The sequence below is a fragment of the Salmo salar genome, chromosome ssa02 (assembly GCF_905237065.1).
Source record: "Salmo salar chromosome ssa02, Ssal_v3.1, whole genome shotgun sequence".
In the NCBI taxonomy this organism is placed as follows: Eukaryota; Metazoa; Chordata; class Actinopteri; order Salmoniformes; family Salmonidae; genus Salmo; species Salmo salar.
In genome coordinates, this window is record NC_059443.1 from 29,681,788 (window position 1) to 29,789,459 (window position 107,672).

Sequence of the window (107,672 nt, forward strand, 5' to 3'; positions counted from 1 at the left end):
TGAGTTTAGGACTGGTCAGTGTGGGATAAACTGGAATATGTCTGCGTCTAGTGTTAATGTTAATGGGGCGGCAGGTAGCCTAGTGGTTAGTGCGTTGGACTAGTAACCGAAAGGTTGCACGATCGAATCCCCGAATTGACAAGGTAAAAATCTGTCGTTCTGCCCCTGAACAATGCAGTTAACCCACTGTTTCTAGGCCGTCAGTGAAAATAAGAATTTGTTCTTAACTGACTTGCCTGGTTAAAATAAAAAATTGTTAGTAATCTAATATGGGTCTGTCTAGGCCTAGAGGCATGCAACCACCTCTCACTCCTCCACCCCCATGCACTACAATCTCACAAGCCACCCAGCTTCAGAGTTCAGTGTAATGTGACTGCTGGCATTTATGTGAGAAAAGGGGAGGGATGGACACTGCTGGGCTTTTCCTGGTCTCTTCTGAGAAAAAGGGATGGATTCAGGGACTGTGCCCTCTTGCCACACCTCCATTCCAGCAATAATCTCAGATGAACAGCAGCAGCTCAGATAGCCTATAAGGTTCTGATCACAAGATACTGTACTGGCACAGTTGCCTCAAGCCTCAAAGTTAGGCCAACACTCCAGATACAACCCCATCTATTTGCATTACAACTTGAATTTAGGACACACTACTTGGCCGAGATGTACAGTACATAAGCTTGGCACCCAGAGCTAGAGACCGCTGGCCGTCTAGAGACCGTGCATTGACACTACATGATACTGTGATACAGTGAACTAGTAATGGAGTTAACTCTTTTAAGGAACACTGTACTTGATGGAAAGAGTTCAGTGAGTCACAACTGACTGGACTGAATTAAATATTTTCTTATTTCATTTATAGTCAGTTATTTTAATGGAGGTAAGAGGTTAAATATTGTCATTCAATGTCAGATAGACAGTACCACCACCCAGAGGCCTGGAGCTGCCGTGCTGCCTGGCTGTGGTTGTGTAACAAATAGCTCCCTATTTTCTATATAGTACACTACCCTATGGGCCCTGGTCAAAAGTAGTACATTGCTAAGGGAACAGGGGGCCATTTGGGAGGCAGTCTGTGTGTATGTTTCACTATTGTCTCTGTCTGCAGCCTCCCATTGTTCCCAGTCTCTGCCCCATGGAGGATCGTCTAGACAGCTGACACTTACCACTTACCTTTACTTACCATCTCTGTTGGCAGGATAGAACACTACCAGCCCTACTGAGGGCAGCAGTCCAAAAACCGCACAGACACTTAATAGGGCGATGTCTCTCTCTGTACACAGCCACATTGGGGTGGCAGGTAGCCTAGTGGTTAGAGCGTTGGGTCAGTAACTGAAAAGTTGCTGGATCGAATCCCTGAGCTGACAAGGTAAAAATCTGTTGTTCTGCCCCTGAACAAGGCAGTTAACCCACTGTTCCCCAATAGGCCGTCATTGTAAATAAGAATTTGTTCTCAACAGACTTGCCTAGTTAAATGAATAAAGTTTAGGCTTTATCTACCCAGGTTTAAATCCCTTGAGGTTAAAGGGAATATAGAAAAAAATTGCTTTTGTCTGTAGCAGATAGAGTTAAGTGCCTTGCTCAAGGGCACAGTGACAGGAACACTTTAACTCTCACCAGATTGTTCCTGTCAGCTGGGATTCAAACCAGCAACTCTCCTGTTGTTGGAAACCAGATATCAAAACCAGATATGCAATGTGGTCTCGGAGCATTTCATATTATTCTGTATCTGTATGTAAATCCGAGACGATCCATTTAGTATGATGTCTTACATTTCGTATGGTATGTGTTCATTTGTGGATGTCCATCATCCATTTCGTATGAAATGTTATGAATTACAATTCATATGATATGTTACAAATTTGCAAAATGAACAATGTTAGGAATTTGCTAAACTTATGACATGTTACGAATTCCAATTTGTTGTGGCTAACGTTAGCTCTAGGGGTTTGGGGTTAAAGGTTAGGAGTTAGCTAAAAGGGTTAAGGTTTGAGGAAGGGTTAGCTAAAAGGGTTACGGTTAGGGGAATGGTTAGCTAACATGCTAAGTAGTTACAAAGTAGATACAAAGTAGTAAGTAGTTGAAAAGTTGATAATTAGCTAAAATGATGAAGAGATCCATGATGAGTTTTGAACACACAACCTTTGAGTTGCTAGAAGTTCATGTTATACACCTACCCAACCACCCTCCTGTTTTATGCAACCATACCAAATGTAATATATGATACAAATTTGGTATCCAGGATTTACGTTTACTATATTGTATAGTCTATGAGACCAGTTTGCTATATAATATTGGATTTTATATTTTTAAGTCAAGTCTTATTGACTTCAAAACATTAATGTTTATTTTTTATTTGTACCAAAAATATCAGGTGTGTAAAAGAATGTAATATAATATAACAATTAAAGTATCATCAGATGTAGTTCAGTAGACTGGAAAATAACTGATATCTTTCAAAATTCGACAATTCGTCATGTTAGAGGTTTTATGTGACTCACTCAACTCGGGAAAAGAGGATTCGCAGCGGTATTTTCACACCCTGATGCTGTTGTGTACCACGCTGTTTCCACGGACCACATCAGCACCTGATCACGCGTTAATTCTTCTCTTATTGGTTTCTGTCTTACACACCTTTGTGTCTGATTGGCTGAAAGTAGAGACCGGCCCCTCTGTATCCCACTGCATTTGAAATTATGGATGAACGGAATTAGAAAAAGGACAAGGGAAACATATATTGTAACATTTACCACAAGTCCGACTGTCACACACCACTTCATTAACACAGTTAAATTACATTCGATACATTGTCTCCGAATATGAGAAAATGTATGTCGTCCTTTGTCGAGCGCCACAACAATGTAAGTAGCTACAATCCTCATTCTCACTTAAGTATTTAGAAACCACTAACGTTCGGGTGATGTTCGATGATTACGTTTTGTTTAAAAAAAAAGGTGCATATATCTCTTTGGAATAGGTTTTGAATGTAAACATAACTTTTTTAGATATTTTCAGTAATAATAAGTGGATGTTGAGATTTAGTTGAATTTGTAGGACAGTAGATTTGAGTCCCATCTCTCTGCGTAGCTTGTGGGAGGGGGCGTGGGACTGTTTGTATAAGCAGCACGCCCGGTGCATCTGCTGGGTAACTGTGTTAAAGGCCAAAGTGCTGGGAAACACTAGCCGATCACTCAGTTCACAAAATTCTGAACTTTGATAGGGGGCACAAATTCTGAACTCCTCATAAGGGGCCGCAGTGGCTGGCGGGTCTGCGTACCCACATCCATACCCACACCCACACATGCAGTCAACTGATTTGTGCAGTTAAATGACTGAACTCTCTTAACTATAGTAAAATGTAGTATACCAGTAGCCAGGGCTGGCCTAAGCCTTTTTGGTGCCTTAAGTAAGCAAAACATTTTACTTGTTTACTTGACAGCAGAGATACATTTTTTTAGTTTTAAAGTTCATTTACGGCAATTCTATACATTTTGCCATTGCACATAGGGGCTCCTGAGTGGCACAGCGGTCAAAGGCACTACATACCCTGGTTTGATCCTGGGCTGTATCACAACCGGCCATGATCGGGAGGCTGATAGGGTGGCGCACAATTGGCCCAGCGTCACCGTCATTGTAAAATAAGAATTTGTTCTTAACTGACTTGCCTAGTTAAATAAAAACATCCTGCTGACTCTGGAATGCTGTCTTTCTGGCTTTCTAGGCAGAGTTCCTCTGTCCTGTGTCTGTGTTCTTTTGCCTATCTTAATCTTGTCTTTTTATTTGCCAATCTGAGATATGGCTTTTTCTTTGCAACTCTGCCTGGGCCAGCATCCCGGAATCGCCTCTTCACTGTTGACGTTGAGACTGGTGTTTTGCGTGTATTATTTAATGAAGCTGCCAGTTGAGGACTTGTGAGTTGTCTGTTTCTCAAACTAGACATTCTAATGTACTTGTCCTCTTGCTCAGTTGTGCACCGGGGCCTACTGGGGCCTACCACTCCTCTTTCTATTCTGGTTAGAGCCAGTTTGCGCTGTTCTGTGAAGGGAGTAGTACACAGCATTGTATGAGATCTTCAATTTCTTGGCAATTTCTTGCATGGAATAGCCATCATTTCTCAGAACATGAATAGACTGACAAGTTTCAGAAGAAAGTCCTTTGTTTCTGGCCATTTTGTGCCTGTAATTGAACCCACAAATGCTGATGCTCCAGATACTCAACTAGTCTAAAGAAGTCCAGTTTTATTGCTTCTTTAATAAGACAACAGTTTTCAGCTGTGCTAACATAATTGCAAAAGGGTTTTCTAATGATCAATTAGCCTTTTAAAATGATAAACAGATTAGCTAATACAACGAGCCATTAGAACACAGGAGTGATGGTTGCTGATAATGGGCCTCTGTACGCCTATGTAGATATTCCATAAAAAATCAGCCGTTTCCAGCTGCAAAAGTCATTTACAACATTAACAATGTCTACACTGTATTTCTGATCAATTTTATGTTATTTTAATGGACAATTGTTTTTGCTTTTCTTTAAAAAAACAATAACATTTCTAAGTGACCCCAAACTTAATGCATTAGTGTGTGTGTCGGGTATACATATATATTCCCAAAGAAGTAGGGCACTGGGCCTTAATAGTTGTATCAGGGATGCTGGGCCAAGTTGCCTCCAATGCTTCCCATAATTGTGTCAAGTTGGCTGGATGTCTATTGGGTGGTGGACCATTCTTGATACACATGGAAAACTGTTTGGTGTGAAAAACCCAGCAGCGTTGTATTTATTGAAACAAACCGGTGCACCTGGCACTGAAATATACTGCTCAAAAAAATAAAGGGAACACTAAAATAACACATCCTACATCTGAATGAATGAAATAATCTTATTAAATACTTTTTTCTTTACATAGTTGAATGTGCTGACAACAAAATCACACAAAAATAATCCATGGAAATCCAATTTATCAACCCATGGAGGTCTGGATTTGGAGTCACACTCAAAATTAAAGTGGAAAACCACACTACAGGCTGATCCAACTTTGATGTAATGTCCTTAAAACAAGTCAAAATGAGGCTCAGTAGTGTGTGTGGCCTCCACGTGCCTGTATGACCTCCCTACAACGCCTGGGCATGCTCCTGATGAGGTGGCGGATGGTCTCCTGAGGGATCTCCTCCCAGACCTGGACTAAAGCATCCGCCAACTCCTGGACAGTCTGTGGTGCAACGTGGCGTTGCTGGATGGAGCGAGACATGATGTCCCAGATGTGCTCAATTAGATTCAGGTCTGGGGAACGGGCGGGCCAGTCCATAGCATCAATGCCTTCCTCTTGCAGGAACTGCTGACACACTCCAGCCACATGAGGTCTAGCATTGTCTTGCATTAGGAGGAACCCAGGGCCAACCGCACCAGCATATGGTCTCACAAGGGCTCTGAGGATCTCATCTCGGTACCTAATGGCAGTCAGGCTACCTCTGGCGAGCACATGGAGGGCTGTGCGGCCCCCCAAAGAAATGCCACCCCACACCATGACTGACCCACCGCCAGCCAAACCGGTCATGCTGGAGGATGTTGCAGGCAGCAGAACGTTCTCCACGGCGTCTCCAGACTCTGTCACGTCTGTCACGTGCTCAGTGTGAACCTGCTTTCATCTGTGAAGAGCACAGGGCGCCAGTGGCGAATTTGCCAATCTTGGTGTTCTCTGGCAAATGCCAAACGTCCTGCACGGTGTTGGGCTATAAGCACAACCCCCACCTGTGGACGTCGGGCCCTCATACCACCCTCATGGAGTCTGTTTCTGAACATTTGAGCAGACACATGCACATTTGTGGCCTGCTGGAGGTCATTTTGCAGGGCTCTGGCAGTGCTTCTCCTGCTCCTCCTTGCACAAAGGCGGAGGTAGCGGTCCTGCTGCTGGGTTGTTGCCCTCCTACGGCCTCCTCCACGTCTCCTGATGTACTGGCCTGTCTCCTGGTAGCGCCTCCATGCTCTGGACACTACGCTGACAGACACAGCAAACCTTCTTGCCACAGCTCGCATTGATGTGCCATCCTGGATGAGCTGCACTACCTGAGCCATTTGTGTGGGTTGTTGACTCCGTCTCATGCTACCACTAGAGTGAAAGCACCGCCAGCATTCAAAAGTGACCAAAACATCAGCCAGGAAGCATAGGAACTGAGAAGTGGTCTGTGGTCACCACCTGCAGAACCACTCCTTTATTGGGGGTGTCTTGCTAATTGCCTATAATTTCCACCTGTTGTCTATTCTATTTGCACAACAGCATGTGAAATGTATTGTCAATCAGTGTTGCTTCCTAAGTGGACAGTTTGATTTCACAGAAGTGTGATTGACTTGGAGTTACATTGTGTTGTTTAAGTGTTCCCTTTATTTTTTTGAGCAGTGTATTTTGTCTTGCCCACTTACCCTCTGAATGGCACATATGAACAAGCCATGTCTCAATTGTCTCAAGGCTTAAAAATCCTTATTTAACCTGTCTCCTCCCCTTCATCTACACTGATTGAAGTGGATTTAACAAGTGACATTAATAAGGGTTCATAGCTTTCACTTGGATTCACCTGGTCAGTCAATATCATGGAAAGAGCAGGTGTTCTTAATGTTTTGTACACTCAGTGTATATTTCTTTATCTGTTAACAGAGTGGCACAATGGAAGTTGATGAGCTGTACTATCCTGGCAGTCAGAACCATGAAGAGTCCCAGTGTCACCCTATGGCCGTGGGAGACATGGAGGCGGTGGAAGCTCTTATGTTCATGAACACCCACTGGAAAGCCAGGACGTCCAGGAGCTTCAAGCATAGACAGTTCCGACCTCTGACCCCTTCCTCTGACTTCTCAGAGGATGACTCTTGTCTCTCACTTGACCCGGCTGAGGTTCATGAGTCTCTGGTAAATTTCCTGTGTTACTTGTGTGTTCTCTCAAGTTCTGTCACATACATTCACTGTGATAATCCTCCATACTAAGTGAAATGTTATAAATATAACCTCACACAATGTAGAGATTATATCGTTTCGTAACCACTTCCTTGTTTTTCTTTACCCTCCGTCTCAGTGTATGACCCCGCCATACAGCCCGCCAAACTTTGAGGCCATTCACAGTCATCCTGCTCCAGAGACAGTACAGACCTCCTGGTGCCAGAGCCATAACCCACAGCCAGCACAGCAGGGCTTGACACAGCCACAGATGGTCAGCCAGCCCCGATCACAGGCCACCAGTGTGATCCGTCACACTGCAGACGCACAGCACTGCAGCTGGAGCATCTGTCCAGCCGCCCCCCTGGAGCACAGACTAACCCAACCCCTGCCTCCCCAGCCAAGCCCAGAAAGCATCAACCCCCTGGCAGATAGGCTATCTGGCAGGGACTCCAAAGGGAACATGACACCCCTTGACTCCTCTGCTGAACTGGCTACCACCCAGGCTCCGGTTACTGTGACTCTGCCAGCCACTGTTGGTAAAATCCACCAACCTACATCGGTGTCCCCTGTCAACTGTGGGGTTTCTCCTGTTCCGGTTTACTGCCAGATACTACCTGCTGTGCCCATTGCAGCGAACAATCATATTCCAATGGTAGAGACCAGTCACCAACAACAGTCAGCAGCAGTTGGCCCTCCTTCAGTTTTCTTCATGGGCGACCAGGTGACAAAGGGCCCTATCATCTTCTTGGTTTCCTGGCCAGTTGTCGGGATCCAGCCGTCAGTGCTGACACCTGGTGGCACCAAGCTGCCAGCCATCGCCCCAGCGCCAGGCTTCACCTCAGTGGTCCAGTGGAGTAGCCCGCAGCCCGCTGAGGTGTCCAGAGTCCGCAGCCATATCTGCCCCCACGAGGACTGTGGCAAGACCTACTTTAAGAGCTCCCACCTCAAGGCTCACATGAGGACTCACACAGGTAAGACAGGGCTGGTGGGGAGTCTGGTTTAAATGTTACAAATTCATGTAGTGGCCATTTTGTTTACAAGTAACACAAGCATTACATATTGTAGGAATAACAACAGAGCTTATCTCAGTTTTTTTTGAAGTTGGTGTTCTTTTCTTTGGCTTTTTCTTGCTACCTTATTGGTGCTGTAATTGCACTAAAGCCACAACGTTCAAAGACCTCCTTACATGCCATAATAACAAGATCAGGTAATCACCCTCTTAGCCTGTATGGCTGACTGTGTGTGTCCTGCTGTAACACTAGTCTTTCCTCTATGTGTTCTGTTCAGGTGAGAAACCTTTCAAATGCAGGTGGGAAGGCTGTGAGAGACGCTTCGCCCGATCCGATGAGCTATCACGCCACCGTAGAACCCACACGGGAGAGAAGCGCTTTGCCTGCCCCATGTGCCACAGCCGCTTCATGCGTAGCGACCACCTGGCCAAGCACGCCCGTCGACACCTGGACACCAACAAGAAGCCCTGTTGGCAGATGGGAGTCTGTCACAGCGTTGATGTTACACATGTAGTGTTTTCAGCACCGTTCCTTCGTTCTCTGCCCGGAATAAACTCTTGCCTTAAAGACCCTGTAGAATAAGCTGTTTCTTCATTAAATGGGAAGGAACTCATTCACTGTGATACTGCTCACTGAAGACTTCAATGCAATTAATTACATGTTGAATTCTTAAAAAACTAAAGTTGTTAGACATGTTTAAAGTTTCTTGACTTATAATTTCATATTTCATTCAGGTCCACTTGAGATATTATGTTGTTATTGGCAGTTTAATGTATGATGAATGATAGCAGGGTTTCACTCCTTTTCTATTAAGTTTGATCAGCTCTTACTTGTTGAAGATTATACAAATATTATATTTTACAACTGTGCTTTGAACTACTGACGAGACGAGATCAACCTCTTGTCATTTGGTTGTAGTGGTGGCAACTGTCCGCTCTTTCTGTGGCAACCTCCAAAGTGTGGCGCAAGGTACAGAAATGTAGAAGTCAAATCTGTGAACAACTAGAGCCTTAAATAGACTCTTTCAGAATCTCTGAGCCTACCAAATAAGTAAATTACCATTATGGATTGCAAAACTGCTTGACTATTAGATCTTGTGCATTAATTGTTTATCTACCTACTGAATGTGCTCAATACACTGTATATTTAATATTCATGAGAGTTATGTTTGGCCAAAGATAAAATGTTGTATATTTAACTTGACTAAATTACATACATTTTTATTATTTTGTTACAGGTGAAATAAAATGTGTAAAACTTTACTAGTTTGTTGTACTTGTGTTGAATTCAAATCAAATTGTATTTGTCACATGCGCCAAATACAACAGGTGTAGACCTTACCATGAAATGCTCACTTACAAGCCCTTAACTAACAATGCAGTTCAAGAAATGGTTAAGAAAATATTTACAAAATAAACTAAAGTAAAAAGTAACAAAATAATAATACAGAGTCAATGTGCGGGGGTACAGGTTAGTCAAGGTCATTTGTACATGTAGGTGGAGGGAAAGTGACTGCATAGATAATAAACAGCAAGTAGCAGCAGTGTAAAAACAAGGGGGGGCATTTATTGAATTGTTCAGCAGTCTTATGGCTTGGGGGTAGAAGCTGTTAAGGAGCCTTTTGGACCTAGACTTGGCACTCCGGGTACATCTTGCCATGCGGTAGCAGTGAGAACAGTCTATGACTGGGGTGATTGTAGTCTGACAATTTTTTGTCCCTTCCTAGATTCGTCCGTTATACTGCCAGATGGTGAAGAGTGATTCATCACTACAGAGAACGTGTTTCTACTGCTTGAGTTCAATGGCAGCGAGCTTTACACCACTCCAGCCGACGCTTGGCATTGCGCATGGTGATCTTAGGCTTGGGTGAGGCTGCTCGGCCATGGAAACCCATTTCATGAAGCTCCCGACAAACAGTTATTTTGCTGATGTTTTTTGGATCTCGATAGGGAGTGTTGGAACCAAGGACAGATTTTTTTTTTACTCGCTACGCGTTTCAGCACTCGGCTGTCCTGTTCTGTGAGCTTGTGTGGCCTACCACTTCGCTACTGAACCGTTGTTGCTCCTAGACGTTTCCACTTCACAATAACAGCACTTACAGTTGACCAGGGCAGCTCTAGCGGGGCAGAAATGTCACAAACTGACTTGTTGGAAAGATGGCATCCTATGACTGTGCCACATTGAAAGTCACTGAGCTCTTCAGTAAGGCCATTCTACTGCCAATGTTTGTCTATGGAGATTGTATAACTGTGTACTCGATTTTATACACCTGTAAGAAACGGGTGTGGCTGAAATAGCCGAATCCACTAATTTCAAGGGGTGTCAACATACTTTTGTATATATAGTGTATCTATGTTTAGCTTTCTTAATGAACCAGAAAATCAACTGTTATTTCTGGTTGTTTATTAAAGTTAGCTGCCCAAAGCTCATTGATCCTGCTTTGTAGTATACCTCTCTTTCTGGGTGTGTATCTGTGTCAGTTCAAGGCGATGTTGTGACTGAATAGTGGGTGAGGTCACCAGAGTGTCCTTCCATTGAGAGGCATTCACTTTCTGTGTAGCGTGAACATAAAACCACCTACTCAACATTGTTATCCTCAGTCGAAAATAGACAACACACCCTGTTCTAGTGGAATATACACTGTATATTAGGTACACCAGCACATTTTCCCGAATATGGTTTGCTCCTACAGAGACTGATTAATGTGGCCTGCAATATAAAGCAGGCAGACAGGCATCCAGTTGCTGTTCAATTGAACGTTAGATTGGGCAAAACGAGTGACCTAAGCGACTTTGAACGTGTTATGATCGTCGGTGCCAGTATCTCAGAAACAGCTGGCCTCCTAGGCTTTTCATGCACGACAGTGTATAGGGTTTACCGAGAATGGTGCGACAAACAAAAAACATCCAGTCAGTGGCAGTCCTATGGGCGAAAACTTGCTTGTTGATAAGAGGTCGAAGGAGAATGGCAAGAATCGTGCAAGCTAAAAGGCAAACAGGCAAATAACGGCATACAACAGTGGTGGCATCTCGGAACGCACAACTCGTCGGTCCTTGTCATGAATGGGCTGTTGCAGTAGACAACCACACCGGGTTCCACTCCTATCAGCTAAAAACAAGAAGAAGCGGCTCCAGTGGGCATACGATCACCAACACTGGACGATTGAGGAGTGGAAAAACTTTGCCTGGTCCTATGAATCCTGGTTCCTGTTGCGTCATGCTGATGACAGAGTCAGGATGTGGTGTAAGCAGCACGAGTATGGCTCTATCCTGCCTGGTGTTAATGGTACAGGCTGGTGGCGGAATGGAGTGGGGAATGTTTTCCTGGCACACGTTAGGTCTCTTGACCTTGCTTCCGGACAAGCTAAACACCTTCTTCGCCCACTTTGAGGATAACACAGTGCCACTGACACGGTCCGCTACCAAGGACTGTGGGCCCTCCTTCTCCGTGGCCGACGTAAGACATTTAAGCGTGTTAACCTTCGCAAGGCTGCCGGCCTAGACGGCATCCCAAGCCACGTCCTCAGAGCATGTGCAGACCAGTTGACTGGTGTTTAGACATATTCAATCTCTCCCTATCCCTGTCTGCTTTCCCCACTTGCTTCAAGATGTCCACCATTGTTCCATGAAGTGCTTTGAGAGGCTAGTTAAGGATCAAGACCCACTTCAATTTGCTTACCGCCCCAATAGGTCCACAGACGATGCAATCGCCATCGCACTGCCCTATCCCATCTGAACAAGAAGAATACCTATGTAAGAATGCTGTTCATTGACTACAGCTCAGCATTCAACACCATAGTACCCGCCAAGCTCATCATTAAGTTCGGGCCCTGGGTCTGAACCCCGCCCTGTGCAACTGGGTACTGGAAACAACACCTCCACTTTGCTGATCCTCAACACTGGGGCCCACAAGGGTGCGTGCTCAGCCCCCTCCTGTACTCCCTGTTCACCAATGACTGCGTGGCCACGTACGCCTCCAACTCAATCAAGTTTGCAGCATTAGTAGGCTTGATTACCAACAATGACAAGACAGCCTACAGGGAGGTGAGGGCCCTGGGAGAGTGGTGCAAGGAAAATAACCTCTCACTCAACATCAACAAAACCAAGGAGCTGATCGTGAACTTCAGGAAACAGCAGAGGGAGCACGCCCCTATCCACATCGATGGGACTGCAGTGGAGAAGGTGGAAAGATTCAAGTTCCTTGGTGTACTCATCACTGACGATCTGAAATGGTCCACCCACACAGACAGTGTGGTGAACAAGGCGCAACAGCGCCTCTTCAACCTCAGGAGGCTGAAGAAATTTGGCTTGGCCCCCAAAACCCTCACAAACTTTTACAGATGCACAATTGAGAGCATCATGTCGGGCTGTATCACCGCCTTGTACGGCAACTGCTACGCCCGCAACGGTCTGCTCAACACATCACCGGAGGCAAACTACCTGCCCTCCAGGACACCTAGAGCACCCGATGTCACAAGGCCAAAAAGATCAATGACAACAACCACCCGAGCCACTGCCTGTTCACCCCGCTATCATCATGAAGGCGAAGTCAATACAGGTGCATATGAGCTGGGACCGAGAGCAGCCATCAGACTGTTAAATAGCCATCACTAGCCAGCTTCCACCCAGTTATGCAACCCTGCACCTTAGAGGCTGCTGCCCTATATACATAGACTTGGAATCCCTGGCCACTTCAATAATGGAACACTAGTCACTTGAATGTTTACATACGGCTTTACTCATCTCATATGTATATACTGTATTCTATTCTACTGTATTTTAGTCAATGCCACTCCGACATTGCTCAATCTAATATTTATATATTTCTTCATGCCATTCTTTTACTTTTAGATGTGTGTATTGTTAGATACTACCACACTGTTGGAGTTAGGAACACAAGCATTTCACTACACCTGCAATAACATCTGCTAAATATGCACATGTGACCAAAAGCATTTTATTTGATATCAATTGATCAATGTTTCCATGCCCCAAAGAATTTGGGCTGTTCTAGAGGCAAAGGGGGGGGGGGGGTCCACCCAGTACTAGATGGGTGTACCTAATAAACTGTCCCCTGAGTATGTTTGGTATAGTGGCTCATGTTACCAGTATAACAGTGCTGTTAATAAGCGGTGGGTGAAAATGTATATTTTACCAGCAAGAACAACATATACACATTATGATTCAGAGAGCTTTTATATTAATTTACTTTAGGCAAAACTGGAGACCAATTCACAGACGTTGGACAATTCTTTCCACAGAGACTTGTAAGAGGGATTTAAAAAAAACAAATGAAACATCAATGTTACATTATGATAGTCTCAAGACGGTCTATATTTAGAGTGTGAGCACAAGCTCCCTATCAACGAGATGTTTGGTGAATGATATTCTGTACTCATATTGCTTGAGTCAAATAGAGTTCCCCTTCATCTGAGGAACTGTACTGTTATATGCATCCCAAATGACACTGTTTCCTAGATAGGGCTCTGGTCAAAAGTAGTGCACTATGGGCCCTGTTCAAAAGTAGTGCAGTAAATAGGGAATAGAGTGCCATTTGGGATGCGTCCTTGGCTACTGTATGCCCCCTTTTAAATACTGACTGATCATAAATGCCAGGGGATCAGATATTCATAGCACAAAACATTTTTAAAAAAATTTAAAAAAAGAAAAACATAAATAAATATGTTTTAGCAAAGCATCCAAAAATGGCTTTAAAACATCAGGTTTTGTTAAAATAAGCAACTGCTCCACTTTGAGTAGGTAGACAATTGAATTTACAAGACTGGCAAAAGGAGACATATAGGCAATATAATACGTTTCAAATATTAACTTTTAAATTCCATTTACTGTATGTAAACTGTAACCACATAGGTGGGAGTTCCATCCCTACAGACTCATCCATTTTATTGCATGTGGAAAAGGAACACCTGTGCTAGTCCTTAAGAGAGCCAACAATATCCTGTATAGGGCTTGTCACCCCCCACCCCAAAAAGCTCAATTCCTTATGAAATGAATAATAAAAAGCTTTTAGCCAGCAAGCACCATTCAGTCTTTTCCTCCCATTGGAATGTTGACCAGGTGAGGTCAGCACAGCAGAGACATGGGATTGGTTCAGCTAGCCTAAGCTGGGACCGACAGGGCTTCGTCTGATTGGCTGGAGTGGAGGAAGTAGGGGACCAGAGAGAAGTTCTTCATGCTGATGTCCTGGGTGATACCAGCATCCTGCATCTCAAACCTGTCAACAACAAAAAACAAAACTTGTTGAAAGTAATTAATCTTCACTTCAAAGACAACCAAAACCATATAGAAAAAAACTAAGTCAATGGCAGCACACAACTGTTAAAATAAAAATCAGTAGGTCCCAAATAAATAAACTGATGTAATTTAATAACACTTTTCCAGATGGTGAAAGCACTTTACATACATTAAATGGGAGAAACTCACCTCAAACAATAAATCAAATCAAATCCTCAACAGCTCCCCATTTCAAACAGTGGCAGTGCCAGCCTGACCCTGACATTCGTCTGTCTCTTACCAGTCTCCAGTAGAGATGGTGTAGTAGACGGGGGGTCTGGTTGAATCTGTGAAAGTAGACTGAGGGCCCAGACAATAGGCCCCAGCGTTGTTGAAGATCAGCCAGTCTCCCACACTGAGCTCTGGCAACAGACACTGATCCACCACCTGGTCCAGCTCATCACCCGACGGACCCCACAGACTGCTGGCAAACACCGGTTCCTCGGACACACCGCTCTGGAACATCCAGGGACACAGAGAGAGTCATTTAGAGAGACTTATGGGCCATGATTATGAGTAAATAGGGAATAGGGTTTCCATTTGGGATGTAGCCTAATATTCACTCTAGGGTGCTCGAGACAGGAAATTGAATTGAACTGAACTTTGATTAGTGATGCAAAATCGTTGCAATTTCATGCATTTCATTAGTCATTTTGTTTATTTAGATTTAGTTTACTAAGCCCTGAAGCCAAAACTCACCTTGGGCAGAGCCGGGGCTGGAATCACATTGTCTGCTAGCTTGCTAGTGAACGAGCCGTACACCCCATCATTCATGTAGTACAGGAACTCTGGCTCATCGTTGGGAGATGGTTCATCTATAAAGAGGTATGGCGGACAAGAGTCATGAGACAAAAATAGTAGAAAAGGTGTGTGCTGGTGTACTGGAGCATCTAGGTCTGCTGAACCACGTTTACTATAGCACTGATTTTGACCAGCCCACCACACCATGGAAGTGCATTTGACTTCATATGCTAGGTATTGAGAAGGTACTGCCCCTGACCGTGATTGCCATGAAGATCCCGGGCGCCTACTTCCTTAGCGATGATGTTGACAGCCAGGGTGAAGGAGGAGGACACGTAGTAACTGCCAGGCTCTGCCATGATGGAGACGCCAGACGATGCAGGGAAGTACAGGTCCAACAACGGCCTGACTGCACTGTTAATCTGTTACCAGAGAGAAGAAAAAATAAAATCAGCACCTGCCTAACAGGCATTCAATAGAGTGTGTTTGTTCAAATTCAAAAAGGAAAGCTGTGTGAAGGCTTTCCTCTGAAAAATACATTACTAGTACAGGCCTGACGTCAGAAAGAGGGTGAAGTGGTTTGTGACCATTGACTGACCTAGTCACGACTTAATTCAGCTGAAGTAATCCATCTAAAATCAGTACTATGTAACGAGCTAACTATTATACAATAATGACCTGTTTCAGCTGAGTCTCTGAGCCGTTGAATCCACCTCCAATATCCAGGATTGTCATACTGAAGCCAATATCCTCCTGAAAACAACATTACAGAAAAATAATTGTAAACTTTTAAAACAAAATATAATAGGAGGGTGGGTCATATTTCTGGCTGTCTCCTTCACATATTATGCACATTCAAAGTCCCATAACGTGAGCACTAGCTAACTCACCCCCATGTCAAAGACACAGCGAGCGTCAGACACTGCATGGCTGTAGGCCTGAGGGTCGTCACAGGTGCTGGGAACGTGGAACCTGCATCATGGGGATAATGATGACGTCATGAGAATACCATATAATCAGGGATTGACTGAGGAACGTAAACCGAACACTCGGGCAAGTTGAGCCTGCTGAGGTCACCCAAAGTGATTAAAAATGTAATTAAAAAAATGAAAGACTGCCAATTTATGGCAGCCGGGCAGCTTCATTAGGCAGGTGATTTTTTTTAAAACTGGAAGCTTAACTTGTGGTCAGCGCGCTGGCCACTATGTCCTATTGATCTCGGCTGTGAGCTGCACGTTGAAATCTTGGAAATAGAACCAGAACGTAGTTCAGCTCGAGCAGCGCAAACCTCTTGGGGAGCCGGCACGCTTACACCCAGGGTTTTGTTGAAATGAATATGAGTGTCTCACACTCTGCGGAAGTTATACGTCCAATGTAGCAGGCCCGTAAAACAGATCTCTACTTCCTCCCTATTGTTAAGTGACCGACAAGTTACGGCAATTTGGGTGTAAACAACTATTTTCACATTTTCGGGCAAGTGACTATATTATTTCAGGCAAACAAAAAAAAAATACTGCTGAATTGTCCAATGGTCAATCCCCAATGATACAGTAAACTATTTTTTCCTCAGGGTGAAAATAGCTTTGGACAGACAGGCACACAATTCTGCTGCACACATACAGTTTCATTTATTAGCACATAATTAAAAGACAAAAGAGAAAAACCTAGAATATAATAATGAACTCTGACTAGAGAGGAAAGGTGGAGTTGCAGAAGGACTCACCTGACCCCCACCACCTGCAGGCCCAGTTCCTTGGCGCTCTCCAGCAGGTGTCTGCAGTCCTTCAGCTTGGAGCCAAACATCATGCCCATCTCCTCACCCTCGCTGGAAGCCTCTGTGGCCACCTCCAGCAGCAGTCTGAGCAGAGACGAGGGAGATTATCGTTTTAAGGGATTTCATATCTATAGCCATTGTAGTTGTATTGTAGAGGGTATGAAATATAGACTTTTAAAATAACAGTTACATGGACACCTACTTGGCACGGGGATGGCAGCGAGCGATCTTGCGTAGCTCGGCCTCGTTGTCACACACCAGGAAGTCGATGCCGTTCTTAGCTGCGTACTTGATCTGGGAGAGCTGCTTACACACACCGCTGTAGATAATGTCTTCAGAGGGAACGCCATAGCCCTGCACAAGCTCCAACTCATACTGAAAAGACACAAAAACAACAACGTTGATATTACAGCTCTAAGTAGTGGAGCCATGCTCTGTGGCGAGACATTTCTCCACTAGATGGCGCTCCTTCCTATTTTCTGTGAATAGAGGCCAGTTGAATTATAAAGCAGTTATAAAGCAGTAATTGGCCCAACAAAACGATCCAAAACAGAGCTGTGAGAAGCTGCAACTGATGTAAGCCATGAATCTATAAAATGTATTTAACTGAAAAACACATCCTAAAGCTGTGGAAAAGGACCCGTAAATTAATCTACAATAAAATGCAATTTGGTCTGGACAGGTTGTCTGTTATGCTATTGCAGTGTTCTGGCAGTAGTAGCGGGAGAGAGCACTGCAGGCACCTTGTTGGTGCAGATGAAGCCAGTGCTGAGAGCTGCTAGGATCTCAATGACAGCCAGGCTGCTGTTGGCTTGGACAGCGTAGAAGGGACGCATCTGGGGCATGTGGGTTCGCCAGCGAACATGTTGCCTCATAAGGACCCCCAAGTCTGCCACGAAGAACGCATTCTTCCCAGCCTGAGGGAGGAAAAACATGACACGACAGGTTTACTGGCTGTCTAGCATGCTATGATGTCATTCACCTGTATCTGTCAAGTACACAATGACTGATTATTCTTACTGTCTCTCATCCAACACCATACAATTACATAAGAGCGATCCGCAACCTAATTTTCCCACTGGTGTGAATTGAAAGCATATAGAGCGTGGTCACCGGGCACAATGACTCATTAACTTGCCACTTCAACCAAGTGAGAGGAGACTGGCACACAGTTTTACAAAGCAGCATTGTATTTGTCACATCCTCAATTTATTTACGTGCTGATTGCTAGAATTTATCAATCTATTTCTGGATTAGGCAATCAACTCATCTCATTTCCATGGGCACAACTTTGATACACAAGTATTTTAATGTACAGAGAATGTCTCTTTACAGTACTTACCAGTGTTTGTTCATAAATGTGGTTCTCAACCACGTCGCTGAGGGCCATGGCTCCCTCCAGCAGGGCGACGGAGTAGTTTGGTTCATCAGCTAGTCCCTTCATCTCAACTGTTGTCCGCTAATCTGCCAGTCATAAAGAATTATGCCTGGGTGAAGTGGTCTCTCTCTGAGCCCCTGGGTGAAGTGGTCGCTCTCTGAGCCCCTGGGTGAAGTGGTCGCTCTCTGAGCCCCTGGGTGAAGTGGTCGCTCTCTGAGCCCCTGGGTGAAGTGGTCGCTCTCTGAGCCCCTGGGTGAAGTGGTCGCTCTCTGAGCCCCTGGGTGAAGTGGTCGCTCTCTGAGCCCCTGGGTGAAGTGGTCGCTCTCTGAGCCCTTAGATAGTATGCAGTAAACTGGAAAACACAGGAAGAGAGGCAGCGTGAAATATAGCCCTAACTATTGAAGTGGATGGGGAAAATTAGATCCATCTAATCATTACAAAAATGGGGGAAAAGAAATAGGGAATTATTTGACAGAAAAAGGCAAAAGCAGTTGGTCTACTTTTCTCTAAATGTTACACTAAGTTTGACCAGTTAAGCCTTTAGGATGGTTTCCGGCTGTGAACCAAGATATTTGTGAGGGCAGCCAATCAGAGGTCTCAGTGGAAATCACGTTATGGGGCTGTGTATGGGAAGCCCTGGGTGTCTGGACAGCCACTGTGAAAACAAGATCTCTGGGGCATGGAGTTTGTTTACCTTACCATCAATTACTCCCGACAATTAGGATTAATCCCACTGGCAGTGACCCATAAAGGTTTCTTTTGATGGCATTATCTGCGTACAATACCAGCGGCATGGGATGTCAGATCTCTGCATTCAATAATGTTACATAATACGTCAGTCAGTAGAGCATTGTGGGCCTGGGTCTGTGGGCCTGGGTGTGTGCGGTGACACAATGTCTGGTTGGTTGGCCTCAGACTGCAATGTTTGACGGCTGGACTGGACCAGAACACTGTCTGTGATGAGAGGGGTGCAGTGTCGCACAGCCAGGTTGGACTATTGTGATCATAAGGGTGCTGTGTATCTCCCTGTCTCTGTTCTGTGGCTGGGAGCCTTGTACTGGCAGTTCAAAAACACAGACAGCTTCATGATAGCAAGCTGGAACAGCACTAAGAAACAGGCCAGCCGTGGCATGACTAAAACAACATCTCAGCAGTCTGTGAAAACACTGACAACAACCCACTACAATTAGTCAAAAAAAAAAATCAAAGGTCACAAATTATGGTCTCTTTTTGGTTAATGGACAAAAACGTTTGTGCAACTTTGAAAAATGCTTAATTCTACAGACCACCAACTTCACTGGAGCAAAGACCTGGGAGTAAATAAAAGCATATCACAAATCTAACAGTATGCTTACAACATGACATACACAAAGAAATCATAATATTTAGGTTACAGGTGAAGACAGGAAACATTGTGTTACAACTATGACTCATAGCTGAGTGGCCCCTCCTCTCTGTTACTGGATCTAACCAGTCACCAGTAAAAACAAGGACAGAGAGCATCAGATAAAAGTAGCCCAACACTATGCTATTGTTATTACAAAAGTCACCACAAGGACATGCTTGGGTTTTTATGGTGTCAGCGTGACCTGGACCCGTATTCACAAAGCGTCTCAGAGTAGGAGTGCTGATCTAGGATCAGGGTCAACCTGTCCGTAGTATTTTATATTTATTATGATCTAAGAGGCTAAACTGAACCGAGATCATTACTCCTCCTACGCGACCTGATGTCTACTCACATGGACGAGTTAGGAGATGGAGCTCCCCCACTATCAGCTAGGTTCCCAAGGTGGCTCGGCGTTGAAGTCGAACGGCTCTCGGCGGAGAGCCGCCCCTAAGCCCTCTGGGTAATAATTGTACACCTACACAGAAGACAAGATACAGTTGAGTCAAGAGGAAAGAGGCAAAGATGGCTCTGAGGATTAGATGAGATCAAATTAAATACTGAATGGGAAAGAAAGACATAGGTTAATTGATTGTTAGGGACTGGTGGTTTTCAAAGCTATAACAGGTGTGAAATTCTCTTTAGGTTGTCATCTCAAATCATTATTTCTCAATTTTGAATGAATGCAAGTGCCACGTTGTACCTTATGTTGTCTAATATGTTAAATGTTGTTAACTAAGTTCCAACCTCAACTAAATAGCTATTGATTGTACCACTGTTGTGTTTCCAAAATAACACAACACTGAAATTTCAAAACAAACCATCCATAGCTAGCTAGCCAGCTAACTTACATTACATGCCAACTCAGCAGGCGAACATTAGCTAACCCTGTGTGATAAATGGCTGTAAATAAGACTCCGAGTGTTAGAAACACCGATAACGTTTAAGTAATCGTAGCTAATGTTAATTATCTAGCTAGCACAGTTGGCTAGCTAGCTATGATAATATCTAGTAAACTAAAATAGCTAGCTAAATAACTTTGATGAATGACGACAATAATGACAGTCAGTCGTTAGCTAGTTCGTTCATTGCCTAACTAGCTAACGTAGCTAGCTGCGGCTAACTCTAGCTACTTTCCCTCCTTAAACAGTTAACGTTAACCACTTACATAGCACGCTAGCTAGCTAGTAGGTACTTACGTGAGAATAAAACCCAATATTTGGGGTGGATAGTTTTTTCCTTTTAGGTGGAATTTTCAAAGAGTGGCGGGGGCACTATAGGAAAGAAAAAATGCCATCAAAGCCGAGGTGCAGATCGAAATTTGACGCTAAATCGAACCCTTTCGTAGCTACGCAGCGAACAAAACTGCCGAAGTCGAGAGAGAGAAATAACACAGATAGAACAATGAGACAGATATTTCACTGGAGTTATTAAATGTGAAGCGTTCGCTTGGCGTTTCTACTCACTACCAAATTTGGTAGTGAGAGGAAGCCCAGTGGCCAGCAGTGGGAGAAGATGGAGGAAATGGATTTTGGCCGAAATTCTGCAAATTTTCTTATCGATTAACATTGGATCCCAATACATTTTTCGGGTCCCTAAACTAAAATCTGTTTTGAACAGAGTGGACTACGTTTTGTAGACTTTGACCGTTGTCAAAGTCTTAAAAAATCGCGTTGTTTATAAGGAGCGCAAATGCGAGTTGGGTTATTCCATTTACGCACTTCACACAGGCGTTCCCTAACGGAAATATGCAGATGTATGCTGGAACAGGCAAATAGGATCTCGCTAGCTCGTGCTTGGCTCTGCCAACCTCCTTGCTTGTTCTGCCCACTATGACTCATTTGTTCCTGTTGGAAACGATAGGCCGTGGTCTATCTTGGTTTGCTTATAAAAATCTTTGGAACGAAAGGGGATGACGTCAGATAGGCGGGGTTTTCGAGCTGTCAAAGCAAATGCGACTGATAGGTTGTCTGGCTTGTATTTTAATTCTAAGCGTTATTGTCTTTTCCTCATGTGTGATATCTAGTTGTTGTGATCATATTATTTACAATTATACCTATGCTATTGATATGCTGAGAATTATGTTTAATCAAACATTTTTAAAAAAAATACAACTTTTAAATAAACGATCTCTACCCATCGATTATTGAAAATAGCTCATAAATGCCTCTGAACTTAGTTCAACTGCCGTATCCTGTCACAACCCAAAATATAAGTTTGTCAACCACATTTTTTTGTAAACAATGTAACTGTAAACAAACACTGTATAGCCTCAAAGGTCATTTTTTATATGGTCAGACCATTTCATCCATAGTTCTGTCTATGAATTTGATTTCTCCAGCCCCATTCCTCAGCTATTTACCAAAACAGTGGCGGGATAGGTGGATTGGTATTGTTTGAATGCCCTTTAATATTCAACTATTGCCAGAATATACTACTACGGTTTTGAGAATATAACGTCTCAATCAGATAGTATTGTTACCTTGGTTACGTCTTCATGCTTTTTCCCATGGCACCACGATAACTGTAAAATGATGTCCACAAAATGTCACTGGTACTCTTCTCTTGTATTCTGGAAACACATGCTTCAAGTTCAACAGCGTGAAATGAGGTTGCAGGTGTTTTTTTTTTTAAACAACCTCTTGATTTCCACGATGTTCACGTTGCCTTGTTCACGTTGCCTCTTGATTTCCTCGACGTTCACGTTGCCTTGTCTGCGGAGAGTTTGTGAAGTTTTGCTTCCCTCTGAAGACGCAAAGGAGTATATTTCCCACAGACGAATTTACACGTCACCCTTCTTGACTATTGGTGGAGAAGGAGGTCTATTCCAAATTGGAAAAACTACATTAATTTAATTTCAGACAGGGGGACTGGGTACCTGCAAATGTATTCATTTGACCGTTTTTTTTTTATTCCCCCGTTGACTGTTGTATCAATGATAACTTGGTTATGTAGGTAATATTACATTTTGTTGTGATGTATTATTATTTTTTTACAGACAATGGATTAATAGAGTAATTAGTTAATGTAGTCATCAGGGATCTGTCTGAACAGCCAGCCAGACTATCCTAAAACTTGTCTCCTGCAGCCACAAACCTATGCTGCTCTCTGCATACAGAGATTGTATGTGTTTACATTGTGGTATGGGCTATGATCACCCTTAGAAGTTAGTCATGGCTCCTAAGGCTCAGACACACCACCAGCATACCACCCATACCGGGTTTCACAAGTGGTGTTTATCAGTTGATAGGCTAAATGCATGTGAGAATGAAAATTGCACTTCATGAAATTGTATATTCTGGGAACTGTTTTTTTATATTATATTTAGAATATATAAAAACAGGCTACTGTTATTGTACCCTTTCTTATTTTCATACATACTTACAGGAATCCATATCAGCTGTCTTGTTTTGTGGTCAATGTCCATTTTCAGCAACCACAGTAGATGTCCACGGTAGACAATGAACGTTGAAATGAAATATATGGATAACTGTGCCTGTTTATGCATTACAATTCAAACTGTAATAATATACACCATTTTTTTTTTTTATAGCTAAGAACAATTATGATACTAATATTATTGGTCCCATATGATTCTCAATTGGCCCTGATCACTTTGTATTTAGCCTGCAAAGGACCAAATATGATTTCAATTCCTTATTATATAATGATAGAGTAAGCTTAGGACATGCACTTAGCTCCTATGAATAGCCACCGGTACATAGCTTATGTGCAAAGTCCAAAACCACACATGTGGCCTGTTTATCTTAGATAGATGGTGGTTAGAGGAGTGTGAACTCATAATGTCAGATGAGCTATGGGTATTGGTAAGGGAAAAAAACACAATGGTTCTGTTTGTTTTGCTCAAACACAAGTTTCTTGGCCAATTGTCAAGACTTGAAAGTGAAAGTTTATCCTATGGACCACAACACAAAAGAATCTGTTCCGAGCTTTGTGTCTGTTCTCCAAGACTGTAGATGAGGGTATGCATTGAGTCTAATCATAATCACACATAGCATCTAAAGTGGCTTCCAGAAAAACATAATGTTTAATTTCATTGTTGTGATCATAATAGCCCGGGACACTGAGCACACTTGCTGTCGAAGTGTGTACCGCCGACAGTGAGTGAAAACACTCCAGTGGCGTGCATTGTGCAACTGGAATTCTCATTTGCAAACAGGGCCAGATTACATCAAAATATCACCCCACTGAAGCCTAGATTATATACACAGAGTTATTTAGTATGATCAACAGCCAGATGATATGAACACAATTACTGTTGCATGAGCAAACACCACATATTGTACACACAATGAAAGCTCCATGTTCGTTTATCAGAGGACTCTATGGATTGTGATAATAAATCATAGTGGAACTTAAAATAATCAATAAACAACATATGTTATTGTTATTGTTCCTATAATAGGGAAACCTATTTGTGTAATTAGTATCAATCCTATTTGCCTTTACAAATCACTACACCTCCAACAAAAATATAATAGTTACATTTTAGTACAAATTAAGGAATTCCTCACAGTTCTTAGATAGTGTTATGTTACACTGCAACAAAGCACAATGTCACAAGACTAGTGAACCTAGTGGAAAACTCAATTCTTCATTGAATAACTGGCATTACAGTGGTTGTCTAAGCGCATGTCCTTTGGTAGGTCAAGTGAATCACTCCACTCTTTGTTGTGTAGAAGAGACATGGGGAGGTTGAAATGGCTAAATCCAAATGAATACAGTCAATCATCAGTCTCTGCATTATACAATGGGTCTTGATCTAGTACTTGTTTCTAATGCTGTGAGTTACACCATGGTGTTTCAGCCTTATGCATTTGCCAAAGAATGTTGATAAGTAAAACTACCTCTACACAGACCTTTTCTCTAAGCTGAATTTTGAGCAGGGTCAAATACAAACTGTGTAAATCCAGTCAGAGAATTTGACCACAGTAAATAAAAGCTACTGCATTCCGCTAATTTACTATAAAATACCAAAATTCTATTCTATTTCATTCTATATATAAAACGTGTTTTACAGGTTACTCTGAACTCTGAATAAACACATTCAAAAGGAAACTGTAAAAGCACTCCGGTATCCCTCTCTTCTCAAGTCTCTAACATTTTCCTGAAGTCACTGAGTCTGATTCTGGACTCGAGCCTTGGACATGTTGGCCTTGTAACACTAGTATCAGAGAGGTTGACAAATAGATCCAATCTGCCACTGAAACAATAAAACAAAATAATGCTTATCTCACACAATTTCCCTCTTTAAAACCTTCCACCCCCTTTCTGCCCTAGGCAGTCCATAATAATTCAGACATACTAGATTAGATTTACTGTAATGTCCCTCAGAAGGCTCAGATTAACTAGCTGGGGAAATAGAACTAACCTGAATACAGTGAACGAAACTGAGGACACTATATGGATCTTGAAAGTTTGTACACAGTAGAAGGAATGTGTAGTTGTATATTATTTTGTAATTTACAGTTTAATCATGTCATGTTTTTGTAGTAAGATGTATTGTCAGTGTCATGGTCACTCAAACTAACGTGTAAAAGTTCAAACATGTGATATGTAAAGTTAAGCACAGTATACAAGGCATTCCAACTGGAGGGAGCATGTGACACGTTGCTGTTGGTAGGACTCAACAACAAACTTGGTGCTCTATTTCTGTGTAATGCTTTGGATATATTAAACCATGTAACTGAGATGGGAATGATAGAGAATGTTGACATCCATCTTTGAAATACACAAAGTTACAGCAATGACCTTCATCCATAGGTTTTTCAGAAATCTCACACTGTATGACTAACTTGTATTAGAGGCAGTTTTTGTTGAGGAAACACTTAATACCTCTCCTCACATCATCATCCCCACTCAATGACCCAGACCCAGTCTGTGTGTCTGCAGCCCAAATGAGACAGTGATTACAGTGCACGTGCCCAGACATGTCTCTGTAGACTGGCCTGTGTCCAACAGTGGGCAGCCCACCCTGGTCCCTGGCCTGTCGTTTGATCTGAGGGGTTGGCTGGTCGGCTGGCTCCAGCCAGACCAGGCATTGTATCCCAAACAATGCACCCCAGACCTACTGAACTATAAACATGTCCCTTTGTAGGGTTTTCCTTGAATTCTGAGCAGGGAGACACCCAAAGTCAGGAAACGGCTGGACTCCTGTCCAAATTGTCTACACCCCAAATTACAGCTGACTGGACATTTGAGATTGTCTGTGTCCTCTCTCCCCTTCCCTCTCCCTCTCTCCCCTTACCTCTCCCTCTCTCCCCTTCCCTCTCCCTCTCTAACCTTCCCTCTCCCCCCTTCCCTCTCCCTCTCTCCCTCTCTCCCTCTCTCCCCTTCCCTCTCTCCCTCTTCCCTTCCCTCTCCAGCATGTAGCCCCACAAGAAGTACAGTACATGCTTGAGGGGATCATGCAATTCCAATTCAATGGTTAAAATGACTCATTGTAAATAAATAGCACTCCTAAATTGAAATGGATCAACTGACCCCAACCCTGATACTTTTTAAAAGTATTTGTGTAAAAAAATAAATCTTTCTACTCTGTTTTGAAATGTCCATGCTGTAGTACCTCCTCCAAACCAGCTGAGGTCGTCTGTCAAATGACGTGACGCCAAAACTTCCCCTCCCCCACGAGAGGCCTTTCTGTTCCTCATTTGATCAGCTGACTTGAATGTGATGCTGCTGGAAAGACCTCTAGGATTAGGATTTGATTGGCAATTATGAAGATTAAACCATAGGAATTGTACGGTAGTAATTGATTAGTGTTCGAGTAGTTTTGTCATTAGATCTCAGGTAAGAAATGGAAAAATGTATTTTGTTTTTTACTGTAAATCTCCTCGATATCATGTGATACCAGCTAGCTAGCTATGGGTCATGTTTCAATCAACAGAGAATGTCACTTGCAGTAACGTTAGTGAGGTTTAGCTAACGTTAGCAACTTTTGATGTAAAGCAATAGAAGACAAATATCCTTTATCTTGCATGCTAGCTAACCAGATATCAGCAGCACGTAGATACGACAGGTTTGGGAAGACAGATTGATTAAATAACAGTCAATGTTGTCTTGCTATCATTTATCTACTGATGTATCAACATGAAATAGAGAATAACGTTGCGATTGATAATACTGTACTACAAATTAAGTCCTGTTGAACAAGTATATTTTTTTTTGTCTTACAGCACCCATCTCTGTGCATTTCGTTTTGAGCCTGTAGTCATCAGTGTATAGCTGTAACGATGACAGAGTTCTGGTTGATCTCAGCTCCTGGAGAAAAGACCTGCCAGCAGACATGGGACCAGATGATGGTGGCCACCACCCGCAACAACAACCTGTCCACCAACAACAAGTTCAACATCCCAGACCTCAAGGTTAGCCTGCAGTAGTAGCCATAGATAGTAGCTACTACATTACCATACTAACTTGTAGGGCTGGGCAATATATCGTGAATACCGGTACAGAGCCACATACCGGTATGGATTTTTACAATACCATCTATAACAATATGTTGACAGTGCTAAATAAATAACAAGTTACTAGTTTTCTCCGAGTTTGGTTGAGTATAAAATAATCAGAATGGAGAAAGCCCAATAATAACACTTAGAATTCACTTGTTGCCATCCTACGGTCATGCACTACTCAAAAACTGACATACCATCAAAAATGAGAACTATTGAATGAAAATGGCCATATCGCCCAACTAACTTATACTGAACAAAAATATAAATGCAAAATGTAAAGTCTTGGTCCCATGTTTCATGAGCTGAAATAAAAGTTCCCAGAAATGTTCCATATGCAAAAAAAGCTTATTTATCTCATCCCTGTTAGTGAGAATTTCTCCTTTTCCAAGATTTTTTTTTTTTTTAATTTCACCTTTATTTAACCAGGTAGGCTAATTGAAAACAAGTACTCATTTACAACTGCGACCTGGCCAAGATAATCCATCCACCTGACAGGTGTGGCATATCAAATTGTATTTGTCACATGCCGAATACAACAGTGAAACGCTTACTTACAAGCCCTTAACCAACAATGCAGTTTTAAGAAAATACTTTTTTTTTTTAAGTAAGAGATAAGAATAACAAATAATTAAAGAGCGGCAGTAAATAACAATAGTGGGGCTATATACAAGGGGTACCGGTACAGAGTCAATGTGCGGGGGCACCAGTGTCGAGGTAATTGAGGTAATATGTAGATAGAGTTATTAAAGTGACTATACATAAATAATAACATAAATAATAACAGAGTAGCAGCAACATGGGGGGGCAATGCAAATAGTATGAGTGGCCATTTGATTAGCTGTTCAGGAGTGTTATGGCTTAGGGATAGAAGCTGTTTAGAAGTCTCTTGGACCTAGACTTGGCGCGCCGGTAGCGCTTGCCGTGCGGTAGCAGAGAGAACAGTCTATAACTAGTGTGGCTGGAGTCTTTGACAATTTTTAGGGTCTTCCTCTGACACCGCCTGGTATAGAGGTCCTGGATGGCAGGATGGTTGGCCCCGGTGATATACTGGGCCGTTCGCACTACCCTCTGTAGTGCCTTGCGGTCGGAGGCCAAGCAGTTGCCATACCAGGCAGTGATGGAACCAGTCAGGATGCTCTCGATGGTGCAGCTGTAGAACCTTTTGAGGATCTGAGGACCCATGCCCAATCTTTTCAGTCTCCTGAGGGGGAATAGGTTTTGTCGTGCCCTCTTCACGACTGTCTTGGTGTGCTTGGACCATGTTAGTTCGTTGGTGATGTGGACGCCAAGGAACTAGAGGCTCTCAACCTGCTCCACCACAGCCCCGTCGATGAGAATGGGGGCGTGCTCGGTCTTCCTTTTCCTGTAGTCCACAATCATCTCCTTTGTCTTGATCACGTTGAGGGAGAGGTTGTTGTTCAGGCACCAAATGGTCAGGTCTCTGACCTCCTCCCTATAGGCTGTCTCATCGTTGTCGGTGATCAGGCCTACCACTTTTGTGTCATCAGCAAACTTAATGATGGTGTTGGAGTCATGCCTGGCTGTGCAGTCATGAAGGAACAGGGAGTACAGGAGGGGACTGAGAACGCACCCCTGTGGGGCCCCCGTGTTGAGGATCAGTGTGGCGGATGTGTTGTTACCTACCCTTGCCACCTGGGGGCAGCCCGTCAGGAAGTCCAGGATCCAGTTGCAGAGGGCGGTGTTTAGTCTCAGGGTCCTTAGCTTAGTGATGAGCTTTGAGGACACTATGGTGTTGAACAAGGCTTCCATGAAACATTGCCATAGTGTACTCGCAAATGAAATCATATTCCCCATATTACTTCAAAAGCAATGATAGAGAAATAAGTATTGTCCGCTCACTTCTCCCAAGAAGTGATCTGTTAATAATGCTATGGGTCAAAGCTTTCTCCTTTCATTACTCCAGAAGTGTCATCCATCCATAATGATTTAATGGCCATTATATTTCAGGAAAAGTATCCAGAGTCCCTAGAGGATGGTTGATGGTTATCCTCTGTGACCCTACTGACCCCTTTGCCACTTGGGGTACACGGCAGGCGACGGAACATTTTGCAACACATGAAGGGGTCCCGACAAAAGCGCCGCCATCCAAAGCACACGGGCCCCTGAATGTCACTGCTGGGTGACTGACTCTCAGATGTCACTGAGAAAACAAAACCCAGGCAGGCAGCACAACCAGACCCCCTAACCTCAGGACTCTCATCCAGTCTTTGCCCTAGTTTGAGTTGGCCCAAGTTTGATCAAAGGCCCTCAAAGCAACATTTAGGCCTCTGGCATCAAGCCAATGAAACCAATGCACTCACCCCACCTATAAAATGGGCTCACCCTGGGTATATGATGGTAGCGGAAATACTGTTTGAATCAAAGCTTTGACATGTTTGGCCTTTTGTCCTTTTTGCATTAACAGGTGGGGACGCTAGATGTGTTAGTTGGGCTGTCAGATGACCTGGCCAAACTGGACTCCTTTATTGAAGGGTAGGCTTTTTACTACACTGCAATTTCCCCTTTGAACATTAAGTATCACTTCAGGATTACTGTACAAAATATCAAATGTATTACTATGTATACAGCTTGTCCATTGTGAATGTGTTGTGCTAGACATATTATTTTTGTCAAAGTGCATGTGATGTCTTCGGAGTCCAGTCAATTCTCTAATCCCTCCGTGGCCCTAACCTTGCTACAATAAGGAATTTCACACCAACGTGAGGCTAGCAGGCCCACAGACTAAAGTTAGCAATTTACAGTTTGGTGACACACCAGCATCTCTTTACTCAGTCATTTATCGCTCATGACTTGTGTGCTACTGTTGGTTTGAAGTTATTTATAATCCTTGGAAAACCTTGAAGTCCAAAAATTCACACATACTGAGCAAGCCCTGCTTCCTCTGTAGACATTGACTCTCAAAAATGCCAACATTAGCAACCCAGTTACCTCTCATAGGGCAATATCAGCCTTGTTTTGGAACTCATCTGTAGGAAATTTGAAGATGAGAAAGCCAAAGTAACACCTTTACAGACTGATTTTGGATTTGCTTAATCTGACAGCGTTTTTAGGTGTCAGTTGTCTAGACAAACAAGCCTGAGTCTTATTGACTCAGCATACTGTAATTGCATGGAATTGAGTTTTTCTCCGTCATCCACTGATCACACATCAATTGGAATGTAGTCATATCAAGTATTATCCACATCATTTTGGTTCAGGGAAGGCAACTACAGTGCTAAAAAAATTGTTACTATCTGTTTCTGTGAAAAACAGAAACAGATTGTAAATTATCAGTGAATTATTAGTTAATTATCAGTTAATTAACTGTTAATTATCAGTTAACCATCTGATTAATTGGTTATCAAGAAATGGTTGATAACCAATTATCCTTAGCAGGACACAGGTCCATTTTCCATTTAAAAGGTCTTTCATCAGTATACTATATAATGTGCTCTGTTGTTAGTCTGGTGCTGTAGATTATATATAGATAGATAAACACTCATACCCTGACCAATGAACTGTCTGCTTAGACTTTGATGTTTTGAGCAGAGTGCTATATGAAAGCATGGTATATTTAAGCAATAAGGCCCGAGGAGGTGTGGTATATGGCCAATATACCACCGCTAAGGGCTGTTCTTAAGCACGACGCAACGCGGAGTGCCTGGTTACAGCCCTTAGCCATGGTATATTGGCCATATATCACAAACCCCCGAGGTGCCTTATTGCTATTATAAATTGTTTACCAATGTAATTAGAGCAGTAAAAATAACTGTTTTGTCATACCCGTGGTATACGGTCTGATATACCATGTCTGTCATCCAATCAGCATTCAGGGCTCGAACCACCAGGTTTATAAACCCCTTTTGATGTGAGGGCTTGCTGACTGCAGCCTGACTGTGTGAATGTCTCCTGGCTGTTTACAGTGTGGTGAAGAAGGTGTCTCAGTACATGGCTGATGTGTTGGAGGACAGCCGAGACAAAGTCCAGGAGAACCTGCTGGCCAACGGAGGTACTTATCATCACATACAAGTTACTCATATGAAAACAATACAGGTAGTTATCACATACAAGATACTGGTACGAAAACAATGGAGGCAGTTATTATCGCAGAAATATAATCACTAGAACAGCCATTCCCATTCAAGTTAGTCATTCTATTTCTATCATTATCATCACATACAAGTTTCTCATATGAAAACAATGGAGGACATTGGAGATTAGCTAGTTAGTTATCATCACATACAAAGGACTCCTGAAAAACAATCAATCCAGGAAGTGTGCTTCTGCCTCTACTGTGCACATTGATTGACTAAGCAATTATCCTTTTAACCTGTTGTTAATACTGAATACTAAGGAATTACCAGCACATTTAGAAATGGTTGATTAGAGTATCTTGCAATTACCCATAAAGCCATGCATCATAATGTAAAAATGTCATTCTAACAAGTCCTTTCCTCAATAACAATGCCTTGATTCCCTCTAGTGGATCTGGTGACCTACATCACACGGTTTCAGTGGGACATGGCCAAGTACCCCATCAAGCAGTCACTGAAGAACATCTCTGATATCATATCCAAGGCAAGTCTTTCTCCTACCCTCCTCATCTGATTCTCTTGATAATTAGCTAGATGGAGACCCTTTTTTTATAACTGTCATGTAGTCATGATTTCGATAGCGTATGAAGGTATAGAAATATCAACAAGTCAATTATATTTCAATGGTATCAATCAACTGTATTTTTACTACCTCTTGAGTAAATTTGTTGTTAAACACTGTGCTCACAGTTATTACGTGGGTCGTATTCTGAGTACTTGACCTCTTCCTCTCTACAGCAAGTAAGCCAGATTGACAATGACCTGAAGGCCAGAGCGTCTGCCTACAACAACCTGAAAGGGAACCTGCAGAATCTGGAGAGGAAGAACGCGTGAGTCAAGTTTTGTTTGCTCTAAGACCTGACTATATTTTCCACTGCTTCTAATCTATGCCTTCAGTGAGAATTATATTTGAACCAGTGTTGTTGAGGAAAAGTCTTCCAATGCATATTTGCTGTGTTCAATTGTTTCTTTCAACATTGTTTACGTTATCGTTAATATATCATGCAATACCGTGTTGTGTCTGTAGGGGGAGCCTGCTGACCAGGAGTCTGGCTGACATTGTCAAGAAGGAGGACTTTGTGATTGACTCTGAGTATCTGATCACTATGCTGGTGGTTGTACCAAAGTAAGTACAACTTTTTCCCAGTTTACAACAGTGTCATATTGAAACTTTTTTTATAACACCTGTTTGCTGTCTAACAATTCCGGATCCTTCTAGGACGAGTTATGCTGACTGGCAGAAGACCTATGAAACGTTGTCTGAAATGGTGGTGCCCCGATCCACAAAGTAAGTATATAGGAGATTCAGAGCCCATGGTGAATGCATGTTAAAATAACTACTTCAGTACATAGTCTCTTCAATCCATATCTTTCATATCTCTTTTAGTATTTTCTGCTCAGGAAGTGATTTCATTGTGAGTCCATCATGCCTGTCTGACTGTGTTCTGTTTGTCCCATTATTACAGCCTGCTGTTTGAGGACCATGACAGTGGTCTGTTCAGCGTCACCCTATTCAGGAAGGCCATTGATGACTTCAGACACAAGGCCAGAGAGAACAAGTAAGACACATACATACACACACACACACACACACACACTCTTCTCCGTATGTAATTATCTTGCTGTTTCTATCAGGTACACAGTCAGGGACTTCCAGTACAACGAGCAGGAGATGAATGCGGACAAAGAGGAGATGACACGTCTCTCCACAGACAAGAAGAAGCAGTTTGTAAGTCATATGACTGGGAATATGATGCCTGACCAAGGTATATGTGACCGAAACGTTACACTATAAAGAAATGTTTCATTGCAAGTACACTTAGTGTTCGGACATCCCTGTAACCATTCTGGGATGGGGTGGGTGGGAGAAACTATTGGACAGTACTAGCTACACAGTGGGGTGGATGGAGCCTCTAACCCTAAGCGTTATTTTCCCTCTGTCAGGGGCCACTGGTGCGATGGCTGAAAGTGAACTTCAGTGAGGCCTTCATCGCATGGATTCACATCAAGGCTCTGAGGGTCTTTGTGGAGTCTGTCTTAAGGTATGACGATCACACTGTACTAACAGTCGTCCAATTGTTAGATGTTTGTAGTGAGTGACAAGATGCTTGTAGTGACAAGAAGTCAACCTGAATACAAATAAAATATCTAACTGACTGTGCTGTGCCTGCTGTTAGTGATTGAACTGCTCTGACCATGCTCCCACAGATATGGGCTGCCTGTGAACTTCCAGGCCATGCTGCTCCAGCCCAACAAGAAGAACATGAAGAAACTGAGGGAGGTTCTCAATGACCTTTACAAACACCTGGACAGCAGCGCTGCTGCTGTCATCGATGTGAGTAATTAGATGTGATATATATATATATATAACCGTTGTGTCCAGATGAAATTTGTTCTGTCTTTGTAGTAATGGGGCATTGCGATGCCAAACACATGTTGTGTATTAATAATTCTGGTACATTAGCTAAATGAGATTTGATATGGTCTGGTTCAGCAGACCTGTTAGACAACCACATTATCCCTGTGGTGTTAATGTTATTTACCATGTAAGCTAATGGTCTCTATGTTTCTTTATTCCCTTGTAGTCTGCCATGGATATCCCTGGTCTGAACCTGAGCCAGCAGGAGTACTACCCTTATGTTTACTACAAGATAGACTGCAACCTGCTGGACTTTAAATAGATTTTCACTGTACCTGACCCTTCTGTTCTGTCTTGTCTTTATGCTGAGTACCGACTAACTTGTTTTCCCGTAAGTCTTTCTCCCAGTCTTGCTATTTTCTCCGTTCTCTGCTCTGCTATCTCCTCTCCTCTAATCCTCCTCTCCTCATGTCTGGGTGATACTGTTTATCCTTGCTCTCCTCAGATGTGCATGCTCATTCCTTGTGGTTTAAAGGACTTAAAGTGACCCCTCCATCTGTACAAACTGAGGACAAACAATGGCTTGATGTTTATTTTGTTGGTTTTGTTTACAGATTTTTTGGAAAACAGCATAATCAAAGTACACTGTATTTAAAGGCCCAGTGCAGTCAAAACTGTGATTTTCCTGTGTTTTATATATATTTCCACACTGAGGTTGGAACGATATTGTGGAATAAGGCCAGTTTAGCCTATCTTCGTGGGATGGAGTTTTGCCCTGACTGGTGACAAATGAATGAATAAACCAATATGAAAGTGTTCCAAACCGCTCTGCCAATAACAGCTAGTTTTCAGTTTTTCCATCCCCAATCCAAAACAGTCCTAGTCATATTCTTGCTTGAGAAATTGCTCTTGCTTAAACGCAATTTTTTTGTAACTTTTTGAACATTGTAATTGAAAGAAATCACAGTATTTAATTGTTACCCAGAAATGATTTGTCGTTGCAATAAACCGGCTGCATTGGACCTTTATCTGCTGAAACGAGTAAGATCTCTAAATATCTATTTATGGTAGTTTTTGCATTTTCAATCATTCCACATCTGTGTTGTGCATATTGATAGCTACATCTTTGAGTGGTACTATTCATAGATACTTGTATATGTGACCAATTTGTTCTTTTACCTGCACATCCAAGCATATCTGGTACGTGTTCATGAGGTATTGGTTCACCTTGGCAACAAATAGTGTTACAAAGATGCTATATTTGTGCGTTATCTCGTGTTGTGTATATTTGATGTTAAAAGAGATATGTATGTGTAAGCATTATGTATGCTATGAATAGATAAAACAGTCAATATGAAGAAAATGGTCTGTATTTTGTCTGTGATTGGGGTTAGGGTTTGTCTGTGTTGGTAGGCTATATCGGCAGGTAAGGTTGTAAACATTACATATTGACAACATATTACAATGAATGGCCCGGCTCTTCCACGTTTACAGTTGTATGTGTGTGAGAGAAAGAGAGTGAGTCATGCTTGTCCTCTGCAGAACTACGGGCAGGGTAGTTGGAGGAAGTTCCTTCATAGAGAAGTAGGAATGTACATAGCCCTTAAGAAATCCCTGCCTTCAAACATTATTATGAGGAATGAAATATGAATAGAAATGTGCTCCCAAATCCATCATTGAGAAATAGTATTTGTTTGAGGGCATAACAACATTGCCAGAGTAGCCTACACATTGCCGAGATGTATTCACATACGCTGTAGTCTATCAAATTGGACAGCAGATGGCACAAAATAACAGGGACAGTGGGAAATAAAATCCTCTAGCTGCGCATGTCACCTATGTATGCGTTCCTCTGAAGTCGACCAAACCTGACAGGCGTTCAGACCATGCAAACAATCCATCATATGACTGGTATCCATACGAAAACACTGCAAGGCGGGGGAAATAATAATCATTGTCCGTGGTGGTGCTGCTGTTGCGAGGGAGAGGGAACCGCATCTCTTCCGATGTCTTCAGGCTGCCCGGATCGTTTGTTTATCTGCGGCTCCCGGTTTATTCGTGTCATTACCGGCCCTTCTCGGTCGATAGAATGAAAGGATGGCCAAGCGGCGAGATGCGGATGAGAGCGGAGAGCTGATCGGCCCTACTGCGGTCCAGCAAGATGCGACGCCGTATCCCGGGATGGCAAAAATGGACGGAATGGAGGAAAGAGGGGGAAGTGAACTGTCTTTAGAGGAGATTTTAATGCTCTACAGCCAACCGATAAATGAAGAGCAGGCTTGGGCAGTGTGTTACCAATGCTGCATAAACCTGTCTCAGGGACATAGGAGGAATTCTGGCCCAGCTGCCGGTGCATCAGTGGTGGATACTGCGAAGAGGATTGAGGGACCACAGGATGTGAGGATTCAGAAGGACGGAGCTGTCAAATTACAATATGAAGGCTGTGATGGTAGGTACAATAATTATGTAATGATGATGTTTGCAATGCGTTCATGATTTATTCGGTCTATTTTTTTCATTTCGCCAACACATTGGTAATATTACCTGTTCCTAGAATGAGAAAATATGTAATAATGTTTAATTTATGTAGAAATTAGGTCAACAAGGCAGCTGGACACCGACTGATAGATTCATATGTCATGCTTTCCAATTGTTGGCTATTGCATTTAGTCAGCTGGCTCAGCTGTTGTTGTTTTATCCTTCGCACATCACATGTTCATGTTCATCATCCACACTCCATGAAATAGCCTACTGAGATAAAAAACAAGAGCATATTTCCATGGCACAATTTGTTGCTGCCCAGAGTGACATACAGTGCATTCGGGAAAGTATTCAGACCCCTTCACTTTTTCCACATTTCGTTACTTTACAGCCTTATTCTAAAATGGATTAAATAAATACATGTCCTCATCAATCTACACATAATACCCCATAATGAAAAAGCGCAAACAGGTTTTTAGAAATTTTTGCAAATGTATTACAAATGAAAAACAAAAATACCTTATTTACATAAGTATTCAGACCATTTGCTATGAGACTCCAAATTGAGCTCAGGATCATCCTTGAGATGTTTCTACAATTTGATTGGAGTCCACCTGTGGTAAATTCAATTGATTGGACATGATTTGGAAAGGCACACCCCTAACTATATAAGGTCCCGCAGTTGACAGTACATGTCAGAGCAAAAACCAGGCCTGAGGTCGAAGGAATTGTCCCTAGAGCTCAGAGACAGGATTGTGTCGAGGCACAGATCTGGGGAAGGGTATCAAACCATTTTATGTAGCATTGAAGGCCCCCCAAGAACACAGTGGCCTCCATCATTCTTAAATGGAAGAAGTTTGGAACCACCAAGGCTCTTTCTAGAGCTGCCCGCCCGGCCAAACTGAGCAATCAGGGGAGAAGGGCCTTGGTCAGAGAGGTGACCAACAACCCAATGGTCACTCTGACAGAGCTCCAGAGTTCCTCTGTGAAGATGGGAGAACCTTCCAGAAGGACAACCATCTCTGCAGCACTTCAATCAGGCCTTTATGGTAGAGTGGCCAGACGGAATCCACTCCTCAGTAAAAGGCACATGACAGCCCACTTGGAGTTTGCCAAAAGGCACCTAAAGACTCTCAGACCAGGAGAAACAAGATTCTCTGGTCTGATGAAACCAAGATTGAACTCTTTGGCCTGAATGCCAAGCATCACATCTGGAAGAAACCTGGCACCATCCCTTACAGTGAAGCATGATGGTGGCCGCATCATACTGTGGGGATGTTTTTCAGTGGCAGGGACTGGGAGACTAGTCAGGATCGAGAGAAAGATGAACGGAATAAAGTACAGAGAGATCCTTGATGAAAACCTGCTCCAGAGCACTCAGGACCTCAGACTGGGGCGAAGGTCCACCTTCCAACACGACAATGACCTAAGCACACAGGCAAGACAACGTAGGAGTGGCGTCGGGACAAGTCTCTGAATGTCCTTGAGTGGCCCAGCCAGAGCCCGGACTTGAACCTAATCAAACATCTCTGGAGAGAACTGAAAATAGCTGTGCAGCGACACTCTTTTATTAATATTATATTGAACCTTTATTTAACTAGGCAAGTCAGTTAATTAAGAACAAATTCTTATTTACAATGACAGCCTACCCCGGTCAAACCTGGGCCAATTGTGCACCGCCCTATGGGACTCCCAATCACAGCCGGATGTGATACAGCCTTGATTCGAACCAGGGACTGTAGTGACTCCTCTTGCACTGAGATGCAATGCCTTAGACCGCTGCGCCACTCGGGAGCAGCTCTCCATCCAACCTGACAGAGCTTGAGAGGATCTGCAGAGAAGAATGGGAGAAACTCCCCAAATACAAGTGTGCCAAGCTTGTAGCGTCATATCCAAGAAGACTCCGTTTTTTTTGTATACATTTGCAAAAACTTCTAAAATCTTTGCTTTGTCATTATGGGGTACTGTGTGTGAAGTGATAAGGGGGGAAAAACAATTTAATACATTTTAAAATAAGGCTGTAACGTAACAAAATGTGGAAAAAGTCAAGGGGTCTGTATACCTTCCGAATCCACTGTACTGTACAGTGGGTGGTGGTGGATGTGGCCCCTTATCAACCTTTTTGAATTTATTTTTGTAGACAAAGACCCTTAACCAATGGTATGACTGCATGATGGCTCCAAGCCACATCATCATCATCATCATCACTGTAGTCATCAATGGACTTATGCCTTAACAGCTGGGGCCTAGCTAAACTGTTGACATTGTCTTGTGTTACACCTGATATGACACAGCAAAAATGTGTATAGGCTGGGTGTGCCTTTGAAACTGCTTGACTGCCCATATTCCTTGCTCCGGCCAAACGCTACGCCATACCCACTGGCATTAGTTTCTTCTCCGCAATGAGTCTGGATCTGAGTCCCCGACCCGTCACCTAGCCTCTGTCGAGACCCCAAAAACAGGAAGTTCCGGTTTTCAGGGGAAACGGAAAGAGAGGCTGTGACGTTAACAAGGCAACATCATCTTAACTCCTCCTCCACATTTACTGGATTGGTTGAACAGTGCAGAAAATAACCTCCCCGACAGTTTTTTTTTTTTCTTCTTCTCGTCAAGACCAGTATGTAAGGGATCTAGTTTCAGGTGTTAATTTTACGCCTGCTAAGTTAGGTTATGCGAATGCGAACACATTCGGGGCCGTCTGATTGGTCCAGAACCAATGGGTTGGGCCAAAGCCAGAACAAACATGGGTAAAGCGGTGGCTTGAAAATTTGTCATTGGCTTTCATACTCTGACAGGGCAGCGGGTAGACTAGCGGATAAGACCGTTGGGCCAGTAACCGAAATATGTTGACGTGCCCTTGAGCAAGGCACTTAACCCCAATTGCTCCTGTAAGTCACTCTGGATAAGAGCGTCTGCTAAATGACTAAAATGTAAAATGTAACTGGTTAAAGATGATCCAATCGCTGATGACTTTGTTTTGTACAACGCCCCTCGTCACCACAAACAATTTCAATGATGACAGTCTCAGACTAAAGTATGTAGCGAACAACAGAGCAAAACAATTATTTACTGTGAGTCATCAGGCTACCTGTGAAAGTGACTAGGAATTACAAGTAATGTGTCTTGTTTTGCTCGTGGAGAGTTCTTGTCGGTCTTCCTCCTGGCTAGTATCCTGTAATCAGATTCCCTGATACAGACTCTATTTCACCCGGAATATGTCTTTATTTATTTACCCATGGTGTCACAGGGAAGCTATACCCTAGCTCTTACTCAGTTACACACCTTGAGTCAATGTGTGCTGAGTCAATTTGATGGCTTATTGGCTTTGGACTCAATGTACTCCATGATTCATCAGCTTTTTTACATTTACATTTGAGTCATTTAGCAGACACTCTTATCCAGAGTGACTTACAGTAGTGTGTGCATACATTTTCTTACTTTTTCCTACTGGTGGGAATGAAAACCCACATCCCTGGCGTTGATAGCACCATCCTCTCTACCAGCTGAGACACACGGGACCTTTTTGGCATTTATGAACTGACTGTGCATAGTAAGGGTGTAATTTGTGGTCTACTGCATGTTATTTGACGTGCCTGGCAATGTATTCTTAACTCAGTAATAGTAATTGGGGATGGGAGGTTTTGCATGGTTTGCTACTGGTCTGAGGATGGCTACTCTACAGGCAATGCTGTTATTAAATGTGGTATCATTACGTGTGTTATTACACTTTATTCATCTGTGATTATTACATTAATATGACTAAAGCTAATCATCTGAGTTAATGTAGATAGGCTAACTTTATTATTGCGACGCCTTTCTTTTTCTAGTGCCTTAAATCCATAATAATATCTTTCTACACTGATTTGTTACGTCATATCCATATTTGATGGATTCTCAGAAGGACTGACCACTCTGATGTCTGGTTAACTGGGCTAAAGTTCAAGGGGTCTCCCCCAAGGCATATCAGCCATCCCAGCTGTGTTCAGAGACAGACAGACAGACAGACAGACAGACAGACAGACAGACAGACAGACAGACAGACAGACAGACAGACAGACAGACAGACAGACAGACAGACAAACTGTGAGAGAGCATTCTTCCAACCAATTTGTCACTGACCCACCAACCCTGTCCCTATTCCCACAGACCAAATAGTAGCTACTCTCAAAATGTAGCTACTCTTATTCAATTTCCCAAGTTTGCTGATCTTACCCAGATTGATAGCATTTATCATAATGTTTACTGTGTCCTCACTGTTGTTTAGATTGTCACAATGTAGCTCTGTGATGAGAGAGAGAGAGAGAGAGAGGTGGAAAGGGAAAGTGATTTCCTCCTCTCTCTGTGTGTCTGAGGCCTTGTATTGATCATCTTCCAGGTCTCTGTATCAGATTTCTTTCCCTAATTGATGAAGCCAGTTTGTGTGAGAATATCAGGATTTGTCCGTTGTCTGTTTCCTACATGGCAGTAACAAAAGCAAGTTGTTTTGTCTTTGAGTGTCAAAATAAGCCTGGTTCCTCTAGGTTTCTTCCTAGGTTCCCGCCTTTCTAGGGAGTTTTTCCTAGCCACTGTGCTTCTTTCTGCATCTGCATTGCTTCCTCTTTGGGGTTTTAGGCTGGGTATCTGTATAGCACTTTGTGGCAACTGCTGATGTAAAACGGCTTTATAAAATCAATTGGATTGAAAATAAGGACCATTGGTTTAGTCACAGATTCAAGAACATTGGTTGTGAGTAGGTCTGTTGGTTTGTTGACGTCCTGAAATATTAGACCTCGATCTTGTTTTTTCTCATCAATGAATGGGGCAGTCACAAACAAATGATTTGAACATGTTGTTTTGCAGGATGTTAAAATAGAGTTTGTCATTGTGTATGTGAAGAGGGTCATCAAAAAAGAATCTGATTGGTCACGTTATTGAAGTTAATAAACATTTCATGACGATGACATGGTGGCTTGGAGGAACATTTAGGCCTAACCCAAAGGCTTCTTGAATGAAGTGCATTGATTCATTTTAGCTGTGTGTTTGCAGGCAAAGGCAGAGACGGGGCCAGTGACTGACTGGCAGAGGTAGAGGTAGAGGCCGAGGCAGTGACAGAGACTGACTGGCAGAGGTAGAAGCAGAGGCAGTGAGAGAGACTGACTGGCAGAGGCAGGGAGAGAGACAGAGACAGGGTGTCATCAGTAGTCACATGCCACCAACCAAGTGGTGAGAATGAACTGCTGCTTTCATTGACTGTGACCCAGTTGTCTTAAAGACACATTCCTATATCTTCTTCTTCTTCTTCTTCTTCTTCTTCTTCTTCTTCTTCTTCTTCTTCTTCTTCTTCCATGGACCCTGTTTTTTCTGGTCAGGTTTATGGTCCTATAAAGAATCCTGGCCCTATTATCTACTGTGCTACAGCATATAGGCAAGGTTAGCCCTCATGGTAGTCAATCTATGTTATAATGCACTTGTGTTGTACTTTACCTACTTTGCTCAAGATGGTGGTTCTGCCTCACTTGATTAAACAGCTTTCATTTTATGACGGTTTGATAATAACAACCTTGTTTGACTGAGCAGATAATCTTCATGGCTGATGGCCAGTTAGTGACTCCATCATGGAGTCACCGGAGCCTTTGTTGCTCGTCGACTTTCTGACTCGGGCTGATCGGCGTTTGAGTTCCCAGAGAGTTGCCATGGCAACTGCAGTCAGCAGCCCAGGGATGGTTCATGTGCGAGACCTAAATGCATACAGTCGTGGCCAAACGTTTTGAGAATGACACAAATATTAATTTCCACAAAGTTTGCTGCTTCAGTGTCTTTTGATATTTTTGTCAGATGTTACTATGGAATACTGAAGTGTAATTACAAGCATTTCATAAGTGTCAAAGGCTTTTATTGACAATTACATGAAGTTGATGCAAAGATTCAATATTTGCAGTGTTGACCCTTCTATTTCAAGACCTCTGCAATCCGCCCTGGCATGCTATCAATTAACTTCTGGGCCACATCCTGACTGATGGCAGCCCATTCTTGCATAATCAATGCTTGGAGTTTGTCTGAATTTGTGGGTTTTTGTTTGTCCACCCGCCTCTTGAGGATTGACCACAAGTTCTCAATGGGATTAAGGTCTGGGGAGTTTCCTGGCCATGGACCCAAAATATCAACGTTTTGTTCCCCGAGCCACTTAGTTATCACTTTTGCCTTATGGCAAGGTGCTCCATCATGCTGGAAAAGGCATTGTTCGTCACCAAACTGTTCCTGGATGTTTGGGAGAAGTTGCTCTCGGAGGATGTGTTGGTACCATTCTTTACTCATGGCTGTGTTCTTAGGCAAAATTGTGAGTGAGCCCACTCCCTTGGCTGAGAAGCAACCCCACACATGAATGGTCTCAGGATGCTTTACTGTTGGCATGACACAGGACTGATGGTAGTGCTCACCTTGTCTGCTCAGTACAAGCTTTTTTCCGGATGCCCCAAACAATCGGAAAGGGGATTCATCAGAGAAAATGACTTTACCCCAGTCCTCAGCAGTCCAATCCCTGTACCTTTTGCAGAATATCAGTGTGTCAGTGATGTTTTTCCTGGAGAGAAGTGGCTTCTTTGCCTCCCTTCTTGACACCAGGCCATCCTCCAAAAGTCTTCGCCTCACTGTGCGTACAGATGCACTCACACCTGCCTGCTGCCATTCCTGCAGACTTTGAAAATTCATATTTGTGTCATTCTCAAAACATTTGGCCATGACTGTACAGTATTTCAGAACATATTAGGCCCAGTTGAAATCAATAATACAGATATAGGGGGAAAACACACTGCAGGTTCAATAAGAATGTTCAGGCTGAATCGGGGGTGTTATCCTGTTAACCATTTTAAAACTGACACCTCACATGCTGTTTCCTCTGCAGACAATGTCATATTGGACTATCGACACATAAATACATCTGTCTTTCAGATACAGTGTACGGAAACATTCTGAGTGACCCAGCGGCATGATTTTCTAATTTAATTGACCTGCAATTGATTGAATTGTGGCCTCTGTTTTAGTTACAGTAAAGGTTTAGCATAAACAATACATGCCTCTCTTTTGACATAAAAGGCTGTGTTGGTTGGTCCAGTTGTTAACATCTTATTGTAGCTCCGAGAGTTCATCATGTTTGCATAAGCCCTTCTCAGTCACAAATAGTTTCACATCCAGTTCATAACTAAGCCAATGTATTTTAAGATGCTTTGCTTTAGTCATAAATTCCCTGTTGATCACAACTTTCCTCTTTGTCTCCACAGGTAAATCCATCCCAGCCACATCAACAGAGGTGAGTGGCATGTCTCTGACTTCCTTGTTTCTGGGAAGATATCTGTAATAATACGAAAAAAAGATGTTGAGCAGGAGGACAGACAGTGTTCCAATGGAATTTTTCTGGCGTAACCGGGCCTGCAACAGTCACAGTAGTGGATGGATACTATCTGTACAAGCATAGGGTGTGTTAATCCTGCTTGATGACATGCCTGACACTCAACCTGCTGCCAGGGACATTGTGCTGGTGGTTTTACTAGTACTTTACCACACTGTCTGTGCAGTGCACACCTCATTCACAGCATCTAGCTCAGTGGTTAGACTAGAGAGAATGGATATGACCACACCTACACTATGTGTAACATGGGACTGTCATTGACAGTGAGGCAATTTCAAATACAAGAACATCAGAAAAGATATATACCATAACACCTAGAACAAAATCCTGACAGGAGCGATGATGGAGTCTATTTGGAGATCAGTGATAGATAGACCTACACTACAGACTCTCTAGGCTCTCAGCTGGTCTGACTGACTGACTGGCGAAATGAATGTCACCATGCGAGCTCTCCCCATTGATGTTGGCTCTGGGTGACATCTAAAGGGCTAATTAGAGCGCTACATTGTAATTACCTTCCCTGCAACCTCTTCTCAGCCTCTTCCTCCAGCTGATATGGTGATGGGAATAGTCCATTCAATACAATTTTATTTATCCTCTCAGGGGCAAACAGCAGTGCTGTTCAAGTAGTCTCGCGCACAGCCTGGGGAGGAGGTTACTGCTCAAGAGGAGCAATAGCTATTGTTCTCTGTGTATCATCATCATTACCACGAGGCTAGTAGTATTAGAGCATATGATATGAGGAAACTTTCTCCCATCAATGTCCTACATGACTGCAGTTTACTCTGTGTCTTGCATGTATTCAGGGCAGGCTAAATGTATTGTTGAACACCAATAATCTGTTTTCAGTGGGGTGGAACTTTGGGAGTCCTGGAGTAGTGTGGGATTGCCTGGTAATGGATCTCTGGTAGCAGGTGTAGAGAGAATAGAACACACACACTGAGTCTCTCTCTCTCTCCCTCTCTCCCTCTCCCCTCTCTCCCCTCTCTCCCTCTCTCTGCGACTGTGAGTGAGAATGTGCAGTGAATCTGCGTCAACAAAATCCCTACTAAGCTGCTTTATGGCAGAGATGGGTTCTCCTAGTGCAGTCAGTCAGTGTCTGATGTGATGTGTGAGAGCCTGGCGGAGGAAAAGAAAATACTGGAAAGTTTATCCTCATTCCAACGCCCTCTTCTGACTGTCACCACATCACTGCAGATCCAGCAGTCGTATTATATTACAGCTCCTGTGTGTGTGTGTGTGTGTGTGTGTGTGTGTGTGTGTGTGTGTGTGTGTGTGTGTGTGTGTGTGTGTGTGTGTGTGTGTGTGTGTGTGTGTGTGTGTGTGTGTGTGTGTGTGTGTGTGTGTGTGTGTGTGTGTGTGGACAATTTAGTTCAGAAACATTGGTCGTGATTGGACACCACTTCCCCAACACTGTCACTGACATGATTCAATCTCTATGCTGCTGCCTGACACTGAACTATATGAAACCTGTGTTGTTGTGGCACAATCTACTACCATGAAGACAGACAGACAGACAGACAGACAGACAGACAGACAGACAGACAGACAGACAGACAGACAGACAGACAGACAGACAGACAGACAGACAGACAGACAGACAGACAGACAGACAGACAGACAGACAGACAGACAGACAGACAGACAGACAGACAGACAGACAGACAGACAGACAGACAGACAGACAGAGACAGCTGAGCCACTTCCCCTTGGTCCAGACACTGAGAGTACAGTGGAGGTACAGTAGAACCACATACATGTAGCAGATGATAAGTAGGTATCCCACAGTGCCGTGACGTCACCCTCCATGAGAACTAAAATAAAGTTGCTCACAGGCCAACTCAAATCAGGATTTTGGCTAGCTAGCAGATAGCACGCTGCTTTGTGTGTAGATTAGTGTTAGTCATGGGTTCACTTCCCTGGTGTTCAGTTCAGGGGTAGAACACGTCACATAATGGGGGAACAACCCCTGTGTGACTCCTGAAAAATGCTAGTCTTCTTGGTAACACTACTGTTGACGCCTTCAGCGTTTCTCAAACCCTTCTGGTCTCGTGATCTTGCTACTCTTACCGCTTCTTACTGCTTCTTACTGCTTCTTACCGCTTCTTACTGCTTCTTACTGCTTCTTACTGCTTCTTACTGCTGGGTTATGTTTCATACTTTCATTATGTCCCAGGCAGGCTGGTCCTCTCTTCTCTGTTATAATTCAACTGTTCAGGGAGGGGGATTTTTAAGAGTAAGCCTTTGAAGTTTGGAGGAGGACGATTATGGCAGTAAACATAGTAATAACTAGTCAGACAGCATGGTGTTTAATGTAAACAAGAACTCTATTGGAAATAGTCTGGCTGGACTGATTAACTACACGATCAAAGGAAAAGCTGTCTTCTCTGATCAGCTTCTGAATAGTATAATTGAATATTTTGTCCCAAAAAATATGAACATTCCCATTCATTCCATCTTGAAACTAGTTTGATGGGTTTAGTTTAATGTGTGTTAAAGTGGGTGTGTGGTTGCACGCCGGGGGATCAGGGGGCGTGTCGGTCGAACCCTCAGGCGGAGCAGAACGTCAGTCATATGATTCAGAGGTCATGTGGTTGAGCACAACGTCTCTCCTCTTGCCTTCTCTCAAATCACCGCTTTGGCTGTAAAGCAAGGCCCTCTACTTTACCTATAAACTCTGTTATGAAATGATCATGAAAACTATTCTAAAACCCTTATCTGATGATATTAAAGAACATCAAAGGGTTTCCTGCCTTCCCTCCTCTGCTATCAATCCCTTCTCTTTTTTGTTGTCGATACATTTAGTCATTACGTTTTTTTCCCAGTTTTCATATTTCATATTTCAAGTTATTACACATTTCAGGATTTACTATTTCAGATTGCTTCATACAGTTACATGCACATACATTTAAAATAGGTCAGAGGGTCAGGTACATTCAAGGTCATGGACATTTTGACATTGTTCAAAGCCAGTGCTTCTCACTCCTGGTCCCGGGGACCCAAAGGGGTGCACATTCCCACTATCCACCCCCTATACACCCACTCCCAATGAGAGGCTTGATTGCCCCAGGCCCAGAACCTAGAAACACAGCTCAAAGGTATATAGACAGGTATGGTCACAGATTCTCAGCAGGGCCAGGCCAGCGACACACAATGGAGGAAAATCAGATATTTAAAAATAAATAATAACAATAAAAGCAACATTAATCCGTTGTTGACTGCCTCAAACCAAGTTCAGACATTAGGGGTGAAGTCATTCATCAATTATGTATTGAATAGATTGATTTCTTGCAAAGGAGATACTTATCAGTTGTGTAACCGATGTGAAATGGCTAGTTAGTTAGCGGTGGTGCGCGCTAATAGCGTTTCAATCAGTGACGTCACTCGCTCTGAGACCTGAAGTGGTTGTTCCCCTTGCGTTGCAAGGGCCGCGGCTTTTGTGGCACGATGGGTAACGATGCTTCGTGGGTGTCAGTTGTTGATGTGGGCAAGGGTCCCTGGTTTGAGCCCGGGTTGGGGCGAAGAGAGGGACGGAACCTACACTGTTACAGTTGCACAATTGAATGCATTCAACCGAAATGTGTCTTCCCCTCTCTGAATCAGAGAGGTGCGGGGGGCTGCCCTAATCAACGTCCACGTCATCGGCACCCGGGGGGTACTTGTTGTTTGGAGGTTAACTGCCTTGTTCAAGGGCAGAATATAATATTTTTCCAACTTGCCGGCTCGAGGATTCGAATCAGCGACCTTTCGGTTACTGGCTCAATGCTCTTGCAGTTCTCTATCCAATGACAACCCTATAAAACGATCACATTGTGAGAGATGGAGGCAGGTCTTCTGATGTCCTTCAAAGGCTCCATTGTTTAGGCAGCCCCCTTCATGTGAGGTTGTGTGCTTTTTATTAAATCTTATTTCAGAAAGTCTGGAAGATGGCCCTCTCTGATTTCTCTCCCTAAGGAAGAAGATACATTTTTTATGTAAGGTAAGCGTTCAGTTTTTGGGTTAAAACTACTGTAATTAAGAGGAGAGGGGAGGGGTGGAGAGTAGATGAGAGGAGAGAAGAGAAGAGATGAACAGAGGAGAACAGAAGAGAACAGAGGAGAGGAGAGCTAACTAGATGACATAATCCCAACCGTAATCAGCCGAGGTAGCAGTTCACTTCAGAGCTCTGCTGGTGGCTGGCAGTTTTTTCTGTGTCTGACGTCACCTGCAGTGTTTCTCCTGTCTTTACAAAGTAGTGCACTACATAGGGAATAGTGTGCTATTTGGGACATATCCTACTGCCTCTTGGTAACATTTACGCAAATACAGGTGGACAAAATAACACATGGATCAGTTATAGGTGTTGAAGCATTTTTACAATGGGTCACATTATGTGATGATGAAAAGTTTTAGTATTACTGTTGATACACTACATGGCCAAAAGTATATGGACACCCCTTCAAATGAGTGGATTCAGTTATTTTAGCCACACATGTTGCTGACAGGTGTATAAAATCGAGCACACAGCCATGCAATCGCCATAGACAGACATTGGCAGTAGAATGGCCCGTACTGAAGAGCTCAGTGACTTTCACCGTGGCGCTGTCATAAGATGCCACTTTTCCAACATGCTCCGTTCAACTGTAAGTGCTGTTATTGTGAAATGGAAACTGACAGAACGGGACCGCCGAGTGCTGAAGCGAGTAGCACGTAAAAATGATCTGTCCTCGGTTGCAACACTCATTATCGAGTTCCAAACTGCCTCTGGAAGCAACGTCAGCACAAGAAGTGTTTGTGGGGAGCTTCATGAAATGGGTTTCCATGGCAGAGCAGCCACACACAAGCCTAAGATCTCCATGCGCAGTGCCAAGCTCCATATTAATGCCCATAATTTTGGAATGAGATGTTTGACGAGCAGGTGTCCACATACTTTTGGCCATGTAGTGTATCTCTTGTAACCCAGAACCCAATATTATGTGCTGTGCCTAGGTACTATGTTAGATTTTTTGTAACATTCTATTAGGAGAGACTACTGTTGATGGTATGTAAAAACCACTCAGACCAGAAACACATGGTCTGACAGTGGCTTCCTGTTAGGTTGCTGCCAGCCAAAGGACTTCATGTTTACTGGGGCTGCTGTGCAGTCTGATTTATTTCCTGTGACAGGACTAATGAGGAGGTATAATTGCAAACTCTTCATTCCCCAAATTTATAATTTTCTCCAATCGTTTAATGATCTAAAACCTGTTAGCGCTGATTCTAACTAATATTAAAGATCTGGCCCTGCACTGGAGTACCATGTAGGCTACTACACGTGGTCAGCGTCTGAAATGGCACCCTATAGTGCACTACTCTCTACCACTCTCTGGCAAAAAGTAGTGCCAGAGCGTAGGGATTGGAAGTAGGGTGCCATTTCATATTTGCACTTGGTCACACACCCCTGTAGTGTCGGATTAGGGTTGCAAAACTAGTAAACTACCAGTAATTTACCAAAGTTACCGGAATCTTTGGTATCTTGTCTTTGCTATATCTTTGGTACCAAAGTTACCAGTTTGACACAAATATTTATAACAAAAAGATATTGACATAGTAAAATAAACAAGTGTTAAAAAGATTTATAAGGATATTTCATGCTGAAACTCTCATATTAAACACCATTGGTATTATATTTAGAATAATGTTTTATAGCTTTGTCATTCTATTTTTTTAAATCTTAAAATCATCTTATTTGATTATTTTATATTTTACATGTGATACTTGTGTTATTTTTAATAAAAATTGTAATTTAATTTGTTGTTTATTTTTTTAGCAAATACTTTCTTACTTCCTTTTTAAAAAATGCTGCATTTTTGGTTAAGGGCTTGTAAGTAGTAAGCATTTCACGGTAAGGTTGTATTCGGCACATGTGGCAAATAAAATGTAGAAAGCCACCCAGGTCATAGACTGTTCTCTCTGCTCTGCACGGCAAGCGGTACCGGAGCGCCATGTCTAGGTCCAAAAGGCATGTATTCAGGGCAAGTATTCAGTAAACTACCCCCCAAGCCATAAGACTCCTGAACATCTAATCAAATGGCTACACAGACTATTTGCATTCTACGCTGCTGCTGCTACTCTCTGTTATTATCACTTTAATAACTCTACCTACATGTACATGTTACCTCAATTACCTTGACTAACCGGTGCCCCGCACATTGACTCTATACCGCTACCCCCTGTATATAGCGTCGCTATTGTTATTTTACTGCTGCTCTTTAATTATTTGTTACCTTTATTTCTTACTTTTTTTAGGTATTTTCTTAGAACTGAATTGTTAGTTAAGGGCTTGTAAGTAAGCATTTCACTGTAAGGTCTACACCTGTTCTATTCGGCGCATGTGACAAATACAATTTGATTTGATTTGATATAATTACAGATGCCTGTGGTAATCTGAAGTATCCAAAATGGCCACTAGATGTCTTGTGATAACTTACATAAAATCCTTGAAAGTTACCAATATTCTGGTATTTTACTGGTAAACTTTGAAAGTTTCCAGTAATATAACCTCCAATGAAGGCTGCTGAGGGGAGCCAATGTGTTTGTATATGATACCATTCCACCTATTCCGCTCCTGTCATTACCACGAGCCTGTCCTCCCCAATTAAGGTGCCACCAACCCCCTGTCATACCCTCCTTTTGCAACCCTATGAAGGACTCCTTCCCAACTTTCCTTGTTGTGAGGCAAACTTAGTGACCTATCACAGCCTTCTGAGAGAGGGCAATGGAACTGTCAGCCGTGTCCCAAATAACATCACATTTAGGGCACTACATAGGAGATAGGGTGCCATTTGGAATGCAAAGTTAATTCTCAGAGGCCAGTGGAGCAGAGACAAGCTGAGAACAACCTATCATGAGGAGTGTTTTTACTCCCTCACTCTCCTGTCAGAACTCTGGGCTTGATATGGGAAGACAAGGTTAAATGTTCCTTTCCCAACTGGAGTGGTTTGTTAAGCCTTCAGTTATTCATTGTTTATACCTGAGGTCTTGTACTATGAAATGTGATCTTGAATGTAGTAAGTCCCACTGACCATGACCACTCCATGGTTTAATTAATGGTTTATATTGTTGTTTTTTTATTACCATTTTCATTATTTTATTTCATTTAGTCCTGCGTGTTGGAGCTCGAAGCCTAAGATTTTCACTGTGCCCTGCAATCACACCTGCAACCCTGTGACTATTAAACATTCTGAATCTGAATCTGAAGACAACTTGACACCTTGACACGAAATGCTAGTTTACACAGGTAAACTGAAACCAGGCGTTATGGCAGTGGGTTATGTAAAATCAAAATCCATTGTCCCACAGAAATCATTGTAGCCCTCCTCAAGAATCAAAAGTAAGAGATGGAATGGGATTTGGCCCTGAATGTGAACCATATTAGTGTCTTTGTATGAGGCTGAATGATGCTGAGCCAGCAGTCTTATGACTATGGAAGATTAGTATTTGTGGTTGTTGATGCACAAGAGTGGCCATGTTGACATAACTGCTAGCCTCAAACAGTCACATTGCTACTGAAAAGGTACATATTTCATATAGGCCGAGCAGGTAGCTGTTTAAAATTGACAATAATGATCTATTCAATTCTAGTCACAATCATTGGTATTCATTCACTTTCAGATTGTGTAAAGGAAACAGGTTGAGCCCATTGCAGAGGTCTCAGCAGAGGCTTGAGGGATAAGTCTCCATGGTCAAAAAAGGTGTTAAAGGGGCAGTGCAGTTAAAAATGGGATTTCTTGTTTTTTTAAATTATATTTCCATACATTTCAACACGTCCATGTTGAAATAACACTGAAATTGTGAAAAAATGATTATAATGTATTTTTGTGTAGGAGCATTTCAAGGGCCAAAAGAGGGTCAGGAAAATAAATGATGAAAAAAAAAGATATATATATATTAAATAAAAATATATATTAAATAAACACACACAGTGATATAAATGACATTCAGTGATTTGAAAATAAATGACAAAGACTGCATAGGGGCTTTAATGACAGAAAGCTGCACAGAGGCATCCTAACACAGTGGTTCTATCTATCTGGTCTATTTAAAACCTCTAACCTTGGTAGGGTGTGGTACGTTAAGATATTCATGTTGACCTCAGAAGGGTGTGTTTCTGGTATGGTATTTACAGGGAAAGGCTGGATTGTGTGTAAAGAAAACATGCATGCGTGTGACAGAACCATTCTTTGCCCCGTGATCAGCTGACTCTCTCTCTCTTTCGCTCTCTTTCTCTCGTCATCTCTGTGACAGCCATGTGAGGAACGCAGGCAGTCTGTTTGATGTTGTTTTACCTGCTCATGGCTGCGCTTCACTGCACAGTTAAAATCCACACCCACTCCCTCCACCCCATTCCTTCCTCCTTCCATTCCTTCACTTAGTTTAGTCCCAAGTCTGTGAAGAAAGGAGAGTGATGAATCATTAGAACAGTCATGTTTGTGTTGGCTTTCCTCCTGACTGAGGGAATAAATAGCCCTTATTGGTGTTAAAACCACCCTGTCTCCTACCTACTTAAACCATGCTATAGCTATCAATTAACACGCTGCTCAGATTCTGGGGTTGTCTATGTAGAGCTGGAATCAATCAAATCTGCACAGTCAATGTTTAGGCATCTACCTACAATTTAGGCTACCTCCCATTCATACGTCTTTTTCTGAAAACCGGAAGGATTTAACTGTTAGTCATTATTGTCCATGCTCTAGAAGTTTCCTTACATGTTTATTAGGTGCATCATTCTTCTGAGGGATTCTTCTCAGTGTTCTGATTCCTTTGTTCTGTCTTCGCTCTCCAGACTGGATGCAATGCATAGTTCATACTTTGACCTTCGACTAGCAAGGAACAATATCAAACACACCTCAACAATAAAGGCTTGAAGTTTCTCTTTCCTTACCTTGGCTTGCCTAGTGTCTGTCGGGCCTATCAGAGCTAGGTTCACTTTGGTTTGTTCTACAATGCAGTCTGGATGAAAGCTGCTTAGACAAGTGTTTATAGGCGGACTTTAGTATTTTGGATGTGAGAGTGACTGGTCTCATAGCACAGGGGAGAGATGGTGTTGTTGTGTGTCTCTGGCGGGGTGTGTAACAGCAGAGAGTGGAGAGTGAGGTGGGGTGTAACATCAGAGGGGAGGAGGGAAGAGCAGGGCAGGGTGGAGTGTAGCCAGACAAAGAGGGCTTATCCTTGTCAGGGTGCAGAGGTCCCCAGGTTCCCACTGAGCCAGGGTAGTGTTCTGTGTTCTAGAGGAGGTCAGGACAGATCCACTCACATGAATCCTCCTGGATGACTATTGATCTGAACAGGGTCCTGTGACCTTGCCCATGAAGTCTGATCTACAAAAACACACCAAACCCCTCCCTCTTTTCTCTTACTTTCTTGCTCTCTTTTTCTCTGTCTTCCTTTCTCTCACTTCATTTTCTTTCCTTGTCTCGCCCTCCCTATTTCTATCTATCTTTATTACCATATAATGATAAAGCAAAAATAGTTTTTTTTACATTTTTGCAAATGTCCCTCCATCGCTTTTACTCTCCCCTCCCATCCCCCCTTCTCTTCACTTTCTCAATCTCTCCTTCACTCGCTCTCTCTCTCCCCCTCTTTCTCTTTTTCTCTCTCTCCTTTCTCACTGTTCATCAGTAGCATTCAAGTTTGCAGTGTAATCCGGTGTGATTTCTCAGTCAGTCTTTTGTCTCGGGCTTGGCACGCTAGGCCAGCTCTGGCCTCATTCTCCAGATTCACCTGATTAACAAAGGGAAGCCACTTCACTGCATTCACTGGGACTGCTAACATCTTTCTCACACGCCTACTAGATTTGGACTTAAGCAGTGCTTTCCTGGACATCGGGAGGTCCAGGAATAAAAAGTGAGCGTGAGAGAGGGGTGACATGGGGAGCTCTGAGGAACGCATGAGAAAATAAATTACCTTTGCGTAGTGACATAGAGCAGTACATTTACATTTACATTTAAGTCATTTAGCAGACGCTCTTATCCAGAGCGACTTACAAATTGGTGCATTCACCTTATGATATCCAGTGGAACAACCACTTTACAATAGTGCATCTAAATCTTTTAAGGGGGGGTTAGAAGGATTACTTTATCCTATCCTAGGTATTCCTTAAAGAGGTGGGGTTTCAGGTGTCTCCGGAAGGTGGTGATTGACTCCGCTGTCCTGGCGTCGTGAGGGAGCTTGTTCCACCATTGGGGTGCCAGAGCAGCGAACAGTTTTGACTGGGCTGAGCGGGAACTGTGCTTCCTCAGAGGTAGGGGGGCCAGCAGGCCAGAGGTGGATGAACGCAGTGCCCTTGTTTGGGTGTAGGGCCTGATCAGAGCCTGAAGGTATGGAGGTGCCGTTCCCTTCACAGCTCCGTAGGCAATCACCATGGTCTTGTAGCGGATGCGAGCATCAACTGGAAGCCAGTGGAGAGAGCGGAGGAGCGGGGTGACGTGAGAGAACTTGGGAAGGTTGAACACCAGACGGGCTGCGGCGTTCTGGATGAGTTGTAGGGGTTTAATGGCACTGGCAGGGAGCCCAGCCAACAGCGAGTTGCAGTAATCCAGACGGGAGATGACAAGTGCCTGGATTAGGACCTGCGCCGCTTCCTGTGTGAGGCAGGGTCGTACTCTGCGAATGTTGTAGAGCATGAACCTACAGGATCGGGTCACCGCCTTGATGTTAGTGGAGAACGACAGGGTGTTGTCCAGGATCACGCCAAGGTTCTTAGCACTCTGGGAGGAGGACACAAGGGAGTTGTCAACCGTGATGGCGAGATCATGGAACGGGCAGTCCTTCCCCGGGAGGAAGAGCAGCTCCGTCTTGCCGAGGTTCAGCTTGAGGTGGTGATCCGTCATCCACACTGATATGTCTGACAGACATGCAGAGATGCGATTCGCCGCCTGGTTATCAGAAGGGGGAAAGGAGAAGATTAATTGTGTGTCGTCTGCATAGCAATGATAGGAGAGACCATGTGAGGATATGACAGAGCCAAGTGACTTGGTGTATAGCGAGAATAGGAGAGGGCCTAGAACAGAGCCCTGGGGGACACCAGTGGTGAGAGCGCATGGTGCGGAGACAGATTCTCGCCACGCCACCTGGTAGGAGCGACCTGTCAGGTAGGACGCAATCCAAGCGTGGGCCGCGCCGGAGATGCCCAACTCGGAGAGGGTGGAGAGGAGGATCTGATGGTTCACAGTATCAAAGGCAGCAGATAGGTCTAGAAGGATGAGAGCAGAGGAGAGAGAGTTAGCTTTAGCAGTGCGGAGAGCCTCCGTGACACAGAGAAGAGCAGTCTCAGTTGAATGCCCAGTCTTGAAACCTGACTGATTAGGATCAAGAAGGTCATTCTGAGAGAGATAGCAGGAGAGCTGGCCAAGGACGGCACGTTCAAGAGTTTTGGAGAGAAAAGAAAGAAGGGATACTGGTCTGTAGTTGTTGACATCGGAGGGATCGAGTGTAGGTTTTTTCAGAAGGGGTGCAACTCTCGCTCTCTTGAAGACGGAAGGGACGTAGCCAGCGGTCAAGGATGAGTTGATGAGCGAGGTGAGGTAGGGGAGAAGGTCTCCGGAAATGGTCTGGAGAAGAGAGGAGGGGATAGGGTCAAGTGGGCAGGTTGTTGGGTGGCCGGCCGTCACAAGACGCGAGATTTCATCTGGAGAGAGAGGGGAGAAAGAGGTCAAAGCACAGGGTAGGGCAGTGTGAGCAGGACCAGCGGTGTCGTTTGACTTAGCAAACGAGGATCGGATATCGTCAACCTTCTTTTCAAAATGGTTGACGAAGTCATCCGCAGAGAGGGAGGAGGGGGGGAGGGGGAGGAGGATTCAGGAGGGAGGAGAAGGTAGCAAAGAGCTTCCTAGGGTTAGAGGCAGATGCTTGCAATTTAGAGTGGTAGAAAGTGGCTTTAGCAGCAGAGACAGAAGAGGAGAATGTAGAGAGGAGGGAGTGAAAGGATGCCAGGTCCGCAGGGGAGGCGAGTTTTCCTCCATTTCCGCTCGGCTGCCCGGAGCCCTGTTCTGTGAGCTCGTAGTGAGTCGTCGAGCCACGGAGCAGGAGGGGAGGACCGAGCTGGCCTGGAGGATAGGGGACAGAGAAAATCAAAGGATGCAGAAAGGGAGGAGAGGAGGGTTGAGGAGGCAGAATCAGGAGATAGGTTGGAGAAGGTTTGAGCAGAGGGAAGAGATGATAGGATGGAAGAGGAGAGAGTAGCGGGAGAGAGAGAGCGAAGGTTGGGACGGCGCAATACCATCCGAGTAGGGGCAGAGTGAGAAGTGTTGGATGAGAGCAAGTGGGAAAAGGATACAAGGTAGTGGTCGGAGATTTGGAGGGGAGTTGCAATGAGATTAGTGGAAGAACAGCATCTAGTAAAGATGAGGTCAAGCGTATTGCCTGCCTTGTGAGTAGGGGGGAAGGTGAGAGGGTGAGGTCAAAAGAGGAGAGGAGTGGAAAGAAGGAGGCAGAGAGGAATGAGTCAAAGGTAGACGTGGGGAGGTTAAAGTCACCCAGAACTGTGAGAGGTGAGCCATCTTCAGGAAAGGAACTTATCAAGGCGTCAAGCTCATTGATGAACTCTCCAAGGGAACCTGGAGGGCGATAAATGATAAGGATGTTAAGCTTGAAAGGGCTGGTAACTGTGACAGCATGGAATTCAAATGAGGAGATAGACAGATGGGTCAGGGGAGAAAGAGAGAATGTCCACTTGGGAGAGATGAGGATTCCAGTGCCACCACCCCGCTGGCTCGATGCTCTAGGGGTATGCGAGAACACGTGGGCAGACGAAGAGAGAGCAGTAGGAATAGCAGTGTTATCTGTGGTAATCCATGTTTCCGTCAGCGCCAGGAAGTCGAGGGACTGGAGGGTAGCATAGGCTGAGATGAACTCAGCCTTGTTGGCTGCAGACCGGCAGTTCCAGAGGCTGCCGGAGACCTGGAACTCCACGTGGGTCGTCGCGCTGGGACCACCAGGTTAGAGTGGCAGCGGCCACGCGGTGTGAAGCGTTTGTATGGCCTGTGCAGAGGGGAGAGAACAGGGATAGACAGACACATAGTTGACAAGCTACAGAAGTGTTGTTTCTTGTATTATTGTCTCTTGTGTCTTTAGAGAACTGTTTCACTTTGATATCCTTTTTCTTCTGTCCTGATTTTCTCTTTCTTTTCTTCTGTTAACTAGATATTCTTTGTTGTTCTTCGTTAGCTAGCTAGCTTCTTCCAAAAGAGTCCCTAGCAACTGCTTAGCAACTGGTAAACAATTCAGCTAGCTAAGATAACTACAATTTTATGAAAAATAGTTATTTTTCAAAAGCCTATCTTCTTTGTTTGTTGCTTGTTTTTTCTCCTCTTCAGTCTTGCAGTTTTCTTTTGCTTTTTTCCGATGTACTTCACTCTAAAAACCATGTAAATTTCAATATTTGTAGGAGCTCATTTTTCAGCTGCTGCTGCTCAAATTGGAGTTCCGGAACCGTAGTAGTAGAGTAGAGGCACTTACAGAAGTTGCACACATGGGTTTTTGTTTTTGTGGCCTATGGTCCCTGACATTGTTGGCCTTTTATAAACACATTTCATACAGTTCTATGTCATTTTACACGACTGGAGATTTTGGTATAATATTTTTTAATGCCACGTTCAAAACATCTGGGAACTCGGAACTGGGTCAGACTTCAGTGCGTTCAAGACATTTGGGAAATCGGGGAAAAAACGAGCACCACTGGGAAAATTAGTTTTGAATGGTCATCCTACTCAGAATTCCAAGTGGGGAACTCTGGCCTCTTTCTAGAGCTCTGAGTTTCCTACCTGAAGATCACTGACGTCATGATTCAACCTCTTTTTTCCCGCCCGAGTCGCATTTGTCTTGAAAGCACCCTAATACCGAACAAACGATCGAAATGACAGGCTACTTTGACACTGACAAACTGAGAATCTGAGATAAAAAAACGACCCTGTCTTGAATCCATCAATAGCCTAGGCCTAGATGTGTGCAGACACATTTTTTTATTTTTTTTATTTCACCTTTATTTAACCAGGTAGGCAAGTTGAGAACAAGTTCTCATTTACAATTGCGACCTGGCCAAGATAAAGCAAAGCAGTTCGACAACATACAACAACACAGAGTTACACATGGAGTAAAACAAATATACAGTCAATAATACAGTAGAAAAATAAGTCTATGTACAATGAGAGCAAATGAGGTGAGATAAGGGAGGTAAAGGCAAAAAAGTCCATGGTGGCAAAGTAAATACAATATAGCAATTAAAACACTGGAATGGTAGATTTGTAGTAGAAGAAAGTGCAAAGTAGAAATAGAGATAATGGGGTGCAAAGGAGCAAAATAAAATACATATTGTATACTATAATATGAGGAAGAATATGAGGAAGAAATGATAGTCCTAAACATGCTTTCCAGTTTCACTGACTCACCCAATGATGCGCAGCTCACTTGCTGGTAATGGCCTATGCGCTCGTGCCAAAAGCCCTCTCTCTCTTGTTTTACTTTGAATTTGGAAAGTTTTCAGACCCTTTAACTTTTTCCACATTTTGTTATGTTACAGCCTTATTCTAAAATTGATTTTTTTTTCTTCATCAATCTACACACAATACCCCATAATGACAAAGCGAAAACAGGTTTTTGGACATTTTTGCAAATGTATTAAAATAAAAAACAGAAATACCTTATTTACATAAGTATTCAGACCCTTTGCTATGAGACTCGAAATTGAGCTCAGGTGCATCCTGTTTCCATTGATCATCCTTGAGATGTTTCTACAACTTGATTGGAGTCTACCGGTGGTAAATTCAATTGATTGGACATGATTTGGAAAGTCACACACCTGTCTATATAAGGTCCCACAGTTGACAGTGCATGTCAGAGTAAAAACCAAGCCATAAGGTTGAAGGAATTGTCCGTAGAGCTCCGAGATAGGATTGTGTCGAAGCACAGATCTGGGGAAGGTTACCAAAAAATGTCTGCAGCTTTGAAGGTCCCAAGAACACAGTGGCCTCCATCATTCTTAAATTGAAGAAGTTTGGAACCACCAAGACTTCCTAGAGCTGGCCGCCCGGCCAAACTGAGAAATCGGGGTAGCAGGGCCTTGGTCAGGGATGTGACCAAGAACCAGATGGTAAATCTGACAGCACTCCAGAGTTCCTCTGTGGAGATGGGAGAAACTTCCAGAAGGACAAACATCTCTGCAGCACTCCACCAATTAGACCTTTATGGTAGAGTGGCCAGACGGAAGCCACTCCTCAGTAAAAAGGCACATGACAGCCTGCTTGGAGTTTGCCAAAAGGCACCTAAAGACTCACAGACCATGAGAAACAAGATTCTCTGGTCTGATGAAACCAAGATTGAACACTTTGTCCTGAATGCCAAGCGTCACATCTGGAATAAACCTGGCACCATCCCTACGGTGAAGCATGGTGGTGGCAGCATCATCCTGTGGGGATGTTTTTCCGTGACAGGGACTGTGAGACTAGTTGGGATCGAGGGTGAGGATGGATCGGAGCAAAGTACAGAGAGATCCTTGATGAAAACCTGCTCCAGACCGCTCAGGACCTCAGACTGGGGGCGAAGGTTCACCTTCCAACAGGACAACGAACCTAAGCACACAGCCAAGACAACGCAGGAGTGGCTTCTGGACAAGTCAACCAATCAATCAAATGTATTTATAAAGCCCTTCTTACATCAGCTGATGTCACAAAGTGCTGTACAGAAACCCAGCCTAAAACCCCAAACAGCAAGCAATGTAGGTGTAGAAGCACGGTGGCTTCTACACCAGAACCCTAGAGAGGAACCAGGCCATTTAAAAATGGTTTTACCTTTATTTAAATAGGCAAGTCAGTTAAGAACAAATTCTTATTTTCAATGACGGCCTAGGAACAGTGCCTTGTTCAGGGGCAGAACGACAGATTTGTACCTTGTCAGCTCTGTGATTTGAACTTGCAACCTTTCGGTTACTAGCCCAACGCTCTAACCACTAGGGTACCCTGCCGCCCCAATGAGGGGTGGCCAGTCCTCTTCTGGCTGTGCCGGGTGGAGATTATAACAGAACATGGCCAAGATGTTAACCTTTATGGGCTACTCAACAGCCAGTGTAATCCCGTGGCGCGATATTCAAATACCTCAAAAATGCAAAAACTTCATTTTTTCAAACATATGACTATTTTACACCATTTTAAAGACAAGACTCTCGTTAATCTAACCACACTGTCCGATTTCAAAAAGGCTTTACAACGAAAGCAAAACATTAGATTATGTCAGCAGAGTACCCAGCCAGAAATAATCAGACACCCATTTTTCAAGCTAGCATATAATGTCACATAAACGCAAACCACAGCTAAATGCAGCACTAACCTTTGATGATCTTCATCAGATGACAACCCTAGGACATTATGTTATACAATACATGCATGTTTTGTTCAATCAAGTTCATATTTATATCAAAAACCAGCTTTTTACATTAGCATGTGACTAGCATGTGACTAGCATTCCGACCGAACACTGCCGGTGAATTTACTAAATTACTCACGATAAACGTTCACAAAAAACATAACAATTATTTTAAGAATTATACATACAGAACTCCTCTATGCACTCGATATGTCCGATTTTAAAATAGCTTTTCGGTGAAAGCACGTTTTGCAATATTCTAAGTAGATAGCCCGGCATCACAGGGCTAGCTATTTAGACACCCAGCAAGTTTAGCACTCACCAAAGTCAGATTTACTATAAGAAAAATGTTATTACCTTTGCTGTTCTTTGTCAGAATGCACTCCCAGGACTTCTACTTCAATAACAAATGTTGGTTTGGTCCCAAATAATCCATTGTTATATCCAAATAGCGGCGTTTTGTTCGTGCGTTCAAGACACTATCCGAAAGGGTAAATAAGGGTGACGAGCATGGCGCATTTCGTGACAAAAAAATTCTAAATATTCCATTACCGTACTTCGAAGCATGTCAACCGCTGTTTATGCCATTTTTCTAGTAAAAATTCGATAATATTCCGACCGGGAAAGCGTGTATACGTACAAAGAGAGAGAAAATAAAAACATCTCGTGCACGAGCCTGAGTCTCAGAGTACTCTGACCAGCCACTATCCAAACGCGATAATGTGTTTCAGCCTGGGGCTGCCTCGATATCATTCAGCTTTTTCCCGGGCTCTGAGAGCCGTAGGAAGTGTCACGTTACAGCAAAGATCCTCAGTCTTCAATAAAAAGAGCCAAGATGAACAACAACTTGTCAGACAGGCCACTTCCTGTTCAGAATCTTCTCAGGTTTTTGCCTGCCATATGAGTTCTGTTATACTCACAGACACCATTCAAACAGTTTTAGAAACTTTAAGGTGTTTTCTATCCAAAGCCAATAATTATATGCATATTGTAGTTACTGGGCAGGAGTAGTAACCAGATTAAATCGGGTACGTTTTTTATCCGGCCGTGTCAATACTGCCCCCTAGCACTAACAGGTTAAAATGTTCATAGATGCATCTCTGGAGAGACCTGAAAATAGCTGTGCAGCGATGTTCCCCATCCAACCTGACAGAGCTTGAGAGGATCTGCAGACAAGAATGGGAGAAACTCCCCAAATACAGGTGTGCCAAGCCTGTAGCATCATACCCAAGAAGACTCGAGGCTGTAATCGGTGCCAAAGGTGCTTCAACAAAGTACTGAGTAAAGGGTCTGAATACTTTTTTTTAATGAATTAATGAATTTGCAAAAAAAATTTAAATGTTTTTGCTTGTCATTATGGGGTGTTGTGCTTAGATTGACGAGGGGGGAAAAAACAATTTAATCCATTTTAGAATAAGGTTGTACAGTAACAAAATGGGAAAAAAGTCAAGGGGTCTGAATACTTTCCGAATGCACTGTATATAGATAGCCTGCAGCTGACATATTAGAGTCTTCTCTTTTCAGTAGGAGACATTTGCTTTCCAACCTGTGTTTTCACATGATTGTAGGCAATATTTAAAATATTGCGAAAGGCCAGTTTTGTCTGCATGCTGTTCACTGACAGATTTGCAGCGTGTTCCCGATTGTAGGCTGTGCCTTGTTATTGAGCTACTCTCCACAGCTAGGCTATTTTTAAAATAAGCTATTTATCCTCTGTGGCAACGTTTTGGGCTTTGTCATGGTGCAATAGGCTATTCTGAATTATTTCATTTCTTTCTGAACAGACAGGAGTAACTATAGCTTTGGCACATGTATGTCAATTTATCAGGCTTGCTGCAGCTCCTCCAGAACCCTTTGTGCTGCTGTGATTCTATAAGGAAATACATGAGGAAGTGGGAGGGGGCAGAGGTGCAAATTAAGCGCTGGACTTAAGCATAAAACAATATAGATATTCTTGATTTAATAAATGTATGCATAAGATTTAAATCACTCCTCTGAAGCTCTTGAATATTTGTTGTTTTTATCATCTTAAATATATATTGCATACATTATTTATATGTCATTATTATTAAGCAATAAGGCCAGAGGGGGAGTGGTATATGGCTAATATACCACAGCTAAGGGCTGTTCTTATGCACAACACAATGCTGAGTTCCTGGACACAGCCCTTAGCCGTGGTATATTGGCCATATATCACAAACCCAGAGGTGCCTTATTGCTATTATAAACTGGTTACCAACGTAATTAGAGCAGTAAAAATAAGTGTTTTGTCATCTGATATACCACGGCTGTCAGCCAATCAGCATTCAGTGCTTGAACCACCCAGTTTATAATGTCCAGTATTCTCTGCTGGCTCAGTCAAATCACGTTATTACTGACTAATGTTAAAGGTCTGCCTTGCTTTTAAAGGTTGGGTCGTTCACTTGAATGAAAGGGTCATGTGTTTGTGTAGCACATGCTACAGCTGAAAGCATGGGACAATGAGGGCATGAAAGGAGATTATATATATTACATAGCTGGGAACGAAGACACAAACCCATATTTACTGTTGTTTTCCAGGAGATTAACAGCTGAATAACACAAATCAAGACAAATTATTCAAAATCCGTTTATTCAAAACATGAAGACATTGTTTTGGCATGATTCTTGGATGACAATGATGAACGTACAGTGCCTTTGGAAAGTATTCAGACCCCTTGACTTATTCCACATTTTGTTACGTTACAGCCTTATTTAAAACATTTTTTTTTTTTTTTCCCATTTTACATATACATTTTAGTCATTTAGCAGACGCTCTTATCCAGAGCGACTTACAGTAGTGAATACATACATTTCATTTCATGCATTTTTTTTTGGTTTTTTTGTACTGTTCCCCCGTGGGAATCGAACCCACAACCCTGGCGTTGCACACACCATGCTGGCATTGCAAACACCATGCTCTACACGCAATACCCCATAATGACAATGCGTCGCTGCACAGCTATTTTCAGTTCTCTCCAGAGATGTTAAATTGGGTTCAAGTCCGGGCTCTGGCTGGGCCACTCAAGGACATTCAGAGACTTGTCCCGAAGCCACTCCTGCTTTGTCTTGGCTGTGTGCTTAGGTTCGTTGTCCTGTTGTAAGGTGAACCTTCGCCCCAGTCTGAGGTCCTGAGCGCTCTGGAGTAGGTTTTCATCAAGGATCTCTCTGTACTTTACTCCGTTCCATCTTTCCCTACCAACTAGTCTCCCAGTCCCTGTCACTGAAAAACATCCCCACAGCATGATGCTGCCACCACCATGCTTCACCGTAGGGATGGTGCCAGGTTTCCTCCAGACGTGACGCTTGGCATTCAGGCTAAAGAGTTCAATCTTGGTTTCATCAGACCAGTGAATCTTGTTTCTCATGGTCTGAGAGTCTTTAGGTGCCTTTTGGCAAACTCCAAGCGGGGTGTCATGTGCCTTTTTACTGAGGAGTGGCTTCCATCTGGTCACTTTACCATAAAGGCCTGATTGGTGGAGTGATGCAGAGATGGTTGTCCTTCTGGAAGTTTCTCCCATCTCCACAGACGAACTCTAGAGTTCTGTCAGAGTGACCATCGGGTTCTTGGTCACCTCCCTGGCCAAGGCCCTTCTCCCCCGATTACTTTGTTTGGCCGGGCGGCCAGCTCTAGGAAGAGCCTTGCTGGTTCCAAACTTCTTCCATTTAAGAATGATGGAGGCCACTGTGTTCTTGGGGACCTTCAATGATGCAGACATTTTTTGGTAACCTTCCCCACATCTGTGCCTCGACACAATCCTGTCTCGGAACTCTACAGACAATTCCTTCGACCTCATGGCTTGCTTTTTGCTCTGACATTCACTGTAAACTGTGGGACCTTATAGACAGGCGTGTGCCTTTCCAAATCATGTCCAATCAATTGAATTTACCACAGGTGGACTCTAATCAAGTTGTAGAAACATCTCAAGGATAATCAATGGAAACAGGATGCACCTGAGCTCAATTCCGAGTCTCATAGCAAAGGGTCTGAATACTTATGTAAATAAGGTATTTTTGTTTTTTATTTTAATACATTTGCAAAAATGTCAAAAAAATGTTTTTGCTTTGCCATTGTGGGGTATTGTGTGTAGATTGCTGAGGATTTTGTATTTATTTAATCAATTTTAGAATTAGGCTGTAACGTAACAAAATGTGGAAAAAGTGAAGAGGTCTGAATACTTTCCGAAGGCACTGTATATGGATGGCAATATAATGATACCCAGTGTGTGTTGTTGCTTGTGTCCTGTCCTTCAGGTGATTGAGTCTCTGGGCATCATGATCTACAAGGCGTTGGACTACGGGCTGAAGGAGAGCGAGGAGCGGGAGCTGAGCCCACCCCTGGAGCAGCTCATAGACCTCATGACCAACATGGGCGAGGCCGAGAGAGACGCCTGCCCTGACGAAGGTTACGAGGCCACCGAGGAAGAGGAGGAGGCCGAAGACGACCCCATCAACAGCTGTAATGTCCGTGGCTACAGGGACATCCTGAAGGTAGGCAGCTGTTGATTGGGGGAGGGTGGTGGTTGATGATTAAAAGCCAAAATGTCACTACATGGGTGAATGGCAGGGTTAATAAGGAAATAGTAGGTTTTCTGCTGTCAAGCCATGAAGTGCAGTAAACTACAAAATGGTGGTGATCAGGTCAGGTTTATGGTACTGGAGCCTGCAGTTGTTGTATATGTGTCTTTCCTCCAGTAGTGTTGAGACTATAATCTATACTAGATCCACCCACCATGTCCAGTAGTGTTGAGACTATAATCTATACTAGATCCACCCACCATGTCCAGTAGTGTTGAGACTATAATCTATACTAGATCCACCCACCATGTCCAGTAGTGTTGAGACTATAATCTATACTAGATCCACCCACCATGTCCAGTAGTGTTGAGACTATAATCTATACTAGATCCACCCACCATGTCCAGTAGTGTTGAGACTATAATCTATACTAGATCCACCCACCATGTCCAGTAGTGTTGAGACTATAATCTATACTAGATCCACCCACCATGTCCAGTAGTGTTGAGATTATTATCTATACTAGATCCACCCACCATATCCAGTAGTGTTGAGATTATTATCTATACTAGATCCACCCACCATGTCCAGTAGTGTTGAGAGAATTATTTATACTAGATCAACCCAGCATGTCCAGTAGTGTTGAGAGTATTATCTATACTAGATCCAACTAGAATGTCCAGTAGTGTTGAGAGAACAAACATCATACTAGATCCACCCAGTAGTGTTGAGAGAACAGACATCATACTAGATCCATCCAGCATGTCCAGTAGTGTTGAGAGAACAGACATCATACTAGATCCATCCAGCATGTCCAGTAGTGTTGAAAGAACAGACATCATACTAGATCCACCCACCATGTCCAGTAGTGTTGAAAGAACAGACATCATACTAGATCCACCCACCATGTCCAGTAGTGTTGAGAGAACAGACATCATACTAGATCCACTCAGCATGTCCAGTAGTGTTGATAGAACAGACATCATACTAGATCCACCCACCATTTCCAGTAATGTTGAGAGAACAGACATCATACTAGATCCACCCACCATGTCCAGTAGTGTTGATAGAACAGACATCATACTAGATCCACCCAGTAGTGTTGAGAGAACAGACATCATACTAGATCCACCCAGCATGTCCAGTAGTGTTGAGATTATTATCTATACTAGATCCACCCACCATGTCCAGTAGTGTTGAGACTATAATCTATACTAGATCCACCCACCATGTCCAGTAGTGTTGAGATTATTATCTATACTAGATCCACCCACCATGTCCAGTAGTGTTGAGACTATAATCTATACTAGATCCACCCACCATGTCCAGTAGTGTTGAGATTATTATCTATACTAGATCCACCCACCATGTCCAGTAGTGTTGAGATTATTATCTATACTAGATCCACCCACCATGTCCAGTAGTGTTGAGATTATTATCTATACTAGATCAACCCAGCATGTCCAGTAGTGTTGAGATTATTATCTATACTAGATCCACCCACCATGTCCAGTAGTGTTGAGATTATTATCTATACTAGATCCACCCACCATGTCCAGTAGTGTTGAGATTATTATCTATACTAGATACACCCACCATGTCCAGTAGTGTTGAGACTATAATCTATACTAGATCCACCCACCATGTCCAGTAGTGTTGAGATTATTATCTATACTAGATCCACCCACCATGTCCAGTAGTGTTGAGATTATTATCTATACTAGATACACCCACCATGTCCAGTAGTGTTGAGAGAATTATTTATACTAGATCAACCCAGCATGTCCAGTAGTGTTGAGAGTATTATCTATACTAGATACACCCATCATGTCCAGTCGTGTTGAGAGTATTATCTATACTAGATCCAACTAGAATGTCCAGTAGTGTTGAGAGAACAGACATCATACTAGATCCACTCAGCATATCCAGTAGTGTTGAGAGAACAGAAATCACACTAGATCCACCCAGTGAGTCCTTAGATGCCCCAATGGTGTTTACATAACTATAGCAGTGGCAGGAGGACAATTTTATTTTCATTAGCATGGCCTTATTTCTATTAGAACATATTGGATGACTGCCATTCATATTCCATTCACCCAGTTCAATTTAACTTCGATAGGTTTAGGCTACTAGATTATACTAGAATTTTCCCTATACCCATCATGAGGTTGCTACAACCTAGCCTATGAATGAAAGTTTACAATGTAGGTGCACATAGGTCAAGAGAAAAATTTGAGGTGACAGAAAGTGACATTCAATACCACCTTGCACACTCTTGCCCGCATCTAGCTGATCTAGGGTGTAATCATTAGTCCAACAGTTTCAAACGAGAGTTTCTGTTGGACAAATTAATGTATGTTTATCCCTTTTTCATTCCATTTAAGAAACATTTTTTGGAATGAATACACCCCTGATCAAGCGTAAACACAGTTCATTTTCATAGCAGCCACGTTGTGTTCCTTCTGGCATCTATGCGTTTTCCTCCTCTCACCTTTTTCCTTCACTTGTGGACTACAATGCATAACACATCAGCTGTAGGAGACCAGGTAAAAAACACTTTCCAATCCAAACCATATCACAACCACTACACACAGCCTACATTGTTGTCACCATATTAGCTAAAATAACATCATAGTCAACATAGCTAATAGAACTAACGCGTTAGTAAACCCGCTACAGTCATGCAGTAATGTTACATTGTACAGTCAGTCAGTAAGTAGTTGCACCGGCGGGCCCCGGTGACAATAAATTAGTAAAACCAAAAGCTTACCTTGACTTGGAAGATTTCCAGTGTTGTGTTGGATAGTCATAGCCAGCTAGCTAACATAGGATCCCTCTGTTTGAGCAGGGTGTTTGAGTAGGCTAAACTACATAGCTGCATTTTCTAGCTGTGAGTGAAACTGACAGTAAAAAAAATTGAAGAAATCACTCTCTCTCTTGCTTCTCCTTCATTTTTAGCGTATGCTTTCAGTACTAGATTCATTATCTGATCCTTTGATTGGGTGGATAACATGTCAGTTCCTGCTGCAAGAGCTCTGATAGGTTGGAGGACGTCCTCTGGAAGTTGTCATAATTACTGTGTAAGTCTATGGAAGGGTGGGAGGACCATGAGCCACCTAGGTTTTGTATTGAAGTCAATGTACCCAGAGGAGGACAGAAGCTAGCTGTCCTCCGGCTACACATGGTGCTACCCTACAGAGTGCTGCTGAGGCTACTGTAAACCTTCATAGCAAAATAGTGTGTTTTAATCAATTATTTGGTGACATATGAATATATTTAGTATAGTTTTATCTAAAAAGGATAACTTTTTAAATGTAATTATTTATTATTTTTTAAATAAAATTCACTGAGGAGGATGATCCTCCACTTCCTCCTTTGAGGAGCCTCGACTGAACCATAGTCTTCAGCCTTCCATCCGGCCCGGCCCGAGGACAGACATGACAGTGGTGAAATAATGATTCTAGAGACAGGGCCCAGGGGATGGAACCAGGTCTCCATAGCGACTGCTAGTAAGGTTATCTGAGGCTGTGGACATCTGAGCTGCCTGGGTGACAGTGTCGCTGTTGTCTTGCCAGCCCTAGTGCCTGATGGCTAGATGTGTCCTTTAATAGCTGTCATCCTCTCTATCCTCCAGTCCACCCCTCGTCTCTCTCTCTGTCTGATGTTAACTACAGAGCCTTGCTCTAAAGGAACTGCCTACCCCTCTCTCTCTCTAACTGCCTTCTAGATGTTTCACAACATTTCAGATGTATGTTCCTGTGTGATTTACAATCAGGGATCTTATCCTATATAAGCATGACTCTTTTAAAAATGACTGGGTCAGGGAATATTGAGATTATGATGCTACTGGGGAAAGACTCCCTAATACCTAATTCTCAATTTCTGCTCCAGGCTTCCTCCTCTACACAGCAGCACCATTTATCAATTCAGGGAATTTACTTGGTGGACAAGATTCAATTCAGGGAATTTACTTGGTGGACAAGATTGCAGATGAGACGGCCAACTATTTTCTGTTAGAATTTCAGATGCTATATGGGATGGGAAATGCAGTGGACTACTGGTGCCAAGATCATGCCAAGAGCACCTTCTGTTCATCTCAGAGAAACAAGGACATACAGTTTTTTGTAATCTGCTGTCACAAGGATATTTACAGTATCTTCAATGTTTTACTTACAGTACTACTTCTCTCTCCCTGTCTGTCTGTGTCTGTCTGTAGATGTGTGTGTCTCACCTCCCCAGCCCTGGCGATGCCCCCAGCCACTACCAGGCTGTGTGCCGTGCTCTCTATGCTGAGACCAGGGAGCTACGCTCCTTCCTGGAGAAGATCAAGAGTGCCAAAGAGGTGAGGCTACCTACACATCAATACGTGACCAACTGGGTTGAAACCCCCTGTCTCCTGTGTGCGACAATACTGTGCTAGTCCACTGAGCTAAAGGCAAGGAATTAGCTTGGGCAGGTAAAGAAAGTCTTCAGGTCTCAGGAAAGGTTACTCATCATGTGACCATGGTTCACCAAACCACCTCCATTTACCAATGCTCCCAACACACTACACAGTACCTGACTGCATAGACCCTCAGCTTGCTTACATAGTGGTTCTGTTCCATTGTCTATAGCATACTACTTAGCATACTACTTAGCATGTATTCCCAATACATTGCTTTATCCTATGTGGTATGCTAACCAGTGTGGATATTGGAACAGCTCCGGTCTGTTTCTGGGACCTGATTGACATCTCATTCTCAGGCTCCAGTGCACATAGGACCACTAAACAGTGAATCTGAATGGTCATTGGCATTCACCACGACACAACCTTGTACTATTAATCAGACAGACATGTAGACCAGGGACATATGTTCAGAGGTCATGTGACTGGAGAGACATTCATTCAGGAGATTAAGCAACATGACATTAAGGTGTTTCACATGCTTCAGAGAACTGATCAACATGGCACACTACATACATGTCCTGTAATGGATCCTACTGTATATCAGCTACTGTATATCAGCTACTGTATATCAGCTACTGTATATCAGCTACTGTATATCAGCCTTGAGTCAGGTGTGTGTGTGTGCATGTTACAAAGGAGAAGGAATGCAGGTTACTGTGTGTGTGTGTGTGTGTGTGTGTGTGTGTGTGTGTGTGTGTGTGTGTGTGTGTGTGTGTGTGTGTGTGTGTGTGTGTGTGTGTGTGTGTGTGTGTGTGTATGCGTGTGTATGCGTGTGTATGCGTGTGTATGCGTGTGTGCATGTAGACATGCTATCCCACCCCAGCATATGACATGTGAAAGTAGGCCAGTAAGGAGCATTGATGGGAGTGATCTGTCTACCTCAGGGGAAGCTGCCTTGTAGTAGCTGTAGGTTTTGTTGTCAAATATTCTGCTCAGTCTTTCACCTAGCTGGGGAGCAGAGTCCACTTCTGTCTGTACAGTTCTGTAGTACAGTATTATAGGGCTTAATTCTGTGGTGGTACTGATGTAGGATCTTAATTTGATCACCTTGTTGCAGGAGAACTTCTGAAGTTTGTAATTTCCACTTTGAAATTTCTGACTTTTCACATTTTTATCAAACCCTACAAAAATGTCCATTCATTATAATCCACATAATAATTCACATTTCCTGTTGCGGCAAGATTATTTTGCTGCTGTAGCAAACTGGCTCTAATTAAAATCCTACATCTGTACATAGGTAAACCCCTAATGCTGTTGTGAACATGTCTGCATACCTAAAGGCTTAGTTTAATGTCCCTCAATGCACTGCTGTCTGCCACAGGGTCACATGTGCTAAATCAAATCAAATGTTATTTGTCACATGTGCCGAATACCACAGGTGTAGACCTTACCGTGAAATGCCTAATTACTAGCCCTTAACCACCAATGCAGTTTTAAGAAAATAGAGTTAAGAAAATATTTACAAAATAAACTAAAGTAAAAAATAACAATAATGAGGTTATATACAGGGGGTACTGGTACCGAGTCAATGTGCGGGGGTACAGGTTAGTCAAGGTCATTTGTACATGTAGGTAGAGGTAAAGTGACTATGCATAGATAACGAACAGCGAGTAGCAGCAGTGTGAACCCCAAAAATGTGCATCATTGAGGTCATACATTTTTCTTCAGGGTTTGCTATAGGAAAAATCTATGTGCTCAGCAAATGGAATGGTCCGCATGAACCACAGACTGGGTGCTACTCCCCAGGGACCCATCCAGCTAAGCAGCACTCCCCCTCCACAATAGTACGTCTGAAAGGAGCGAAGAAATTAGACAGTTATATAATTTACTGTTACAAAAGAGAGTGGAGAGTCTTATTATGAGGAGAGGGTAAGAGCTTAGCTATGAAGAAGGGGAGAAACGTGTCAAGCTCTGTGGTTCAGGTGGCTACAGACAGTACATTCAGTTTAGTTAGCCTATCTGGTGTATGCAACCAGATGTGAATAGGCCAGGGTGTAGTCTAGTCTACTGTATGTCTGTGTGTGTATCTATCTATGTGTGTGTGTGTGTGTGTGTGTGTGTGTGTGTGTGTACATCTCTGTGTGTGTAATACCAGGAGAAGTAAGATGAGCTTTCGGCCCTGCATCATTCCCCTCCCCCACTTGTCCTCCTCTGTCTGGCATCGAGGCAGAGATGTGTTGTCCCACAGGGGATCTAGCTAGCTAACTGCAGCTACAGGACAGCATGCAGAGAGAGAGACCCTTTCTTTCATCACAAAGAGCTCTTTAACAGGACAGAGGGACACTATTAAAAGCATAGTTGTAGCTGAATCACCAAAGCCACTTCTGTTCCTATTTGCTCAGGGTTAAATACTATAAGTTAGGAAAGGGATGGTATTGTGTTGGTCGTACAAATGAGCACCGGGAGTTAAATCCAACATCATCTCACCCTGGGCTCCTATGCTCAGAAATTATGTCCTTTTTTAAAATGTTTGTCAACAATCATGTTGTTATTCACGGACCATGGTAAAGCTTTCTGTTTTATGTTATTACATGAAAAGGGAATATGTACCAACTGTTAATGGTAGAGAAGGTAGACACCTTAGCAAATGCCCTTCCAGTGCAGTGTGAGTTATGGCTCTGTATATCCAGTGAGAGGAGAGGCCCTGTAGTAAATCTCCTGTGAGGGGCTGTAGCAGAGAGACTCCCATGATTGCTCTATCAAACACCGGTGGGATGCAGGGTGACACCCCCTCTCTCACCACAAATAACAGGGAGAGAGGGGAGGAGGAGGAGGAGAGAGAGAGAGAGGAGGAGGCTTTCTATTCTGCTGCAGAACAGATCCCTCAGTGTCCTGTCCTCTAATGAACTCCTAAATCAGGAAGGGAAGGGATGCAGGTTGCTCACTGCTTCATTGGTTGCATCCCAATTCTCTCAAAGTACACTTGCTCATTCCTTCCCACACATTTAAAAGCAGTGGATTGGTGTTAGCATGGGCTAGCTAAGGGAGTTCCCACACTATATGTCATACAGTCATCTTGACCATGGCTAAAAGGTGTGATCTCTGCTATGCATACACTGGCAGGATCATGCTTTATTCCCTATGGCTACAATGATGATTTTCAATCACGGATGAAAATGGACTGGGCATGAGTGTGTTGGGAATGTGTGAGTGTACCATCATGATGCTAGTTGATAGGGACTTACATTTACATTTTAGTCATTTAGCAGACGCTCTTATCCAGAGCGACTTACAGTAGTGAATGCATACATTTCATTTCATGCATTTAAAAAAAAAAATAATTGTACTGGCCCCCCCGTGTGAATCGAACCCACAACCCTGGCATTGCACACACCATGCTCTACCAACTGAGCCACAGGTGGCAGGTTGTCAGGCTGCGAAGGCTCTTGTTAACTGTCATTGATAATGGAATCGTATTGATTTGTGGGTGTGACTGATAGCAGGGCCAGCTGCCTGTCCTAATGCTGTGGTATTCAATGAACTTGTTAACATCTCATTTCAACATGAAAGGATGAAATCTGTGGCTTTGAGGTCAGTTACTTTATTCAACGTCCTAAGCAATTTCTATCTCAATATCAAGTCATTTCTGGGTAACAATTAAGTACCTTGTTGTTATCGTTTTCAATTAAAATGGTCAAAAAGAAACAGAAATAGTTTCTTAGCAAAAAGCAATTTCTCAAGCAAGAATTTTGCTAGGACTGTCAGAGTGGGGAAGGGAAAACTGAAAACTAGCTGTTATTGCCAGAGAGGTTTGGAACTATCTTTTGATGTCACCAGGCAGGCCAAAATTCAATCACACAAAAACAGACTGAAATTTCAAACACTAAAAGGGCATTATCATTATTTTCACAATTACACAGTATTATTCCAACCTCATTGTGTGGAAATACACTGCTCAAAAAAATAAAGGGAACACTTAAACAACACAATGTAACTCCAAGTCAATCACACTTCTGTGAAATCAAACTGTCCACTTAGGAAGCAACACTGATTGACAATAAATTTCACATGCTGTTGTGCAAATGGAATAGACAACAGGTGGAAATTATAGGCAATTAGCAAGACACCCCCAATAAAGGAGTGGTTCTGCAGGTGGGGACCACAGACCACTTCTCAGTTCCTATGATTCCTGGCTGATGTTTTGGTCACTTTTAAATGCTGGCGGTGCTTTCACTCTAGTGGTAGCATGAGACGGATTCTACAACCCACACAAGTGGCTCAGGTAGTGCAGCTCATCCAGGATGGCACATCAATGCAAGCTGTGGCAAGAAGGTTTGCTGTGTCTGTCAGCGTAGTGTCCAGAGCATGGAGGCGCTACCAGGAGACAGGCCAGTACATCAGGACACGTGGAGGAGGCCATAGGAGGGCAACAACCCAGCAGCAGGACCGCTACCTCCGCCTTTGTGCAAGGAGGAGCAGGAGAAGCACTGCCAGAGCCCTGCAAAATGACCTCCAGCAGGCCACAAATGTGCATGTGTCTGCTCAAACGGTCAGAAACAGACTCCATGAGGGTGGTATGAGGGCCCGACGTCCACAGGTGGGCGTTGTGCTTACAGCCCAACACCGTGCAGGACGTTTGGCATTTGCCAGAGAACACCAAGATTGGCAAATTCGCCACTGGCGCCCTGTGCTCTTCACAGATGAAAGCAGGTTCACACTGAGCACGTGACAGACGTGACAGAGTCTGGAGACGCCGTGGAGAACGTTCTGCTGCCTGCAACATCCTCCAGCATGACCAGTTTGGCGGTGGGTCAGTCATGGTGTGGGGTGGCATTTCTTTGGGGGGCCGCACAGCCCTCCATGTGCTCGCCAGAGGTAGCCTGACTGCCATTAGGTACCGAGATGAGATCCTCAGACCCCTTGTGAGACCATATGCTGGTGCGGTTGGCCCTGGGTTCCTCCTAATGCAAGACAATGCTAGACCTCATGCGGCTGGAGTGTGTCAGCAGTTCCTGCAAGAGGAAGGCATTGATGCTATGGACTGGCCCGCCCGTTCCCCAGACCTGAATCCAATTGAGCACATCTGGGACATCATGTCTCGCTCCATCCACCAACGCCACGTTGCACCACAGACTGTCCAGGAGTTGGCGGATGCTTTATTCCAGGTCTGGGAGGAGATCCCTCAGGAGACCATCGCCACCTCATCAGGAGCATGCCCAGGCGTTGTAGGGAGGTCATACAGGCACGTGGAGGCCACACACACTACTGAGCCTCATTTTGACTTGTTTTAAGGACATTACATCAAAGTTGGATCAGCCTGTAGTGTGGTTTTCCACTTTAATTTTGAGTGTGACTCCAAATCCAGACCTCCATGGGTTGATAAATTGGATTTCCATTGATTATTTTTGTGTGATTTTGTTGTCAGCACATTCAACTATGTAAAGAAAAAAGTATTTCATAAGATTATTTCTTTCATTCAGATCTAGGATGTGTTGTTTAAGTGTTCCCTTTATTTTTTTGAGCAGTATATATATAAAACACAGGAAAATCACGATGTTTGACTGCACTGGGCCTTTAAACTCACATTTAAGCTCTGAGTGCTCATCTCTTTCTCACTCTGATCCCCCCATCTCTCTCTCTCTCTCTCTCTTTCGTCTCTCTCTCGTAGAATCTTCAGAAGATGGGTGGCGAGCCGTCTGAGGATCCCAGCAGAGACCTAAATGAGCTCCAGAATGCAGACTGGGTAGGTGACCAGCTCCTTATTACAAGCCTCACACAGACCCTTTTACCTGGCAACACCCTTCACTGACACCCTTATGTGACACTCTTAAGATAGGTTTCCCAGACTCATATTAAACCTACTCTTGGACTAGCATGTTTGTAGCCCAGGAGTATCTAGGCTTCATCTGGGTCTGGAAATTGGCCCTATAAGTGTTAAATCATTAGATGAGTACTGTGTTGCTATATGATTTCTGTCCCCCTGCATCCCCCAGGCTAAGTTCTGGATGCAGGTGATGGGAGACCTGCGGAACGGGGTGAAGCTGAAGAAGGTCCAGGAGCGCCAGTACAACCCTCTGGCCATCGAGTTCCAGCTCACGCCCTACGAGATGCTCATGAATGACATCCGCTCCAAACGCTACAATCTACGCAAGGTCATGGTAAGACTGTCAGGCGTCTTAAAAGCATGGCTTGTTGCTTATATGTAGTTATGCTCTCTCTTAATCTGTTTGTTTGTGTGTGTGTGCGTGTGTGTGTGTGTGTGTGTGTGTGTGTGTGTGTGTGTGTGTGTGTGTGTGTGTGTCCTTGCACCTCCAGGTAAACAACGACATACCACCAAGGTTGAAGAAGAGCGCCCATGAGGTCATCCTAGACTTCATCCGGTCCAGACCTCCTCTCAACCCTGTGAGTGCACAGCCTATAGAAACAACAGATATACTTTACATCGACTAGCAACCTCTTTGGTGTTGGAATGGTGGTGGGCTGAACCATAGAGATACAACTCTGTTCTGTCTCTTCGGACTGAACAGAGTACCATAGAATGAAATAAGAAGACAACTATTAGCTATGTATGTAAAGTATATCTCTTATCTATGTGGGCTGTACAGTCATAGGGTTTAGAGAGGAGAACATGGGGCATTTTCTCTCCTAATCCTGTTAATGTACAGTACTGTATAATACATGTACTATATACTATACGATAGTACATTCTATGGTACCTGCCCCACTTTCCTCTCATTCTGGTGTCTTCTAGTCTTGCCATGCCATCCTTCCAAGTCTCGTTCATCACTGGAGGAAGCCTGGGAATTGGTGCTAGGGGTCTCCACTTTCCATTTGAACCTCAAGCCACTGAAACCATCTTTAGTCTAAGAAAGAGTTCTTTATATCCCAAAAGAAATAGAGGTAGTTCAGGTTCTGGGGTATGATTATACTGATTGGAATGAGGGGTGATTGATAGATAATCAGATCATCTACTACTGGAGCTGTACATCAATGTTCACTGCCCCAGCCTCACTGCCCCAGCCTCTCTGCCCCAGCCTCTCTGCCCCAGCCTCAGTAATGAGAGGAGTGGTACTGACAGTCAAGAGTTATTGTTACAAAGTGACAGTGATATTAACGGTACAGTAACAGTGATATTAACGGTACAGTGACAGTGATATTAACGGTACAGTAACAGTGATATTAACAGCACAGTGACAGTGATATTAACGGTACAGTAACAGTGATATTAACGGTACAGTAACAGTGATATTAACGGTACAGTAACAGTGATATTAACAGTACAGTGACAGTGATATTAACGGTACAGTAACAGTGATATTAACAGTACAGTGACAGTGATATTAACAGTACAGTAACAGTGATATTAACAGTACAGTAACAGTGATATTAATGGTAATGTGACAGGGATATTAACGGTAAAGTGACAGTGTCGTTAAGGTTTAGGAGGCAGCGGCGAAAGGCCTGATGTACATAACGCTGATGCCCATAACTCAGTGTGATTGCATGTATGTATCTGCGTGTGTGTGCACGTGTGTGTGCGTGCGTGCGTTTGTGTGTGTAGGCAGCAGCCAGGAAGCTGAAGCCCCAGCCCCAGGTTCCTCCCACGCTGCACGAGAGGATCCTGGATGAGATCAAATCTGAGAGGAAACTGAGACCTGTCTCTCCTGATGTGATCCGTAGGAGCAGGCTGGGTGAGGGTCACCTCTCTATGTCTTTCTTTCTCTCTCTCTCTGTCTCTCTCTCTCTCTCTCTCTCTCTCTCTCTCTCTCTCTCTCTCTCTCTCTCTCTCTCTCTCTCTCTCTCTCTCTCTCTCTCTCTCTGTCTCTCTGTCTCTCTGTCTCTCTCTCTCTCTCTCTCTCTCTCTGTCTCTCTCTGTCTCTCTCTCTCTCTGTCTCTCTCTCTCTGTCTCTGTCTCTGTCTCTCTCTCTGTCTCTCTCTCTCTCTCTCTCTCTCTCTCTCTCTCTCTTTCTCTCTCTTTCTCTCTCTGTCTCTCTCTGTCTCTCTCTCTCTCTCTGTCTCTCTGTCTCTCTGTCTCTCTCTCTCTCTCTCTCTCTCTCTCTCTCTCTCTCTCTCTCTCTCTCTCTCTCTCTCTCTCTCTCTGTCTCTCTCTGTCTCTCTCTCTCTCTCTCTCTCTCTCTGTCTCTGTCTCTCTCTCTGTCTCTCTCTCTGTCTCTCTCTCTCTGTCTCTCTCTCTCTCTCTCTCTCTCTTTCTCTCTCTCTTTCTCTCTCTCTCTCTCTCTCTCTCTCTCTCTCTCTCTCTCTCTCTCTCTCTCTCTCTCTCTCTCTCTCTCTCTCTCTCTCTCTCTCTCTCTCTCTCTCTCTCTCTCTCTCTCTTTCTTTCTTTCTTTCTTTCTTTCTTTCTTTCTTTCTTTCTTTCTTTCTTTCTTTCTTTCTTTCTTTCTTTCTTTCTTTCTTTCTTACTCTCCCTCTCTCTCTCACACACACAAACACACACAATCACACTCATTGTGAGAAGATGAAGTATGTTGTGATTATGCACTTTCACGGGTGCTGGGCATTGGCATGAATGAAAGACACAAGGTGAATCATACTTTCTTTCATTGATTTGAACGATGTTCTTGGATGCCTGTGCTGTTTGGCGTTACAGCTCTGTTTGTAGTACAACTTAAACATACACCTTGTCTGTGCTGTTTGGCGTTACAGCTCTGTTTGTAGTACAACTTAAACACACCTTGTCTGTGCTGTTTGGCGTTACAGCTCTGCTTGTAATACAACTTAAACATACATCTTGTCTGGTGTTATGCTAAGTGTCTGTATTGACTATAACCAAACCAAACCTTAGAATCTGAAGAGAGAATGTCTTTTATTTTGTTATTATGTTAATGATTTCTCACCATTGGCTATGCACTTTCTACTGACTACGTTCATCATTGTACATTTCCTAACATACTGTACTGCACTATGGACAGCTGCCAGACATGTCGGCAGATGATGTCTTTCTTCTTGCTTAGTTAATATATATCTTCTGCCCGTATTCCTCCTATGGATGGCTTAATAACTCTGTAACGCCGTCATTGTTTCTCTTGCAGTAATTCGGCCTCTTAGCATGTCTCAAAGTTTTGACTTGTCAGGTAAAGATCTGTCCGGTTACCTGGCTGTTTCTTTACGTCTCTATCTATCGTGGTTGTTGTCCATCTGCCCAAGCTACAGCACGCATATTAACGCTCTCATCTCATGCTTCTTCATACTTCCGTGGTGGTGTTGATGGTTGGCTTGGTTGGCTCTGCACCGCAGCACTGTGCTCTCTTGTTGTGGCGTCATGATGTCAGACACTGGCCAGGATGAGAACTGTCAAGCTCAGAAGGGAGGTTGATGGCTGCCTTCACATCAGCAACTCACTCATACACAACCTCAGCATATCGTTCAATCGTTCTGAACCTTAGTTCAATTCTTATGACACTTGTTTTTGAATCTCCACATGGAATGTGAAAGGGCTTAATGATCTACTCAGACTAAGCCCAGGGATAATGTTAAGTTAGATGTAGCCTTACATACCGTAGACAGTTGTGAAAAAGACTACGGTAGATGTGACTCAAACAGGCCAACGTGTTTATTCGCTGCCTGTCGCTACAGTACATATCTGATAATGAACTATTTCTCGAAGGCACACTTGCTGACGTCAAAAGCAGCTGTTTTTCTGCATCTCCACACAGCTGGTGCTCATTGTTCTCAGTCCCTCAGGAGGAATTGTAAAACAGTATTTTCCTTGTCTAAATGCTTCAGTAATGCTCACTTCAAATAAAAAAAAAATCTGGGATTAGTCAAAACTAATTAGATCTTCCTACATTTTTCTCTAGTCTATTGTTGCGCTTGGGTTGTAACCTACAGTATGTTAAAAACATATTTGATATTGATAAAAGTCAGTAGCCTATAGTCAGTAGAGACAACAGAGCTCCTGCCTTTCAAACTCCCACTGAATAATCTATTAATAGAATTCTGCTTCTGGGCCTTTTTCTTTTCCATACTAAAACAATTCAGGGAAAGATTTGCCTTAGCTAAAGAACTCCATTACTCAGAAATTCTCATTACAAACAACCAAGACGTGCATAACTACCTTCCTCGCTTTTTTAGAAAATGACGGTCCTCCTCACACAAAGCAGTTGTTCATCTTGGAAAGTGAGTCTGCAGAATTTAATCAGAGGTGGGATCAGAGAGCAGCGTAGACAGGAGCTGTCGGCACACGCACACACACACACACACACATAACACACACACACCTGTCGGCTCCCAGCTCTATTCAACACAAAAAAGCACATTCTCACAAAAACATCAGTGTACCTCCAACATCGCCTGCATTGGTCACTTAGCACTTCTGAATAACTTACAGTATATGGCTGTTTTTAAAACAGATAAGAAGAGGATACCTTCTGTTTTATGAGGTTGTACTGCAGTGGTTACCCAAAAATGTCATCACCAATACATCCTCTAGTGAGATAGATAGCCAATGAATTTACATTGGCGACACTGAAAATAATTTATAATAATCTACACTCTTACTCTTTTATGTGTCAACACTTCCTGTTGTGGGCGGGTATCTGAGCTTTGACAAGTCTGATTGGCTGTGCTTGACATTTCTCCCACTGATCCCAGCGTCTTTCATCACATCAGAGGCAATTTTACCCTTTGCTCATCCATGGCTACTAGTTGGTTAAATTTATTGTGAAGCTTTAATGTGTGTGTGTGTTATGTGTATGTGTTTGTGCGTGCATACGTGAGTGTGTATGTGATGGTTGGCTATCTGAACTTCATTGCAGCTGGGTACTTATCCCCTTACTTTGTGGCCAGATTCTCCAATACCAATACTCACTGAGAGAGATAGAGTTCTGTAGTCAAATGACAGGCTATGTTTGGGGACGGGGATAAACCATTAGTACAGTCTGGCCTATCATCTTTAACCTGTTGGGGCTACAGGTTAGCAATGAACCCCGAGACGGGATTGCTAACAAGGCTGGAAATTCAAAACATCAAAAATCTAATAATTTCAATTTCTCAAACAATCAACTATTTTACACAATTTAAAAGATAAACATCTCCTTAATCTAACCACATTGTTCGATTTTCAAAGAGGCTTTACGGCAAAAGCATAAAGTTAGATTATGTTAGGACAGTACATAGCCACAAAAGTACAAACATCCATTTTCAATTCAAGGTCAGGCGTCACCAAAAGCAGAAACCAGCTAAAATTATGCACTAACCTTTGGCAATCTCCATCAGATGACACTCCTAGGACATTATGTTATACAATACATGCATTTTTTGTTCCATCAAGTTCATATTTATATCCAAAAACAGCATTTTACAGTAGCGGTGAAACTCAGATTTTTTTCTTCTCTGAAATGCTTCCGGTGAACAATGTTACAATTTACAAAATTACTATTCGAAAACATTGGTAAATTATAATATTGTCATTCAAATAATTATATTTTAACATTTCGTAAATGCTACTGTATTGCCAGATTTCAAAATAACTTTACTGGGAAATCACAAGTTGCAATAAACCGGGTGCTGTGCTAAGAACAATAGGCTAGGCTATATAGGTTAGCATCATCTTGTAACCATCTAATTTCAATAATACTATCGTCAATAATCCCTTACCTTTGATTATTATCATCCATTGGCACTTCCAGGAATCCCAGGTCCACTACAAATGTGGTTTCTTTTGACAAAGTTCATAATTGATGTCCAAATAACTCCAAGTTGTTCCATGTTGTTAGCGCTTCGGTGGCTACTCAAAAGTAGCGCGGGCGGGGGGGGTGGGAAGTCACGGCGAAAAGTTTAAAAAGTTTAAAAAATAATCTATTTACGTTCGTTCAAACATGTCAAACGTTGTTTAGCATCAGTCTTTAGAGCCATTTTTAACGTGAAACATCAGTAATGTTTCAACCCGACCTCTCCTTTGTCTTGAAAAACGTATTTGAAAATTGTCTCGCGTCACATGATTGAGCAGGTGCAGGCAATAATGGAAGTGACGACATCCCAGGGAGGTCAACTTCCCTTCCTTGTCATCCGGTCTCTGTTGATCATAGACGCTTCAAACAACTTTATAAAGATCGCTGACATCTAGTGGAAGCCGTAGGAGTTGCGAAATGAATCCTTTCTCACTGTGGTATCTATTAAACAATGATTAAAAAAAATTGTACAGCCACAAAATTATTTTTTTCTCTCAGGTTTTCTCAGGTTTTTGCCTGCCATATGAGTTTTGTTATACTTACAGACACCATTCAAACAGTTTTAGAAAATTCAGAGTGTTTTCTATCCAAAACTGGTAATAATATGCATATCCTAGCTTCTGAGTTGGTGTAGGTGGCAGTTAAAAATGGGCACATATTTTTTTCAAAATTCTCAATACTGCCCCCTAGCCCCAACAGGTTTTAAGGAACTGTTCCCTTTTAGGTGGAGGCATATACTACAGCACTCCACAGTTGATCCTTACACGTCAAGGTAAAGTATGTGGAGTGGTTTGGCTCTGTTTATGTGACTAGCAACTTGTGTGCTGCAACACATAATGTTAGCCCTGTTTTGTTTGTCTGCCTATTTGGCTGTATCCTAACACTTATGCTTATGCCCCGACTAAAATAGACTGAACTATACTATATCAACAAATATAGTTTACAGAAACTAGTGCATTACAATGTTTTTACTTTTGACTGACACTGAGCATAGTGCCACAAATGGTGGATGTTTGATCCGCTCTAGTTTAAACCTGGATCCTAGGACCAGTCTTCTCCCAGGCAGGCAAATGGTGGATGTTTGATCTGCTCTAGTTTAAACCTGGATCCTAGGACCAGTCAGTCTTCTCCCAGGCAGGCAGGTTTAGAAGCTCCAGGACAGCAGTACAGGAGGAGGGCCTTGGCCTCCCACTGAGGTAATGAGCTCATATTTTAGCTTTTTCCAGAAGAGGTATTCACATTCTCACTGCGTGGTCCTTTTCACAGAGAGGGAGAGAAAGTGAGAGAGCGAGAGAAAGAGAGAGAAAGAAAGAGAGCGAGAGGGAGAGAGCCTGGCAATGCCTCAAAGCATCCACAGATCAGATCGGCCTCTGCTACTGATCATCTGCTGTTTCCAGCACTCTCCTCTCCATCCCTTCCTCCGTCACCCCCTCCCTCCCTATTTTATTTCTCTTTTTCTTGGGGGGAGAAGTTGTCAATGAGGGAGGGAGTCAGCTAGGGTTAGGGTTTCATTAGAATCCTGCTCATTCGAGGTCTTAAAGGGTCATGAAAGTAGAATCCATGTTGTGTGTGTCTAACACCAGGCTGCTTCTCCGTCTCTCCTCAACTCACACTTCCTCCTCCCTACCGCTGGTGTGTTCCCCTCGGGTCTGTTCAGGACGGTGCAATTTTACCGAACACTAAAATAGAAATGTATCACATAGAACAGATATGTTTGTCTGTCATGTGGAGCTGGGAATTCTGTTCCCAGCTCTATTCATGACATTTCTATCTGCAGGGTTCAGTATTGTTAGCTACGTTGCATCCTGCTGAAATCACCCCTGGGTATTTGAGCTGTCCTCTGTCTGATCAGTCTTCTTGTGACAACCTCTCTGTCCAGATGTGTCCAGCCCTGATGGCCGCAGGAAGACTTCCAGCACCATGACCCTCAGCAGTCTGTCCAATGGAGGGCCAGGGACACCAGGGGGTGGAGCCCAGGCCCTATGTCAGAGGAAGAGGCTGAAAGCACCTACTTTGTCAGAACTGGACAGCTCCGACTCTGACGTTAGTGTGTGTGTGTGTGTGTGTGTGTGTGTGTGTGTGTGTGTGTGTGTGTGTGTGTGTGTGTGTGTGTGTGTGTGTGTGTGTGTGTGTGTGTGTGTGTGTGTGTGTGTGTGTGTGTGTCTTCAGGTAGTTGACATCTGTATACAATTGAAGTCGGAAGTTTACATACACTTAGGTTGGAGTCATTAAAACTCGTTTTTCAACCACTCCACAAATTTCTTGTTGACAAACTATAGTTTTGGCAAGTTGGTTAGGACATCTACTTTGTGCATGACACAAGTAATTTTTCCAAAAATTGTTTATAGACAGATTATTTCACTTATAATTCACTGTATCACAATTCCAGTGGGTCAGAAGTTTACATACACTAAGTTGACTGTGCCTTTAAACAGCTTGGAAAATTCCAGAAAATTATGTCATGGCTTTAGAAGCTTCTGTTAGGCTAATTGACATAATTTGAGTCAATTGGAGGTGTACCTGTGGATGTATTTCAAGGCCTACCTTCAAACTCAGTGCCTCTTTGCTTGACATCATGGGAAAATGAAAATAAATCAGCCAAGACCTCAGAAAAAAATTGTAGACCTCCACAAGTCTGGTTCATCCTTGGGAGCAATTTCCAAATGCCTGAAGGTACCACGTTCATCTGTACAATCAATAGTGCACAAGTATAAACACCATGGGACCACGCAGTCGTCATACCGCTCAGGAAGGAGACGCATTCTGTCTCCTAGAGATGAACGTACTTTGGTGCGAAAAGTGCAAATCAATCCCAGAACAACAGCAAAGGACCTTGTGAAGATGCTGGAGGAAACAGGTACAAAAGTAACTATATCCACAGTAAAACAAGTCCTATATTGACATAACCTGAAAGGCCGCTCAGCAAGGAAGAAGCCACTGCTCCAAAACCGCCAGAAAAAAGCCAGATTACGGTTTGTAACTGCACATGGGGACAAAGATCCTACTTTTTGGAGAAATGTCCTCTGGTCTGATGAAACGAAAATATAACTGTTTGGCCATAATGACAATCATTATGTTTGGAGGAAAAAGGGGGAGGCTTGCAAGCCAAAGAACACCATCCCGACCGTGAAGCACGGGGGTGGCAGCATCATGTTGTGGGGGTGCTTTGCCGCAGGAGGGACTGATAAACTTCACAAAATAGATGGCATCATGAGGCAGGAAAATTATGTTGGAGTGGCCATCACAAAGCCCTGACCTCAATCCTATATAAAATTTGTGGGCAGAACTGAAAAGCGTGTGTAAGCAAGGAGGCCTACAAACCTGACTCAATTACACCAGCTCTGCCAGGAGGAATGGGCCAATAATTCACCCAATTTATTGTGGGAAGCTTGTGGAAGGCTACCCGAAACGTTTGACCCAAGTTAAACAATTTAAAGGCAATGCTACCAATTACTAATTGAGTGTATGTAAACTTCTGATCCACTGGGAATGTGATGAAATAAATAAAAGTTGAAATAAATAATTCTCTCTACTATTATTTTGACATTTCACATTCTTAAAATAAAGTGGGGATCCTAACTGACCTAAGACAGGGAATTTTTACTTGGATTAAATGTCAGGAATTGTGAAAAACTGAGTTTGAATGTATTTGGCTAAGGTGTATGTAAACCTCCGACTTCAACTGTACATCCTACAGCACTGCTCTCTGTTGTTCCCCCTACAGGATGACATCACCATTGGGGGTCGAAGGTCAGCCAGTAGCTCCAGTGTCTCTACATCGGTGGTAGATGACACATCTCCAGAGTCTGTACTGGGCAGGAAGAGTGAGTTGACCAGAAGGCCATAGTTAGGGTTGGGGTTAGTGTTCAACCAGGGTGTGGACATGAAGCTAGGGTTTATTTATTTTGTGGTATCCAATTGGTAGTTACAGTCTTGTCTCATCGCTGCAACTCTCGTACGGACTCGGGAGAGGCGAAAGTCGAGAGCCGTGCGTCCTCCGAAACACAACCCAGCCAAGCCGCACTGCTTCTTGACACAATGCCCGCTTAACCTGTTAACCTGGAAGCCAGCCACACCAATGTGTTGGAGGATCACTGTACACCTGGCGACTGTGACAGCGTGCATTGCGCCCGGCCCGCCACAGGAGTTGCTAGTGCACGATGGAACAAGAACATTCCTGCTGGCCAATCCCGGATGACGCTGGGCCAATTGTGTGCCGCCCCATGGCTCTCCCGGTCGCGGCCGGCTGCGACAGAGCCTGGACTCAATCCAGGATCTCTAGTGGCACAGCTAACACTGAGATGCAGTTCCTTAGACCACTGCGCCACTCGGGAGGCGATGAAGCTATGGTTAAGGTTATCATGGAGATCCTAGAATTCTATATGTAATTCTATGCTTTCACAGCTCTCAGCTGTTCACCTGACAGCTCTTCTATGCTGAGACTAATGCTGTCAAAGAGAGTGTTCTCAGTCAACTTAACTGGTAATATAAGGGTTACAGTACTACATAAAGGTATATCACACATATCCTCTCTCCCCCCACCCCCAGCTCCACCCATGTTCCTGCCCATCTCCTCCACCCCCCAGCCTGAGAGACGGCAGGCCCCCCAGAGGAGACACTCCATTGAGAAGGAAACGCCCACCAATGTACGGCAGTTCATACCCCCATCCAGACAGAGCTCCAAGTCTCTGGTGAGTAACAGAAGAGAACAAGGAAAAGAGAAGAGTTTATCAATCTGGAGAAAATGAGCACATTGGAGATTTTGGTTCCTGAATAATGTGTCAGTTTGTCTTGTGTTCATCAGCCTCCATCTTCTTTCTGTTAGGTGATGTAAGATGCTCCTAACACCCCACCTCCAATCCCCCCACCTCTTCTCCCCCACACACCCCTGACCACCCCCTCTTCCATCCACCTCTATAACCCCTGTCCTCCCCCTCTTCCATCCACCTCTATAACCCCTGTCCTCCCCCTCTTCCATACACCTCTACAACCCCTGACCTCCCCCTCTTCCATACGCCTTTATAACCCCTGTCCTCCCCCTCCTCCATACACCTCTATAACCCTTGTCCTTCTCAGGTCGGGAGGATAGCCCACCATCTGTTCCCCTGGACCCCCCTCCTCCTCCACTCCCCTCCCTCCACCCTCCACCTCTTACGGCGCTCCTACCCTGTCGAGGTGTTTGTCTTGGGCATGGTGTGGTCTGCCCTGTCTGCTCTGTGCAGGGGAGGAAAGCCTGTCAAGGTTTGCCAGTCGCCCATTATGTCCCTGCTGGCGCATCGTAGTTCATCATCATCTCTTCTAATGCTTCCTGCTTTCCTAGAGATCCATCCCTCAGCCCAGGACTGTTGCTGTTTTCATAGAAAGCCCTTCAGTTTAGGTGTGATTGTCATTATGCATTTTGACAGTCAACAGCAGATGCATCCCTCACTGGAGCACCAATCATTTCATCATACTCAGCTTTCCTCCATTTAACCGTAGTTATAGTTGTTGTGCTTGCAAACATTATGTAGCCTAGCGAGCCACTGCCAATTAAAACAATGCTCTAGATAAATTAAGTCCTTCATGTTGTGTATACTGTATATAATATACTGTTGTTAGATAGCAAGTATAAACTCCCTGTTTTTCGTTATTGTTGATACTCCCTAGGCTCTCCCCCTCCCTCCCTTTCTCTGGGCCAGAGACAATGCAGCCCACTGTATCTCTGTGAGTCATAAGATCAGCAGCAGGAGCTGCAGCAGCATTAGAATCACAGTATATTAATGGTTCTTCTGGGAGTGAGAAACATTAGCTGGGTACAATTTTTTTTACTTTGAATAGAGACACATTATTGAGAAACGTTATTGAGAAACATTATTGGAACAACACCAGGATGACCAGTAATTGCAGCAGCAGCAATAGACCTGGGGTACTGTTGAATATACAGTTGAAGTCGGAAGTTTACATACACCTTAGCCAAATACATTTAAACTCAGTTTTTCACAATTCCTGACATTTAATCCAAGTAAAAATTCTCTGTTTTAGGTCAGTTAGGATCACCACTTTATTTTAATAATGTGAAATGTCAGAATAATAGTAGAGAGAATTATTTATTTCAGCTTTTATTTCTTTCATCACATTCCCAGTGGGTCAGAAGTTTGCATACAGTCGTGACCAAATGTTTTGAGAATGACACAAATATTAATTTTCACAAAGTCTGCTGCCTCAGTGTCTTTAGATATTTTTGTCAGATGTTACTATGGAATACTGAAGTATAATTACAAGCATTTCATAAGTGTCAAAGGCTTTTATTGACAATTACATGAAGTTGATGCAAAGTGTCAATATTTGCAGTGTTGACCCTTCTTTTTCAAGACCTCTGCAATCCGCCCTAGCATGCTGTCAATTAACTTCTGGGCCACATCCTGACTGATGGCAGCCCATTCTTGCATAATTAATGCTTGGAGTTTGACAGAATTTGTGGGTTTTTGTTTGTCCACCCACCTCTTGAGGATTGACCACAAGTTCTCAATGGGATTAAGGTCTGGGGAGTTTCCTGGCCATGGACCCAAAATATCTATGTTTTGTTCCCCGAGCCACTTAGTTATCACTTTTGCCTTATGGCAAGGTGCTCCATCATGCTGGAAAAGGCATTGTTCGTCACCAAACTGTTCCTGGATGGTTGGGAGAAGTTGCTCTCGAGGATGTGTTGGTACCATTCTTTATTTATGGCTGTGTTCTTAGGCAAAATTGTGAGTAAGCCCACTCCCTTGGCTGAGAAGCAACCCCACACATGAATGGTCTCAGGATGCTTTACTGTTGGCGTGACACAGGACTGATGGCACGGGTCACCTTGTCTTCTCCGGACAAGCTTTTTTCCGGATGCCCCAAACAATCGGAAAGGGGATTCATCAGAGAAAATGACTTTACCCCAGTCCTCAGCAGTCCAATCCCTGAACCTTTTGCAGAATATCAGTCTGTCCCTGATGTTTTTCCTGGAGAGAAGTGGCTTCTTTGCTGCCCTTCTTGACACCAGGCCATCCTACAAAAGTCTTCGCCTCACTGTGCGTACAGATGCACTCACACCTGCCTGCTGCCATTCCTGAGCAAGCTCTGTACTGGTGGTGCCCCGATCCCGCAGCTGAATCAACTTTAGGAGACGGTCCTGGAGCTTGCGGACTTTCTTGGGCGTCCTTAAGCCTTCTTCACAACAATTGAACCGCTCTCCTTGAAGTTCTTGATGATCCGATAAATGGTTGATTTAGGTGCAATCTTACTGGCAGCAACATCCTTGCCTGTGAGGCCCTTTTTGTGCAAAGCAATGATGACGGCACGTGTTTCCTTGCAGGTAACCATGTTTGAAAGAGGAAGAACAATGATTCCAAGCACCACCCCCCTTTTGAAGCTTCCAGTCTTATATTTGAACTCAATCAGCATGACAGAGTGATCTTCAGCCTTGTCCTCGTCAACACTCACACCTGTGTTAACGAGAGAATCACTGACATGATGTCAGCTGGTCCTTTTGTGGCAGGGCTGAAATGCAGTGGAAATGTTTTTTGGGAATTCAGTTCATTTGCATGGCAAAGAGGGACTTTGGAATTAATTGCAATTCATCTGATCACTCTTCATAACATTCTGGAGTATATGCAAATTGCCATCATACGAATTGATGCAGCAGACTTTGTGAAAATTAATATTTGTGTTATTCTCAAAACTTTTGGCCACGACTGTACACTCAATTAGTATTAGGTAGCATTGCCTTTAAATTGTTAACTTGGGTCAACCATTTCAGGTAGCCTTCCACAAGCTTCCCACAATAAGTTGGGTGAATTTTGGCCCATTCCTCCTGACAGAGCTGGTGTAACTGAGTCAGGTTTGTAGGCCTTCTTGCTCGCACACGCTTTTTCAGTTCTGCCCACAAATTTCTATAGGATTGAGGTCAGGGCTTTGTGATGGCCTCTCCAATACCTTGACTTTGTTGTCCTTAAGCCATTTTCCACAACTTTGGAAGTATTCTTGGGGTCATTGTCCATTTGGAAGACCCATTTGCGACCAAGCTTTAACTTCCTGACTGATGCCTTGAGATGTTGCTTCAATATATCCAGATCATTTTCCTGCCTCATGATGCCATCTATTTTGTGATGTGCACCAGTCCCTCCTGCAGCAAAGCACCCCCACATCATGATGCTGCCTCCCTTGTGCTTCACGGTTGGGTTGATGTTCTTCGGCTTGCAAGCCTCCCCCTTTTTCCTCCAAACATAACGAGGGTCATTATTGCCAAACAGTTCTATTTTTGTTTCATCAGACTAGAGGACATTTCTCCAAAAGGTAGGATCTTTGTCCCCATGTGCAGTTGCAAACCGTAGTCTGGCTTTTTTATTGCGGTTTTGGAGCAGTGGCTTCTTCCTTGCTGAGCGGCCTTTCAGGTCATGTCGATATAGGATTTGTTTTACTGTGGATATAGATACTTTTGTACCTGTTTCCTTCAGCATCTTCACAAGGTCCTTTGCTGTTGTTCCCAAGGATGAACCAGACTTATGGAGATCTACAATTTTTTTTCTGAGGTCTTGGCTGATTTCATTTCATTTTCCCATGATGTCAAGCAAAGAGGCACTGAGTTTGAAGGTAGGCCTTGAAATACATCCACAGGTACACCTCCAATTGACTCAAATTATGTCAATTAGCCTATCAGAAGCTTCTAAAGCCATGACATAATGTTCTGGGATTTTCCAAGCTGTTTAAAGGCACAGTCAACTTAGTGTATGTAAACCTCTGATCCACTGGAATTGTGATACAGTGAATTATAAGTGAAATAATCTGTCTGTAAACAATTTTTGGAAAAATGACTTGCGTCATGCACAAAGTAGATGTCCTAACCGACTTGCCAAAACTATAGTTTGTTAACAAGAAATTTGTGGAGTGGTTGAAAAACGAGTTTTAATGACTCCAACCTAAGTGTATGTAAACTTCCGACTTCAACTGTAGCATCTCCGTAGTCTCACCGCAGGCTTATTTATTGAAGTCAGAAACAGGCAGAAAGAAGCAGAAAACCAACCACAATCCCAGCTACAGAGCAGAGGGGCTTTGTCTGTTTTTAGTGACGAAGAACTAAGTAGAGCATTTAAGATGGCGCCGGAGCAGAAGGCAGACGTTTTACGTGCCCCCAACCGATTGTGTTTTTTTGTTTGTTTATCTGCGTTGTTTGTAACTTATTTTTTTACTCTTTTTGTACATAATGTTGCCGCTACGATCTCTTATGACCAAAAATAACTTCTAGACATCAGGACTGCGATTACTCACCATGGACTAGCAGAATCCTTTTTCTTCTTTCACAACTCTGACGAGTCCGAGGCGGAGGATATATGGCTCCCTCAGGAACAGGCCCTGACCCCAGTGATCTGCGTGAAGAGGAGGCGGAGAAGGCCGAGACAATCGAATAAACCCCCACTCCCCTCAATTCTGCAAGCAAGCATGCAATATTTGGACAATAAAATGGACAAGTTATTGGGAAGATTAAACTACCAACGGGACATTAAAAACTGTAACATCTTATGCTTCACGGAGTCGTGGCTGAACAACGACAATATCAACATACAGCTGGCTGGTTATAGGATGTACCGGCAGGATAGAACAGCGGCGTATGGTAAGACAAGGGGTGGCGGTCTATGTATTTTTGTAAACAACAGCGGGTGCACGATATCTAAGGAAGTCTCAAGCTATTGCTCGCCTGAGGTAGAGTTTCTCATAATAAGCAGCAGACCACATTACCTACAGAGAGAGTTTTCATCTATATTCTTTGTAGCTGTTTACATACCACCACAGTCAGAGGCTGGAACTATGATAGCATTGAATGAGCTGTATTCCGCCATAAGCAAACAATAAAACGCCAGAGGCGGCGCTCCTAGTAGCCGGGGACTTTAATGTAGGGAAACTTAAATCATTTTTACCAAATTTCTTTCAGCATGTTAAATGTGCAACCAGAGGGAAAATAACTCTGGACCACACATACTCCACACATAGAGATGCATACAAAGCTCTCCCTTGGCCTCCATTTGGCAATCTGACCATAATTCCATCCTCCTGACTCCTGCCTACAAGCAAAAAGTAAAGCAGGAAGCACCAGTGACTAGATCAATAAAAAAGTGGTCAGATGAAGCAGATGCTAAGCTACGGGACTGTTTTGCTAGCACAGACTGGAATAGGTTCTCAGGATTCCTCCAATGGCATTGAGGAGTACACCACATCTGTCAAGTGCATCGATGAGGTCGTCCCCACAGTGACCGTACGTACATACCCCAACCAGAAGCCATGGATTACAGGCGGCATCCGCACTGAGCTAAAGGCTAGAGCTGCCGCTTTCAAGGAGCGGGACTCTAACCCGGAAGCTTATAAGAAATCCCGCTATGCCCTCCGACGAACCATCAAACAGGCAAAGCGTTAATACTGGACTAAGATCGAGTTGTACTACACCGGCTCAGATGCTCGTCAGATGTGGCAGGGCCTGCAAACCATTACAGACTACAAAGGGAAGCAAAGCCAAGAGCTGCCCGGTGACACGAGCCTACCCGGACAAGCTAAACTTCTTCTATGCTCGCTTTGAGGCAAATAACACTGAAACATGCATGAGAGCACCAGCTGTACTGGAAGACTGTGTGATCACGCTCTCTGCAGCCGCTGTGAGTAAGACCTTTAGATGGTTCAACATTCACAAGGCCGGCCGCAGGGTCAGATGGATTACCAGGACGTGTACTGCGAGCATGCGCTGACCAACTAGCAAGTGTCTTCACTGACATTTTCAACCTCTCCCTGTCCGAGTCTGTAATACCAACATGTTTTAAGCAGACCACCATAGTGCCTGTGCCCAAAAACACTAATGTAACCTGCCTAAATGACTACCGACCCGTAGCACTCACGTCTGTAGCCATGAAGTGCTTTGAAAGGCTGGTCATGGCTCACATCAACACCATCATCCCAGAAACCCTAGACCCACTCCAATTTGCATACCGCCCCAACAGATCCACAGATGATGCAGTCTCTATTGCACTCCACACTGTCCTTTCCCACCTGGTCAAAAGGAACACCTATGTGAGAATGCTATTCATTGACTACAGCTCAGTGTTCAACACCATAGTGCCCTCAAAGCTCATCAATAAGCTAAGGACACTTGGACTAAACACCTCCCTCTGCAACTGGATCCTGGACCTCCTGACAGGCCGCCCCCAGGTGGTAAGGGTAGGTAACAACACATTCGCCACGCTGATCCTCAACACAGGGGCCCCTCAGGGGTGCGTGCTCAGCCCCCTCCTGTACTCCCTTTTCACTTATGACAGCATGGCCAGGCATGACTCCAACACCATCATTAAACTTGCTGATGACACAACAGTGGTAGGCCTGATCACCGACAACAACGAGACAGCCTATAGGGAGGAGGTCAGAGACCTGGCCGTGTGGTGCCAGGACAACAACCTCTCCCTCAACATGGACTTCAGGAAAAAAAAGAGGACCGAGCACGCCCCCATTCTCATCAACGGGGCTGCAGTGGAGCAGGTTGAGAGCTTCAAGTTCCTTGGTGTCCACATCACCAACAAACTAACATGGTCCAAGCACACCATGACAGTCATGAAGCGGGCACAACAAAACCTATTCCCCCTCAGGAGACTGAAAAGATTTGGCATGGGTCCTCAGATCCTCAAAATGTTCTACAGCTGCACCATCGAGAGCATCCTGACTGGTTGCATCACTGCCTGGTATGGCAACTGCTCAGCCTCCGACCGCAAGGCACTACAGAGGGTAGTGCGAACGGCCCAGTACATCACTGGGGCCAAGCTTCCTGCCATCCAGGACCTCTATACCAGGCGGTGTCAGAGGAAGGCCTTAGGAATTGTCAAAGACTCCAGCCACCCTAGTCATAGACTGTTCTCTCTGCTACCACACGGCAAGCCGTACCGGAACGCCAAGTCTAGGTCCAAGAGGCTTCTAAACAGCTTCTACCACCAAGCCATAAGACTCCTGAATATCTAGTCAAATGGCTACCCAGACTATTCGCATTGCCCCCCCAACCCCCCTCCACACCACTGCCACTCTCTGTTGTCATCTATTCATAGTCACTTTAATTAACTCTACCTACATATACATACTACCTCAACTAACCGGCGCCCTCGCACATTGACTCTGTACTGGCACCCCCTGTATATATTGATATTTTATTTTTTACTGCTGCTCTTTAATTACTTGTTACTTTTATCTCTTATTCTTATCTGTATTTTTTGAAATTGCACTGTTAGTTAGGGGCTCGTAAGTAAGTATTTTACTGTAAGGTCTACACCTGTTGTATTCAGCACATGTGATTAATACAATTTGATTTGATTAATTTGATTTGATTTCTGGAATTTTCTGGAATATTGACATTATTTGTCATCACTCAAGTTGTTTACTCGTTCCTTGCCCTTTGTGCTTTGTTTGTCCCCTCGTCTTGCCAAGTGAACAATGGAGACTTTTTTTTTTGCCCAAACTAGTCTGAACCCGGACAGAGTGCACCGAGAGGTGCTGGTGTGTGTGGACGGAATGGTAACAAGGGCAGTTAGTGCGGTTGTCATAGTAACCTAGCCGGTTGTGTGTGTGTGTGTGTGTGTGTGTGTGTGTGTGTGTGTGTGTGTGTGTGTGTGTGTGTGTGTGTGTGTGTGTGTGTGTGTGTGTGTGTGTGTGTGTGTGTGTGTGTGTGTGTGTGTGTGTGTGTGTGTGTGTGTGTGTGTGTGTGTGTGCTTGTTTTCAGGAGGAGTTCTGTTTCCCGGTAGAGTGCTTGTCCCTGACGGTGGAAGAGGTAATGCACATCAGACAGGTGCTGGTCAAAGCAGACCTGGAGAAGTTCCAACAGTACAAGGACGTGTACAACGCTATGAAGAAGGGAAAGGTCAGTTTACCGCTGGTCATTTTCACCCAGCTGAAGTACAAGTCTCTCGGACTAAACATCACAGTACCTACTGTTGGGAAAAATCATCTTACACGTTCCTTTCAAAACATTTGTAGTCACTGGATTTGATCACACACTACTTTTTGAATGATTTAATTGCTTTTGTCTTAAACTTTTAAACTTAAACCTGATCTGAATTAATTCTTTGTTACAGCTTTGCTTCTGTTGCCGATCCAAAAGGTTTTCCTTGTTCACCTGGTCCTACACCTGCCAGTTCTGCAAAAGGCCTGTGTGTTCACAGTGCTGTCAAAAAGTATGTCATATCTGTTCTCTCACACTGATAGAAAGTCAGCCCATAATATTGACAGTCCTATACTGTACCTCCAGTGTCTTTATGAGTGTGTTCATACTCTGCTCTATGTCTGTCTCTCTGTCAGATGAGGCTGCCCTCCAAGCCCTATGCCAACCTGCCCATCTATTCCCTGGGCTCTACCACCACTCTACCCAGGGACCGGGTAGCAGCCCTGAGGAAAGCTGCCAGTATAGCTGGTCCATCAGCCACCCCAACAGCAGCAGCAATTCCAGCAGGAAAAGGAAAAGCAACAGTTAAAGCAGCGGCCTCAGCAGCAGCAGCAGGACCAAGCAGAGCAGCAGCAGCCCCCAAGCCTGAGAAACCCTCTACCAGCCACCACCGCCTCAGCCTTCAGAAGACCATGTCCAAGTAGGCACCCCTCTACCTCTTCTCAAGATCATAACGCTTTTTTAAATGTGCCCCTGTTTTAGATTTACAAGACTTATTCTCAATTGAAGTTATGTTCTATTTTAAGAGCAACTGTAGCCGACTGAGCCCAGTGAGGGACAGGGACAGAACCTCCTCTGTTACACAACTTAGTGTTAACCTCTCCTCCCTCCCTCTCTCAGGTTGTCTAAGCATGGTAGTCTGGAGAAGTCCCAGTCCCGTGACGAGGTGGAGCTCCCAGCGGAGCTGACGGAGGACTGGAGCACCATGGAAGTGTGCGTGGACTGCAAGAAGTTCATCCACGACATCATCTCCTCCAGCAAGCACAGCCTCTCCCTGGCCACCAAGCGGGCGCGCTTAAAACGCAAGACCCAGTCCTTCTACATGTCGTCCCCCAAGGGAGCTGATTACCGACCCTCGGAAAGAACAATCAATGAGATCTAGACTCTCCCCTCGTCCTTGTCTACCTTCTCCACTGTCTTCTAGTTGCTTCCAGAACTTATGGCACAATACAGAACTCTGACTGACTGGGTTTTGATCTGGATGACCGTGCTGCGATCTGGCCTATACCAGTAGACGTGTCTAGTTTATTCTGTCTGTCGATGCAGTCAGAGCGGGCTGTGGACCTTTACTTTTCCTTGGAGGAATGTGGACTGTGTAGTCAGTGCTTGTTGCTATGTCCTCTGATCGTCACATACAGTACCAGTACTTTCAGACAAAAGGATACTAGTCAATTTTTATACAATATTTTGTTCAGTAATGTAAATGTTCCCATAATGTTCTGCCATAGAGAGGTGGTTAAGGACACTGAATGATCAAATGTAAAGTATGAGGTAGTGTAAAGATTCAAAGTGGTATGGCCTCAGTCACCCCCTATACTGGCACAATTGGTGGAATGTGGTAGGAGCTACTCGCCCACAGAAAAATCAATGAGCACAAGGCAAAATAACGCTCCATATTTGAATTCCTCAGGCTGTGGTATTCTACTGTAAGAGAGTAGGTGTGATGCTGACAACACAAGTCCCATACTGAGAGCTGTGAACACCTTAAAGTGGAGACAATATGAGACAAAAGCAACAAACCATTGGATGATGACTTGAAAGGATATGGAACTGTAGATTTTTTTTTACAAGTTCTAATTTTCTATGGTATGGTATACATGTGTACATATGGTTCGACTTAGAGTCAGGTGGATTGTGATGAAAAGTTGTCTCCCCCTTTTTACTCTTCTTGACATGTTCAGGTTATTTTTAGCTGACGGTACAATAATGAGTTATGCTCATTGATGTTCTCTGGGTTCTGAGCAGTCTTGATGAAGCATCATTTTACCATAAAGAATAACAGGTAAACAAACAGCGTATTACTTTGCTCAAAGTTGGATCATACCCATGAAGGTAGCCCAAACCTCTCACCTGTCTCTCCGTAGGCGTAGGGTCTACAGGAATGTCAGGTGTCAGCTTTAGTGCCAAAAGGATTCCCTTCTGTCTAAACCATAATATAAAACCCAAATAAGTATTTTTTCTGGTGTAAATATTCATTGACCTTGCTATAGATACCCATCGCAGCCCCCGATTAGAGCATGCTTCTCTAAAAGACGTCAGACTACTGAATATACTAACCATAGAAATAGAATGGTTAGTATGTTGCCAACTACCATTGTTGCATATTATTATGGGATATTAGAATCCCGTTGTCTTAACGTTTGTCATCTTCAACTTAGACCCATGCCAGGAAGTAAAAGCAGGATGTGTACCCTTCATTCAGTGCTGTGATGTTTTGTTGAGTCAACTCAACTGACATTACAAAAGAATATGTCGCATTGCATGAGCCACATCAGTTAGCATCATTTCAATGAACAGTCTTTATTACCATGGCAATCCAACATCAGTTGATAGAACATTCCAAATAACCATGGAAATGATTGCATTGCAATACTATGGAGCCATTGTGAGTGTACAGATGAGTTTACCAGTCAAATTTCCAGGGTTAGAGCTTCCAACCCTGTTCTATTCATTCTATTTCTATGATACTAACGCTATGACATGATGAAGGAACAATATTAACACAGTATTTGTCACTGGTAGTTGAACACGCGTGATATCATTGAGCAGGTGCAGTAATTGTGCTAGATAATCATAACAAAAGCAGACACAAACAGTAGGAATCACTTTTTGTCAATATTTTATATAGCATGTGCCCCCAAAAATCATCTAGTCTGTTACAGTAACAAGCATGCGCCCCCAGAAATATATTCATATTTTGTGAAAGAAATCTATACCTACTGTTATGTTGATTTTAGTTATTGATGTACGTTTGACATGGCTTTTTCTTTGGTTTTGAATGGAATATTTCATATTGTGCAGATAAACACCCATATTCAATAACAGTACATGAAATGATCTCAAATTGTCTTTCTTTGCTTTACAATAGTTATGGTATGATTTAACATGCTTCAAATCACCCTCTGTTTTATTGCATAGGCAGCAAAGTATGGTATTACACGCTACTCTCATGTTCAACTCTAAGCCTCAAAATGATGCCTTCATGAATTTGTATATCAGTTGTGTGTGACTGTGGTGTGTCTTAACCATACAGTTTGTCTCTAAACCAGAAGCAGAAGCATATTTCGGAAGCCAGGAATCAGGATGTATGTATATTAAAATGTCTATTACAAATCAAGTCTTGTTCCTTATATTTCTGCCTTAAATACACTGCCTTCTCTCATCATTAACATATTATTGTTGTGACAGATTGAATCCACAGTGACTCAGCATACTGTATGTAAATATTATTTATAGTAATGTCCGTCCATAGAGCAGGTCTGTGTTTCCTTGACAACTTACATCACGACTAAAATCATTTAGACTTGGGGCTATTAACTTAGCCTAGATCCAAACTAAATTGCTCTGTTTGGTAAAGTGAAACAGAACTATTCAGTTAGGATCCAGGCTACTATTAACTAGTTTAGAGATTATTTCTCACAAAACAAGTCATTGCTGGACAAAATATGGACTATAATAAGTAGAGGTGATCTACTGTGTGGTACATAAAAGAAAGCTCAAAATGTGGACTATAATAAGTAGAGGTGATCTACTGTGTGGTACATAAAAGAAAGGCCAAAATGTGGACTATAATAAGTAGAGGTGATCTACTGTGTGGTACATAAAAGAAAGCCCAAAATGTGGACTATAATAAGTAGAGGTGATCTACTGTGTGGTACATAAAAGAAAGCCCAAAATGTGACCGCAACATGCATGTACTGCTGTGTAGCTTGTATCTTTAATCTGTTCAAACCTTCCAGATGTAACTCCCTCCCAGAGAGTTCAAGAAATGACGACAAAGAATAATAAAAATGTAATGCAATACCTTTATAATGTTCTAGGGATATTTCATTAACTTACATGCCAGCTTTTCAAGCAAAAAAATATATTGAGAAACAAAATTATTGAGAAAAAATATTGTTCATTGACAGATAAAACAATAACAATTTCTGTACCTTACAATAAATGTTTTTTTCTAAAGAAATAACCTATTTCAACAAATGTTGATAACTTAGTAGAACAGTAAATATGTACAGTATAATTTTCAGTAAAGATAAGTCAGTATGCCCTAACACATGCATTCAAATTAATACATTAAGAATACATTCAATGTAAAACAGCACCTTTTTATTTGTTACAGCATTAAATACTTAAAATAAATAAAATGCACTATCAATAGCAGTGGTCAGTGCGGTCATTATACATTGGGTTCACAGAACGTAATGTATGTACTGTATGATTCAATACTTATTCCATAAGTCCACGGACCAAAAATATGGTTCATTCTTTGATTATGTAGGGTTAAGTTATACTATCCAAACAATACACTGCAATGTACAATACATTTACATTCCCCAGAAATCAAGTTCATTGACACAGCAAGGAACATTACAATGTAGCCAATGGTCATACATTTTGTCCCCATATCACTTATGGGGATTGAGAGCCACGGTCGCCCGTGGTGCAGTAGCTTGCTCAAGGGCACAACAGCAGGAGATGGCATCTAGGATAGAAGAGCCATATATGTATGGCTCTGTAGGATACTGATGCAGTGCCACACAACAACTAGTTTAGGCATTAAAGTTTAGGCATTAACTCCACATTTTTAAGGTTAGGGTTAAGTTTAGGCATTACCTCCAAACTTTTAAGGTTAGAGTTAAGTTTAGACATTAACTCCGAAATCTTAAGGTTAGGCATTAACTCTGAATGGTTAAGGTAAGTGTTAAGGTTTGGGATAGGCTTAAAACAAAAATCTCAAAAACAACTTTCTATCACCTGATTTGAACATGTAACGTTTGGCACCAGAGGCAGATAGCCTAGCAGTTAAGAGCATTGGGCCAGTAACCGAAAGGTCACTGGTTTGAATCTCTGAGACGACTAGGTGAAAAATCTGTCGATGTGCCCTTCACCAAGGCACTTAACCCTAATTGCTCCTGTAAGTCACTCTGGATAAAAGAGTCTTCTAAATTACTTAAATGGAAACTAGTTGGTGGTGTATGAGGGGAGTTTCCCCAATACAATGTAAACCACTTTGAGCATCTGGAAAAGCACTACACAAATCCAATCAGTTACTTTCATTAATGAGTTCTTCTTCTTCCCCTTCTTCCTCTTCCGGTGTGTCTTCAACCTGCAGGTTGTTGTTGTCTCCGATGATGACATACTGCAGTTGGGAGCCATAGACCTGGACACTCCTCTGGAGCTCTGCATCTGGACAGGACTGTGCTGCTCTCTGGTGGTCACTGGTGGTGTTGCCTCCCATTGTCTCTGTAATAGAGACATGAATGGAATGCAGTACAGTACATGAAAGTTATGAATCTAATGGCTTCTCATTACAGAAAGGTAAAGTGAAGGGTACATTTAAATTCTTAAGGTCCGAGCGCCAATGGTGCAGGTCAAAAAGAGAAGTGAATAATTATAATAAAAATATATACATATGCGCTTGTATCTGTGAATGTGCTTTAATCTTGTAACACTCAATTTTAAATATATGAAATGATGAGAATTTGACTGTAACTTACCATGCCTAGAATCCTTTGAACCCATCCTCTGAGGTTGTTGTATACACGTCACACCTTGAAAGTTGCCATCTCCAATGATGCAGTTACTCAAATTGGAATGGCTGATGTTGATGACGTAAGTTGGGGCAGTGTTGGTCCTCCTCTCTGTTGATTGGGGTGTGAGAAAAAAGGGAAGAGGTTGAAAAATGGGAAATAGTCTGTTGTTGACAACAGTATCCCGGCGATTCCCGTTGCGACATGATGATGACATAATGTAAAAAACCTCTATGAGCTTTAGTTTTGGACAAGTGGAGAAACCATTTAGATTTAAGCCTACACTTTATCTTTAAAAAATATATATTTTACATGAGGAATGGAACATTCTTGGGCGTCACCTGCATCGGACACCAAATGGTGCTGGGTTGCCAGGGCTTTCAAAAGTTAAAGTGGGGTAGAATTTGGCTTACCATATAACATACTACAAAGAAAACGTGCTGCAATATAGGCCAAGTTAGCCTACCTCTCTAAATGCCACATAACATTACTTCTATTTTTATTTTATTTAACCTTTATTTAATTTAGAATCACAAAATCACCGTAAGCCTAGACTATTCATAACCATATTTAAATGTTAATGAAAACTACATGAAAACTATAGACATGTAGGACAAAGTAATTTCCTTGCAATTAATCAAATGAAAAAAAATTGACTTTTGAAGAGACTTACCTGGGAGGCCGGTGACTCTTTCGACCTGTGGTGGACACTGGCAACACTTTTCTAGTGAGTCGAAAAAGTGCAGACACGCATCGCGACCCTTCATCAGGATCACCTGCAGCAGTTTGGCAGCCTTCTGCATGTCTATTCTCTGGGACCAGATCACCTGGCTCTCATACTCTGTGATGGTCCTGGAGCTCAACAAGTACACGCACAGCCTTTCCACCACATTGCATGACATAGATTTGCTAAGAGCGTGTAAATGAAGTCGCAAGCTCCTTTCTTGGATGAGAGAGCATGCAAAAAGAACAAAAATATTTCAGTGTTGTTATAACATGATAATAATATGGCATTTGCTTAATTAATGCAAAAGAAAATATGATGGAAAGATGAAAGAAGTGTAGTGTAGGCTAATGCAAAAATATCACTTTCACACCGACCCTGTTATTCTCATTGGGTATTCCCCATCTAAACCACTTTCTGACTGTAAACATAACATCATTTCGTGCCTGCCTGCCCTACATTCCCAACAAACGCATTTCCATTACATTTTAGATCTTAACATTAACACCTAACTGTATAGTTTATAGTGTAGGCCTAAATACAGAGTTTTCTTGTTTTTCATCAATCGCTTTCTTACATATCATAGGCCTATCACTTTTTGTTTAGATTAGACCCATCGTAATCTCGGTTAACGCAGAACTAAAATTGTAAACTGTCAATCCACGAAAAATTTGAAGAAGGTGATTTCTTACCAGGTAAAATCTCGCGTTTTTCGTTACATTGTAACATAATTGTTAATTTGACATAACGATACATTACACTAGTGCATCACTTTGTGTGTATCATTTCGACTGAGAAATGGGCTGCAATCATTTTTATAGGCTGCGGTAGCAAAACTTAAAATAAATAAAAGTCCCTAATGCTGGGGGCATGCGCAGACTGTTTTGGGAGTTTCCACTCGCTTCACCCCTCATAATAAATTCACCAACTGCGCGTGTATTGTCAAGAAGAACAGAATAACACATTTCAAGAATTACAGCAAACTGGCCATGATATAAAGTATTGTTAACGTTATAAATACATTTGAATTATTCGAATCTTATAGGATAGCTGGAGTATCCTATGCTTAAACCAATAATTGCAAAAGCCATTTGAGCAGCACTGAAGGTTTATCACCACAGTACATTTGGTTTCAGTTTGTATATTGGTTTGATATTCAGAGTTTTCTCGTCAATACCTCTTAGATAGAAGGTCCTAGGATGATTCAGGTGATATATCTAGAATCAGATGAGGATAAGGATCAATGTACAGTTTTTTCCCCAAAAAAAGTTACTACATGTTGGTTTCAATAGGGGAATATTATGCAATCGCTGCTGAGGGACCATCTTAAAAGTGCAATCAGCTGTACCTGGTGTTTACAGAAACTTTTTTTTTTAATTATTAACTCATCTAAAGATCTTAAACCAACGGTTAAACCAACTTTTTACTCAATAATTACATTTTCAAATTGTATCTTGTTTATTTTTAATGGATTTTATGTAAAAATATGAGCTCAAAAAACATAAATAGGTCTATGATCTTTCTCACTCATATGCAACCTACTGTAGCCTACTTGCATGACCTAGAGAGCTAAAATCACTTGTGGCAAAGTCACTATTGCCTCTAATCCATGATGCACCCGTTAGAATTCCCATTTTAAAGTTCCTTGATTTATAAATGAATATTTCATAATTATCCTTTTTAATGGCTTCCGTTCCACATGTGAAAGAGATCTACAGACAAGTACAGTGTGTTCCCTGACCTCTATTATCAAAGTGAATGACTTTTTACAGCTGTGGTTATTAATTCATGTACAGATCTAATTTTCAATAGCTTCCAGTCCAAATTACATACACATCTAAAACCACTTGAGTTTATATTGTTGATCTCCCTTGTCCATAGTACACCCATTAGAATTGCAATTTTATATTGCATTGATTTTCATACGAATATTTCCTGTGATAAGTCTAATTTTCAATAGCTCACTGTCGATATGAGCTATAGATATACAGACAAGTGTGATGGGTTCCTGGACCTCTCTTATCAAAGTTACACCTTTTCTTGTTTCAAAATTCATCCCCTTTGATTTTCTACAAATATTTATCTTATTTTAGCTGTGGTTATTAATTCGCTCACAGATCTAATTTTCACTTGCTTCCAGTCCAAATTACATATACAGTGCATATTCACACACCTTGACTTTTTCCACATTTTGTTGTGTTACAAAGTGGGATTAAAATTGATTTAATTATATTTTTTTGTCAACAATATACACAAAATACTATGTAATGTCAAAGTGGAAGAAAAATTCAAACATTTGTAAAAAATGTTTTTTAAACAAATACATATCATTGGTGTTCTAGGGAGGAGGGTTTTAGATGTATAGTACCGTCAAAAGTTTGGACACACCTACTCATTCCAGTGTTATTCTTTATTTTTATATTGTAGAATAGTGGACATAAAAACTATAAAATAACACATATGGAATCATGTAGTAACCAAAAAAAGTGTTAAACAAATCCAAATATATTTTATATTTGAGATTCTTCAAAGTAGCCACCCTTTGCCTTGATGACAGCTTTGCACACTCTTGGCATTCTCTCAACCAGCTTCACCTGGAATGCTTTTCCAACAGTCTTGAAGGAGTTCCCACATATGCTGAGCACTTATTGGCTGAAGAATCTCAAATATAAAATATAGTTTGATTTGTTTAACCTGTTGGGGGTAGGGGGCAGTATTGACATGGCCGGATAAAAAACGTACCCGATTTAATCTGGTTACTACTCCTGCCCAGTAACTAGAATATTTATATAATTATTGGCTTTGGATAGAAAACACCCTAAAGTTTCTAAAACTGTTTGAATGGTGTCTGTGAGTGTAACAGAACTCATATGGCAGGCAAAAACCTGAGAAGATTCTGAACAGGAAGTGGCCTGTCTGACAAGTTGTTGTTCATCTTGGCTCTTTTTATTGAAGACTGAGGATCTTTGCTGTAACGTGACACTTCCTACGGCTCCCATAGGCTCTCAGAGCCCGGGAAAAAGCTGAATGATATCGAGGCAGCCCCAGGCTGAAACACATTTACGCTTTTGGCAAGTGGCCGATCAGAGGACAATGGGCTTAGGCGCGTGCACGAGTCGACCCCGTGCTTTATTTTCTTTCCTCTTTTTACCTAAACGCAGATTCCCGGTCGGAATATTATCGCTTTTTTACAAGAAAAATGGCATAAAAATTCATTTTAAACAGCGGTTGACATGCTTCGAAGTACGGTAATGGAATATTTAGAATATTTTTGTCACGAAATGCGCCGTGCTCGTCACCCTTCTTTACCCTTTCGGATAGTGTCTTGAACGCATACGAACAAAACGCCGCTGTTTGGATATAACAATGGATTATTTGGGACCAAACCAACATTTGTTATTGAAGTAGAAGTCCTGGGAGTGCATTCTGACAAAGAACAGCAAAGGTAATAACATTTTTCTTATAGTAAATCTGACTTTGGTGAGTGCTAAACTTGCTGGGTGTCTAAATAGCTAGCCCTGTGATGCCGGGCTATCTACTGAGAATATTGCAAAATGTGCTTTCACCGAAAAGCTATTTTAAAATCAGACATATCGAGTGCATGGAGGAGTTCTGTATCTATAATTCTTAAAATAATTGTTATGCTTTTTGTGAACGTTTATCGTGAGTAATTTAGTAAATTTTTTGTAAAAGCATGTATGCTAGTTCTGAACGTCACATGCTAATGTAAAAAGCTGTTTTTTGATATAAATATGAACTTGATTGAACAAAACATGCATGTATTGTATAACATAATGTCCTAGAAGTGTCATCTGATGAAGATCATCAAAGGTTAGTGCTGCATTTAGCTGTCTTCTGGGTTTTTGTGACATTATATGCTAGCTTGAAAAATGGGTGTCTGATTATTTCTGGCTGGGTACTCTGCTGACATAATCTAATATTTTGCTTTCGTTGTAAAGCCTTTTTAATATCGGACAGTGTGGTTAGATTAACGAGAGTCTTGTCTTTAAAATGCTGTAAAATAGTCATATGTTTGAGAAATTGAAGTAATAGCATTTCTAAGGTATTTGAATAACGCGCCACAGGATTCCACTGGCTGTTACGTATCTGGGACGATTTCGTCCCGCCGGCCCTAGAGAGGTTAACACTTTTTGGTTACTACATGATACCATATGTGCTATTTTATAGTTTTGATGTCTTCACTATTATTCTACAATGTAGAAAATAGTAAAATAAAGAAAAACCCTTGAATGAGTAGGTGTGTCCAAACTTTTGACAGGTACTGTATATGTCATTTGGACTGGATGTTATTGAAAATTAGGATGGTACGTGAATTAATAACCAGAGCTGTAATAGGATAAATATTTGAAGAAAATCAAAGGGGAGGAATAAAAAAATAAAAGTGTAACTTTTATAAGAGAGGTCAAGGAATCCACCGCACTTGTCTGTAGACCTGTAGCTCATATAGATAGGAAGATTTTGGAAGTAGACGTATCACAGGAAATATTCATGTATAATCAGTGCAACGAAAAATAGCAATTCTAATGTGTTTACTAGGGAGTAGGGTGGTCAGTGAGCTAATATCGCAAAGAAGGGCATCTACTGGAAGATGGGTAAAAAACAGAAATTGAATATCCCTTTGAGCAGATGAAGTTATTAATTACACTTTGGATGGTGTTACAATACACCCAGTCATAACAAACAAACAAGCAACCTTCCTAACTTGTCAGAGAGGAAGGAAACTGCTCAGAGATTTTACTATGAGGCCAACGGTGACTTTAAAACAGTTACAGAGTTTAATGGCTGTGATAGGAGAAAACTGAGGATGGATAAACAATATTATAGTTACTCCCCGATAGTAACCTAAATTAAAGAGTGAAAAGAAGGAAGCCTGTGCAGAATACAAATATTCCAAAACATGCATCATGTTTGCAATAAGCCACTAAAGTAAACTGCAAAAAGTGTCAAACAAATTAACTTTATGCCCTGAATACAAAGCGTTATGTTTGAGGCAAATCCAACGTAACATACCCAGTGATGTGTTATGTTGGATTTGCCTCAAATTAGATCTGTACATGAATTAATAACCACAGCTGTACTTGGTGATATATTTTTTGAAAATCAAAGGTGAGCCATTTTGAAAAAATTATGAAGGTGTACCTTTGATAAGAGAGGTCAATGAAACCAACACAGTTGTATGTTGGTCTGTAACTCATATGGACAGTGAACTATTGAAAATTAGACCTATCACAGAAGATATTTATGTAATATCAGTAAATAAAAATTGCAATTCTAATATGTGTAGACTACTATGGACGAGGGTGGTCAGAGACATAACCTCAAGTGGTTTTAGATGTATATGTCATGTAGATAGGAAGCTACCGAATTGACATCTAAAGCTGTAATAAGAAAAATATTTCTAGAGAATCAAAGGGGAGGAATTACATTTTTATAAAAGATGTAGTTTTGATAAGAGAGGTGAAGGAACTCATCACTATTGTCTGTAGATCTGTAGCTCGTATGGATAGGAAGGTATTGAAAGTCAGACCTATCACAAGAAATATGCCTATAAAATCAGAACTAATTAATGTAGCATGTATGAGTGGGGTCAGTTACTTCACATGATGTGGTTTTACATCTCAATTTCACCTAGATATGAGGCTTTTAAAAAGTATCCTTGTAAATGGGTCTGCATGTCTGTTCTCTGGGACCAGATCACCTGTCTCTCATACTCTGTGATGGTCCTGGAGCTCAACAAGTACACGCACAGCCTTTCCACCACACTGCATGACATAGATTTGCTAAGAGCGTGTAAATGAAGTCGCAAGCTCCTTTCTTGGATGAGAGAGCATGCAAAAAGAACAAAAATATTTCAGTGTTGTTATAACATGATAATAATATGGCATTTGCTTAATTAATGCAAAAGAAAATATGATGGAAAGATGAAAGAAGTGTAGTGTAGGCTAATGCAAAAATATCACTTTCACACCGACCCTGTTATTCTCATTGGGTATTCCCCATCTAAACCACTTTCTGACTGTAAACATAACATCATTTCGTGCCTGCCTGCCCTACATTCCCATCAAACGCATTTCCGTTACATTTTAGATCTTAACATTAACACCTAACTGTATAGTTTATAGTGTAGGCCTAAATACAGAGTTGTCTTGTTTTTCATCAATCGCTTCCATACATATCATAGGCCTATCACTTTTTGTTTAGATTAGACCCATCGTAATCTCGGTTAACGCAGAACTAAAATTGTAAACTGTCAATCCACGAAAAATTTGAAGAAGGTGATTTCTTACCAGGTAAAATCTCGCGTTTTTCGTTACATTGTAATATAATTGTTAATTTGACATAACGATACATTACACTAGTCCATCACTTTGTGTGTATCATTTCGACTGAGAAATGGGCTGCAATCATTTTTATAGGCTGCGGTAGCAAAACTTAAAATAAATAAAAGTCCTTAATGCTGGGGGCATGCGCAGACTGTTTTGGGAGTTCCACTCGCTTCACCCCTCATAATAAATTCACCAACTGCGCGTGTATTGTCAAGAAGAACAGAATAACACATTTCAAGAATTACAGCAAACTGGCCATGATATAAAGTATTGTTAACGTTATAAATACATTTGAATTATTCGAATCTTATAGGATAGCTGGAGTATCCTATGCTTAAACCAATAATTGCAAAAGCCATTTGAGCAGCACTGAAGGTTTATCACCACAGTACATTTGGTTTCAGTTTGTATATTGGTTTGATATTCAGAGTTTTCTCGTCAATACCTCTTAGATAGAAGGTCCTAGGATGATTCAGGTGATATATCTAGAATCAGATGAGGATAAGGATCAATGTACAGGTTTTTCCCCCAAAAAAGTTACTACATGTTGGTTTCAATAGGGGAATATTATGCAATCGCTGCTGAGGGACCATCTTAAAAGTGCAATCAGCTGTACCTGGTGTTTACAGAAACTTTTTTTAAAATTATTAACTCATCTAAAGATCTTAAACCAACGGTTAAACCAACTTTTTACTCAATAATTACATTTTCAAATTGTATCTTGTTTATTTTTAATGGATTTTATGTAAAAATATGAGCTCAAAAAACATAAATAGGTCTATGATCTTTCTCACTCATATGCAACCTACTGTAGCCTACTTGCATGACCTAGAGAGCTAAAATCACTTGTGGCAAAGTCACTATTGCCTCTAATCCATGATGCACCCGTTAGAATTCCCATTTTAAAGTTCCTTGATTTATAAATGAATATTTCATAATTATCCTTTTTAATGGCTTCCGTTCCACATGTGAAAGAGATCTACAGACAAGTACAGTGTGTTCCCTGACCTCTATTATCAAAGTGAATGACTTTTTACAGCTGTGGTTATTAATTCATGTACAGATCTCATTTTCAATAGCTTCCAGTCCAAATTACATACACATCTAAAACCACTTGAGTTTATATTGTTGATCTCCCTTGTCCATAGTACACCCATTAGAATTGCAATTTTATATTGCATTGATTTTCATACGAATATTTCCTGTGATAAGTCTAATTTTCAATAGCTCACTGTCGATATGAGCTATAGATATACAGACAAGTGTGATGGGTTCCTGGACCTCTCTTATCAAAGTTACACCTTTTCTTGTTTCAAAATTCATCCCCTTTGATTTTCTACAAATATTTATCTTATTTTAGCTGTGGTTATTAATTCGCTCACAGATCTAATTTTCACTTGCTTCCAGTCCAAATTACATATACAGTGCATATTCACACACCTTGACTTTTTCCACATTTTGTTGTGTTACAAAGTGGGATTAAAATTGATTTAATTATATTTTTTTGTCAACAATATACACAAAATACTATGTAATGTCAAAGTGGAAGAAAAATTCAAACATTTGTAAAAAATGTTTTTTAAACAAATACATATCATTGGTGTTCTAGGG

General features: G+C 42.7%; 5 protein-coding genes across 8 annotated transcripts; 3 read left to right on the forward strand and 2 right to left on the reverse strand.

Moving 5' to 3' along the window:
- Positions 1–2,679: 2,679 nt before the first annotated feature.
- On the forward strand, positions 2,680–9,185 carry LOC123728948 (Krueppel-like factor 10). The gene is made up of 4 exons (XM_045701874.1): positions 2,680–2,852; positions 6,638–6,886; positions 7,050–7,884; positions 8,201–9,185. The coding sequence occupies exons 1-4, from the start codon at positions 2,811–2,813 to the stop codon at positions 8,503–8,505; spliced, it is 1,431 nt and encodes a 476-aa protein (XP_045557830.1). The 5' UTR covers positions 2,680–2,810; the 3' UTR covers positions 8,506–9,185.
- A 3,914-nt stretch (positions 9,186–13,099) lies between these two features.
- On the reverse strand, positions 13,100–22,211 carry azin1 (antizyme inhibitor 1). 2 transcript variants are annotated; one of them, XM_045695798.1, is made up of 12 exons: positions 21,976–22,211; positions 19,849–19,971; positions 18,074–18,461; positions 17,475–17,648; positions 16,934–17,106; positions 16,681–16,815; positions 15,848–15,929; positions 15,636–15,710; positions 15,217–15,379; positions 14,916–15,031; positions 14,458–14,672; positions 13,100–14,157 (listed from the first exon to the last, which is right to left on the reverse strand). In XM_045695798.1, the coding sequence occupies exons 3-12, from the start codon at positions 18,173–18,175 to the stop codon at positions 14,043–14,045; spliced, it is 1,350 nt and encodes a 449-aa protein (XP_045551754.1). In that variant the 5' UTR covers positions 18,176–18,461; positions 19,849–19,971; positions 21,976–22,211; the 3' UTR covers positions 13,100–14,042.
- Positions 22,212–26,142: 3,931 nt separating this feature from the next.
- Positions 26,143–34,784, forward strand: LOC106579140 (V-type proton ATPase subunit C 1-A). Its single transcript, XM_014158739.2, has 13 exons — positions 26,143–26,303; positions 26,690–26,878; positions 29,394–29,461; positions 30,892–30,977; positions 31,452–31,546; positions 31,801–31,892; positions 32,090–32,188; positions 32,282–32,350; positions 32,529–32,621; positions 32,698–32,791; positions 33,007–33,104; positions 33,271–33,397; positions 33,648–34,784. Exons 2-13 carry the CDS (start codon positions 26,747–26,749, stop codon positions 33,741–33,743), a joined length of 1,149 nt encoding a protein of 382 aa, XP_014014214.1. The 5' UTR covers positions 26,143–26,303; positions 26,690–26,746; the 3' UTR covers positions 33,744–34,784.
- A 520-nt stretch (positions 34,785–35,304) lies between these two features.
- On the forward strand, positions 35,305–96,577 carry LOC106579115 (protein spire homolog 1). 3 transcript variants are annotated; one of them, XM_045701890.1, is made up of 16 exons: positions 35,305–35,870; positions 43,159–43,187; positions 63,933–64,169; positions 68,413–68,538; positions 74,252–74,326; positions 74,577–74,741; positions 74,899–74,985; positions 76,145–76,274; positions 77,634–77,675; positions 82,153–82,316; positions 83,998–84,097; positions 84,822–84,964; positions 93,022–93,159; positions 93,374–93,472; positions 93,597–93,880; positions 94,081–96,577. In XM_045701890.1, exons 1-16 carry the CDS (start codon positions 35,519–35,521, stop codon positions 94,340–94,342), a joined length of 2,433 nt encoding a protein of 810 aa, XP_045557846.1. In that variant the 5' UTR covers positions 35,305–35,518; the 3' UTR covers positions 94,343–96,577. The 3 variants fall into 3 exon arrangements, with proteins under 3 accessions (XP_045557846.1, XP_045557843.1, XP_045557847.1); XM_045701887.1 differs by lacking the exon at positions 77,634–77,675 and adding an exon at positions 80,998–81,045; XM_045701891.1 differs by lacking the exon at positions 77,634–77,675 and having other exon boundaries at positions 35,306–35,870.
- Positions 96,578–97,251: 674 nt separating this feature from the next.
- On the reverse strand, positions 97,252–100,659 carry LOC106579133 (uncharacterized). Its single transcript, XM_014158725.2, has 4 exons — positions 100,407–100,659; positions 99,664–99,933; positions 98,958–99,101; positions 97,252–98,703 (listed from the first exon to the last, which is right to left on the reverse strand). Exons 1-4 carry the CDS (start codon positions 100,468–100,470, stop codon positions 98,504–98,506), a joined length of 678 nt encoding a protein of 225 aa, XP_014014200.1. The 5' UTR covers positions 100,471–100,659; the 3' UTR covers positions 97,252–98,503.
- Between the last annotated feature and the right edge of the window lie 7,013 nt (positions 100,660–107,672).

Coding starts and splice junctions, on each gene's coding strand:
- LOC123728948 (XM_045701874.1), top strand. CDS start 2,811: ATGAGAAAATGTATGTCGTCCTTTGTCGAGCGCCACAACAAT. Junction 2,853..6,637: donor TTGTCGAGCGCCACAACAAT/GTAAGTAGCTAC, acceptor ATCTGTTAACAG/AGTGGCACAATGGAAGTTGA. Junction 6,887..7,049: donor CTGAGGTTCATGAGTCTCTG/GTAAATTTCCTG, acceptor CCTCCGTCTCAG/TGTATGACCCCGCCATACAG.
- azin1 (XM_045695798.1), bottom strand. CDS start 18,175: ATGAAGGGACTAGCTGATGAACCAAACTACTCCGTCGCCCTGCTGGAG. Junction 15,380..15,635: donor CAGAGACTCAGCTGAAACAG/GTCATTATTGTA, acceptor CTCTGGTAACAG/ATTAACAGTGCAGTCAGGCC. Junction 14,158..14,457: donor ACCATCTCTACTGGAGACTG/GTAAGAGACAGA, acceptor TGTTGTTGACAG/GTTTGAGATGCAGGATGCTG.
- LOC106579140 (XM_014158739.2), top strand. CDS start 26,747: ATGACAGAGTTCTGGTTGATCTCAGCTCCTGGAGAAAAGACCTGCCAG. Junction 30,978..31,451: donor GAACCTGCTGGCCAACGGAG/GTACTTATCATC, acceptor GATTCCCTCTAG/TGGATCTGGTGACCTACATC. Junction 32,622..32,697: donor CACAAGGCCAGAGAGAACAA/GTAAGACACATA, acceptor TGTTTCTATCAG/GTACACAGTCAGGGACTTCC.
- LOC106579115 (XM_045701887.1), top strand. CDS start 35,519: ATGGCCAAGCGGCGAGATGCGGATGAGAGCGGAGAGCTGATCGGCCCT. Junction 84,965..93,021: donor GACAGAGCTCCAAGTCTCTG/GTGAGTAACAGA, acceptor GCTTGTTTTCAG/GAGGAGTTCTGTTTCCCGGT. Junction 93,881..94,080: donor CTTCAGAAGACCATGTCCAA/GTAGGCACCCCT, acceptor TCCCTCTCTCAG/GTTGTCTAAGCATGGTAGTC.
- LOC106579133 (XM_014158725.2), bottom strand. CDS start 100,470: ATGTATCGTTATGTCAAATTAACAATTATGTTACAATGTAACGAAAAA. Junction 99,934..100,406: donor AAAACGCGAGATTTTACCTG/GTAAGAAATCAC, acceptor CTCTCATCCAAG/AAAGGAGCTTGCGACTTCAT. Junction 99,102..99,663: donor AAGAGTCACCGGCCTCCCAG/GTAAGTCTCTTC, acceptor CCCAATCAACAG/AGAGGAGGACCAACACTGCC.